We start from the raw sequence: 113,965 nt of genomic DNA on the forward strand, positions 1-113,965 counted from the left end.
AAAAGAAAAGAAAAGAAAAAAAAGAAATTATCAGCATGTCTTTATTCTAAAGACATTTAAAAAAATATTCTATATTTAAAGATTCTTCTTATAAATAACATAAAAAAGATCACAAAGCAAAGATCTTGTGATCAAAATAGTAATAATGAAAAGAACATCAGAGCATTTATCTAAGAGATATTCACTAGAAGAACATGGAGAGTGGTTGCAAACAATTGGAAAAAGAGTTTCAAAGAAACAAAAATATACTTTAAAACATTTTTTTTATAGTTAAGTAAACCTCTCTTTGTGTCGAGTATTAAACACCGATATGTAAAAATTAAATACATTTATTTAAAAAACAGAAAAAATAATAATTAAGAACTCTCGACGACATCTTTAACTTCCTTAACAACCGAAGAGACTAGCTGAGAATCTGTGCTCTTACCATCAACCAAAATTGTCGAATCGTTCTAAATTTAAAATGATAATAATAATAATCGTAAAGCAACTCGTGAATTCCTCTAAAGTCTCTTTCATATTAAAATCAAAATAATTTCAGCATAATGCCATACAGTTATTTTAACAAGAAGACATATTGGGTGCGAATGCGTCGTGAAGCCGTATAAAGAAGCGCAGTTCTCAACAATCTCCACAACTAAAGGCAAAAAAAAAATAATAATACAACGACTGAAAAAAAGGATATTAAATATTCTTTTCCCACTTACACTCTATTTCCTATCAAAACTCGGCGAGTTTGTCGAAAGATAATATCAATTGTCGGATATGGTAAATACTTTGCAAATCCATATCCGTCAAAAAAAAAGCAACTAAAAAGATTGTAAATGATAAAATTTTCTGCTCCATTTTCTGCTCCTCAAAGTGAAACTATTATCAGAAAGAAATTAACGTCAAAAGAAACTTACCCGTTAAATGCATTGACGAGCATAACTTTCGCGCAACGACATCAACACTGGTTTGGGCGTTTAATTGTGTCTAAAAATAAAAGATTTCGTCACATCCGTGTATACTGTAACTGTTTTGTTAGAAATCTACCGTGGTGTGACCTAACAAAGTCCTATGCTTTAAGAAAGTCCTAATTTATAAAATGACAATGTTCGTATATGTAAAATAAAAAATCTAGAAAAAAAAATTTAGTTTTTTTACCTAACTAGATATCTAATTAAAATTACTAAGTTATTTTCCCCAATCGTTTATCTTATATATGCGAAATTTGTCATTTCTTAAATTAGGACTTTCTTAAAGCATAGGACTTTGTTAGGTCACACCACGGTATATATCTATGAAAATCTTTTTTACTTTATGGCAAACTTTAGGTACCAAACCCCTAACAGCGAGTTTGTTTAAAAATCTACTAAACCGTACTCTCTAAAGAAATCTACTCTCCTAAAGAAATATTTGCGGTGAAATTCTTAAAGTAAAGTAACATCAAATCGCACGCGGAAAGTTCACGTAACGGTACCTTTATAGATTGCTTTTGAGTCAACTCACCACCAGCCAACAGGTTCGTGAAATCAACGCTAACAGAAAGGAATGTTCGAAGGTTTTTTTTACTGAGTTTTAAATGTAAACGTAAATAGAAAGCTTATCGTGAAGCGAAAAAAAATAGTTTCATTGAAAACAAAATGTTTTTGATTCGTGAATCTTCACTACAAAAATATAGTAAAGATTCACGGATCGAAGTATTTGTAAACATTTGTAGCTTTAAACAGCAATTAGAAGAACGTGGTCGTTAAAAGCATACGTTTTAAGCGTACCTGGATATGTGCCGTTGCTGGATATGAACAGAAACCGGGAAGTTTATTTTAAAATCCAATTTTTCACTGGTACTTGTTTCACTGTCCTACACAAAAAACTTTCATTAAAATAAGAAAGATAAACAAAGTTTTTTGCATTTAAAAAAGAGTTTAGACGACTTACACTGGCAATGTAAGTCAGAGTCCCTCTCAACCACTGTGCCATTACAATACTGTCGACAGTGAACGCAAACTGACCTTCGTTTGTCATGTCTAATTTATAAGTAAAAAGATTTTACTAAATGACATGCAATATTTTATTTGGACCTGAGACGGTTTGCTTAGATTTTATACGCATAAAATGCCACTGTGCGTTATGTAAATCGCCAGGTTCAACATATCCTCACCTACTGATTTTAATTCTTATATCGCGATTCTTGACCGCGATAACAGGAATAACAAGAAACATTTGCATCATACATTTTTACATGTCATAACCTACATTGTATCCTACGTTATTCTCATTAAAGAGCAGCAGACCAAATCTTTGTATCATTTGTCTTCCGGTTATGCTGAGCTACTTTTCCGCAAATAAAAGAGTATTGCAGACAACTATATGCACTTTCCAGGTAACCATCAGCATTTAGCGTCTTCAATAACTTATGGAACATTTTTCCCCCTATTCCATTCCAAATGATAATAGTACATCTCATTCCAAAATATCAACTTTTCCCACTGGTATTATTTCCATCAAAGCCTGTTACTCAATAATCTCGAAGTGATATATAATTCGCCTTAAGCTAATATAAGCAAATATAAGCTAATATAAGCAAATATAAGCTAATATGCAAATATAAGCTAATATGCAAATATAAGCTAATATGCAAATATAAGCTAATATGCAAATATAAGCTAATATGCAAATATAAGCTAACGACCTAGATGTCTCCCAGGTACTATTATAATCACACAAGGTGTAGTTCTTCTTATGATAATGTACTCAAGTGATAAATTTCATCTTTGATAGTTAGAAGAACCATGAACTGATAACACTTTTTCAACATTTTATGCAATCAATTTGGTCCTTTTTCAACATATAATTTATACTAATTAAGAGAACTTAAAGTTTAAATAGACCACCTTCTAAAGATCATTTACCCACCAAACACAAGCAAGCTAATTTACTAGATTGAAAAACCAGGACAAGGATGCAGTTAGTACACTTTAGATCAAAAGGTAGATAGTGACGTCACTGTTCAATCTACTAAAAACTCCCCGAAAATTTCCAACATCTTCAGCCTTCTTTTATTTGTTTAAATCAAACAGATTTTAAATTATTTTAAAGATTCCCCCTGACCACCATCATTAATAGATATGCGTATATTAGTGTGAAAAATTCATAAGAACCACGAACATATACTAGTAACAGTTTCATTATTGGTAACGGACCCTATTCTGTTTTTCATATAGATTCAATTTTTTAAAATAATGACTTCATCACACTATTTATTTTCTTCTTTAAAACAGTAGACACACTAAGCTTTTTGGAAAGAGTTGATACCTTTTACTTTTTCTAACTTTTTCTGAAAAGAATTGATGCTAATTGTTTTTTTCTAACTTTTTGTTAAACCAAATACAAAGATTAATTGCGTCATTGTTCGGTATGATATCTGTTTCAGAATGAAAATGCGCTATGAAAAACCTAACCAAATCGTTATGCTTAATTTAAAAGTTAACAATTTATGTTAAAGAAAAAGTTACAGAGAATTCCAGGGATTCAATTATAAAGTAACCTAAAAAAAACCCTTCCAGTTTGAAATTTGACATCAACTTGAGAGGTAATCGTATGATCTCCAGCAAAGAAAAAAAGTTTCTCCGACATTTAGAACATGAAACACCTGGGCAGAGTGTTATAAATGTTTATAGCATATAAAAGTAATTTAAAAAAAAAAAAGAATCAGATATGAGGACAAGTTGAACATGATGGCACTCAGTGATGTCAGAAATTATCTTAATTAAAACCAGAAACATTTTCAATGTTACCCACTTGGTAGCAATATAAAGGGTACTTCAACAGGATCACGAGATGATGCGCCAATCTGAACAAATATAAAGCAATACATTTTTCAATATAAAATTATTCACAATTAAATATATTAAAATGATAAAATTAGATATTAAAAACCGGTTGTTAACAAAAAACTGTCGAATTATTTTTAACAAGCAATTATTGAAAGAGAAAGCAAGATAATATCGGGAGATCAAAAATATGCTACCTCCATTCCATACGAAAGTCCTATTCTTCTAACATAATTTATTTTACTAATATGTAGAAACAGTGTACAAAACAAAATGGATGCTTTTTATTACCAGAAATAACTAATTAGGCAATTAAGACACTTATACAAAACCTTCTTACCCTAAGGTGCTTACTTAATTTTTAACTGCCACCACTAAAACCAAAGATAAACTACCAACAAATCTTAAGTAAAATAAATTCTTCTTCAAAGTATTTCTTCATAGCCAATAACTCGTGATAAAGTATTCAAAAAAGATCCCTATATACCTTGATGCTCATTTAACAGTGCTGCTCAATCAGGTAAGGTAAGAATGGGAATTTTAACTGTACCTGCTTTTGCTTTATAAATCTCTTGCACTGCACATGACTTTGATAAAAACAAAATTTTTTGGCTTAGTTAACCATCTGGATTATGTTTTACACAAATTGAGTTTTTTGTTAAATAAAGTTTTTTATAAAAAGATGTTCTTATAGCAAACCTGACGAACAAGCTTCATATTTAGTGAATCAATAACATTAAATTCCAACTTTTTGATATACTGAGTTGTCAAGTTTCTATAAATAACACACAAATTCTTTAAAAATCATACAAACAAAATCTTCTTTTTTAATGCTTAAGATAAAAACTTTTTTATTATCATAACTTTAGATCAAATACAAGATGACTATAATATATGTCGCATTAAAAAAATAATGTCACATTAAAAAAAAAAAAATCCAATTATGCAATACATTTAACTGGAAAAAAGAAATCAAAATCAATTTTTGTTTACTTAAAAAAAGCAACAAAAAAAAACAACAGATTTATAAATACATATCTATCAAAATTAAAAAAAAAAAAATAGAGAAATAGAAAAAAAAAAAAAAAATAATTACTTGAAAATTATGGAAGCAATAACTTGATTGCAGTGAGATGTATCAGTTTGTATATCGTACAACTGAAATAAAGATGCATTTGAATGTATATTGAACATCTGAATAAATTAATTGATTTAATAAAAAAAACATTAGGAAATCAAAAGAATGAATACACTAACATCAAAAACTTTTGTTTAAAAAAATTTAAACTTACTAATTTGATATTTTTATCTTCACATAAAACCTCATAGTGAGACCATGGCTAAATGAAATAAATAAAAACAAGCTTTATAAATAACTTTCATCTTATATTTTATTTCTTAAATAAAATTTGTGGTATAAATATTTATAAACTACATAAAATACACAAAAAGAAAAGGACTTTTTTCTAAAAGACAATCTATTGTTGGTATTTCTTTTCATTTAAGTTAATTCTTTGATATTTGCTTTATTTGCATACTGTATATAAAGGGTATATACTTCATTTAGATAATCTTTGCTTTTTATTGAGTTTTATGAGGTAACTTCACTGTTATGAGGATTTTCACTGGTAAATTTTATCAGATTAGGTTGTGCATGAGTCATTTCTATAGTTTTCTTGCGTTCAATTCTTACAAAGTCATTACCTTTATTAAGTATCTTATACATTTGATACACAAAAAACCTGAATATACCTAAATATCTTTTACATTTGATACACAAAACTGCAAGAGGTAAAAAAATTTTAAGTCTATGAAGATCGGGAAAAATTAGATCTATTATCAAAAGTGACGGAATAAATCTTGATAATAGGCAATAAGTCAGTTTTGGGATCTACTTTTTGCTATATGAAAAGTAACCATGCTGATTGCTGGTCTCAAAAAAATTTAGTTAAGGTTGGTAACCATAATCTGACAATGTTTTCAAATAAAATTTTGATGTATACACACATACATCAACAGTGACTTCATCCATCTCAATAATATTTATTTCTGGTGGTGACTCAACTGCAACAGCTTCTTTTTTTGGCCTTTTGCTTGTTTTATCCTTCGAAACTTTTTCTTTTGTTTTCTTTGATTTCTAGAAAAATTTGACACATGAAAATCATATTTAAATTAATACTAAAAAATATCTAAATACAAATAAATATGATGCAAAAGTTTAAGAAAACAATATCAAATCATATCATAGTTTAAAAAATCCAGTCACCGTTTTCTTTTCTAATGATTTTTTCGAACTAGATTCATTTTTCTCATTTACATCCTGTCAAATGAAATAAAGATAAAAAGTCTAATTTAAACTTGTTTTTCTTTTAAAATCAGCAACATCAAATCATATCATAGTTAAAAAATCCAATCACCAATTTCTTTTCTAATGACTTTTTTGAACCAGTTTCATTTTTCTCATTTACATGTTCCTGTCAAATAATAATAATAATAATAAAAGTCTGACTTTAATATTTAAAAAAAAAACAAAAAAAAAACAAAAAAAAAAACAAAAAAAAAACAGACATGCTCCTGGTATCTGACAGTTACAAAAATTCCTTACAGGTTCTTGTCTTACAGGTTCTTGTCTTACAGGTTCTTGTCTTACAGGTGATAGCCAAAAATCCATATCACTATCCTTAAAAAAAAATTTATTCTGTAAAATATTTGAACAAAAAAATAAGTTTTTCCCTTATGCATTTTATTGAATAGAAATGTGTTACCCCTTTTTGAACTTCTTTTGCATAAGTAGAGGCCTGGGCCAACAAAGTAGCTTTTCGCTCCTCTTCAGACTGTTTCTTTGTGGATGCATTTTCAACCTCATTTTCTTTATCTAAAATATTGCTAAAAATAAATATTTCAAACACATCTGGTTTTTTAAAGTTACAAAACGCAGAATGAAAACTCACCTTTTGTTTTTTTAACTTTACTTTTCTTGACTTTTTCTTTTTCTCCAGGTTTTGGTCCTATTTTCTTTTTTTTACCCCCAGATTTTTCAACCTCTTCGTTTGTCTTTTTAGTTTTCTATTTGAAATAAAACAACCTTAAAATATTGTATACGTCTTTTAAAGATAAAATAGAGACAAATAAAAAAAAAACCTTTCCATCCTTGGTTGACTTTCCATCTTTGCTTGACTTGGCTTTTTTTACTTTTTTCTTCTAGAGTGATTTAAGAATTAATGAAAATAATATATGCTAAATGCATTATGGACAAAAACAAAAAAAGTGTTTTAAATCAACCTGCATCCTGAGTAGACTAAATAAATGGTGATTTTTACAAATTTTACACTATTTATTTGACCCAGAAAAGACTGAACTCTCAGAGTGAATTTAATATTTTCACTTACTAAACTTATATAAAAAAAATCTAAACAATAAAAAAACTTTTTGAAAACCAAAAATGCAATTTCTGGAAGGTCAGTGCAGTAGAGAGAAAAAAAAAAAAAAAGATCAAAATACAAATATAAGCAAACTATTACCTCTTCATTCAAACTAACTGGTTTCTCGTTAACCACTCTATGCTTTGCAACAGGAAGAGTTTCATGTTCTGCCAGAGGACTAAAATCAAGTATTAAAAAAAATAAAATAGTCATAACTTTCTCAACTAAAAACTACAGCAGAAATAATAAACACATTTACATACGTATCAAGGTCAATATCCAACATCCCCATAGGATCATTTTTATCAACTTCAGGAACATCCTACAGTTGTTACAAAAAAAATACTATAGAGTATTTCTTAGAAAGTTATTTGCAAGGTTAACAACACATAATCACCTTCCCTAGAATAACCTTCAAGCTAATCTACCAAGCTATTCTTTGTTTGTGAAAAGAGGATTTCATCAAGAATCAATCATTAATTTTGCAAACTCAGAACAAATAAGTTGAGGAAATACCTTTTTATCAAAGAAATCATTATGAAATTAAAAAATCGTTATGAAATTATGTTTTTCTAATTTATTTCTATATAATTTTAGGGGTTGCAAAATTTCAAAAAGCCGTATATTTATTACAGTCTTATTGGAGAGTAATTAGGTAGAAAAACTAGTGAAACAAAAAGCTGGGAGAAAATCTTTTAAATAATGTTTTTTGTTAGTAGTCTCTTAATAAATTCATTTTCTAACAATTTCTACAACTTCTGTAAAAAAGCTAAACTAACTACAAAAAAAATTATACATATTTTGGACTGATGTTTTTTTTTTACACTGAAACTTTAAACTGAACTTTTCTAAAGCGCTTTAAATAAAAAGATATTTTTATTAAAGAACCTGGATAAAATGTTAAATTCATTTTAAAACTTTCATTTAAGTTGATAGAAATCTTAGAATAACACATAAGAGCAATTAACAGAATATAGTTTCTGACCTTTCCATTATCAATATCAACAACAGGAGCAATCTCATAGGTTTTTTGAGGTATTTCTTCATCACTTTCTTTGTTGCTTTTCTTACCTTTAAATGATTAGAAATAAACCTTAAATTGTACCCAAAAGAAAATACAAAGAAAATGCAAAGGAAATATAGTTCAATCACTCATTCAACATTTCACACCACTTTATAACATCATACCTTTTTTAGTTCTTTTTCTCTCTTTCTCTAACATAAAATAAATAAAAACAAGAAAATATAGCTTTTAAACAAGAAAATATTTTGTTTGTGAATGAAATAATAGTGGTAAAAAAAAACAAACTAATACTTGAAACCACTAATGCAACAGGAGTATCGAGAGTTTTAACAGGAATATCATCAACTGAGTAACTAGTCTCCTCTTTTTTCTAAATAAAAAGTCATTCTTGGAACAAAAGTGAAATTAATCATGTTTTTTAGACTACTTAGCTCCAAGTTGCATTAAGCATAAACAGCCAAATAACTGAAATTGTAAATTCCAAAGAAACAAAAAAACACCAGTGGTTTGCTCAAACAAAAGCGAATCTTCAGAAATAGAACAATTACTTTAATTTCCCCTTTCAGGTAATGTGGGTTACTTTCTTGAATTATTTTACGCATTTCTTTTGCCTAAAAAAAAAAATTAAGAAACAAGTGTTCAAATCTGTGAACAAAAAATGAAAAGAGTTTCTTTAAGAGATAAAGTTACATTCAAGATGAACCTTCTATAAAAGAACTCAAAAAGGAAATACAAAAACCTTTTTAATTTCCTCTTCATCAGGTTCAATATATCTTTCAGGTGTAGTGGTACTAAAAATGATTATTAAACCTTAATCAAATATTGTTCAAGAGGATTCAGTGCTCTAGCAACTTCATTTAGTACCTTTTTATTTTACCAAAAAGTGGATTTTACCAAAAATTTAAATCATATGGGAAAGTTAAGAGGGGGCAACTGAAACTTTTATATTTGTTTTTGAGTGAAGAGGTATTAAAATCACATTTATATAATTAGATATATTTTATTTATACCATCTATTATTTATACTAAAAAAATATACTTTTCTAGCTTTTACAAATGTAAAGTTTCTGACAATTTCATTCTCAATTATTAGTTTCAGTACACTAAAACTGTGTTCACATGACTTACAGCCAAAGGCATAGTCAAATATTCTCACTATGTCTATTTCATTATTGGGATAAACAAGTTTCATAAATTATAAATTGTTTGTAAAAATTCATGTGATGTAAAGAATAATTCATGCAGTGTAAAGAATAATTCATGCAATCTAAAGAATGATTCATGTGATCTAAAGAATAATTCATAGTGATGTATATGTAAAGAACATAGTTGAAATGAAAATTCTAGGCAAAAGTTCAATTACATCATAATTTCATCATATTTCAATGAAAGACCTGCTGCTTTAATAATTCAACAGGAAGTAATTGTATTACCTACTTTTTTTTTTATTATTCATTCAATTACCCACAAGTCATATTCCATATATCATAAAATGAATGATAACTTGCTGTCCACTGTTATAAAATATTCAAAACAATTAGATTGTATTTCAAATGCACTCATATTGGAAAACTCTTATCTCAGCTTCTGCAGTATCTAAATCTTTGATTTATCTTTTTCTTTTTTTTTTTTTGTAAGGAAAAGCCTGTGTTGATGTTAATAGTAGTGCAGAGAGGTTTTGCTTCGACTATTATAATTTTAAATTTCTTTTTTTTTTTTTTGTAAGGAAAAGCCTGTGTTGATGTTAATAGTAGTGCAGAGAGGTTTTGCTTCGACTATTATAATTTTAAATTTCTTTTTTTTTTTTTGTAAGGAAAAGCCTGTGTTGATGTTAATAGTAGTGCAGAGAGGTTTTGCTTCGACTATTATAATTTTAAATTTCTTTTTTTTTTTTTGTAAGGAAAAGCCTGTGTTGATGTTAATAGTAGTGCAGAGAGGTTTTGCTTCGACTAATTTTAAATTTCTTAGACCTTGTACTTACCCTGCTGTGTCACTGAATTATTAACATTAATATTGAAATCATCATCAAATTAAAAAGGAAAAATTAAAAATTTGGAAAAGAAAAGAATAATTATTAGTATTTACGGATTCTTGTCATCAGAAGCAAAAAACAACTTTCCATCCTCAACATCACTTTCTTCACTCTCTGATGCGACTGGCTCATTTATCCATTTGTCTAGGTCCAAGCTAAAGAAAAATTGGGAAATTCTAAAACCATAACTACATGATTTTTTTTTTTTAGTGGTTTCTTTAGGGAGCTAAAACTAAATACTTTATTTACTACTCTATCTCTTTCTTTTAATAAACCTTTAGTAAACCTTCTAAATAATCTTCTTTTTTTAGAAAACTTTAGCTCAACAGCTAAATACTCACCATTTAAGTTTTTCTTTAAATTGCTTGTGGTGCAAGTTAAGTATCAAGAGTTATAATATCAAAAAGAGACATCAACAAAATATTGACCTACTTAATTTCATATGTTAAATATTTGATAAAACTTTCATCAAAAGATGATAAAACATAAGTTTCTTATTTTAACGCATATATTTTAAAGCACATATTGAGTAATTTAAAGAATATATTGAGTAATTTAAAAGTATGACAATAAACATTCTACTTTTCTATATCTATTTTTGTCTCCCTTACCCAAAGCAATTAAAACCTACAGTTAAAAAAACTGTTTTAAGTAATGAAGATTAAAATATAAAAAAATATTATACCCCTCTGGTACAGGTACTTTCTTCTGTGCTTTGGGAGCAACTGGTAGCAATTCTTCTGCAAACAGCGATTTGACTTCTTGAGCACAAGCAACACCTAAAAAACGCCATTAAAAAAACCCCATTGTAGTAAACAATATAAACAAATTATCCTTCAAATTTAATTATAAAAATAGAACAAGATAAGTGAATGATTTTTTAGAAACTTGCAATGCAACTTAAGTAAATCAAAACCAATAAATTGTTTTGATAGAACTTCAAAGTATTTTATAAATACAAATGTAAATAATAATCGAACAACATATTATTGTATTTTAAGAACTTCTTTACATTTTTTGTATGTTTATTTCTTAACCATTAAGACAGATCAAAATTTAAAGAATGTCAATAAAAATTCTTTTACAATCTATAACTTTTTTTAGCAGCTTTTTTTTTGTTCATTCATTTTGTTCATTCTTTATTTGTTTTGAGAACAAGAATTTTTGAGGTTTGTTTTGAGAACAAGAATTTTTGCAAAAATGACTTAAAGAATTTATCCAACCAACTTGAAAAAAAAACTTCTTTCAGCAAAATCAGTTGCAACCAAGAGCAGTAAAAGATAAGACAATTTAACAACCTATAATTTTGTGAATATTATAACAAGTTACTTTTTATGGATGTTATAATGAGTTTATATTTATAGATATTATGATGAATCAATTCTCATAGTTCTAGAAAATGAGAATATAAGACTGTTAACAGTTTATACTTTATTATCTTTGTTGTTATGAGGAAAGTGCACTTGAGTTAAGGGATGATCAACATATGGCTACAAAGCTAGTGATAAAAACTGAAAAAAGGCCAAAGCTTGAAGAAGATGTTGAGCAGGTATTAAATCTCTATTTAAACTCTGCAGAATCAGCTGTAAACTTGTGGTTTTTAGCTAGCATTCATTTACCTAGACCCAGTGTTCCATTATTACCTTTCCTACTTTCAATCTCTAACAAATACTTTGAACAGGTTTGCTGAGTTCATGAAAAATTGATTTGGGTTTCCAAGATCACTAATCTAGATAAAAGTGGTGGTTAAACTTTTTTATATTGAGAAATCAGGGGTAAATTTGAAATACTTTATTCAGCATTTGAAAGCTTGAAGTTGTATAAAATTGCATTAGCTGACCAAGTTTATATTAAATAAACACAAACTACTTTGAAAGTGTATTTTAAAGTAGCTTGTGTTTACTTAATATAGACTTTAATATATTGATTGTTTTCTAAGTAGCAACCAGAAATTAATGACAAGCTTGTAAAGCATTTATAATTCAAAAACTCAAATGATAGAATATAAACTAGAAAACACTGGTAATGAGGTTTCTTAACTTTTTAAGTTGCTGTTGACTTAAATATTCTTGTAACAAGATTTGCTACAAGATGTTAAAGACCTTATGTGAAATTTTCAATCAGATAACAAAAAAATAAATAAATGTTGCAACCTAACAAAAAATATAATAATTACAAACTCAATTAACAAATCTCCTCTAAAAATTGATAAAATCTACTACAGCTATTACTTATATATAACAAATGTAATTGCTGGTCATTTCTTTTTTATGCTTTTTTTTTAAAACATGAATTTCAAACCTTCACTTTTCATCTTCATAACCAATTTGACCAGTTGCATCACACAGCAAGACTGAAGAAGAGAAAAGAATAGTACTCAAAGCATTTTTTTTTTATTATAAAAAATATTTCACTACATTCTAAAGTCATAAAAAGACAATAACAATAAAAAATTACCCTGTCTTGAACTTCTAGGTCAGAACTTTGCATAAACATGGGGAGTGCTTGAAAAAGTTTCTCACTTATCACATTGATTTGGTCCATGTCATTCTAATGAGCAAGGTATCAGTGTATAATATTTAGTTAAACTAATTCCATTGTTAAAATTATTTTAATCTTAATGCCAAATTTGATTTTAAAGTAAAATTTAAAATTCTTTTTTTTTTCCATTGAAAAGATGTTTCCATTTTTCATTGAATGATTTCAGAAATAATTGTTAATATCAGCCCTTTATTACATTTTCTAATTTCTTTATTTTCTAAATGTCCTTCAAAAAAGAAATCAAGAAATTTGATTGATAAATATTTAAGAGAATAACAAAGATAAAACAAAAAAACAGTTTTTTTAAAAAATTTTGACCTTGAAGAAACAACATTGTGGTTTGAAGAACAGCAAAATATAAACTCTGATAAAGACTATTGAGCCTTAAATAATCTTCAGCAAGCATAAAAAGAAACAGACCTCTTCTTCAGATTTTGTAAGAACTCTAGAGAACAGCTTGGCAAGTGTTTGGATTACAACACACTGTATATGCCCAGGTAAAGATGAAACTCGTTGATTTGTGAGGCTATCAAGGAATCCACTAATATTTTCAATATGCCTAGAAAAAAAAATAGCACAACTTTTTTAGTTACTTTTAATATCATACATACATACATACATACATACATACATACATACATACATACATACATACATACATACATACATACATACATACATACATACATACACACATATATACATACATACATACATACATACATACATACATACATACATACATACATACATACATACATACATACATACATACATACATACATACATACATACATGCATATGTTTTTAATATATATAATAAAAATCTAATTTAAGTAAAATTATTAGTAACACATTTTAACTTAAAAATAAAAAAACACCTACTCTGCATATTCTCCAGCTATCCATGCTGCTGCAAATAGAACCTCACAACTTGTATTTTTTTCATGAATTCCAATAAACATTGATGGTTGATCAAAAAGTTTTGCAAAGACAGGAACAGCATAGTTTCTCACAGCTTTCACACGAACAACAACATCTAAAACCTGATTGGCTATAACCCTACCATGTTTAGTACCTTCTACTCCACTTAACTGAATGAGAATATCAATATACCTTACAAAGAGAAAAAAACAAAAACCATTTAAAAGATTTCCATTAAAAAATTTTTTGATGAAGAAAACTTATAAGGCTTCTAACAATTAAACTATTTGTTATATTATCTCCTATGGATCTTTGGTTGGTCCCTTTAAAGGGTTTATAGAGATGAAAAAAAAAATGTTACAGTATTTAAATTACCATTCAAAGTTCGTAACAAACTGATAATTGGACTGGCTGCAAATCTCAATAATTTTTAACAAAAGCTCATCACGATAAATTGTTCCCTCTGCTTTTGCCATGTGTGCAAGCAATTTCTTCACAATTTCTTGAAGTGTCTTTTTTGTAATCATTCCAACTATTAAATCTAAAGCTCTATATCGTATGGACTCATCTCTGTCATCAAGGCACTGAAGAATTAAATCCCTAAAAAATGACATGGAAAAAAAGTGTAAACATTCCAATACTAAATAACATAAGTTAGCTGAAGCATCAGCTTGAAAACATCTAAAATGAGTGCTCATACACCAAACTTAATATTATGGGGATTTTGACATAGAAAGTCTTGCAGCAATCCAAGACTTTGACATTTGTGTGTAAAAACTCTTTAGATGTAGCTTGAAATCAGTTGTTATTATTCTTTGATTCAGAAATCAATATTCACAACATAAGCAAAAAACTATTAATACTACTTAATAATAATAAGAAATATTACTAAATTATTGGTTATTAAAAATTGATCAAAATATTATTTGATAATAATTAGAAATGATTTAGTAATAAATTTTTTTTTCATTAAAAACATGATTTACCGATGACTGAGTACAAGCTTTGGTTGCGACTTTAAGATCTTATTAAGCAATAAGAGACCAAGATATTTCACTAAAATTTAAAAACTACATAATTCAACAAATATCGATCACTATCATCTCAATATATTCAACAACATACGATAAGTGTTATTTTTAAGATGAATTAACAAAAATAGTTAAATGACATATGACAGTCTAATTTTTTTGAATAACAGTGTAATTTTCCAGATATACAAAGCATATCAGGAAAAGTAAAAGGGGTTATGCTGAAGTTTTCTGACAAAATAAAAAATTTTTATAACTTTTTTATAAATAAAGTAAAAAAACTATAATTTCTTTCTAAATTAAAGTTTTTATTTTTTAATAAAAATCAGCCATTTCTCATATGAAAAAACTCCTTCACCCGCAATAGATCTCAATTTTGATTTGAAATCATTTACAAGAATTGTAAAAAATTGAAATCAATTTCTTTTAGTTTTAATTTAATGCAATCAACCAAGACTTGCTCTATTGATGCTTGCAAAACTCCCTTGTAAACCTTTTGAGCTAAATGTTTCTAAGAGTACTCAATTGTGTGTTCTTGAGACACATTTGGTCGGTTGGATTTTTTATCAACAAAATTGACATATTTGTTTTTTTTTAATTGATGACCAATTGTTGATTGATTTTAGTGAATTTAAGAACCAATTTCCTCTAAGTGACCCCTTTCTGATTGTTGAAAAGTCTTTTTAGTTTGGCTTTTTATTTGCAGAAAACTGGAGCACTTTTTATCAGAAAAGACTGACCAGACTGAAGCCTTTTTAAGATATTTCTTCTTTATTGAAATGATTTAGGACTACACTATTTTTTATATTAAGTTTTTTTTTTAAAAAAAAAAATTTGAAATGTTTTTGAAAAGATTCTTATTCTGTTGCATTTAACCTCATTTTAAATAAATGTATTTAAAATAATAAAATAAATGTATTTAAAATAATAAAATAAATGTATTTAAAATAATAAAATAAATGTATTTAAAATAATAAAACAAACATTTCATAGATTTTTTTTATGAACATCAAAGCACATTAAATTAAATTTTGTCTGATGACTTATGCACCTGTTAAGCTAGAAAAAATTAGGGATGACAGTCAAAGTTCAAGAAGTGACCATAACATTTTCCTTAAAACAAAGCAATTCTTACAGTTTTGGTCCTGATCTTCTATCAACAGCCTTAGTTTTGTAACACAAAGCTTTAAAGTAATAAAAAAAGTTGTAAATTGAAAACAGGTTTAAACAAACTTGCGATTTATAAAGCAGATGCAAAAAAAAAAAAAAAAAAATTAGCAAATTATAAAAACAGGCTTGAATAAACTTACAAACTATTAAAACAGATGTGAGTAAAATTGCAAACTATACTTTAAAAAAAAAAAAGCCAAACCTGCATGGAAGGTGGATGATCAGGTAAACCTGTTATTAAAATGTTAAACTTACAAAAAAAAACTAAGCTCATTTTTATTTACACAACACAATTTTTTTAAAATATGAAATATGAAAGCCAAATTTCTATTCCTATAAAAATTATAAAACAAAAATCTTTAAAATGCATAATTTATTAGTACTATGTAATAATATATTTACCTGCTACAACTGTATTTATGCATTCATACAAAAGAGACATTGCAGATGTACTATAAAGAGATTGAAAACAATGAAAGTTTTGTAAACAAAGAAAATTCACAATCTTATTATATGTCTACAACAATAAAATTGTGGATAACAGGAGCTGAAAATACAGTGTTTTAAAAATGGTAACTGTAAAGTTATTGAGAATAGACCTACCTATGAATGAGACTTGTCAGAGGTTCCAGAAGCTTTTTACCTAAACGAGGTTCCAGTGGACACAATGCTCCAAACTAGGAAGTAATGCTAACTTTTTTTAATGCGTTTTTATCATTTATTATATATTTTTTGTTATTGTAAGAATCTGCCATTCTTATATTTGAAAACTAATTTGAATTGAAAACCATAACTTGTGCTTTACTTCTTTATAACATTACATGTTTATAGCATTGTATATCTTACAATCTTGCACTTAGTTCAATGTTAAGCAATTGCAATATATTATGTAAAAAAGGTTCTAATAAGTAAATATGAAAAATTCTCAGCTTTAAAGATTTTTTTTTGTTAAAAAGTACTTCTCTCAACTGACTAGTAGCTGTCTTGACATAATAACTCTGTTACATTTATTTAACATAGTGCGCTACATAAATTTATTATCACAATATTTTAATGTAGCATTTACTATTTAAATAGTAACAGGACACTACGCTACTTACTATGTTGAGAGTAGGGTAGCAGACTTTAAGGGGTAGAGCAGAATATAACATTTCCTTTATAACATAACATAACAAACAAACATACCAGTTTGATAATTTTAATGAGCATCCAATTATTTGAAGAAGTAGTCATTAGTTTGAAAAAAAGAGGAGCCAACGCAAGATAGTTTTTTGGGTGTTTTCGAGCCAGCTCACAAATGACATTAACTGCAGCACATTGAACACCTGAAAATGTAAAGAGAATAATTGTTTATAAAAATGATTTTAATTTATATATTTTATTTATGATGGAAATGCATTTTACTTAGAAACTAAAAACACAATTGATAAGCAATGTGATTAATTAAAAAATTGAACAGTAGTAAACATAAAAAAAAAAAAAAAGAAGATATCCATTTTATTATTTTTAGCTTCATGTAGCATATCCAAGTACCAATCTGAGTTCACTAAAAATAATTGCTTTTGATATACATACCAGAATCACTATCTTCAAGTCTCTCTTTCAAGCGAGGGAATGCAGGACGTAGAGCTTCAGGAAACTAAAATCAATGAAATCAGTACAAAATACTACTAAAATTCTCAAAATGATTTAAATCTGAATCTTTTATTTTCTGTTGTTTCAATAAAAATTTTCACCAGGACTTAGTTTTTATTAAAGTCAGAGAAAAAATTAACTTTTTGATAATATATGTGGCATTAATTATACCAAAAATAATGCATTTTGGTAAAAAAAATTGCATGTTGTGTCATTAATTTTAAGAAATGGTGCATTTGGCCAGAAATTAAATTTTCATTGAGATGGCAACCTTAAGACAATTTTCATTAGACAATTGCCAAACACATTTATATCAATAAAACTCTCAATATCTACAAAAATTTATTAGAAATATTAGTTTAAAAAAAAAAATTAATTAAAAAACATTAGTTAAAAAAAAAAAAATTAATTTCAAAAAAAATATTAGCTAAAAAAATATATTAATTTCAAAAAATACTTTTTAGGTATTGAAAACTGTACTCATTTTTTTAATTTATTTAATAGATCATTGTGGAATTCTTTAATTTACATTTTAAAAAAATGTAAATATTTTGTTAAAACAAACTTCCTTAAAGGTTGGGCACATAGAGTTGAAGAAAGGGACATTATAAATGCTTTAAAACTTTAAAAAAAAAGGATCTGATTTATTTTCCTTGTAAAATTTACATATTTTAGAACCACAAATTTTTGAGAAAAAAAACAAAACAAAAAAAGCAAACAAAATATTTAAGCCAATAAACTATTCCAATTTAAAAATTAGACCAGAGTAATTTGGTCAAGTTTTTATTTTAGACTCCCATTTTTTTTTTTTTTTTGCAAAATAAAATTGGCACACCCTAAACATACCAAAAAGTATTAGCAAAAAATACTAAATTTTAAAGAAAAAAAAAAAGTGATAAAGACTATTGCACTTTAGAATGCTTTCCTGTAAAAAAATATTAAAAATTCAAATACATTTAAAAAAATTTACAACAATCAAACTTTAAAAAAGTAATTTAAACATTTTCTATATATCAAAAGCTCATTCAAAAATAATAAACTATAGAAAAATCCTAAATTTAAATATTTTAAAAATTACATTTAAAAATCAACTTACATTTAAAAACACTTTGTACATAAGAAGAATTGCACGCTTGCGAATGTAAGGTCTTGAAGACACTATCTAATTGTAAAGTAAAAAAATGGAGCATTAGGTACGAGCAAAAATTTAGTGCAAAATACTAACAAGCACATTTCAAGACAACAAAAAATTTGCTTCTTTTTTTCAATATCAAAATGTAATCAATTATCATTAGTTAAATTTAATAATTAATTACATTTTTTAGATGTTTATTCTTAATGAAAAAAAGATCTTTTAATTATTTGGTCAACAAAATTTTGTTTGTAAACAAACTTGTTTTAGCCTAATTTTAGTGATTCTGCATGACGTTAAAAATTGTATACAATTCTAAGTATATTACAAATAATAGAAAAGTCCTTTTTTTAGTAATAAATTAACTTGAAATGATCACCCTAACAGTTTTGTTACACTAGCAACAAATATGTGTTAATATTAAAAACTTCATAGAAAATAGTATGATACAGTTACAAACATTATCTTGAGCATTATGACAGAACCTTTTGGCCTTTAGAAATTAAGTACACTAGGAAATAAAGAAGTGCTATTTTCCCCTATCATTCTTAATTTCTTTATGCAAACAATTAAACAAAGTTTTCTACAATTTCTAATATTCTAAAAGTATATATAACATAATGGTTTTACATATTTTCACGTTATTTATAAAACTAAACCTTAACTACTTGACCAACAGCAGTGTATCAACAGTAGTAGACCAACAGCAGTGGAACAACAACAGTGGGACAATATTACCTTGTTTATCATCAAATGAATCATTTTTTATTACTTTTTTGTTAATATTTATTTTTTCTGAATTTCCTCATAAAACCCTTGAAGTAAAAATTCATAATAATCATAGTGGTTCTTGTACAGCAAATTTCCTTCCCTGACAAATTTTACTTGTAATGCAACACAATGATTGAAGTTTTATTGAAAGAAAATTACAAAACACATTTTTTTTTTCAACAACTTCATAATTACAAACTTTACTTGTAATCCAAGACAGTGATTAAAATTTTATAGAAAGAAAATTACAAAATCAAAACTTGAATGATTCATAACATATTCCCATATAAACATATTCATAATATCGCCTAACCTTACCATATTCATGATATCGTTAGCTAAATCTCTTGCAAGGTCTGGGGATATAAAACAAGATAAACCAACCATGGCTGCACCAGCATCATATTGGTTAGTACTGTTCATATCCTTTTAAAAAATAATTTGAATTAATTTTAAGAGTGAGATTTTAAAAGTGCACATTGACATGTTAAATTTTATTTAAAAACCAAAAGGAAAATCGCAACAATATTGTCAAATGATCGTTTTCCTTTTACATTAAATGGGAAAATTTTATCACAAAAAAAAAAAAAAAAAAAAAAAAAAAAAAAAAAAAAAAAAAAAGATAAAATAAGAGAAACTGCAAATGATACCTTCTTAATAAGATTGGTTGCAAGCATAAGCACATCTAAATCTGCATGAAAACTTTGAGAAGCAGTCATGTAAGCAATACGCTGAAAACAAAATTTACTGAAATCTAAAAAATTCTAAACAGCTTATTTACTTGAAAGTTTTTTTTTATTAACTATTAACTTTAACAAACATAATTATTTCTATTTTTATTTACTTGGGTTTCTGAGTGGATAAAAATATTACTTTGTGAGTAAACTTTTGGGAACTCATAACTTCGATCATATTGAATGCTGCCCATGAAATATCATAACCCAACATTTGAATCTATAATTGAGAGCATTCATAATTATTCATTTTTCTATCATAAATATTATCTTATTAAAAAAAAAAATTTAAATACTTTTTCAAACCGCTTAACTATCTTTGATAGTTACACACTTTAAAAAAGTAATGAAATACTTTGGTTTAAAAAAAAAAAAAAAAAAAAAAAAGGTGGAACTAACCATAAAAATCTTCATTGCTTGTTAAGACTTTTGACTTCAAATATTATCAAATTATATGTGAAATAAAATAAATGTTGTGTTTTTTTTCAATCTTTATAAAAAGTTGCTTCAAAAAACATTTCTTAGCTTTTTTTTTAACTTTTTGAAAAATTTATTTTTCTGTATTTATCTACTTTAAAAAAAAACAACAACTATATTTATATTAGTTTTAATTATATGTTGTTTTGTTATCAAACTTAAATCTAAGTTTAAATCACATGATTGATGATAAATTGTTATTGTAGAGAATTTGATAATTCACTTACATATGAAAGTTTTAAAATTGCATTGGCTTTAAGCGCAATATTTTCTTGACGCAACTCCTGTTTAATTTCATCCAGGCATTCTGTAATAAACTTTGACTGTAAATAAAAAACAAAAAAATATAAATAGCTTTCCAAAGTAGTTAGACAACTCATTTTCACCACTTAAATCTTAATTTTATATGATGCCAAACATTAAAAGACTATATTTTTGGTACCAAAACAGATTCTTAATTATATATGAAACCAAAATATTAATACTATATCTTTGGAATGAAAACATTTTCTTATATTTATACAAAACCAAAATATTAGGACTAACAAAAATACATTCTTAGATTAATATGTAACTAAAACTTTAAAAGACTATATTTTTGGCACCAAAACCTAAACCTAAATAATATTACCTATAATAATAAAAATAAATTAATTAAAAAATAGTTATTTTAGGCAATTAATAATAGTTAATTACCTAAAATAACCTAAAATTTTAGGGTAAATAGCTTGAATAAATAGAATTATCTTATCTAAGCATTTATAATTTGTATTAAATATAAAAAACATGTAGAAACATAAACTCACTCACAGTCAAAAAAACTCAAAAAACATCCAATATATCAAATTAAGTGAATATCTACATTTAAGGTGTGAGTATTAAATTATCAAAAAATCTGCAGCAAAATCTAGCATAACAAGTGTAAATATTTAAGAAAAATAAACATCAAACATACCTCATTATTCTTATTATTTCTCAGACCTCGAACAAAGTCGTTCAAATTCTTCTCAAACATTTTGTTTTAGTTAACCTATATCAAAATTGTAACAGAGCTTCAACTTTTCAGATACAGTAACTGAGAGAAAACTGTAATTTTAAATTACTTTAAGTAATTTTTAAAACTTTCTTCAAATACAAAACAACAGCAGCAACTAATCAACAAAACATATTCAAAAATGAAGTGTTGAATGTAATACCCTTTAATTTTATACATGAGCCATTCAACTAAATATTCGGGCTTTTAAAAAGGAATCTTTTCACTTATTTTAATACTTTTAATTGTATAACAGAGATTTTGTCAGAACTTCCCTTTAATATTAATTGCATAAACAATAATTTTAAGATTAAATTAATGTTTTTTATGATAACTCTTTTTATGACTGAAGCCCCGGGAATCTAAAGAATGAAACAGGAAACATAAACAGTAGACAAACCTGCAATCATAATATCAAAAAGGTTTATTTTTATAAACTTTTTAAAAGTATCTTCTGAGCTGCTTTTTTGAAATAGAATTTGTTTATTTAAAATGTTTTAAAAATTTGCTTCTAATTTTTGTAAAACTTAAAAAAGGATATGAAATACATAGGTTGGTGTTTGAAAACTCTGTTTATTGAAATATTTTCAGCTCTGGCAACTTTTCAATCAACAAAATGAAATAAAAAATGTTAGCACATATAAACAAAAAAATAAAAATAAAACAAAACAGAAAAAAAGTCATAAAAAACTATTACACAACTCAAATTTAATGAAAGAAGACGCATCCAATGGATTGATATGAAAAAACAAAAGGTTTTTAAAGAGAAAAAATTCTAAAATGTGTTTGATAAAGAAAAAACTCTTCAAAAAATAAAAGCATTCATACTCTCATCCTAAACTAAATTATATTGATCAAATGATACTTAAAAAGAATTATATCATGGATATAATTCTTTTTAAGGAATATAATGTTAAAGAATGCTTGAAAGCTTTGAATATCTACAATAATTGTACTGCAGCTTCTTTAATAATTGTAGCGCTGGATACAATATCTTCCTCTGACAACTTTGAATTAATGCAAATACGTATACTAGAAATAAATAAAAGAAAATTATTTGAAGCTTGTGCAGTTTTAGCAGAATTATAGTTGCTACAATCAATCAACATTAACAAAAGGGGAAGTGGAAGGGGAAAAGGAAAAGGAAATGGAAGAGACTGTCTATAATTATAAAATACATTTGATTTTTATAGTTTGTAACATCAACTGACTACTAACAAATCTACTAATAATCCATAGTTCACCTTGGTTCAGGTAAAAAGAGTTCTTCTTCTTTTAGATAACGTGCCAGAGTTATTGAAATACTCTTTTGATAACACTAAAGAGCAAACAAGTTTTCTAAAAATTTTTTAACATCTGACATACAACATATGGTGTTAGTTAACCAGTCTAAACAATATCAAAATTTTTAAACATTAGTACAGCAATAAAAGGTCATTAACTTTATTTTATAAATAGCATTAAATAGAATTTAATAAGGCAGATCACTTTCAATTTTTTACAAACTAAAATTGTAAACCTGGCTGTAATGAATTGTAAAACAAAAAAAGAAAAAGAAAAAGAAAAGAAAATCTTATTACAAAAGACTTTCCGAATATAAGTATTATGTTAAACTAAAATCATAGTTAAAAATAAATAATAATTACAATTATTTCTAGATAAATTACAATTATTTCTAGATAAATTACAATTATTTCTAGATAAATTACAATTATTTCTAGATAAATTACAATTATTTCTAGATAAATTACAATTATTTCTAAATAAATTATAATAATTACAATTATTTCTAGATAAATTATCTAGAGTTATAAGAATTTAATTTGGTGATTGGAACAGTTACTTTGAACCAGAGTCCAACAATTAAACCAAACTTAGAAAATAACAGAAACAGTATAAAAAGTTGTCAATTTCAAAATGCATACCATTTCTACAATAGCTTCTAGTTTTACTTCCTTCTGCTCCCTGGTAAGTTCCTTACAGCTATCAACGAGACGCAAATGCACAATTGGTGAAAAATGTTCCCCTTCAATTTTTAGACCATGTAATCTATTAAGTAATATTAAAAAATTCAACGACAAATACAAATTTTAATGCATACAAACTAATATCATTAAAATAAACATAATAATAAGCTTACAACCCAAATCTTTCTCTTTTTAATTGTTAAATGTTTGATTAAAATGTATTTAACTTTATTTGTGCAATGCAGGACGTACTTCTTTGTAATAAGTAATTATTCATATAGGAACATCATTTTTTAGATTCATATTTTTATTTCTTTCAAAACTTCAAAACTATTAGTCAAATATTTGTCTTATCCTAATATCGATAAAAACTCAATACTTTAGTCTTTTCTATTTATTACAACAAAAACTGTAGTTGATGATTTTTGTTAGTACAATGATGACATAAATTACTGAAAAGTTTTATAACAAATGGATAAAAGTTTTTAAGAAAAAAAGTTTAAAAAAAACCATACCCTTGAAGTTCTTGTCGAAATCTTTGAGAGTTTTCACGCAAAATTGAAAACATGCCTAAAAAAAAAAAAGTTACTTAAAAATTTTGACCACCAAAAAACTTAACCTAAAAATGTAAAAAATGCATTTTTTTTTCAAAATATCATATGAAAAAAATGTCATATGAAACATATATACTTTGAAGTGTTGTCATTAAATGGGTAGATTATAGTGTGGCTTTTATATAGATTATGGTGTGGCTTTTATATAGATTATGGTGTGGCTTTTGATTTCAACCTGTCATTCACAAAAAAAAAAAACAGTATTCAACAGTATTAGTTAGCTTCAATTTTAGTACACAAGGATCATCATTTTAAGTTTTCTGAAACTCTAACATTATGGATTCACTATTATACTGTTACAAAGTCAAAACAACAACCTTAGCAATAGTAACAAAGTGACTCTCCAACATTTTCTGCTAGAAAAAGTTCAAACAGCTTAAGCTTTTCAGGATGATAGAGAGGTAATTCTAAATGATTTTCAAAAGTTCAAATAAAAATGGTAAAGAATTTGATCAGATTGATCAATCAATTCAAGAGAAAAAACCAAGTTTATCAAAGGGTCTCCATAAAAAAGATTTCCAGGATGAAAAACAAGGAATGGAGCACTGCTATATGAAATGTATTGAAGGTAAAAGGACCAAATTGAAAAGTAACAATAATTTAACACAAATTATATTCTTTCAGAATTGGGCTGAAAAACTTTTTAAATACTTTCATATTTTAAATTTTACAACTACAAATATTTAATAGTACTGCATGAAAGGGATTGTCAAGAAAGTAAAGTAAACACACAGCCTTACTGGGATCTTTCTCCATTATTGTGATTCCTGTTTCTGCAGCAACTACTAATAATGGTGGCAAAGAAGCTGAGAAACAATATCCTTGCCCAGATAAACGCTGTAACAGAAACAAATTATTTATGAAATGTTTTTTAAAGATTAAAATCTTTCAATTGAATTAAACTTTATGCTTGATGCAGCCATTTATTTTACTTCTGTCAACTGATGTACCTTTTTATCTTTTAACCTCACTTGAAGAACTCACTTGAAGGAGAAAAACCATTTCCTACTTATCTTATACTTAAAATTTAACAGCCATTCTCATTTTCCACATCTAAATTTTAGCAAAACTCATTTAACTTAAATCATTATACCTGGTGATCAACAACAAATGAGGAACCAGCACAAAAGCCCCCAACTGAGCCTAAAGATGTTTCTAATGAAACTGTAGTTAAATCAACTTCTGACAACTAAAAAGAAGATTCCATTGAAAAAAATCCACAATTTTCATGTTTTGATAGTTAAAAATCAGTTTTATCAAAATATAATAAACTGCAAACTTCAGTACAGGGTAATTTAAAGCTCAAAAGGCCTACAATATGAGAAAGTGACCTTAAATTATGACCTATAATTAGTACCTTAAAGTTCTTACACATTCAATCCTGCTATGTCAATCTCAAACAAATCAATCTAATATCTATTTTGTGCTACACATTTACCATAAAAAAATATAAAAATAATTAAAGGTAGAAACTTAATTACTGGAATATTGAAATGCTCAGTTACACCTTTACCATGGGCTCCCAACACACCAAATGAAATTGTTTCATCAATGAAAACTCTTACTTTATACTTGTTCTTTAATTCTATCTGTGAGAAATTTGTTTAAATACAAATTGACTACAAATAATTAATCAAAACTATAAAATATATTATCATAATATCAATAGCTTACTAATTTTGGAAGGGGAACTATATCACCATAATTTGTGTAGATCCCTTCAACAACTAAAAATCTTCTAGTAACAGCAGCTTTCTTTGGATTCTGCAACAATTAAACAAAATCAACCAATAAGTAATAAAAATACTCATAACAAAAGTTAATTGAAAAGTTTAAAAAACATTTAAAAGCAAACAAAACCTTAATATCTTTTTCTTGCTGTTCCTTTAACTTGCGTTCAAGGTCATCCATATCATTGTGATCAAACCAATATACACGACTTCGGGATGCAACTATACCTTTCTGTATTGCAAAACTCACTCCTTTATCACTACAGTTGCAAAACAAACATGAAGTTTAATCACTATAAGTCCCTTGCAGCATTTCACTGTAAATCAATTTTGATTTAAAAATCTAAAATCATTAGTTATAAACAATATAAAGAAACTTCATTTTATTTAAAAACTGTTTTGCACAAAAAAAATTATACCAAAATATCACATCTGTTCTCTTAGAATAAGCTGGAATTGCACTTGACACTGTTGAGAAACCATAAGAATAAAGAATGGCTTCCTCTGTTCCAAGAAACTCAGCTATTTTCTTTTCCAAGTTCAAATGCACATCTAAATTGAATAACGCATCACTAATTTACAACAACATTTTATCAAAACTTATCATGAACAATCATAAAATGGAAATCAGAACAAAATTATATACCACTGAGCATTCTGCTTTTAGTGAGGCCAAAAAAAGTTATACCTATTGTTCCATAAAATCCTCTAGGACCACATGTCCCTACACCATACTTATGAAGAGCAGCAATAGATGAGTCCTTTGAAAAAAAAAAAAGTTATCAATTTACATGGATAACTAATCATGTAACAATAATCAGCATTAGTATTGTGAGCAAACAAAAGTTTAATAACCAGTTTTATACTGAATTTATGATATTAAAAGACAAATAGCTCCTATAAATATTTAATATGCTAGCTAAACACAAATAGCACAAATCCTTAGTTGTGAGACCTTCAAGAATAAAAGGACTAGAATACCTCTATTTCTTTGTTTCCAACAAATCCAAGGAAATTCATTGAACTCAAATTCAAACAATCTTTTCCATCAACAACAATGCGGTAAGCAGGTTTTCTAGACAAAACAAAAAAAAAACAAAAACATTTTAAGCACATAGGTGAAAAAGATGTCTGTGTGTTACAACAATTGTTAATATATGTGCTGACAATAGTTATCTTTTTTTTTTCTTGTTAAAAAAAGATTTATTACAAAAAAATGTTATTTCTAGCATTAAAAGTTTTTAAATCATAAATAATTAAAAAAAAAAAAATTTTTTATACCCTGAGATAAGTTTAGGGTTTTGAACATACTCTGGAAGCATCAAATTTTCAGGAACAAGAGGCTGAGGTTCCCATTCTGCTATTACTTTATCTTCTTCCTAAAATATATAATCTAACCTATGTATTTAGTTTATGAAAGCTGTTAAACAAAAGCAGATAAATACAGATTTAAAAATTATTTATAATATTATTTGCATAAGATAACAAAATAACCTCTTTGGTCAGCTCTAATCTTGATTCTTTAGGAATATAACTTTTTCGTGTAAGTAATCTAGCAATCCAAACAAATAACAAAACTTCCAGTATGATATGGTAAAAAGGCACCTAAAACAAACAAACAAAAAAAAAAAATTTCAAAAACTCAAATATTTAACTTATTCACACATATATGCAAGGCTGTCTTTAAAAGTATTTGTATGGAACCTTCTATGATCTTTAAGATAAGAATTTTTATAACTTCTGAATCACCATCTATTATTAAAAGACAGTTCAAAAATATTAAAATTCATTTAATGATCTTTAATGAACAATTATAGCTATAGCTAACAGTTAACCTTTAAATGGAACTCCACAGTTTCAACAAATCTCACTACCCATAATGAGAGTGACACAATTGATGCAGGTGTTTCAGAAGCTACTTCCACCATGTTGGATGGAAAATAAGTTATGAATTCTTATCTAGCAAAACAGAAAATTGCAGAATTTTTGTGACCATGTAGACAACAATTGTTTTAAAAAATGGAAGCTATCCAGCTACATTTAATGTTTTCATTATTTTGGAAGAAAAGAAAGAGTATTTTTATGCCTTTGGAGAAATCTTTTAATCTAATATTTTATACTTTAAGCTAAAGAAACTCTATAATGTATTATCAGTTAATATGTAATACGTTTACTAACACTAAGATTATCTTCATTATCTTATCTAAAATTATAATACCCAGCTGTATTTTACGTAATATATGATTATATATGCAGACCGATACAACGGAACGTTTAAGAATTTACAGTTAATCGATAACTACTAATGTAAAGTGGGACTAAAACAAAGTGCAGTCTGCTGAGGTAAATTGCTTTTTACACTTGCAAAAGCGCAAACACAGTCAACCTTTTTTGGAGGAGATAAAAGTTGGCATGAGGCATATTAATGTGCATGCATGAAAAAAAAAAAAAAAAAAAAAAAATATACACGTTTTTTTAAAACAGAAAACAATTTTTGTGCTCTTGTGCATGCAAGTGCGCACGTTTTCACCAAACGCTAACATGAAGTCAACCTCCAATATTTGCACATAGAAACTCCAATCTTAAATTCGGTGTCCCTAAACTCATTCAGACCCTTAAAAAACGAAGAGGTACCATACCCCAAAAGATTTGATTGCAAAAACAAAACATTATCTACAATTTAAACTTCAAATGTTAAAATGTGTGTATTGAACAGTAAAAACTTTTATAGTGAAATTATAAAACTTTTATAAAACTTGAAGCTTTTTCACACCCAAAACTTAAGGTTATTTAACAAAAATTCAAAAAATGTAATAAATATAGTAAAAAAATGAAAGGAAGAAGAAGAAAAAAAATGAAGTTAACAATTTACTATAAAAAAAGTTTGTAAAATAGCTTTGGGCTGCACTACCTGTTCAGCAAGTAGTTTAATTTAGTATGTAAAAGAAATATTATTTAAAATGTCGCTCTATCATCAAAAGGGGCAGATCAATCAACAGAGATAGGTAACTCTTTTAAAGGCTTTTTACGGCAGCATTTTTATCTTTTCTTAAAGGAATGGTCACATTTGGTTATATAGCTACTTCATATCTAACCAAAGTGAGTTTTGTTTTTATATTGTTTTGAGGCCCAGTAATAAAAGGGTCACAAGTTCGTTATGGGTTAGTTAAAATGGAAAATTTTTCAACATTCAAGAAAATTTTTCAACATTCAAGAAAATTTTTCAACATTCAAGAAAAATATAGTAAAAAAAATGTGTTTCTCAAGCTTTTTTTCCTAAACAAATTTTTGGCTATTTTACAATTCATAATCTCAAATTTCTTTAAATAAAGAAAAAAAGGGTATTTTCACAGAAATCATTTGTATAGGACAATAATATATCATTCTGCTTCATCCTTAAAAGTTAAAACAATCATTCTAAAAGAATTAACTTGTCATCTGTTAAGCATCTCTTTACTCCAATTTAATCATTACAAATACAGTGGGTTGCATAAATATAGAGTCACTAGTTTTTTTATGCGAAATTTTTGTTTTTTTAAAAATTATCTTTGAAACCAACAAACTTATATGATTAAAAGCGTATTACATGTGTTAATTAATTGATTCTCTATCGAATGGTATATAATTCGAACTCATTAGGTTAACCAGTCTTGCGTAATTATTAATTCAATTAGAACATAACTGTATTTCTAATGTAGCAAAAATATAGAGTCAACTAAAATTTAACGACTTAAGTTGAAATATCTCAGCGAAATGTTATCCGAGCGATCTAAAATTTGGTAATTGATTTCTTTCGAATTATATAAACGTTCTTGCGAAAATAAAATTAAGTTATCATCTTTATATCTTGAGTTTTTCGAATTGGCAATTATTTGGTAAAGTAAAAAGACAAAAATGGGCAGAAAAGCTGTTTCAGACAACGTACGATGGCAAATTGTAGGTCTGCTAAAAGATAAAAAAAAAAGCCAACGAGAAATAGCTCGAATGTGCAATGTTTCGCTTAAATGATTACAAACAACGTTGAAAAACCACGACTTACATAATGATGTCAAATATTTACCAAGGCTTAGTAGGCCTTTAAAGCTAACTTCAAGAGACCAAAGATATCTCTACCGAAAGTTTAAACAAGACCCTAAAATTTCTTACCGCGAACTTGCTGAAGGGTTTACAAATACGCCTGGTAACGTTAGTGTTAGTAGGTGGACTGTACGAAGATGCCCAAATAAGAAAGGCTTAGATTGCTAAGTCGCTGCTCGAAAACCACTTTTGCTGTCTCAGATCGCCTAAAAAGATTAAAGTGGTGTAGAGAAAGACTTCACTGGTCTGTAGAAGACTGGGCCAAAGTCATTTTCAGCGACGAATCCAATTTTGAGGTGATAAATCGTAAGTCAAGATTACTCATCAAGAGGCTGGCTGGTGAAAAGTTCAAAGAGCGTTTTTGTGTACCAAGGATACAAGGCGGAGGAGGATCAGTCAGAATATGGGAATGCTTCTTCCATAAAGGAACAGGGTCATACAACATTTATAGCGGCAGAATTAATCAGTACAACTACAGAGACCCTCGAAAGTGAACTTTTGCCAACAGCCAGAGCTTTTTACGGAAAACGACAACAATGGATTTTTCAGCACGATGGCGCAACGGCTCACACTGCAATCTTGGTTAAAGAGTGGCTTGATCAGAAAAACATTACGGTCATGCCTTGGCCAGCTCGTTCTCCAGATCTCAATCCCATTTGGGCTTGGATAGACAAGAGATTGGTCAATGAGAGCATAGCCAGTGTTGCGCAATTACAGCAGGCCTTAGAAAAGCTTTGGAAAGAATTTCCAAGAGAATTATGCATCTGACTGGTTGAATCTATGCCTAGACGTGTTCGTGCACGTGTGAAAGTTCGTGGTGCGCACAAAAAATACTAAAATGCACCCTGACTCTATATTTTTGCTCTGTTTTTTTGTTTGTTTTTTTTTAACAGTGGTATATATTTCTCATAAAAAAGTATCTTAAAATTTTTTTTGGAAGAAATTTTTTTTCTTATTTTGTTTATAATATCACTGTTAAAAAAATTTAAAACAATTTAAATTATTAACTTTTTTGTTTGCTTTAAATTTTAAAAAAACATAAAAAAAATCATATTAAAAATCAACTGATTCTATATTTATGCAACCCACTGTACGAAAAAATTGGTTATGGCTTCTTGTATGGCTTCTTGTTGTTTAAAGAGTATAACTACCATCATACCTGAAAGCGTCCTGCAGGGCGGTTCTTTAGAGATAAAAATTTTCTAGATCTACAAAATTTGATACTTATAATCCTTTCAACGCAAAAATTATCATATTTAAGTTTTTGATTATGAGAATTTGTTCTATAATGGTCTTTTTAATCTTTACCAAGATGTAAGTTGTTTTATTGTGCCGCCAAGTCCAACACGAAATGACTTTCCATGGAATGTAGCTTAATAACTCCATTCCACATTAATATAAGGTTCTTGACAAGTTGTAGCAGTTGTTCGTCTCACCCATCTTTAAAAAATTAGTCTTAATATTGTGAATAGTTTTTTTAAATTATTCATATTTTGAATTTGCAATATGAAAATGAGCTTTTAACTCTTCCAGGCATGCGCCAAGTTCGATAAAAATTGCTGCTCAACTTGCAGTCAAGTTTAATAAAATTGTGCGATCCATAGTTTGCAATTGCATACATCTTCTCTCAAAATCGCCATCAAAATCATTTAGGAGCAGACTAATGTAATCAATTAAATTATATTTTTGATAGGGTTTGATTTACGCTAAAGATCTTCAACTTGTACAGAACTCGAAATTCTTTTTTTGTGGGATCTTCTTCGCATTAAAATAAAGCTTCTTTAAAAATCGCGAAGTTTTAATCGGTCGTGCCGTAAATATCATACGTAAACTAAATGACTGTAAATATTAAAATTCAAGTATTTCAAAGTTCACACTTGATCCCACTAAAGCATCAAGTTGCATGTAAATCAGTAGAATAAAATCATTGAAACTCATATAATATACAAAGTCTTAAATCTTAGTCGGTTGGTAAATAAAGCCTAAAGATATTCCTCTCGTTGGTTTTCAGTAACAAGTAAATATCATACTGAGAGATGGAAGTCTAATGAGGCTGAGGAGGAGTTACTATGGTTTATTTGTCCTCATAACTTTTACATCCGAAACCACAGGGTTTATGATTTCACATTTTTGTTATCTTTCCCACGAAATATGATTTAGGATTTAAACTATAGTTTAGTGTCAATTATTAGGTTTGTTTTTAAATTATGTTTAAATAAATTAAACCTCATTTATTCTTCTTGGCAGGCTAACTGTGCTTGTTAGCATTTTTTGTTCTTTTTTTTTTAGTTATTCAATTGTCAAAAATAAATATACAAATAAAAACTTCATGTACTATAGTTAATGGCAGAATATTAAATCATGGACCAAGAACTGTGTGATCATCTTATAATTTGGGTAAGTTAAATTGTTATATCTAAAAAGAAAAAAGTTTTTGTAATTACATGTATATTGCTACACCGTTAAGGGTCAAGTGATATTAAAAAGTATTTGAAAACTGAACTTTGAACTTCATCAGCAATTGAAAGTTGTATAAAATCTGGGATGAAAAAAGAACCACTAGATATCATTGTGCAAAAGTGGAAGTTTTCAAATTTTGCATCACTTTGTGCACAGTTGATCCATAAAATACTTTTAAAATATTATTCTTAGTAATAGGAAACAACTAAAGAGTAACTGTTGAATTTTAGACAGATTTGTATATTTCGTACTTAATTTTCTGCTAGTCTTAAACCCTTTGGAATGGTTAGAATTAACTAAGACTAGTGTAAAAAATTTAACATGGCAAAATGTATATGGACAAGTTTGTTCTATCTTTTAAGTTTCTTAAGAAGGTCTTCCTACTAACTTTAAAAAATCAATGTACCTTATTACCCAGAAAAAGTCATAAATCTTAGTTTCAAGACCAAAACAATTTATTAGTTCTAACATAATAAACTACTCACCAAATTTGAGAAAGCTGGAGATGTCCATTACCAAGCACCTCTGCAGGTTCTTGAAAAAGTTATGTGATACCCAATGTTTAATAAGCAAAGGTTACAATACAATTATTAAATGGTTGTTATTTTCTATTGTTTTATTTTGATTGTCTTTTAACTCTATAGCAATTTTTAATTTTTTTTCTTCTAAATAATACTCCTAGTCCAGACCACATACAGTCTCTGATCAAATTGTTAACACACATTGTATTTTTTGTCATTCTGGTAATAAAACTTGATTTTCTTCAAAAATACAGAAATAGTTTTATACAGTGTCCCAAAATTAACGCAAGATTTGAATTAAATAGAAAACACAGCTTTTAGTCTTTTGATTGTTATTTTTTTATTGAATCATAAAGTACATAGGATAGGGTTATTTATGGAATAACACATTGGGGATATGGCCTCCACGACTTTGTAAGCACATATGCACTCTTTTGTCGAGATTTTTCATGACCATTTTGCATAAATGTTGCTGAATTTCGTTGATGCAAGGGTGTTTGTGGGCTTGTTGACATAGACCATTGATTCCAAATAACCCCATACAAAAAAAATCTAATGGTGTTAAATCACATGATCTAGGGGGCCGATTCTGATTACCAAAACAAGAAAGTACACAACCTGGAAATGTCTCATGCAGTAATTGAATTGTTTCAAGGGGTGTATAGCATGTGGCATCTTGCTGAAACCACATATTGGCCACATCAATATCATCCAATTTTGGCAGAAAGAACTGTGCTATCATGTTGTGATATCGAGCACCAGTAACAGTCACTGCTTGACCAGTCTCCTCATTTTCAAAAAAGTATGGTCCAATTATGCCTCCAGCTCAAAATCCACACCAAACAGTAACACGTTGTGGATGCATTTGTTTTTCAACAATCACATGTGGGTTCTCGGAACCCCAAAAGCGGCAATTTTGGCGATTAACAAAGCCATCAAGGTGAAAATGTGCTTCATCACTAAGGATGATTTTGCTCGAAAAATCAGCATCAATTTGTTAATGTTTAATAATCCATTCAACGAACTCTTTTCACTGTGCATGGTCATTAGGCTTCAGTTGTTGTGTTAATTGAATTTTATAAGCATTGAGACACAGATCTTGAGTGAGTATACGCTGCAGAGAACTTCTTGAAATTTGCAATTCTTGTCCACAATGCCGAATTGAGGTTCCTGGATTGTCACCAACACTCTCCTGCACTGCTTCGATATTGATGTTTGAATGGCTTGTTTTTGGATGACCAATGTGTTTGGTGTCTCCAACAGATCCGGTTGCAAAGTGTTTTTTTTTAGGGTTGCCAACACTTTACTTCACAAATGGCAACAGATTCAAAGCTTGCGTTAATTTTGGGACACCATGTATTTATAAAAAATGTAGTCACTAACATAAAACACAAAAAAAAATGATAAGAAGAATATGTTTATTAACAGAAATTCTTGATATTTTGTTGATCCTCCTTTATTTTTTATCTCAAAAATAATTTGGCTAATGCCAAATAATTTTTTTAATCAATTGGGTTTTATTTGTGACCTTTTCGATGGAAACTTCTCTCTTAAATAACTCCCATACATTTTTTATGGGATTTAAATCTGGGGAGTTCCCTGGCCAATCCAATAATAGTGTTTTTTGAGAAGTTACTAATTTTTTAATGGATTTTGCAGTGTGGCATGAGGCATCTTGCATAAATGTTTTTTTCTGGTTATTTGGATAAAAGACAAGTTTTAATGGCTTTTTTGTGTTGGTCCTGATTCATTATTCCATCTACAATGTACAGTCAACTAAGGCCTTTCCCACTGATTATTGACCAAAGTATGATTTTAGGAGGATGTTTAATTAGCTGGATTATACTAACTCTATAGAATTTTTCATTGGCAGCCCTTTTGACATATTGAGCCTTTTGAGCCATAATTTCTATGGTAGACTCATCGCTGAAGCATACCTTGAGAAAACAGAATAAAATATATCGACTGAATAAAATATGAAGACTGAAGTATTAAGAAAAAATTCTCTTCATTGTATTATATTGACTTTTTGATTTCCAGTCATCAATAGTAAAGCTACGGCATTTCTTTGCCTAATCCAGGCATTTTTTTCTCTGGGCGTTGTTTAATTTTCGCTTTTTTGCTGGCCTTCTACTTCTAATGCCCAATCCATGCAAACTTTGTTGAAGTGATTGTTGCTAAGTTTAGTCCCATCTCATTTACTTGCTGGTAATTGTGGAACATGTAGCAAATATATTTTCTTTTACTATTTTTAAAAGCATTCTCTCATTCCTGGGTGTTATTTTCTTTTTTCAACCACATTTGCCTTGTCTTCAAACACATAATGGGAGGCCATTTTTCAATTTGTCTTGGATTTGCTTTACAGTGCGTCTTAATATATCACATTTTCTTGATACTTAACTTATAGAATAATGCTTATTGATCAAAAGATATTGAATAAATGCTTTTTTTTCAGAACTAATGTCTTCTTTTTTTCCCATTTTGTAATTTAGAACTTTTGAAAAAATGTTTTACTAAAAGTTATTTTGAAAAAGATAAAAATTGGGTTCTTTAGAATAATAACAAAATGTTGAAATAATTTTTTAAAACTTATTCAAAATTATGTTATAATACAATTTTTATGTAATTAAATCACAATCGTTAACAAAAAACATCACTACACTTAAAGAAAACATCAAAGCAGTATGAATGATAAAACATGAATTTTGTGAATGCACAAAATCAAACAAATGCCACTAATCCCCCTAAAATTGTTGCCATCTTAAGATAATTTCATGTTTCTAAAAGCTTGAAAGTGTTTAGTTGTAAAAAATAAAAAATAAAACTGTAAAACTTTTTTTTGGAATATTTTAAGTTATTCATATTTTTCAATAAAATTGTTTTTTGATATATGGTAATACTACTTTAGAATGTTAAGTTCTTATGAAATAATATGCAGTATAATAACACATTTTCCAATTTCCTTGGCCCATTCAAAGGAAATTGGAAATATAATTCATGAGATAATGCTCTTTCATTCCAATGAATCTCTAGTGCTCATTCCTCCCATGGAGCCTCTCTTGCTTGGAGTTGTGAACCACCTTTTGAAGTTTCTCAAGAGTACTTGGGCCCATCTTGAAGAATACCTAAAACACTTAGGTGTTGCTCCTCAGCCCTACCATGGAGGTTAATTTGCTGGCCCAGCATGTTGAAAAATTTTGAAAAATCTGGAATCTTTTGATAATAATATTGTTTGTTTTTGCTAAAATATGCTTGTCTATTAATTGTAAAAAGTTAATTGCTTATCAACCAAAATAAAAAACAAATAAGTTTTAAAAACCTGTAACTTAACAACAAAATTTGGATTATGTTCACTCAATGCCAATTTAAAGTGTTCTGAAAAAAGTTTTGGATTCTTTATATTTGCTTCCACTATTTTTCCTGAATACATAAGGATCAAGTAACACACCTTCATAGACTATAAAAAAAGTTCCAAAGAAGATATCAAAAAAATGTATATACCATTAATCTACACTGAATTTTTTTCATAAATCTGCAATAAGTTAAATTCAAAAAGATCCTTCCCTAGAAAAACTTCATTTCACTTCTTTTAATTTTTTCTATTATTTTACTGATGCAATGAAAAATAACTTTTTCTGTTCTGATCATTTTGAAAATGGTTCTGAATAATAAAAATACATCTATATAGACACTTGAATTCCCAAAGTAGTCAATAGTTATGGGTTTTAGAAGACTCCTAATATCAAACAAAGTATTTTAACTTTAATCTCTTATTTAAGGAAATATCTAAAAAACAAAGAAAATTTTTATTTTAAGAAAAATTTTGTTTAAACTTATGTTTTGACTTGAAATTTATTACATAATTTTGGTTTTGAATACTTTTGACCTTATATCTTTGAACAGATTTTCCTGGCTATTCAGATGCATACCCTAGACCTATACCTTTTTTTAATTAGAAAGCTGGAATCACATGATTAAAATGATCTATGCAAATTAATAAGTACAAATTTGTTAATTGCTTTGAACACCCTGATAAATAGCTGAACAGGTAATCGGATGATATCTCCAAATACATCCTTTGATACTAAGGAATCATAGCTTTTTAATAATTTGTGGCATACCTTTCCTTCAATCTTCTTATCATAATAATCTTTAGCAACCAGATTAAGCATTTTAACTAACCCTTTATATAATGTAAGGTTAAAAAATCCTTCAATTATATAAAACTTCATAAGGGTTGATGGCTTATGATCTTCTACAATTACTAAGCTAAAAGTCTCCCAGTAAGGGAAATAATGCAATAACAGCTATTGATCTATTATTCTTGGCTAGAATTACTTCTTGTAGTTCAACATATGTAGTTCAGCAAATTCAGAGAATTTTCTTTAAATTTGCTCAGCCCTGCTCAGCTTCACTCTTCATGTAAAATAAAGTCCTACAGGGAATTTTTGTAAATGCAAATATCTCTTTTGATATATTCTTTATGAGGTTAACTTCCTTGCAAGACATTGGTTACAATGTTCTTTTTTTTTTTTTTTTCTCCCATAGGAGGCACAAACTTTTAAGTTTTTCCAGGCAATTCATTCTACAAGAAATTTCAAAACTTTGAGTTATTTATTACAATGAAAAAAATTTGCTTATGTGGGGAATCTTTAAGATTATACTAAATGCTAGTTTAGGACCAATATACATTGTTGATTAATGGTATAATTTTTTTTAATGCCCTATGAAGATTGTAAATACAGTTTATAAGTGCAATCATGTAGCCAGGCTCTTTTAAGTTTCTTAATTAACCTACATTCTTTTTAGATGACATTTCTCTGATAATTTGGTATCAAATTTTTTTGTTAAATTCACATATGAAAAGTTTCCTGTATTCAGCAAACTTGCTTTCTTTAGAAATATTCCATATCTAAGAATATCACATAAAGTTTGTAGTTGATTTATCTTTACCAGAACCCATATATTAGCTCAGATAAGAGCAACTTTCATGCCTTATTTTTGGTGCCATTTTTAAGTAGCCAAATTACACCTATTTAATGTAATAGTTAAAGCATTTTATTACTTCATGTTTCTTATGAAGGGCTATAATATTTTAATCAAATGCTTAAAAAATGCCAAAGCAAATAAGAAAAAGTGTTTTAGACCTTAATTATAAATGTAAATTTTTTCAACCAATTTTTGACACACCCTGATATATATATATGCATTAGTTCTGATTGAATCTAGATTATTGTTGAGCCTTTTAAGTCTGTGACGTTTTGTATAATTACTACACACACCTTGTTATTGATATTTTATATCTGCAATTTTTATGAAAAGTATAATGTAAAAAGACCTCTTGATTGTTATATCAAGTTATGATAATTCTAAAATTTTATTAAAAGATGAAACATTTTTTAACAGTTGAATACTTTTGATGGATTGGAAGGGAAGCATCATACTGCATATGATTTATCAGATGGGATAGCTATGGGAGAAGTGCTCACACAAATGTAAGTAAGTTCATTGTATTTTTATCAAGATTTTTAATTTAGTAAATAGGGTTAGTAGTATGAACTTACTAAAGCTATCAGTTTTCATAAAGATTCAAGTTTTCACAGCTTGTGATGGATTGTTCTGGAATGGCTAGTGTGGAAATAGCTTGGTCTTCAAAGTCACTCTGATCTTGTTGATCATCAACACTGTGATTATATTTCTAAAATACAATCTCAATCTGTCACTTAGATGGCATTGCTGATACTTTTCTTTTGATAGTTCTATGTTTGGCTAAGTTGCTAAATTTCCTGATATAGCAAAGTAGATTTTAATCAAATGCCAAAAAATGCATCAGGTTGCTAAACTCTTGCCTTTTTTCTTCAGAATATGGCATTAACTTTTTTTGGCCTCATTACAGTAAAACCATTTTCCATCTTGTGAATTGCTACTAATGAATCTTAAAAAAAGATTTTTTTTTGCAAATGTAATGACATGTTTTTTTGCACAGGTGGATTTATGATTTAGTTATAAATTGTAGGAGAAACATGAAAAAAGGAGAAATTTGTTTAGTGATCAAATGAAATTCTAATTAGTTTTGGATTTAATTTGAGATAATGGGCAGAATTTCAGTTCAATTGTTACTGAAATGTAATATCATAGCACATATATAATATCATAGCACATATATAATATCATAGCACATATATAATATCATAGCACATATATTGCACAAGTTAAACAAAAACGTTTTCATTAATTTTGATGCTTGAAAAATAACAAATTTTCATATTTATTCTTAATAGTAATTTTTTAGTTAAATTTTTAAAATTTAACTAAAATTTTAACAACCTTATTAGATCCAACTTATAAAAATATATTGCATAAAGGAAAAGTTGGTCCTCTTTTGTTCTCTATCTTGTTCTCAGTCTTTTTTTTTTTTTTTAAAAAAAAAATTATTTTCAAAAAGGTAGAAAAATTATTCAAAAATTACCTTTACCTGTTTACTGTTTTTAAAGTGGCAATAAAAATGTTGTCATTCTTGCATCACTTCTTGCATCTCAGTTATAGCAGCATTAATTAAAGATTTGGAAACATCCTCCAGTGTTCAGGAGTTTAAAAAGATGCAACGCAATGTTAGCTCGAATGGTAAAAAAGTACCTCACACCACCCCCAACATCAACAGATTTGAACAATTGTTTTCTTTTGTTAGAAGTATTGTTACAAATGAAAATAAATAGACTGCTTCTTAAAATTTTTGAAACATTTTTTTTTTTGTCAAGAAGACTTATACACAAACTAATACATTTTCCTATTGACTTTCAGTTGCTTATTTTCATTTCTAGTTTTGGTTTCTGTTTCAAAGGAATTAAAATCTACTTTCAATTTATCTGATCACTACGGTTGTACAATGTTTTTCATCATTTAGTCAAAGCTTAAATGAGTCATTAAGTATCTGATGTCTTAGTGGATTTGTAATAATGAACAAAATATTAATGAAATGTATTTTTTTGTAATTCTGACCATTTTTACTCATTTGTAACTCTGATGTTATGTTCAAAGCATTGTTTAAAATTTCTGATTCTGAATTCTAAAGTCTTTAATTCAAAACTAGAGAACACTCTGAAGATACTAGTAAAGTCATTAGTATGCTTTTTTTTCATGCTTAGAGCTCCAGAGTGGTTTGACACTGATTGGATATCAAAACTCAAACATGATATTTCCCCAGATAATCATAGATTAAAGGTTAGTAATTGTTTTTTTATTTAAAAAAAAATTTACATAGTTTTCAAAGAAACTGAAAACAAAACAAGATCATGTATTGCTTTGAATGTGAAATATTGAGATAGCAAGTTAGTTAAAAAAATGTCTGAAAATTTAGAAGAAATAGGGCTTAGCAGTGAAGGCAGAAAAATGTAAAGTAAAAAGTATTTCAAGAAATGTTTATGTAGATGAAACAGGAATAAGTTTGATTTAGTTCATCAATGCCATTAAGTAAAAATATATTTGATTTAATGGATCATCAAAGAAGAAGCAGAAATAAACAAGTTAAGGTTTGTGCAGTTGTTAAATAAACTGTTTAACAAAAAGTAATCAGCTAAAGTTGTGCAACAAAAGGCAGCAACAAAATCAAGGTCAAAAACAATAGACACACAAGGTTGTAAAGTTCAGAAAAGAGCCATTATGGAAGAACCATCTAACTTGCATGATCATCTGTTATTTTAAAACTTTTCAACTAACCAGATATTGTACTTTCTATATGTTGTTTTTTCATTTTATTAGAATAACAGTGATGCATAGTGGCTAATAAGAAATTCTATTTGTTTTTTAGCTGAGCAATTTGAAAAAGGTTTTAAAAGGCATGATTGACTATTACAATGAGGTTTGGTGTTTTAAAATTTAATCTTTTAGAAGCATTTTGTAAGGACTTTAAAATTCTTGACATGCTTTTTTTGAAATTAGATCAACAGAGTTTTTTCTTTTTTACTTTCAGGTTTTATTTCAAGACCTCTATAATTTTAAAATGCCTGATGTTTCTTTGATAGGTAAGTTACTCAATTTTCAGTTATTTTTTGTGCTGTTAAAGCATTTTTAGTTGTTAATATGAGTAAACGCTCAATTAAAGTCGCTACATGAGCAAACATTCAGAAGATGCAAAAAAAAAAAAAAAAAAATGCAATACATAAAAATGATTTGAAAAAGATTTTTTTTTAAGCTAAATATTTTGTTTTTGTTATTTACTTTCAAATGCTTGAAAAGAGAAAAAAGAAAAAGTTGCTTTTGTTTTGCATTTTAATTATTGTTACGTGTTGTTTTGCATTTTAATTATTGTTACTTGTTGTTACGTTGTTCAATTGGTCTCAAGAGTTTTCTTGTGCTTTAACAGCTGAAAGTAGTGATAAGGCTGAACTTGGTAGAATGCTGCAATTGGTTTTGGGATGTGCTATAAATTGTGAGGAGAAAGAGCAATACATTCAAGTGATCATGGCATTAGAAGAGAGTGTACAGTTATCTGTTATGAACTCTATACAACAGGTAAAAAATAGTTTAATATAAGAACTGAAGTAGAGATTGAATGAAAAAACCCAACAACATGCAAATTTTACATTTCTATAAATTTATTACAGTTAGTAAAACAAGTTCCTACACACTTGTTTTTCTAATCATGATGTCATGAGATCTTCTATGAATCTTTTTTAATCAAGGTTATAGGGTTTTCTATAAACCTTTTTTAAAATCATTAGAATTACTATGAAGCACCTTTTTAATCACAAGGTCATTTTTGTGGAGCATTTTTAAATCAAGATGTCATGAGATGTATGAAGCATTTTTTTAAATTATGAGGTCTTCTATAAAGCATTTTTTAATCATGAGATCTTTTAGGACTATTATATTTATTTTTTATGCTAACATAGACTGGGGCTAATTGGCTACAGTTTTAGTTTTTGAGCTCTGCACATTCTCGGAGAATCTTTTTAAAAATATCAAACTGCAGTTCAAAAGAGTATGAAAGTGGCAATCACGTTCAAGTGTCAAACATGAAAAAAAAATTTGATGGCCAAAAAGGACCTCCAAAAAGGAAAAAAATGTGTGCCAACTTACCCTGTCCTAAGAAATGTTTCCTACACCATCGGGGTAAATTGACATACCATTTAAAAAGAGACAAATTTAGCAACATTAAGTATTTTTTATGGAAACTGATGAAAATTTTCATCCAACAATATTTTTGACCTTAACCTTTTTTGCCTGTAAGCCAATACAATATTTATATGAACAAAAGAGTAAATATCAATTAACTATGAGTTACTTATCATTATATTATTATATTAAATATGAATATTAACAATTACACTACTAATCGTTATCATTACAGTTGTCAAATGTAAATTAATTTTTACATTTCCAATTATTCAGGGCTCATGAGCCCGAAGGTGACATGTAATGCACTGAACCCAGATTCTCTTAGGTTTACTTTTAAAAAAAGGTACCAACACAAACCAAACAAAAACATTCCTCATCATCAAAGTTATTTTCATGATTGTTATATTGTAAATTGTCATTGTTGAACCAGGGTGCATTGTCATCCATGCCTTGCAATCTGTGTTTGTGCTATTTTTAAAAGGACTAAATACACTGCAATCTAGTGGCTGCAAGATGATGGAAATGAACAAACTTATACACCATTTTCTCTGAAGTAGTGTAAAGCTTCTATTGAGAGTGGGACTCATGACTGTCTAATAGTAACAAGACAGGTCTTTCTTTTTAGCTTCTAGTATATTTGATAAAGTGATGGGAAAGCTGTAAAAACTGAACTTCAGTCATCCTACCAGAAGGTTTTGTAGTGCCTACACTTCTATTGGGAGCACCATTTAAAAAATACTCTCTAAACTTCACTCATGAAAATATAAAAAAGGTGGAATAGATTTTACCAACTTGTTTAAAATCTTTGTGAGTTGCAACATGATCTGGAGTTTCATCTATATTACAAAAAACACCAGTAACAAGCCAAACAAACACTAGGTTACATCAAATCTAGACAGCTAAACTTAACCTTTTTTATTTATATTATTACACATGCATAAAAAAGTTTAAGCTTACCTGTCTAGATTTGATGCAACCTAGTGTTTGTTTGGGTTGTTATTGGTGTTTCTTGCATATCAAGACAAGCTTCTTGCAGGAATGTTAAAGACTTTAGCTGTGTAGCTCAAATAGACCTTCCTTCTATTAAAATAGCATCAATAGCATTTTTTATAACATTTTGAGGAGTTGTAGCCCTGTCTGTTTTTCTTTTTGTAATTTTATGTCTGTAGATCTTCAGTATTATATAATTTTAGTGAATTTATGGCCAATTTGAATAATAGTAATTACAGCCATTCTCAACTAATCCCAAAAGCTATTTGTTCACATAATAGCCTGCAGTTGCCCAAATATTTGAAATATTGAAAAATATGAAATATGATAGCTTAAAGTAAACCATAAAAAAACTTACATCATTTGAGTTTACTTGTAGCTAATGTTAAAAAATTGAAAAGTAATAGTTACAAAAGTTAAAAAAACACAACAATCACTATAACTTCTATGTGCGTGCACTAATTGCTCTTTTGATTTGATCTTAAACAGTATTAAATCCCTGCATCTTCGTAAAGAGATTTGTTTTGACTGAAAATCATTTTATAATGAAGTTACTATTTTTTTCATTCAGACATATTTATTTATTTTCTTTTCCACCACTTATATGTAGTTGTAAAATTTATATACATTTTCAGAATTCTTTAGATTGTAATATAAAATACCTTATGCAATTGTTGTGACATAAGTACAATAATTAACTGCAATAAAATATAATGATAAGCTATTACAAAAAAAATTTGTTTGATAAAAATTTGTTTTATTTCATATCCTCTGCTGTTGTTACACATCCCTAAGCATAAAACTTGATTTTGATTTTGAGATTAATTTATTAAAACTAAAAACAAAAAATTTGATCTCCTTTATGTTTAGGAGTTTTAATGTTGCTGTGCTCATTTTTATTTTTGTATATTTCTAAAAATAATTATTTCTATGTTTTATGTTTAGGAGTATGTTTTAATTTTGCTGTGTTCATTTTTATTTTTGTATATTTCTAAAAATAATTATTTCTATGTTTTATTTTGTTTCATAGCTTATATGTTAAATTTAATATAAGCTTTAATTTCCATTGATGATCACTACCTATATGTAAAAATCATGTGACAGTTATCAGGCAGTTACTACTTCTTTTTTTCCTGATCCTTTTTTTGTATTCTTTTAGAGGGACCAATCAAATATGAACAAAACAAAGTTTTTTCTCTTCTAGTTACTGCAAGTTAAAGAACAATCACGATTCCATGATTCCAACTTATTGAAGGAAGATAGTGTTGATGGCAAAGTAATTTTTTTGAATAATTTGTTTTATAAAGTTTTGTTGGTTGGTACCACATTTTCGTTGGTTAGATTTATTTGTTTAAACTCTAAGTTATTCCTGGTTAAATGTGCAATAAAAGTTTTTTTCTATAAAGATTACTTGTTCCATAGTTTCATAGTCTCTGTAGTTGCTCATCATCTCTGTATGGATGCAACAGGAATGGTTACAACTCTCTGAAGTTTTTACTCAGTATTGAATAAAAAAAAAAATCTCTAGTTTTTCTTTAGATTGCAACACTTTTAAAATGTTTTTATTTTGAAGTTTAATTGAATAAGATAAAAATGAGCAATTTAAGTTTCACCATTTAATGTTTTATATTGCAAACTAAATTTTCATTAAAAAATATATATTTGATTTTCTATAGTTAAAAAGTTCCTTCACCAATGATGATCACACTGCCCAAAGGCTTCATGATTTAGAAGAGCAGGTTAATTTGAGATGGTTTCTAAATGCATAATGTATATTCATATATGCATTAATATATATATATATATATATATATATATATATATATATATATATATATATATATATATATATATATATATATATATATATATATATATATATATATATATATATATATATATATATGCATTAATATGTATATATTATTATTATTATTATTAATTATTTATTATTATTATTATTATTATTATTATTATTATTATTATTATTATTATTATTATTATTATTATTATTATTAATTATTATATATAAGACACATATACATATACACATACTAAAACTTTTATTTAGTTCACCTTTAAAGAAAAACTTTTTTTCTTCTTTTTTTATAAGTATTTTTATAACAGTTAATGTGATTTTTATGTTGTCTTTTAGGTACGAGTGCTTAAAGATGAGAAGTCCACTCTTTTGCTTGAAAATGAACGTTTGATGTTATCTGGTGGCAAAGAAAAAAATGAAAATGGCAGGTAAAAAAATTACTTTTATTCTTTAAAAGATAAAAACTTGATAGATGTTATTAAGTAAAAAAGCGGGTATGGTACCAAAAAATAAAAAAATCTCTTGATTCTTGTAACAAAGAATTTAATACATTGTTCATTGATTTTGAGTTTGTAACAGGAGCATAAAATCTTTAATGGTAAAAAATGTTTCATAATCACTTTGATAGCTGATATTATCTTTTCATTTCATATATTAAGAATGCTAAAGAACATTAAGTTTATCTTACAATTAATCTGTTAAAAAACTATGTTTAAAGGTTTCTGCATTTTGAAACCTCTGTTGTTATTAAAATCTATAATGTGTTCGTAGTTTGTATAAAGTAGTGATCATAGCTTACATAAATCATTCATAATTTGTACTATAAATAAATTACAAACTATCAAACTATTACAAATTTTCAAACTAAGAATACAATACATAATGTATTCATAGTTTGTGAAAAGTAGAGATCATAAATTAAATTTACTGTTTGATTTGAAGCTTTGAAATTTGTTGATATGGAAATGATAAAACCTTTTTGAGAGGTAGTTTTTAATTGCTACTATATATTAAGGTTTTTAAATGTATATTTTCAAACATTTACTAGAAATTGTACAGGCCATAATGATGTGACCATTAATGTTTATGAGTTCTCTCATCATATTTTTGCAATTTTTATTTTAACGATTTTAAACAGAGTATTTAAAAATAAGAGCTTGTAAGTTAAGAAGCCAAGTTGGATAGTATATCAAAAAAAAATCTAAAAAGCATTTTAACAATATTGTATACCCATCAAAAGTGACAAAATAATTGGAATCAAAGAGAACCACCAACAGAACTGCAAGAAGAGAACTGTGTGAAAAATTCAACTGTGTTGATATTCTTAAACAAGGTTGATGTATTTAACATATCACACCTATCCAAAAATGGTCCCAACCTCAATTTTGAAGACCGAAAAAACGACCGATGGGGCATTAATCTGCAATGTCTCAGATATCACAAGATGAAAAAATTAAAATCTAATCTCTATAGCCAAAGGAGTAAAACACATTTAAAGTTTATAGCAATTTGCGCAACTCATCGCACTTGGAGCCCTGTCGTAAATCTATTTTTTTTTTTTTTTTTTTCACCTTTGGGTTATGGAGTTTTTAAAAAATATCAAAAACTCTTCACAAATATGTGTTGGCTATAACCTGACTAAAAATCAGCTCTTTAACACTTGTGGTTTGTGTACAGGGACCTAAAGTATAGGGTATGGCACTAAAAGCCTCTTTAAAAAGAGACAACAGATGCTTAACGTTTTTATTCTAACCTTATTATCGACTATGGAAGTTTCAAAATTTAATAGAATGAAGCCTTGGCATTTATCTTTCAGGCAAAAGAAATAAAAGCAAGATATCTTTTATCTGTGCAAATATATAGCTATTAAAGTAGGAATCTCGCCTTTGAAAAAACAGCTTTTTGTGGTTTTTATGCTTTTTAAAGATTCAAAGTTACATCAAATAACTAATTTAGTAACAACATCATGTCACTAGTGGATATGGGATTCTATGGTTAGTAGACTTCACATTTGTGTGTGCTTTGTCTGCAAAAAGAGTGCTATTTTTGTCCAAGTTTGTATAAAATATGGGGAAGAAAAGACAGTTAGAGGCATTTTTTCTAATTATTCTGAATTAAAAACACATAAAAACCTCTTTATATTTTAGTTGTTAAACCCACAGGTTTGCTTAGTTGTTTTTGTTTAAAATGAGTGAACAAATATTGGAAATACACACAATAATGGCAACTTTTTTTAATTTAAAAAAGAAATATATCTTTACTGAAATAGGTTTTAACAAGATATCAAACATATGAAAATCCCATTTAAACTTTATCTCCCATTGTAAAAACACATACAGACATGAAATGATTTCCTTTAAAAAATAATTATGGTGGTGTTGTGATGTTTATTACTTTTTCTTCAAATTGCTGTTGAGATTTTTTTATTTAGTGCTTGCAAAATAAGATATCTACTTCTGATTAATTTGTTGTAAACTTACGATATTTTATGAAAATATAAATAAATTGATACAGTGTAAAATATAGACAAAAATTTTAAACAAGAACGAAATTCTAGAAATCACTGTTTAACTGCTTAAAAAAAAAGTTATTATTTAAAAAATCTAATTCAAAGATGCTTGCTGTTATAGTCAATAATACATTTCAGTAACTGGCCTTCCTAACGAGGGTGATCAGGGTTTCTTTTGTACCTAGCCTATTGAGCACTGAAGATTGAATGTAAGGCTTCTGTTGATTGCTCACTAAAAATGCCCAATCCTTTAAAGAAATAAATTCAGGAACATGGTAGAACACTGCATGGGCTTTTGGGGTGACTGAAACTGGGAGTTGAAGATATGTGTTCTTAAAGTCTTTGATATGTTGAACATATTCAGTATTTAATGTCCTTCCAAAACAGGAGCTAACAGCACTCTTAAAATGTTGGAATGTTTTCACAAAACGAAGCATATGGTCTGCCTTTTCTCTTTCAATAATTTTTTGCAAAACATCGGTATTCTTCAAAAGCTGATGACAATCATTCCCAACAAACTCTCCACCATGATAAGGTTGTAATTTCAATTTGAGAAGTAATGGCCAATCTTTGCCTTTAGGCCATATCTTTAGCAAAAATTGGTAACAATTCCAAGGAGACGGTGAAGTTCCATTGGGGGAATAAACTCAATAACTTGTTTGAGATCTTCTTGGTCAAACAATTGGTTATGAACAACATTATGAAAATCCTTTACACACATTTTTCCATTCTCTTTCTCAATGAATGCTTTGTATTGCATCCTAATGGATTTGAAGTTTCTTGGAGTTCCCTGTTCTTTGAGGTCACTAGATTTAATATCACACCAACAGCAAGGGTGCTTGCTTGAGTGAGACTGAATGCCACAGATGATATTGGCTAACTTCATGTCACATGCAATAAAGAAAGGCGCATCAATTTTCCCAAATAAACTTAAAGTTTTTTTGACATAAGTTTCAAAAGTTTCTGAAACATTTTCAGAAACAGCAACAAGTAGCTGACGCTTGGCAATTCTTACTTTCCCATGTTCTATAGTCAGTAAGCTTTTGTCATTTAAGGCTGAACTTGTTTTGGCATTTTGACATCCACCATTGGAGATAACAATCAAGCTGAACTTGAGGAAAGTTCCTCCACCATCAATACCTAGTTTGATGAGAGGCGGTGAAGTGGTTCCTCCAACTCTGAGAATTGTGTTATAAAAATCCCCTAAACTCTTGCAGTGAACAACCTTTGCCAAATAATCAGTTTTTGTTGATGGCCTTGTAAGTGAGATTTTGGAAAGTTTGAATAAACTTTCAACTTTTCGACCAGCCATTGTAAAATTTTCCCTAAATTTTGTTTCAACAGTTTTTGAATTTGTAGTCTTGTTTAATGTTACAGCCAGTTCTTGCATCTTTTTATTTGAAAGACCAGTATTGATTTGAACTTGAATCATGTCCAAAGTATTTAGAGAAGTTCTTGATATGCACTGAGCTCTGGAGGGACCTGGAGTGATTGTTAAAGCTCTACCTCTTTCTCTGCTCAACCTAATAGTGGCCTGTGGAGAAGATACATTTTCAGTTACTGCAGAGGACGCAATTTTTTCAGAAGTTCTGGATTCATTTGCTACCGTTTTTTTTAAATTTTCAAACATGGTGGCTTGTGAACAATTATGTGTTATTCCTCTTTTGACTGCACTGAGACAGTTTCAGCATAGTTTATCAAAGCTACTTGATGATTCTTTCAAATCTTGATCGGTTGAAAAAGTGAGCTTTGTAGAATGTCCTTTTAGTAGGCCAACTTGGCAAATTAAACAATTACAAGAATCAAACCCTCTGGTCTGTGGTCTAATAATCACTTGTTAAAGTCATGAAGCTTGGGAAGAGGCAAGTTTCTAGCTCCTTTGCCATGCTTTTGTACCATTGCTCTGCAGGAATTGCATATCCCCAATGGAACTCTATCATCCTTAAAATCAATGGAGTTTCCAGAAAAATCACCTAGTATTCTTTTCTTGTTGAAATCAGAAATACGCCTGTCACATTTTGAAAAACAAAAGAAGCATACAGATTGCTGACAATCTTGATGAGTTTTTCTTTTATATAGCTTTTCAGTGCTTAAAAAATTGATTTTTGAAAAAAAAATTCAGTACAAGCTTGTGTTGATAAAAAATCTTTTTAGTTGTTTAGACTGTTGACTGCTTAAATGTAATTACTTTGATGCTTTTTCCAGATATAAGAAACATTTGTTTACACATTTTTAAATAGTCGAAAAAAACTTGGCCAAAGCAATGAAAGATTTTAGGAGATACTTCAATACAAGAAAAAAACCACAACAAGATTAGACATATTTGATTTAAATAAAAAAAACTTGATTCTAGAATTAACTTTGAAATTATTTTATAAATTCCAATTAATTTTGAATTTACGATTGTAAAGTAATTTTAACAATATGAAAAAAAGTTTTTATTATATCCAATATTTGTTCACTCATTTTAAACAAAAACAACTAAGCAAACCTGTGGGTTTAACAACTAAAATATAAAGAGGTTTTTATGTGTTTTTAATTCAGAATAATTAGAAAAAATGCCTCTAACTGTCTTTTCTTCCCCATATTTTATACAAACTTGGACAAAAATAGCACTCTTTTTGCAGACAAAGCACACACAAATGTGAAGTCTACTAACCATAGAATCCCATATCCACTAGTGACATGATGTTGTTACTAAATTAGTTATTTGATGTAACTTTGAATCTTTAAAAAGCATAAAAACCACAAAAAGCTGTTTTTTCAAAGGCGAGATTCCTACTTTAATAGCTATATATTTGCACAGATAAAAGATATCTTGCTTTTATTTCTTTTGCCTGAAAGATAAATGCCAAGGCTTCATTCTATTAAATTTTGAAACTTCCATAGTCGATAATAAGGTTAGAATAAAAACGTTAAGCATCTGTTGTCTCTTTTTAAAGAGGCTTTTAGTGCCATACCCTATACTTTAGGTCCCTGTACACAAACCACAAGTGTTAAAGAGCTGATTTTTAGTCAGGTTATAGCCAACACATATTTGTGAAGAGTTTTTGATATTTTTTAAAAACTCCATAACCCAAAGGTGAAAAAAAAAAAAAAAAAAAATAGATTTACGACGGGGCTCCAAGTGCGATGAGTTGCGCAAATTGCTATAAACTTTAAATGTGTTTTACTCCTTTGGCTATAGAGATTAGATTTTAATTTTTTCATCTTGTGATATCTGAGACATTGCAGATTAATGCCCCATCGGTCGTTTTTTCGGTCTTCAAAATTGAGGTTGGGACCATTTTTGGATAGGTGTGATATGCTCCGCTGATTTCTTATAAAAAATAGTAATGTGCATTTCATCTTGATGTTAGTTTTATTTTTATCTAAACAATCAGTAGAAGAAAAGGAATAAAATTAATTTGTTTGCACAAATTGAACAAATGCAGTATAAGATATCCTTCAATGTCCTCATTAAGCTTGTGGTCTGTGTGCTGTAATTGTGATATTGTATGTAGTTAAGTACTAAAGTCATTTAAACACACATGGAAAATCTTAACAGCTGAACAACAGCAAAAGGTCACATGTGTGCACTTCCTATGAAATGTAAAAAAAAAATAATCAACAAGTTATACAACTTAAAAATTTTTGTTTCTTTGAACAAAAAAAAAAAAGTTACAAACCAAAAAGTAATAAGTAAAGAAGTGGTGACATCTTTTTTTTAAATCATATTCTTCAATGTACTTTTTTAAATCATTTGTATGAATAATTTTCAATTTAGTATGTCTGACAAGCAATTGACACTACTACAATACACTATAGATAAGTTAAAAGAAGAGAACTTTGCATTGGAAACAGGTTTCTTATATATATTTATATATATATATATATATATATATATATATATATATATATATATATATATATATATATATATATATATATATATATATATATATATATATATATATATATATATATATATATATATATATATATATATAATAAAAATTTGAGTGAATTTTAAAGATATTTAAGAATACAAGAAGGAAAATGAAGGGAAGCAACATTAAAGCAGTTTTTGTTACTTTTTTAGCCAAAGAAGATTATAAAATACGATATGAAGAAAAAGAGAAAAAAAACAGAGAGCTTCAAGAAAAGGTGTGTTTCTTGTGAAATTTTTTACTAATTGTTAAGAGAGAAAAAAAAACTGCAATTTTTTTTTCCTGTTAGATAGAGCAACTATCTAGTCTGGCTGAAGAAGCTCGCACTTTAAAAGATGAAATTGATATTATGCGACATACACAAGATAAAGTGGCTCGTTATGAAGCTACCATAGAGGCATATAAGAAAAAACTAGGTATCTATGCTTACTGTAGCACTTTGAAACAAATATATGTATATTGAGATTTCTATAAAAGGGTAATTTTCATTCCCCTGAACTCTCAATCTCATTCTCAGCCTTATTCTCAAATTTCAATCCTATGTCAATGTTCATTTTAGCTTGGTATTTCTACATGAAGTAAGTGACTGCTTAGTGTGGTTCTAGTCTTATTCTCAAAATTCTAGTTTGTGTTAACATTCATTTTATAATTCACATTATCTGCTGAAGCAAATTTGTCAATTCTTAAATGGATAGTGACCCAGCTATGAGCGATTCATTCAAGCCTTGTTCTCATATTTCTAGCCTTTTTCAATATTCATTTTAAAATTGAAATTTCTAATTGGATTAAAGATCTTCTACCTTCATTTTTGGAAGTTCTGCAGTACATTGCATCTATTTAGTTTTCAGTTCATGATAATTTTCTAGTAACTGCCATTAAATTCTATACAATATTTGGGGATCTTGTTTTACCAGTATTCAGTTCATTCATAGCAAGTTGCAATACTTTATCTGATATGTGATGTTGACATCGAGTAAACATAAGTTTGTCTTCACCTTGCTCTTCAAACATCTTTTTTAGAAGCTTAACTGCTTCACTTTTGCATTTTGTATTGGCAATCATTATGTCTAAAACAATCATTTTGTTGGACTTTCAAAAATTTTATTTATCCCACAACATTTCATTCTTTCAGCAAGTTTTTTCTGTGCCACTTTCAAGACAAAGAGCTTGCAAGTTTATTTCTAAATTTTTTATTCCACAAAAGTTCTGTTATTCTGATCCAAATCAGTTTCAGAACAGGAATCAGTTGGTTATAATAATAACAATAATAGAGCTCTGTTGGTTATTCCACTGGAAAACTGGCTGCCAATTTTCCAGTGGAATAACCAACAAAGCTCTATTATTGTTATTATTATTATTATTTTTTTGAATTTTTGTATAAGATTTTTTTTCTGTGGGTAATTGTACACAATCAGATAAAAGCACCTCAACAAACACAATTATCAGTTTTATTTTAACTTTTGTTTACCTTTCAGTCATCACTTGCTTTGAAACATGAGTAAGATTCATTTATTCCACAGTTCATTAGTTTGCTAATTCTTTCCTTTTTTTTTGTATCTTTTCCCTTAAGTAAATATTTTCCAGCTTATGTTGTAGGAAGTACAAGCTATTGAGTTGTATACAATAGAACAAATGGATAAAATCATCAATCTAAACTTAAAGCTTTTATTTGCAAATATAACAACTCCAACACCAACTCCAACAGACTAGACTAGGCTATAATAGAAATATAGGCTAGAATAGAAATTGTCTACCATATTTTTTGAACAAACTTTGTTTATTTTAGACCCTGCAATAAACAATTAGTAATTAAACACTGTGTGGTTTTAAAAGTAATTAATTCTAATGGTTTATCTTGTGTAGGTGAGCTTAGTGATATGCGACAGCAAATGAAAACATTAGAAGAAAAAAATGAGATCTATATGCAGCAGACAATGAGTTTAGAAGAAGATTCAAAGCGTGCAAGTTCATTAAAAGCACAAGTTGAAGTATATAAAACTCAAATTAATGAGTTGCACAATACAATGCTAACACTTGAAAAGCGATGCGACAAAGCAGAATTTGATGCACAACGGGCTAAAGACAAGTTACAAAGTGCTGAAGCAGAAAATCAGGTTGAAATCTTATTTATATCTCAATTGTCTACTTTAATTATTGTATATTTTCATGCAGCTGTTTATAATCTCTTACAAGTTTGATTTGCTTTGCAACTGTTTCTATTGAAGATATGTTTGTTATTGTTTAAAAACTTATTATTTGCTGACTTTTATCATTATAATTTTTTCATATTACTGCAGTTTAGTTTTTATTTTCTATAAAACTGAAAAAAGGCTAACGCTTTCCTTAGGGGAACCCCAAGAAGGCATAATCAATTCATTTAAATGTAATCAGATAAAAAATTCTAAAAGATATTAGTTTTTAATTGGTTTTTATGGCTACTTGTAGTTAAACTTTTTTTTTGTCTGGTTTTTAGCGGTTAAAGCAAGAGCGTGACATGCTGAAGGAAACTAACGAGGAGTTATCTCTGAATCAAAACAGCGCTAGTAAGATGTTCAGTAATTCTAATTTCAGGTTTTTTGTTTGTATTTTGTTTAAATTTAACAGTAATCAACTTGAGGAATGAAATGATTTGGCAGCTGGAAGAGAATTTCTAGCTAATTAAAAACTTTTTCAATTTTGGAGAAAATAGAAAGAGAAGTTTGAACTAATGCTAAAAATAATGCTAGCTTAGAATGACCACATATATGGTTTTCTCTGATCATGGAAAACTATTTGACCAAATGGTCTGCTAATTTGGGATGTTTTAATGCTCATTTAACTAAGTCTGTGGAATGAACGCTAAAGGATGGTTGCACTTGTATAGCAGTAATACCAGGAGATCTTATTTGTTCAACTGCTTGTTACAAAACAAAAAACTTTTTTTCTTTTGATAATTTTCAATATTTTTACATTTTCATATATTTGCATATGTTTACATTTTCTTGAAATACTTAACATACTTTCATTAAGGTTGGTGACTGTTTATAAGCAGCAGAAATCTTTTAAATTTCAGATGTATCCTTTGGAACACATGATGGTCCCCACCATCAAACTTTTGATGACATAGTAATGCAAGACTCACCATTTGAAATGAAGTATGAAACAATTTTTTTTCGCTTTACAAAAAGTATGGTTTTAAAGTTGGTGAATGTATGTTTTTATAAAATAATATAATTTATAATTACAATTGAACAAATTTAATTAAAATGAGTTACAGGTTAATAACTTGCATTGATTGATTTTTGATTTATTTAGAGAAAAGCTCATTAGGCTGGAGCATCAGAATAAGGTGTTAACATTGCAGATGCAGGAAGCAGAGAACAATAAAACACAAGTTCTGCAGGCTAATTTGGATCTAGCTTCAGAGAGGATAAACCTATTGGAAACAGAAAATAGGTTTGTCTTGAGATTTGATAGTTACTCAGGTTCTGTTACTATTAATTAGGTATTCTTATTTTAAAATCTTTTTTTTGTGCTAATGTGTTATTTTTGATATTTTTCAACAATATTTGATCAGTTTTTAATAAATTGTTATCAACTATTAGCAGTTACAGTTTTATCATGGTTTCTATCAGCAGAATAAAAGATTTACATATTCTTTTGATTTAGACAACTCAGTCAAGAAATATTAGAACTGAAGAGTCAACTTGAAGATCGTGAACTTGCAAAAAAAAAGGACACTGATAATATCGATGAAGAAGATCAAAAAAAACTTCAACTTCACTTGTAATAAATGCTTTTTTTTTTAATCTTTCAATCTTATTATCTTAATTTAAAATATTGACTAAAAATATTTAAAAATATTTTGCAGTTTTTTTAATATTTAAAAAATAATAATTAATTAAAAAAGTTTGTATATTAAATATTTAAAAAATATTAAGTATAAAAGTTTATAAAATATATAAAAATATTTTACTGGTTTTTAAAAAGCCTTTTTCAAAAGTTATTTTCATTTTAGGGATGCTCTTAAAGAGTCTAATTTAGAGCTTCATAGGAAAAAAAAGCACATTGATGAGCTTGAAACACAATGTTCTATTAACTGTATGTAACATTTAATTGTTTGGGATTAAGTAATTATTTAATTGTATGTACTAAGTTATAATTTGATTGTATGTGACTAAGTGATTGTTTTATTGTATATGACTAAATAATTGTTCAAGTGACAATAGTTATCACATTTATTGTGTAATCTTAAGTTATCAAAGTTATTAATTGATATTATTAGGTTGTCAGGAAAGTCTTGTCAGTTTTAGTATGTAAACATTAACATTGAATAGCTTTGGTAATACTTGCTCATATCAGTTGAAATAAGATTTGAATTAGCACACTTTCACCGACAAGAAACAAGTTAATTTTTTCCATCAGAAAAAAAATTTGGTGCTTGTGATTCAATGAAGTCAACAAAGGCTGTTTTTTTCTGGTCCTGATTGATGAAGGTTCTACCAGTGACAAAGTTAACGAAGTGCTTCAAAAGGTGGTAGTTGGTTGGTTCAAGGTCTGGAGAGTATGATGGTTGAGGCAGAACATCAACGCTCAAATTATTTAATTTTCAAACAGTGATTTGTGAAACAACTGTTGTCATGTAGTAGCACTGGACCATGTCTGTTATAGTCATAGTGGTTCACACCAGCAGCAGATAACCATACTGTAACCATATTCATTTTTTGGTGGGTTTTTGGCTTTGGAGAGTGTCTAAAGGGCTCATTGGTGTCTAACCACTGTCCCAAACCTCTCCAGTTATTGTACAGAATCCATTTTTCATCACACATTACAAGTCAATCTAAGAAAGTGTTGTTTTGATTGCGCAGAAGCAAGGAAAAACAAACTTAAAAATCTGAAAATTTTTGTCAATTATTCAATTCATGGGGCACCCACTTTTTCAGTTTTTTCACCTTTCCAATGCATTTAAAACCATCCAAAACAGCTTGGTGACTGACTCTCAGTTCTTCTGTGATCCCCAAACCGTTTGGGATGGGTTGGCTTTCACCATGGTCCTTAGATCTTCATTTTGGATTGCTGTAGGTTGACCACTATGGGGCTTAACATGGAGGCTTAAATCTCCTGAACAAAATTGTGTGAACCAATGCTGAATGGTGCAATAGCTAACACTATTTCTGGTTGTCTTGGCAGCATTTTGTCTCAATTTAAACAAGAAAATTGATCGAAAATCGTTCACTGACATTGCATTATAGTTAGCTAAAACAGAGAAAATTAAAATGCATATAAAACATGAATAGTATCATCAGAAAAAGCATTCAGCTATCCATCTAACACTATCTAGTAAGTGGCAGTTGAGAAACTATTTATTCAGAAAGTTAAATGACAAAAATAGCAAACATCAAACCAACAAAACTTTCCTGACAACCTAATAGTACTATTGTTTGTAATAATGCTAGTCAATTATGAATGACTAATTAAAACTTTTAAACTGTATTTTGGCACTTGAGTGAAGATTAAAAGTTAAAATAATATAAAATTTTTAAAATGAATCTGATATAAGATGATTCGTTGCTTGTATTCCTCAGTTTTTCTTGCAGTTAGCATGTAACAAAATCAATCAGTACATAGAAAGAAAATTTTTATCTACCATCATACCAACAGGCTGCTTTTTGTCATTTTCTTATATCTTTTGTTTGTTTTCTCAGCTGCAGAAATTTCAGAACTTAGAAATCAGCTGCTAAAGAAAGAAGAAGAGATGGGAGAAAAAGAAGAAAAATACAAGAAGTATCTAGAAAAAGCAAAAACAGTAAGAAAATTTTTTGTTTTTTCTTTTGAATCAGGCAGTATCTAAAGAATTTCAGCTTTAGAGCAGGGCTCAAATTTGAATATGTTGAGAGTGTGGAAGTAATTTTGATTCAATATATACTTCATTTTCGATCAGTGTTAACTCTTTTTTAAAACGATTCTTGTTATTTTGCTAGGTAATAAAGACATTAGATCCAAAAGTTGCTAATGTCGATTCTCAGGTAATTGTGAATTACATTTTTCTAATTTCATTGATACTTCATTATTAATGAAGATTTTTTTGCAAGTCCACTTTGATCATTCTTGATTTGGATTTCTGAATTTTATGAAAAGATTCTTTTTACAGGTTCATGATGACTTACGGAATCGATTACATGAAAAAGACAAAATAATTGAAAATATGGAAGTTAGTTGAAGATTAGCTTTTTGTTTTTCTAGATAATGGTTATAATTACATATAATGAATCTGCACATGTGTCTATTTTTTCCACATATCAAGATTTGATAAACTTTATCTTTTCTCCAGCGTGATCATGAAAGAATGAAAGCTACAAAAGAACGAGAAGAAAAACTTATGATTAGTGCATGGTATGAATTGGTATGAACCTTAATTTCATTGAATTGTTTTGATATTTAATCTAAATTGATATATCTTGAGTCCTTGATTTTAATGGTTTTGATAACATTCTTAAAAATAAATAACATTCATAAAAAAAACATATATACATATATATATATATATATATATATATAGAGAGAGAGAGAGAGAGAGAGAGAGAGAGAGAGAGAGAGAGAGAGAGAGAGAGAGAGAGAGAGAGAGAGAGAGAGAGAGAGAGAGAGAGAGAGAGAGAGAGAGAGAGAGAGAGAGAGAGAGAGAGAGAGAGAGAGAGAGAGAGAGAGAGAGAGAGAGAGAGAGAGAGAGAGAGAGAGAGAGAGAGAGAGAGAGAGAGAGAATTTCAATTAGTCCAATTAGATTTTTAGTGGTAGTTATAGCAAAAAATTCCTGTATTGATGCAAGCAAAAGTATTAGAGTCTACATTTTACTAATATTACATGTGGATATAAGGACTTATTAGTTTGTTCAAAATGTTACAAAATCTGTATCTAAGCATGTAACTTATGTTCATTCCATATGAAATGGATCAAGTTTTTGCAAAGTCTAGCATGGGGCACTTCAAATTTTGATGAAACTTGTAGGGGTGATCTATATTAATGAGAAAAACAAATCCTGAAGACTTCACTTCAATATCTTATGTGGTTCTCAAGAAGTGGTTTATTTAGAATAGGCCATTTCACATAAGTAAATGGTGGGTTTTCTTTAGTGTCTAATTGCCTGGAGTTAGCAAAAGCGGAAGGTTGATTTTTCTATTTTAAATTCATTTAGTACTTTACCAATTACCAAGAAAAAGACTTAGATGTAGCATTCTTAGATAATTACCTCTAAAAATAAAATTAATTTTCACAAACTCTAAAAATGTAATTTATTTTCATCAAGAAAATCCAGCAGTTTGCAAGGAATTTTTTTCCAAGGGTTTTTTTTTTTTGAATTTATTAAGCATTTTACCCATTAAAATAATCTTTTTATTTATCTTGGAGTTTTTTTTTTTTTTTTTTAGTAAATTGCATGTGGTAACTTAAATTCATTATCAATTTTATACTTTTTTAAAATAAGATTTCTGAATTTCAAAAGATCCTCATGGTATTTTCTTCTATTGAAAACTTAACTTGGCTATTGTAAATCTATTTGAGTTGACTATGAATGAGTCTCTACTCATTTTTTGGCTTTTTCTGATAGAACACACTTTGTTGTGTACAAAAAATTTGATGAAAAAAATTGATGTGTTAGTAATGGATGTTTTGAATCGTTGACATAATTTAAAAAAAATCTTGGTGTGGTACTTTTGGATGACTCCTTGATGAATCTGGTTTTTAAGAACAAAGCTCTTCCAAGTTACAAAAATCAGCAATTTTGCATGGAAGATTTCAAGTTTAGCCTGTACTTATGGAAAAATGTCAAAAGTCAGATTATCAATTTTTTGCTCATCTGAAAATATCCACAGAATACTTACTAAATCTAGTAAAATTGAGGTATATAAAATAGGGGAATTTAAAATAGAAGTACAGTGTGCAACAAGATTATTCATACCCTATCATAAATGATGTTGTAGCAATAAAACAAAAACCAAATTGATTTAAATAAATTTAATTGAAATTTTAAAAAATGTTTATTATTATTTGCTATAAATAATATTAACTATTATATTTGCAAAATTAAATCTTGTTTTTTTTTAAAAGATATTAGAAAGCGTCAAAAGCATTCATACCTCTCAAAGTTTTATCAAGTATATTCAAGTTTTTCATTTTATAGTTAATTAACATTTATTATGAAGTCCTTTGGCATTAATAGCTGCTTGCAACAAGGAATACTATCAATTAAGTTTTGTAAATAGTTTTGAGGAGTATTATGCCAAGCTAAAAAAGTTCTTAAAAAATATAAAAACATTTTAAAATTAGTTCATGAAATGCTATTGAAAATAACATTAGCTTTAAAACCATCTCTGGTAAAAGTACTTCAGTGACAAATGATACCACCGCCCCATTAAATGAAATTTCACTTTATTCCCAAACAATAACTATATAAAACTTATTGGTGGTGGCACGTTAAAACCAGCATCTGATTCTTCGTCATCAAAAGAATCATCAAAATAATTACCTCGCTCAGTTAAAGTTTTGTGCATTTTTTAGTTTAATATAATTCAGCATTCATTACATAAAATGGCTACCATAAAAAAAAAAAAATTGAAGACAACATGCTCAAAAAGAAAAAAATATAAATTACAAAGGATAAAATTATAAAATACATGTTTTTTCCTCCAAAGCTAAAAAAAAGTTTCATTTGTTGATACTGTGCTCATCACTATTAACTTTATCATCTAAATAATACCACAAATTTTCAATTGGTTTGCTATCTGGACTTTATGCAGGCCAATCCAACAATTCTATTTCATTTTCTTTGGAATATACTTTGGCAATCTCACTGGTATGTTTCGGATCATTGTCTTGTTGGAAGGCAAATTGATCCATTAATCCTAATTTATTGATGGAGGGCATAAGGTTGTTTTGCAAAATATTTACATATCCTGTTAATTTTTCTTCAATTTGAACTAAGTTACCAACTTGGTTATAACTAAAACAGCCCCAAACAAGTACATTACAACTTCCATTTTTGATGGTTGCATTTATAGTTTTTTTGTGCAAGGGTTTTCCTTTTCTTTTTCGTACATTTGGTCTTTTTTTGGAATTCTTTTGTTTGAATTTACTTTCATCAGACCATAAAACTGATTTCCAGAAATCTAGTGGCTTTGAAAAATACTTTTTTTTGCAAAGGAAAGGCATTTAGTTTTATTTTTTCTCAAAATAAAAGGTTTTTTTGTGACACGGGATCCATAAAACTCTGCAGAGCAAAGCCTATGTTGTATTGTTCGTTTAGAAACATTCACGTTTAGTTTCTCTTTAATAGCTCTGGTAGAAATAACAGGCTCTGGCTTTACTTCTCGTACAATAAGCTTATCTTCTTGAGATGTTGTTTTTGGTGGACGGCCTGAATGTGCTTTATTTTGCACACTTTCAGTTTTTTTATATTTTTGCTTTTATTATATTTTTCAGCAATTTTTATATAACCAAAAACCGAATATAAAACCGAAGCCTCTTTCATGATCAGCAACAATCATTTGGAGTAGCTCAACACTAATTTCGTAGGTCGTAGGCATTTTGGAAAATTTTTGAAATGAAACAGAAGTTATTTAAATATTTAAAATGTCTGTAAACAAAATTAAATAACTTACCAGCCAAAAAAATCAAATAATAAACTTGCAGCACTAAATAATTCAATGGGTATGAATACTTTTGTCGTATTTAAAATTACTCTTTTTATGTTACAGTACAATCTCTCTAAGTCGATTCTCCTTAATTCGAAAATCTCTATAATTCGATTAAATGTTAAGTCACCGTGAAATGCGCTTAAGAAGAGTCAACTTTCTATAATTCGAAAATCTCTCTAATTCGAACTTTTTTTTTTCCCCATAAAATTCAAATTAAAGAGATTGTCCTGTATATACTAAATACAACCAAACAGCATCATAATTATCAACACAGAATTATTCTTTATCATCTTGTTTACAAATTTATTTTTTCATAGCAATAAATAATAAACATGGTCGAGTATGAAAACAAAGTTTAGTAATATGCTTGGGGTATGAATAATTTTGTTGCATACTGTATGTAAATGGAGGTATGTAAAATAGGGGTATGTAAACAGTTTGTCCAAAGTTATTGAGCTGAAGTTTTCAGGATTTATCTGATTGATATACAGTATTCCAAAATAATTTAAGTTAGTGTCTTTGGTGGCCATTTTTGCACTTTGTATGAATTGACTCTCATATTAACTTATTTATGAAGCTTAATTATATGAAACCATGCATAATTATGTGCTTTGATTTAAAAAATTTCTAAGTGTAGATTTTTTGGTTGGGTTTGACTTTAAGTCTGTGATTTAAAGTTTTTTAAAAAATGTTATAGCTGACGTAACGTTTTTAACATCTTTATTCAATGTTAAAAGCTGCGTTTTAGTATTCCACCATTTTTTTCATAATTATTTGTAACTGATTTTTCTCTAGAGTATGCAACTTCATCGTAAAGTCGCTGATGAAAGGCAGGCTGGCAGTGCTGGTTTATCATTTCTTTCTAAACAACGACAAGCTGCTGCTATCCGAAGAAGTTCTTCGTCCTCTTCAAGAGGAAAGGTTACCACTTGAGTCAGGTGATTTAAAAGCATTTTAAAAAAATACTAATTTTAATTAAAGATATTTTTTTAAAAAAGATATTATTTAAAGGTTACTAATGACGTACTTATGACGCACTTATGACGCACTTAAAACGCAGAGGAGAAGGCTGCTTTTAGTTTCTTTTATTAGAGCTTTTATCTGAGTTTTGAAGCTCAAAAAATTGATCTTAGAAGGTACTCTAAGAATAACCATTAGTGCTCAGAGGAGGAGTTGTTAAAGCTCAGAATGCGTCTAATGAGCACATTAGAGCTGCGACGTTTAAGATGATATAGAAAATGTGCAGTGCGCAGCTCACTGTATCACACTCTTTTCTATATAACACGCTTTCACAATCTTCTCTATATAGCACTCTTTATTATCACATCAAAAAATGAAACAAAATAGTAAATCTATTGCAAATTCTAAGAATCGATATTTTAATATCCGATTTGCCCAATTATCGTTGCATTCGGGAAGTCTTTATATTTCATTTCAATTTTTTTTATTTTAAAATTAATTGCAACATTAGTTAAATTGACTTGAAAGAAATTAACTTTGTAGGAAAAATTTGGTTAATTCTGAACATTTTTTTTAGGATTCTTTCGACTGAAGAGCTATCTCATGACGCACATGGTTTGTAAAATCCGTTCAACCTAGAAAATCAATGAGCTTTTTTTCAGAAAGCATTCAGGCGTTTTGTGTTATTAGTGAATTTGTAAATCTAGTTTATTTTAGTAGAGTCTAATTCTTTAACACATTGCATTTTATGCATTCCATTTTGATGATTTAAGGTTTGGATTGTTTTTGTGTTTATAAATCACCTCATTTGACGCCATTCTTATCTCATTTGACGCCTTCTGAATTACTGCTGTTGTGTTTGTTTTTCGCGCAGTTTTGTTTTCGCTGCTTCGCATTATGCGTTTTCATCTCTTTAAGTAACAGTTTGTATTGTTCTAAAGCAGAATACGAAATGCAAATTTTTAAAAACGGTTTTTTACTTGTTCTCTCTTTTTCTCTTTCTTTTTCTCCTCCTCCCCTCTCTCTTCTTCTCCCATCCTCCCTCCCTTCCTCCATTACGTTTTCGATATATATAACAGTTGTGGTTTTAAAGCTTAGTTTCTTGTTGTAGTAAATCGAAAGATCTGATTTTTTTTGCATTTCAAATAAAAAAAAAGAAAATTTTTTAAGTTTTGATTGGTCATTAAAAAAGTTGATTTTTTTTTGGCTTTTGAAAATGTCCAGATAAATACTTTAAAAATGAAAAAAAAAAATCACACGCCTTTTCCTCATGAGCTTAGAATGTAGCATCTTCCGCTAATATTAGCGGAAGATGCTACACTTGAAGGACAAGAATGTTAATTTTAATTCCCAGCATTACTTGCAACGAGCTTTAATGGTGACAACAATAAACTTCTAAAATCATTTACAAATTAATGCTGTCACTAATAAGTCCGTAGAATATTTAATACCGCCAAACAAAGATCTCTTTAAATTTGCGTCATAGAAATGTGATAAAAATTATATTCAGCGATACAAATCTGTACAACCGACATCGATTCGAATGGTAGATTCATTTACCGCCAAAATCTGTTAATAAAACTTTATCGACAGTTGCAACGTCCATTTTTTATTTTTTTAATTGAGCAACTATTTCAATTTTTTGAACCAAACGCTTTTTACAACTTTCTTATTTTGTTTGCAAAATACATTGGTAGCGAGTGAGTATAAGGTATATATACATATATATATATATATATACATAGTTTTACATTCGTATATATGTACGAGAAAAAAGTACAAGAAAAAAAAACAAGAAGCCGTATGGGAGATTCGTGTACCTAGGGCTTTCTTGTACCTAGGACCACCTTTACTTGATCATTATCAAGTTTTAAGTCAATTTTATTTTGTCAGTTGGTAGGTAACACTAATTGCTTTTTTTAATTCATCTGAGGAGGTTGTTGGGGCAGTTGCTATCGTTGACCTATTCCATCGGTTACTCTACATGTATATATATATATATATATATATATATATATATATATAGTTTTACATTCGTTTTATACTACATATTTTATATATGCTATAAAACGAATGATAAAACCATTAAAGTAAATGCTAGTTTCAAAACTTGCATAACTCCACCGTAAGATTTATTCTACTTTATTAACGACATTCCTTTGTATCGTTAGCCTTTTTACCAATTCAACAATTGCAACTGTTAAAATATAAATATTCCTAAAATGATTGGGATACTGGGGACAAATGTGCGAAAATGATGTTCTAGAAGCCGATATGTTTAAATTTGAGGTTGCCGGCGCGTGGAAACTTTTCTTTTTACCTCTTAAATCACTGTTATAGCTCTATAGGAGAAAAAACTGCATTATTAAAAGAACATATCAGCTTTTTAATAATGCTGTTTTTGCCGCGTTTATCATGTGTTAATAAATTAATGAATTTCGACCAAAACTGAATTATTATTATAAATTAGAAATATAGTAGGAGTTTGACGAACCTTATTCCTGCTACTGAAAGAAATACATTTTTTATAAACTTTTTTTTTTTAACTAATATTATTTCTTTTAAAAGGATTATTCTTCGCAAGGAAAAAAGATTGTCTTACTGAAAACGTTCTATAAGTTGCAGGAAAGCGAGCAAAATACAAAAAAAAAAAAATCAGAAGTCTTTTCCTCGTTATATATTTACGTTTATGTATTTTACGTTATATATAACTGGGCTGCATTAAACCCCGAAAATGAACTTTAAAAAAGTTTGCTTTTATCGTACAAATTTCTTTGTTCTTATCCATAGTAAATTACCAACGTGGGCGACGTCCCAAAAAGCACATGCACTTTCTTAAATTATTTCCCAAAGTAAATGCCCCAAGGCTATATATATCTATGTAAATTGAACGCCACGATCGGATCTTACAAAAGCATCTTAAAATAACACATTTCTAAAAAGTATTGACAATTATTTAGCTAAGAAATGGATACTAACCTGATGCGTAATGAAGATTTATCAATAGAAACCATAGAAACTAAGAATACTAATTTTAAAATCATCAATTGAGATTGTGAAAATTTGATCAATAATTTATTATCTTAACGAACGATATTTATAGAGTAGTTTTTTAATTTTACTGTACGAGGTTTACCTCTGCAAATGAACGTGCTATCAGTTAATGTAATTTTTTAAAAATTAGCCTGGCAGCTCATGGACGACATTCAAGCTTCACATAAGTCTGATCCTTATGAAATACACGGGGACAGCGTAGTGCATAAAAGTCCTTTGCAAGAAAACGATGAGAATTTAAATAAAATTGAAAACTTTCAAAGTGCAAGTTTCAACGAGTTTTTTTGCACTCCAAAATCAAACCAACCTGCGTTGTTGATAAATGAAGACAAAAATGAAAAATTTGAAGACAAAAATGAAAAATTTGATTCAGATTTTAGTACTTACTCCCACATCACCCAGAAGCAACCAAGTAGTAGTTACTTAAAATCTATTTTAAAATCAGACAACACTGCAACTACTGGTTATAATCCGAAAGAAAAATTTAATACAATGACTGATAAAAACCAAGCTGCAAAAGAAATCACTTTTCAAGAACCATCAATCCATCGAGACAATAATATCTTTGAGCAAGGCATCAGAAATATGGGGTTTTATCACTCAGAACCTCAACAAAATGAAAGAACACTAAAGCTGACATCTTTAAAAAAAAACAATCAAGACGAGTACATACCACCTATTCCAGAAATTATCGTACACGATGAGGAAGGTTTTAAGGTTAAGTCAGAATCGTATGTTAAATTCGACCTACCAACTAAAAAAGGTAACAAACAACATCCATTAACAGAAAAAAAGTCATGTTGTGAAACCATCGAGTATAACGATTTATACATTCGAAAATATTGGGACGGACGACTGAAAGTCCTGCAGTTTATTGCTACTTTGGGCATTTCAATTTGCTTGCCTTTAGGAAGTCAATTGTATTACCCCCGGTTTATATATTTTCGTGCTGCAGGGATCGCAGCGTGCTTGTTTGTGATGAACGATTTGTTCCTGCACTTGTTTTCGCTGTGGGAGTTGCTTCCGAAATTTTTTCGTTATAGAACATTGCACATGATACTCGCAAGTGTTGCAGCCATCTGTATGTTGGTAGGTTCCAGCTTAATAATTAATGTGGCAGGAGAAATTGAGAACGAATCAATGACGTTGTTGTCAGCATTTTTTGGCTTTGTTTCTATGCTACTATTTGGAATGGAAACGTGTTTGCATTTAATGAGGCAACGTTCCGAAATGCCTTATACTTCCAAACCAGGGATGTAGCTTATTAATCTTAAATGAACGGTCAGCCTTTACTCAGAATGAAAGAGCATGACGGTGAAAGGCAGTAAAATCATGATGGAGCGCATGAAGCTCTTAACTTGAACGAGAATTTAGTTTTAAAACGTTAACAATTTTATTTCATAAATGCGCTCGTAATTAAAATGGTTTTATGAATTCTCACGTGCACTTATAAGAAAAAGATTTTTAGAATTTGAAACGCTGTTGCTGAACTTCTAAAAATTACTGAATTTCTGTTACTGAATTTCTAAAAACAAAAAGTTCAAAAAAGTATTTAAAATAGCAAGAAACTATGAGGATCAATTAGAATAATCTCTATTGTGACCTTTTAAAATTTATCTTTACAAGTTTACTAATAATTTTTAGTAATGATAATTCAAAATTAATACGATTCGGATTTCACGAGCAGCATAGAGTATTATAAAGTATTTATGGTGTAGTATTTTTCAAGACATCTAAAAGCAAAACCTTTTTTTTTTAAATAGTCTTCTTTATCTCATTTTTATTTAAATATTTTTTGATTAACCCGATGTATAATACGATCATTTTGTTCTGATGAAAAAATTTTTTTAGTGTTTCACACGACTAATTTGACTTTACAGCGTAAAGTGAAAATCTAAAAATTATATTACTAAGCCGTTGTTGTTTTCAAGTTTGAACTGTCTCGGCACAGCGTCCCGTGTTAGAGCGTTGTATATAGATAAGTAATACCTAGGTTGTAACAACTATTCGGAAACCTATATCTTAGGAATCTCCTTTCACTAGTATGCTAATCGACTAGATTTTGGATTTAAAAATTTGCTGTAATTTAGTTTTTTGCTTGGTAAATCATTTATAGGTAAAATATTTAAAACTTAAATATATTTATTTATTTCTATGTAAAAAATAAATCTACATTGTGAGATTTTTTATGTCAGTTTGAATTTATGCTATTATTTTAATTAAGTTTCTTACCTAAACTGATGCAGTGAAGATTTTTACCCTTAAAGAAGCATCTCACTGTTCCATAATTTGGGGGTGAGTCATCAATGAAAACACCCGAAAAAATCCTTTAGAGGGATTAAAGTACATACCCATGGGATATCAGAACAAGTGATTTTAAAATGAATGATTTCCGTCCGTGAGAGAAACTTGTATTTTAAGTTTTTTTCTATACCGGCTAAATTTGAGAGATGGATTTTTGACAAAATTTCAATTCTGGCTATAATTCAATACTGTTTATTATTTTAAAATGTAGTTTTTTATTTTGATAACAAAAATAACATTTTTATTTTACAGGAATTTCTAAGCAATAGTATGTAAAATTAAAAATTTTAATTTAATGCATTTCTCAAAATCAGAGTTGCCACATCCCTACTCTACTCTACTCTACTTTTATTTTGATTTCCAGTTAATCCTAAACATTTGATAATTTTTACCATTTTTACTTTGTTTTCACATTAGGAGACATAAATATTTCATAAAAAACTTTTAAATTTATTGAAAATGCCGAATTCTGCAAAAACTCATTCTGAATATCGTAACTCTGTTTGCATTCTCTGCATGTCGAAGAGTGATCGCTGCTTAACACCTTTCCTGATCAACAGATTGAAAAAACATAGCCCTATACCCTTAAACTTTGCAGATGATCGCCTTCCATATGGCAAGTGCACAAACTGTCATTTTCACTTGCAAAAAATAGACGAAGAAACATCAACAAAGCCATTTCCCAAGCTCTATGATTTTAACTCAATCATTGTGAAGCAAAAAACAAGAAACACTCTGCCTTGTGATTACAGCATTTGTCAAATTGGCTAAACAAAATGCAAAGCACCATCTCCATTGGCAGTTGATGCAACTCATGAAAAGCCAACTAAAACTGAAAAAAGATGTGCAAAGTGTCTAACATTACTTGGGCCAGGATTACCCCATAAATGCACTGCTGGAGCCAGAAGTTCAAATCTGATTGTCCTATCAAAAGCAAACACAAAAAGTGCTGAAATTGTGGCATCTTCAGTGTTAGGGACTCAAGATGCATCTCCAAATGGAACAGCTCGACTCAGCCAATCAGGTGGAGGTCCTAAATTACCATTAAAACTTGGTAAGTTTCTTATATGTGTCAATATTCATTAAAACTCAAACTTAAATTCTAATTTCAGAAAGAATAAACTCTTAGATAAGACAGTACTTATACTTTGTGCAAGGTTTACCTATTTGATGATTTCTCCTTGCATTAATGGAATTAATTAAATGCACATGCTATAGGTTATGCACTAAGTCTCTTAAAATTTTAGGCAAAGCTACTCCAACTCATCTGTTCAGAGATCCTCTTCCAGTTGAAAGCCTTGCAACTGTGCAACTTAATACAGGACTGTCCAATAATAAGATGACACAGCTTGTCTCAACCCTCAACTCTATTGCCCCTCAAAGACTTGTTGAGCCAAATTTTGTTAAGAAGTTTGCACAACACGGACAGATGCTCAAGAATCATTTTACTGTTTCTAAAATAAAAATGTTTAACCAATGAGACTCTAATAGATGTTGTGCATGGTAAAAATGTTGGTCAACTATAGCAACTTGTTTTATCAGCACAAGCTGTCCCTGAAGGTTGGATTAGATGGTGGAGCTGACTTTCTAAAGATGAGTTTGGGTGTTCTTCAGATAGCTGCAGCACCAAACAGTCTTGTTTTGAAGTGTCCTAGGCTTTGCAGCTCTTCATTAAAGGATTCTGGAGAAACAGCTAATAACAGATATATCAGAAGGAATACCTGAGACATGAGAATATCAAAAACCTTTTGAAGCTGACAGATGCTAATTCTATTTCCTATATCTTGTCATGTGACATGAAAGTAGCTAACACTGTCTTTAGTTTTCAATCCCATGCCAGCAGACATGCTTGCTGTTGGTGTGATGCTGACTTCTCAAACCTTGGCACTTGTGGTTCCTTAAGAACTTTTGGAAGTATCAGAAAGGCTCATCAAGCATTTGTTAAGAAAGAAAGTGACTTAAAGAGTGCAAAGCATTTTACAAATGTCATTAACACACCTCTGCTCAATGCAACAGATGAGACACTAATTTTGAAAACAATTCCACCTATGGAGTTACATTTGTTGTTGGGAGTTGTCAACCATCTGTACAAGAATCTGATCAACATTTGGCCGGATAGGAAGGATTGGCCTATGGAATTAAACATAACTTCAACCCTTTCATGGCGGTCATTTTCATGGACAACACTGTCACAAGCTTTTGAAAAATGTTGATATCCTAAAACAAAAAATTCAAAAAGCAGCTGTAGATGCAGCACTTCCATTTGTTGAAGCATTTCAACAATTTGAAAAGGTAGTAACAGCTTGCTTTGGAACAGAACTGGATAACAATTTTCAAGAGCACATTGAAAAATTCAAAGATGTTTATCTGGCACTTCCTATCTCAAACACTCCAAAGGCCCACACTGTGTTCTATCATGTGTCTCAGTTCATCTCTATCAGCAATCAAGCTCTTGGAATTTACAGTGAGCAGGCCACCGAAGCTCTGCATTCAAACTTCAAGCCTCAATGGCAGTGGTACAAGAGAGTTAGCCAAATGAGATCCATATTCTGGGTGAGACAGGACTCACCCAGAATATGGATCTCATTTGGCTAACTGTGGTGTAGATTATAACAGTAAACATGTTTAGAAATATTTTAAAAAATGGCTTTTTTGCTATTAGAGTAAAGCATTCTAAGAAGTCATTCTTGAAGTAAATTCTTGAAGTAATCATTTTTATGACTTGGTATGTTCTTGTTCCTTTGTTATTTATTCAGAAAACAAATATTTTGATAGAAAAAATCTTTGTATAGTTGCCAAAGTTAAAAATCTCTCAAATTTAGCCGGTATAGAAAAAAACTTAAAATGCAAATTTCTCTCACGGACGGAAATCATTGATTTTAAAATCACTTGTTCTGGTATCCCATGGGTATGTACTTTGATCCCTCCAAAGGATTTTTTCGGGTTTTTTCATTGATGACTCACCCCCAAATTATGGAACAGTGATCTATTTAATGTATTGTTAAAGCTTAAAGTTGACCTTCAATCTAGATAAGTTGAGGTTGACCTTCAATCTAGATTAGTTCATTTGCAGCTTGTCGTAGTAAATCATTTTGAAGATTTTTTTTCATAAATCTCACGAAGAAGTATTTGTAGCACTTCTTTATCATTATCAGCTTTCTAAAAATAATCACTACTTTAATGTTTTCTATTACATATAGCAAATGTAATCAACTGCACAGTTCTTCAATAAGATTTATGCTTAATTGAAGAGCAGATTGCTCAAGATTTTCCTCACACGTTAATTTAGCTCCGTTTTTTTTTTTTTTTTTTTTTTTGCGGATATATAGTAAAATGTGATTACCAGATAATTGCTAATATTTTCTATTCTTAATTATCCCAACCATTGAAGGTGCTTCGACCTTTTAAACTTCTTGTAAAATTATTTCAAATTTAGCTTCTAACAACCTTTTTAAGTGGTTTACCTTCCTTAGTAATGTTTGTAATGCAGTATGGTAGAACGTAACTATCAATGATAAAAATAGAGCACATTGTTTTATAACCATCAACAGCGGCCATCTCGAAAAGACGGCCATCTGCCTCGATAAGTTCCAACATTAGATTGGTTGTATATTGGTAACCAACGAATTTCGATCAAAAGCAAAGTATTTTCTTAATTCGATTTTTAACTGAAGTAGAAGACAAGTTTTTCTGTTTTTCAGATTTGAATTTAGAAATCCAAAATTTTTGTTGCTGAAATAAATTTTTCCATTAGAACAAAAAATCACTAACAATAAGATTACAGTTGTAAAAGTTGCGTACTAAAAATGTGTACAAATTGATAACCAAAGAGCAAATCTCACTTTCTTCCACATACCACCATTTAACACCAAAAATCAATTAAATCCAGTAATGTCTGCCACCATTCTCTAAAATAAACTACACAAAAGAGTAAACCACGATACTGCGTTCTTTTCCGACAGGTCCATGGCAGTCAGACAAATTAGTCAGATTTACTTAGGAACGGCCATACCAACATTCACCATAAAATGCAATTCCAAAGATCTAAAATGGCAAATATAAAATTTTCATTTGGCAGTCATTGAAACTTTAGGTCTTTAATGATATTTTTAAATCTTATTTAGAAATGTAAATGTCCGGATGAAAAACTTCTGGAACAACTTAGGTCGAAGTTTGTAAAAATTGTTTAATTTAAATTTAAAAAGTAGTGATACCAAAAACAAGAGGTTTGGCAGATAAAGAAAGGTATAGAAGAATTATTAGGTTCACATTTAAAAACTGACATAGATAGACAGTTTCTCATCATGCAAATAATGATGTCTCATCATGCAGCTACCCAGTACTGTTACATCCTACCCAGTAAACATTGAACGTCCTTAGACATCCAATGTTTACTGGGTAGGATGTAACAGTAGCTAAGAATGAAGAGAGAAGGCGTGCTCAAGAGGAACGGTTGTAAATATTTTCAGTAAAAGTAATGGCTGAACATTTTGAGCAACTAGTTTACTCTGTATCTTTGAATATGGATTTCTTTTCGCCACCAGCAGTCTTATGCAATCCACCTCAACCTTCCTCAAATCTAAGGTATTGCCAAACTAGTTGTACTCAACCCAATCAACTGCAGTTTAGAAACTCCATCACAATATATCCACTTCTTTCAGTTTTTCTTGTGCAAAACTAGACTTTCTAATCCAGGCTTAAAATCTCAACAAAAAAGAGCAAAGCTCAATATTCTTGCAGATCCGAATGTTGCTGAAATGCTGGATAAAGTAGGTATAAAAGTATATGCAGGTGCTGCATATAATTTTAGTGCAGCTTAAATTAAGCTTGTTCATGACTTTGTCAAGAGGCTGATTCAGATGTTTACATCAAGGTGTAAATGTTAAAAATTGCAACGCGCTACTACTTCTTGCGAATTGTAACTGACATTACTTACCTTCGATATCTAATCTTTCATTACAATGAAAACTATTGGAATCTTTGATATAACCTAGTCCAATAGAAAAAAAAAAGTCTGAGTCTTATTTACAATATATATATATATATATATATATAAATGAATATTTAATATATATATTGCGTTGTTTCTTATGAGTACAGCTATGCACAAAAGTTTATTTAAGATAGAGTTTTTCATATCAGAGTTTTTCATAACAGGTAGTTTTTCTAACGAAGTTTATCGGATTTAGATTATTAAGTTTGTCTTTTTTTTTTTTTTTGCTTTTTATGTTTGTATTGATAAAAGAGACGAAAAAAAATATTCATACATACTACACTACTTCCGCACAGCTAATTTAACGTTAGACGATTTATTTTACTGATAACATAAAAGTTTAAACGAGCTATTTAGTTTTACATTTTTCACACTTTATAACGAATGATTATACTTAGCTACCGCTTTAAATGATAAATATAGTGAGTACTCATAATTCTTAAACAAGAAAATAATTTTGAAATTACAAAATAATATTTTAACAGCTAAAAATTATCTGAAGAATAACTGCAATACTTTAAATTTCAACTCGCTTGCAATTGGGTAAAAAAAGCAGTGTCAGAGAGCATCAAATGTCAAAATATTGGACTGGTCAAATCAAAGACTCACAACAATGTTGAAATTAGTAAACTTATGGGTGTTTCTGAATTTTGCGTGCGAAAAACTGTGAAAACCTGGGAGCTGACAGCTAACGTTGTTGACATGCCTCGTTCTGGAAGACCACCGAAGCTTAGTGATTGCAACAAAAGTAGCATATTCAGAACCAGTAGAGAAAATCCTCGGTTCAGCAACAAAAAAGCTCAAATATTCAACCAATCTTTTTCTAATTGAAATGTAAGCGGAGAACTTGTTAGAAGAACATTAGCAAAAAAAGGTATTGGGTCTTACACTGCAATAAGAAAGCCTATCCTGTCAATCATGGATCAACGCAAAAGACGAAAATAATGCATAGAACGTTTGCATTGGGCAGTTAAAGATTGGGATAAAGTTATTTGGAGCAATGAGTTAAATTTTCAGATTGTGAACGTTAAAAGCTTTGCAACTGAGAAAAAAAATTGCGAGCGCTATTAACAAGCAAGACGACAAGGTGGCGGAGGCTCAGTAAGCATATGGGGATGTTTTTTATACAAAGGCCTTGGTGTTTGAGAGCTGTATTATGGCTGTATCAACCAAAATACCCACAAAAACACCCTTGAAACACGTTTGATTCCATCGATAAGGCAATTGTATGGCAGAAGGAAGTAATACATCTTCCAGCAAGACGGGGCTCCAGCACACACAGCGCAAAGTTTAACACACTGGTTTAAAACAAAAAAGAGCAATTTGTTGCCTTGGTGCCCTAGATCACCAGATATCAACCCAATAGAAACGGATTAATACTCAATTGGTAAACCATCAAAATTAATCAACTGAGCATTTGAAGCAACTTCTGAACGAGTATTGGTTAAAAGTGACACATGAGATGTGCATGAAACTGGTTAAATTAATGCAGTGACGAGTTCTGCTTTGCTACCGAGGCAAAGGAGGACATTTTAAATATTAAATTTGTATTTTTTTTTTTTATCTTTTATGCTCCAAATCTTAACTCAATTAAACATTTATGATTATATAATTAATTACTTAATTATTTTAAATTATCTTTTTTAACTATCTTATTAATGTTAATTGTTTCGCTAATTCGATTATTCTTTTAAAAATAAAAATAATTAAATTCATTTTCCTGATTTTTTTTTAGTTGAAAAAACCCTGAAAAGTTTGATTGAAACTATCATCTTAATTAAATTTTTGTGCATAGCTGTAAATCTTTCATTAAAAGTATATATATTATAAAAAGTTTTACTTTGTATTCTGATTTGGAAACAAGATAGCTGCATGTATCAACAGTTGCATTTAGGTTGTTCCAATCAATGAGTTGGCGTACGCTTAAATGGTGTATGAAAATTAAGCATCGTGTTCAAAACATTCTAAAAAAAATTATTCGATTAAATATATTTACAAAGCTAAAAAATAGGTAAAATTGTTTAGTAAGCAGTTTTAACTCAGATGTCCTTTCAGCAAAATTTTTACTTTTCACCAAAGCTCTTTTATAAAAGTGAGGGAAAGGGTTGTGAAGGATAAAAAACCAGTAAGCATAATGCGGCCTATATGTAGCAATATTATTTGTAGAGGTGCGGGAGTGTTTTGGGAACTGTTTCATAAACCTCATCAAGAATCTTCAATGGGAATTAGAATTATTAGTTGTTAACTTGTAATTTTATTCATGCTAATGGAATACAAGCAGGAGGTAACGTGTTTGTTGGATGCAATATAGTCGAAGAATGAGTCGGCGCAGTTTCTGTATTGGATGTTGAAGCTAATGATGAAGTGGTAGCTGAAGTGGTGGTTGCAGTAATGGTTTTATTCAAACAGAAGTCTAAAAAGATAAATTTCAATTATTTTCTTTTGATTACTTTTTCTTCTTCCTTCTCTTCTTCTTTCCCTTCTTCTTCTTTCTTTTCTTTTTTTTTCTCTACTTCTTCTTTCTCTTCTTCATTTTCTTCTTAAGATTTTGCTATTATGATTTTTATTATTATTACCATTGTTATTTTTATCATGATGATGATGATGATGATGATGATGATCATGATGATGATGATCATGATCATGATGATGATCATGATGACGATGATGATCATGATAATCATGATGATGATTATGATGATCATGATGATGATGATAGTCATTCATCATCATCATTTTTACTGTTATTATTACTGTTATTATTGTTATTATTATTATTTTTATTATTATTATTATTACTATTATCATTATCATTATTATATATATATATATATATATATATATATAAAAGAAAATAAATAAAAGTCTTTTGAATACTAAATATAACATTAATAGGGAATATCAAAATATAACATTAATAGGGAATCTTTCTCGTCCACTCTTCTCTATCGGCGGCCATGCATATAACTCTCGAATTTTTCAGCAACAATTTGCCTAATGAAATAAGTTTTTTTCTTTCGTCTTAAAGTAATTAGCCTTCATTACCTTTTAAATGTAACTCTTGTAATGGAATATTTTTTCCTCCAGTAACTGCAGTTGAACAGGAGCCGTATAGTTGCAACGTTTTGGTATGATTCACAAAACTACATTCACACAACAGTGAGTTTTCATTTAAATGAAGATGAGTTAATAAAGTTAATGGCTTGAATGCGTCAGATGGAAAAATGATATTTGGTTGCTGCCAAATTGAAGAGTTTTTAATGAAGTTAATGACTTAAATAGGTCAGATGGAAAGATTGATATTTGATTTTTATATAAAGAAAGATAAGTTAATGAAGTTAAAGACTTGAATGCGTCTGATGGAAGGGTGGATATATTATTCCCCGTTAAATAGAGTTCTGTTGTTAGTTGGAATTTTTACTTGGTACATTTCTCAAACCACTTCCTTTGCAATATACACTAGTAGTACACTCGTAATACACTCGTAGATTTGCATTTACATGGCGGTGGACAACTTGTTGCGCAAAATATCGTCAGTTGAAATCTAAAACAAATAAAAGTCTGTATTTCACTGAGGCTCTCCACATCCTCTTTCCCTTCAAAGAAAAAATTGTAATTGGTCAGTTTTAAGATTCACGACAATAGTAATAATTTTTTACAAATTTAAATTTTTTTGGTTGTTTTTTCATAATTCGTACTTTAAATTGAATTTTAAAGTGCTAAAAAGGTTTGTCTCACCAAAGAACGTCTCAGGGAGGTGGAGGAAGGGGGAGGGGGGCTTCTTTGAATGATAATTTTTTTTCAAACCTTTTTAATCATTGGTTTCTTAGACGGATATCTTTCCAATATGATGGATATTTTTCCTTATCAATGCCTTCCTTGAAACCGAATAGTCATAACCATCATTGAAAATCATATTCATCATCTTTAATCAAAGAAAATTAGCACTTAACTGATGATGATGATGATGATGATGATGATGATGATGATGATGATGATGATGATGATGATGATAATGATGATAATGAGGATGATGATGATGATGATGATGATGATGATGATGATGATGATGATGATGATGATGATGATGATGATGATGATGATGATGATGATGATGATGATGATGACGACGATGATAATTTGTTTGTTTAGCTGTTAAACTAATTTGAACAGATTTCAAAAAGTTTTCAAAGTTTTGAATTTTTCATTTTTTCCGGTTGTCAACCCCATAATCTTTCTACATATAATGATAAAAAAAACAAAAACTTCCTCTTCTGTACCTTTATTATCATCTTTAAAACCAACCAACTCAAATGATGGAAAAAGACCTCTTTCGAATCAACTAAGTGTTTCTCACATTTTTAATTAAATGTATCATAGAATAAACATATTTGTCTGCAACTGAATAAGATAGAGAGAATACAGTATTTACAACATCATTTATAACAATGTTTTAATTTTCTTCACCAATTTAAACTCTTTTCTTTATATTTTTTTCACGCTTGATTTGGTTATTGAGCTTCTAGATACGTCGTCATCTCAGAAGACGCCATCTCAGAAAGTGTCATCTCAGAAGACGTCATCTCAGAAGACGTCATCTCAGAAGACGTCATCTCAGAAGACGTCATCTCAGAAGACGTCATCTCAGAAGACGTCATCTCAGAAGACGTCATCTCAGAAGACGTCATCTCAGAAGACGTCATCTCAGAAGACGTCATCTCAGAAGACGTCATCTCAGAAGACGTCATCTCAGAAGACGTCATCTCAGAAGACGTCATCTCAGAAGACGTCATCTCAGAAGACGTCATCTCAGAAGACGTCATCTCAGAAGACGTCATCTCAGAAGACGTCATCTCAGAAGACGTCATCTCAGAAGACGTCATCTCAGAAGACGTCATCTCAGAAGACGTCATCTCAGAAGACGTCATCTCAGAAGACGTCATCTCAGAAGACGTCATCTCAGAAGACGTCATCTCAGAAGACGTCATCTCAGAAGACGTCATCTCAGAAGATTAGAAGTCTTAATTCAAATCATAATTGCCCATGTAAAATCATCCATCGTTTTATTGTTCACAATTACATAGGAAATAGAATTAAGTATTTGCATGTAATTCTTTTTTCTTCAATTGTTATTTAAAAAACTACTCATTGGTAATAAGTTAATAAGTTTATTGGCAATCAAATTTGCAGAAAGCTTATCTGAAAACTTTTCACTCTGAAACATATTCGCTAACTATTTAATATGACGGAGTGACGAAGTCGGAAACAATGCTCTCCTGCTTTTCATGGCTATAACGAGTTTCTTTGAATGAAACGAGGAAGCTACGTTGGTGACTTTCAATGAGTGGTTCACTGTTGCAACATACAAATCAAAAAAATAATCTTAAAAAAATAAACAACTAAAATATCATTTTTATTCAATTGGTAATATATCTAGTTTTTTTCTCAAGAGATATTGAATTAACATTTATTACCTCCTGAGAAAAAAAAAACAAAAAAAAGCAAAAAAAAAGATTAATGAACTTATTTTGATTATTTGTATTACTCATTTTATCATTTTGATGACGTTTAATGTTTTATAAATCGATTGTCTTAATTTTCCTACGAATTTATTAAAAAAGTTTAGATTTCGGTTTTTGCTCATTTTCAAAATATTATAAAAAAATTTTAAAAGGCCACTTTTAATTAATTAATTTTAAAAATAATTATCTTTATAGAATATCAAAATTTAAAATTTCTCTTAATTATGAAAACAAATTGGATCAACATTAATTTCAGAAAATAATCTACAGATAAACTTAGAAGCATGTTCAGGGCTAAGCTTCCTTTTAAATTAAATTTGATGTGTAAGTTAAGAAAAAACTGTAATAAATATATCTTTTTTTTCCTTAATTTTTATAGATTTTTTGTAGCATGATTATCAACAATCATATCATTAAGTAAATGATCAAATATAACTGTATAAAGTTTAAACAAATGGTTTAGCTACAAAGAATATTTAAAATATTTGCGCCTCAATTGTGCTCTTTCCACACTCACTAATAACGCTATGTAGCAAATTTATACTTTTTTTTTCTTGGCCACAAAGTGTGTTTTCCCAGCCCGTTATGCTTAAAACAAGAAAAAAAAAAACTATTGTCCCACTAAAACTTTACTTCTATAATCAGGATAGCGATATCTTAAAGTTCATCTATTTTAAGTTCAATTCTGAATAGTCTTCTAAAATGCTCTTGAAGTGCTACACTTGTACAGAAATTTCTAGAATTTTTCAGAACTACCTAGAGCGTTTACGGACACTTTTAGAACGCTTTCTAGAATTATGACATTTTCTAGTATGTTCTGCGACTGTCCAGTTCATACTAGTAGCGAAACCTATAAGCGATACTTCGGCATACCTGTCGTGAATCAAGACAAGCCCTTGGCATCTCATTTTACATGCAAATATTTCAAGGAAACTTTTGAAGGTATGGTGAACTGTGGATCGCTTATGGGATTGCTTTATATTGCAGAATTTCATTGATTTAGATGCTGTTCACTTTCAGCATCTAAATCAATGAAATTCTGCAATATAAAGGATTTGCAGTTAACAAAATTTTTACATACATCAATGCATTTAAAAAAAATATGTTTTATGCTAATATGCCCTGTTATAATGAAGTATAAAAGATTCCGAGTTCTATGATCTTAGACGAGTTTTATGATCTTATAACGAGTTCTATGATCTTAGAACGTAACGAGTTCGCCAATCTGCTAAACAGGAGGAAGAAAACAATTTGAGACAGTTTTGATGCAGCTGTTGGGTTCCTGGGTAATTGCAAGGCTGAGAACTGTATGCAGTTGGTTCAGACTCTAATAAAGAATTTCACCAAAATGGGATGCAGAATGTCACATTAAAGTCCATAAAAGAAAGGAATAAAAATTCTGCTACATGGTGAAATGCAAATGCTTTTCAATACTTTAATAATCTATATTTCTTTATAAAATAAAAATATATATCAAGCATATCATTCTGCTGCAGGAATTCTTCTACCAGTAATTCACGCAATTAAAGCCCATTGGAAAGCTACTGTTTTTGAATGTTCATGAACAATATTCATAGCTAATAACCATGGTATAAACCCTGTACAGCTACGCTCATGGTGTAAATTACCTTGCACACCTGTAGAATATTAGCAATTCTATTGTCTTTCACCATTGTCTTACATCTTCATTAACACCATGGTCCTACATGGTGCTAAAGAAATGATCATTGCATTGAAAAGATTTAAAACTATGCTTGTAAATATTCTTATTTCTTCTTGCTGAGCAGAGATCACAAAATTTAACAAATAAAAGGAACAAAAAACGTTATAGTTAGTAATAAGTGTCCTAGCTTTTATCACAATAAACCAATCTTTTTGTAAATTGATTTTTATTAATCAAATCATCAAATATATTTTAACCTTTTCAATAATTTTAAGAATAAATAAGTCATTTTTTTGTCAGACAATATCTTTTTTAATTACTCATTTTTATAAATAAATTTTAAGTTTCGACTGCTTTTAAAAACTTCTTTAGACAGAAAAACTAAAATTTAACTCACATTACGAAGCAGAAGGTGTAAAAATAATTCATCTTTAGACCAAAATTGCACTGTCAACTATAAGTTGTAATATAAGTTGTAATATAATTTTCTTAAAATATACTTTTAACGCACTTACATTTTGGTAATATTCGTTCTTTATACCGTTTGGATATGCTGTGTTTATCAAGATAGAAGGCTGAACTAACATAAAATATTTCGTAGTAGAGCAAAGTGTAAATGTTTAGAGACTTTACAAACAAGAGGATTTATGGCTGTAGCCTCTATATGAATTATATGAATATTGCTGTTAACAATTGCGAGAAAAACTTACAATCTTCTTGTAAGTTTTTCTCGCAATTGTTAACAGCAACAAATAGTAAAAAAAAAAAAATGCACTTTTGTAAAGATTTGTATTGGCATATTTGACAAGTCTTGTTGCTTACATTAAGATATGAAAAATTAGAAGGGCTCTACAAATCAAGATATTTAAAAAACTAGACGTACAACGGAAATTCAAAAAGCCATTTTAAGTATCAATAATGAATAAATTATAGAAGTTTTCATTAAAATTTATTGTAATTTGTTTTCATTTGTTTTAATTTGTTATAACTTGCTATTATTTGTTCTACTTTGCTGTAATACGGTGCTTTGTTCAATATAGTCTTTCAAGGGACTTAAAAACTAATTAAAAAAACAGATGTCAGGTTGAAGTGTATGACCCATAAACAATTGTTATTATATTCAAGCCTACGAATAGTAGCTTCAAATTGTGTAGTGGAGCTATTTTAAATAAAGTTTTTTTTTACAGATGACGTTTTTCATTATGAATGTTTTCATGTACAAATGCATCGTTACATTTTGAAATTTTTACACTATTTGATTGTTTTTCATTGCATTTCCCATATTGTCAATATTTCTTTTGATTGATGCTAATCAAAAGTCATATTTTTTATTTCATTATTCTATTTATATATTATATATTATTATTTATTTGTTTATATCTTTACAGTTTTTTGTTATAATAATTGCACTTTGATTGAACTAATATTCTTGCCATATTATTTTTATAATAATCAGTTTTGCATAATTATGGAGGGAATCCCCTTAAAATCTTTTTCCTGTAAAATACAAAAAAATCTCGATTTAATGTAAAAAACAATTTCTTCGCATAATGAAAGTTATTCTGCACATAATTAAAATTATTAACTATAAATACGAAATAAATTAATTCATTTATTCTTTCTAATTTTTTCTATCTCTACAACTAAGAATAAATTAGAAAGAATTTTTCAAGCATGACAATGTTTAAGGGTTTATTTACTACAATTTTAAAAAGAACCCCAAAAGGCTTTTTAAAAAGGGTTCCATATGGAATCCTCTTCACTAAGAATGTAATTATATTTTTAAAAAAAAACACCTCATTCTCAGGAAAAGCAAAAAAAATCTAAAAAATTTAAATGACAGAAATAAAAATTAGATACTTTAACAATTTTTTTTATAATTTGTTAAGATTGCTTTAAGTTGTAATTTTAAATATTTCTTTTTGACAGAGATATTTATTTTTAGCTTTTTTTAGCCTCTCTTTAATGTTTTACAAAAACTATTTTCTTTTTAACAAAAATATTTTTTTCAAACAGAGGTATTTATTGTCATGAATATATTTAAGTCTGTTTTTCAGTGAAAGTAAACATTGGGAGTATGAAGCGTATGTTACTCTTTTTTTTTTGTTTAATAAAAATTGAAAATCAAACACTTAAATTGTTTCAGTTTAAAAAAAACTTAGGATAATTTGACCAATTAGAGGCCAGTTCATTTCGTATGATAAAGTACGCACATTACAAGTATGAGGTTGACACTGTTATAACCAATCCAATTAGCTATACCTGTGAACGACCAATGAGGTTTTCTGTCTCATGACCTATAGATGTACTTTTCGAACTATCTGTATTACAACAGTAAACAAACGTTTTATTTTAGTGTTTTTGATATAGGAGTAACAGGAATAAACATTTTTGATAGCTAAACAATTACAGTACCATTTAATCGACATCTGTGTATCATTTAGTGGTCAAGATCACTGTTTAGTACATATACCTAAACAATAATTGGTACTACAATATTGTTCATTACAAAAGGTAAGTAGATAAAATCGAAAAAAGTAGCACAACTTCTGTATAATAGTATTAGGCATAAAGCAATCAAATGCAATTAGAGAGATAATTATCTGAACACAAAACTCTATCGTAAAAATTAAATTTTGGCGAGTTAATCAGAAAAAAAAAAAAGTTTTTGATGAAAACTTTTATGATTTTTCTGAAAGTAAATTTAATCAAGATATCAGATAACAAAAACAAAATTGCATTAACTTTTCTTTGCCCAAAATTTAACGATTCCCTTATGGAATATTAAAAACTCGACGGAAGATAATTATCTGAACATAAACAACTTTTTCTTAGTGATGATTAAAAAAAGAATAGTAGTATAATTAGAAATAATAAGCATTAACAAGCAATAATTCAAGTTATTTTATTATAAATTAATGAGTAACCGCTAGTAATCGACTGATATTTTTCAAAGCTATTTGATTTGTCATTGAAACCATCAAAAATGGGAATTAAAAGCAAGAAACGGTCGCAAGCTCAGCGCAAGTTAGTTGCTAACATGTACAAACAAGGTAAAACATCCAGATTAACACAAAAGGCGACTTGAATGGCATTAGGAACCAAAAGCGACTTGGTTAAAAAACACAAAAGGCTTTATATGTAAAAAATCACCCAAAATCAGGAGCAAAATACAAAACGACAAACAGAATCTTCAAGATCTACAAATTTTGAAGATGGAGCAGAAAAACCAATTTTTATCAGCACCAAAAGCGTCAAACCTTCTTGAAAAGAAATTGAAATTCAAGTGAGTCTGTTTGTTATTCGAAATTGATTGAAAGAGAGTGGATTTAAAGCAAGAGTTCCACACAAGAATCCATTCATTTTAAAAACCAATCGAGAGCAAAGACTCATATTTGCTAAGCAATATGTAAACATCCCGTTATGGTTCTGGAAGAAAGATTTATTGAAAATCTTGTGAAGTCTGGTGGAGCTCAAATAGTATAGAGAAATGAAGGCAAAGCATTTAAACTCAGTTGCATTCGAGAAACAGCGAAATTTAGTGGAGGCAATTTTATGGTGTGGGGATTGATAACTTGGAATAGAACAGGAAAGTTGGAGTTTATTGATAGAATCATGAACTCTGGGATTTATGTCAACATTCTTAATAAAAATCTTTTGGCCTTCATCTTCTAACAAGATAAGGACCCCAAGCATATGTCAAAGATTGTCAACGAGTTTTTCATCCAGAGGCAGATTGAGTTACTTAAATGGCGGCTCAAAGTCTTGATTTGAATACGATTGAACACCTGTAGGCTACTCTGGATCAAAAAGCCGACACACAATGTATTAGAAAAAAAGAAGAGCTGTAGATCTTGCTCCAAGAAACTTAGGGAAATTGATTCGGATACGACAAAGAAGTTAGCTGAATCAATACAAAACAACTCGAAGAACTGATTAAAGCCAATGGTGGCCCAACTCGATACTAAAAAGTCATAAAACTTAATTAATTAGAGAAATATTCTCAAAAATCTTGTTCAGATATTTAACGTTGAAAATTTGTTAAATTTCAGTGTTTTTCTTTAAGCTTTGAGCAAAGAAAATTAGTTACCATGATTTTTTTTTTTAGTTATCTAAAACCTTGATTAAATTTGCTTTCAGAAAGATTATAAAAGTTTTCTTCAAAAACTTATTTTTTTCTGAAATAACTCGCCAAAGTTTATTTTTATCTCTCTAACTGTAACTAATGAATAATAGTACTTAATTCTATGTCATTTACCTTATGAGCCGGTTGTAATATGAATGTTAACAAGTATCACATAAACCTTTATAAAAACTTCTTCAAACGCTTTTTTCAATAAACAAACGCAGTTGTCACGTCACACACACAAGTGTTGCAATATAAACTTCCCGTTGGTAAACGTACTGAAAAAATACCACTGGTAACTTCATAAATAACACCCTTACAAAATAAACCATAGAGAAAGGCTATTAGAAGGTCGTGGGCCTAAGTGACCAACATAACAGAACAACATGTTGAGAGAAATAAGCATGAGTTTTAGTGTTAGGTATTTTTTTATTGATATAAATAGCTGGTTTATGTGGAGTTTATTATAAAAATTTTATGCTTTAGCAAATTTTTATAATAAACTTCACATAAACCAAACAGCTATTTATATCAACATATAAGTCATTAATTTTATAACTATATTACAATTACGTATCTCAAACAATTTTCAAACTAAACATTAAAAATGCAGAAGCGTATTGTGAACAGTTATGACGAAGTTATTGGCATAAAAATTTGTGAAAAGCAAGCCTAAATATTGATTTTTGCTCCGCCATGTTTAACAGTTTTAAGATTGTATTGAGGTTTGAATGAAGAGTGTGGTGGCCTCCTTACATACGTCTTCGTCCAATTAATCCAAATAAAACAACCTTTTTCTCATCAGACACAAAATATTACGCCATTTTGAAGCTGGCTAATATATATGCCTTTTTGCAAAACGCATTCTTGACACGTGCCTTCTTTTAAAAAGGGGAATGTTTCTTGGGCTTCTGGCGACCAATTTGCTTTTTACTAACCGCCCACGTACTGTTCTCAAAGAAATGCTTAAATCTAAATCTTCTTTAACATGGTAGGAAGTTACAAAAGGATCGGCAACAGCAGCACATTTTATTAACCTGTCTATATGCTCACCCGTTTTTCTTTATCAACCTCTTGTTTGACTTATATTTTTTCATTTTAAAAAATTTCTGATCATCATAGGAGAACAACCTAATGTCTAATGAATAAACGGATATGTTTTTCCTTCTTGCTTAAATTTTTTAATAAGACGTCTTTTTTTTGCAGTAAAATGCTTTGTATGACCCATAATTTCTATTTATAAAAAAAATTTATTCGATCATTTTACATATTTTATGAAATTAATAATAAAATAAATTTTACCTCTGATTAATATTACTAAAAAACAAATAAACAAACCGCAGATACAGTGGTTTTCAAAAATTTAGACGCACTCATATTTGAGAATGGAAATTTTTAGTTTTTTAACGATAAAGCAATAACGAAAAAAGATTTCGGCTTAGTTTTTTTTTCTATTTATTAGATAGATACATACAGAATACAAAATTTTAAAAAACTTTACAAAAAAAATACAAATACTAAGTAATAATTAGGTACAACTGCATGGTATTAAAAAAATAAGACAAAAAAAGTTATTCATAAATTTAGACGCACGATACATTAGGAGGCGTAATTTATGAACCAATCAATATTTTATGTATCCGCCTTTTGCTTTAATGCAACTAAGAACTCTTCTAGGCATAGACTCAAAAAGTTTTTGTGCACATCGCTTCTGGGACCCTATACCAGGTCTCCTTAAGGACGTCCTTCAGCTGGCCAAGTGTGGAAATTTGAACCTTTGCCAATTCACGGTCAATCCAAGCCCAAATGTTTTCAATCGGGTTCAAATTAGGTGAGTATGGAGGCCACGGTTTGTCTTGATATTATTATCGTTGAACCATCCTTTGTATAGTATGCAGTATGTGCAGTAGCGCCATCTTGTTGAAAATTCCATGGTTTATCATTGAGCATAAGCAGGTCAATTGATGGAGTTAGGTTGTTTTCCAGTACTTCTACGTATATTCTGGAGTTGATTCTTCCGGTGTATGTTTGGCACATACCAACACCTTTGTAATTGAAGCATGACCAGATTCCTTTTGAGCCTCATCCACTTTGTACAGTTGGTTTAAAGTACCTGGCGTAATACTATTTGTGAGTCATTCTTTTGACTGTTATGTTAGATTTGCGATTGATAAGCTCAAATTTACTCTCATCGCTCCACATAATGTTTTTCCATTGTTCTACTGTCCAATACCTTCTTTCACAACACCATTTTAGTCTCCTTTGTTAATCATATGGACGCAGGAGCGGTTTCTTCAAAGCAGAGTAGACTTCAATCTTGTATTTGATAAGTATTTGGCGGACTGTGCTTTGAGAAATAGATTTATTTCGCGTTGTATTGAATTCTGCGGTCGATTATTTGTAACTAATTCTTGGATTAGCTCTGACAGCTCTAAAAAGGGCACTATCGTCCTTTCTGGTGGTTGACAAGGGTCTACCTGGCCTCGTTTTTTCGCTGGCACCACCAGTGTGAAGAAAGTTTTGCTTTGTTGTCCGAACGCATTTCTCAGAAACTCCAATTAACCCGGCGATTTCTCTATTACTTCTTTGGTGTGAGCAATAATTTGCCATCTTTCACCTTGAGTGATACGTCTTTTGCCCATTTTTCACATCTTTTGCCCATTTTTCACGTCTTTTTAGTGCAAAACTAACTTAACATTTATTTATTTATTAAATAATGATTAACTAATTCCAGGTAAGTCATGTTTATGTAAGGTTTTTTGACAAAATCAATTAATTTAGGCCTATAAATGAGAAATATGGGAGAAAAAAACTACTAATTAACTATCAATTAACAAGATATAAGACTTTTTTGATTTTGCGTCTAAATTTATGAATAAACTAAAATCAAGCTTATCAATTAACTTTTTTGTATTAATTGGTATAGAATGAGTAATAAACATCCTGTAAAAAAAATTAAGGTACTCTATAATAGAGTTTCACTTCCTCTATTAAATTATATATCAAACATAGCCGTAGCACTTTTATTTTATTTTTATTTTAAGCATTTTCTTACATATATGTAAAAAAAAATGAGTGCGTCTAAATTTATGAAAACCACTGTATAAATACATTAACATTTAACACCAGATGTGTTATTTTATCCAAGAACTCTAATTATGTTCATACATAAAATTCGGGACTTCACCAAAGTAATTTAAACAGTGTGTACAACGTTTTTTACTCCCATTTCAATGCTCAATGTATGAACTACTATCATACTTAAATTTACTAGTGTATATTTAGATTTAAATAAAAATATCATCAAAAATAATCGTTCTACTACTATTATTTTGTTTACAACTGTATTTGGCTTTCCCTCACTGAGTTTCAAATTAAAATTTGACTTGTCATAACAAAAAAAAAAAAACAAAAAAAAAAATGTAAAAAACACCTCTCAAAAAAAATTTTAAAATTCAATCGTCCTTGATGACCTTGAAAAAGTGCAGAGCGTTCAAAGAAAGATTTTAAATTATTATTGTAAATAATTTATACAGATCACAAAGTTTAATAGGAAATAAGCGTCACAATTATTGTTAAGTTTTCTTATTTATGGTAAGAAACAATTCAGATTTGTAAACAAATTTTTAAATATCTTCAAAATCAATTCAACATTTGCAATTTTGAAGAAATAGCTTCAAAAAACGCGTAATCTTTTTTTAAGTACAAATTTTTATAAACTGATTTACAAGCATCAGCTGCTTTTAAAAAGTTCTTTAGATATTGTGACGCAAAACTAAAATTTAACTCACATTACGAAGCAGAAGATGTAAAGAACATTAATCTTTATATCGAAATTGAACTTCGCCTACTAAGTTAAAATACATTTTTTTAAAAATCTCTTTTCAACACGTTTGCAATTGGGTAGCATACGTGCTTTGTTGCCATTCTATTCATCTTAACAAACACAGCAAACCGCTAGGGTATGGCAAAAGACTGAACTAAAAATTAGAATACAATTGATAATAGAGCAAATTTTAAGTGTTTAGAGACTTTTAAAACAAAAGAAATTTATGCTTACTATATTTCTTCTACCCTTTTTTTTCAGCAAATAACTTTATATTTTCCTGAATTTCTAATGATTTTCGTTACATTTAAAGTTCTTTTCTTTTCTTTTTCTATTTATATATAATTATATAAATGGTATATAGGTAAATGTGAAACACAGATATATAAATGGTATCTCTCATCCGTTCTTTAATTTAGAAAATAGCTTTATATTTTACACCCAAGTTGCAGGCTAATTAGTAGCGCAATTAATACAATTGTGTTCACATATACATGCACATATACACATATGGTCAAATAAAAATTGTAAGATGTACATATACACAAAAAATATAGATGTAAAGAATGAAAGTAAGCGTAACTTTTTAAGTAGGAATGATGGAGTGCCTTTCAGGAACTGAATAAAGTCATAGAAACGAAAAACTTTAGATGTAAGAATCAGGATGTCAGTAGAATGTCTTGGGCAGAAATGATTTACTTGTATTGCTCTATTTTGAAAGGAAACGATTATAGAAAGACAGACGGTTTTGACTGTCCCCAAACTTGACATGCATATTGTAAATGTGAATCAAAACCTGAAAGATATATGATTAGTAAAGTTTCAAAGTTAACTTTGTGTCGAGCTCTTGCTGACATAAACTAAAACTAAGCCATTTTGGTGACATTCCAACGGCATGTCAGCAAAATGGCTTAATTTGAGGATAAGGTCATTTATATAGGTTTTGAATGAAAGTTACATATACTATACTATACAAGAAAAGTTATATATACTAGACAAATACAGTTTTTGGCCACTTATTCTAAAGTTCTATTACATTTAAAATTCTTTTTAATTTTCTTAGAAATGTTAGTTTTCTTATAAAATTAACAAACTGTTGACGGTTGGAAAGGTATGGTTTAAACCACCGCAAGGGTATACCTCACACACCAAAATACGGTCTATTTTGGTGTTTGAGGCATGCCCTTACACTGGTATGTCAGTCAACGGTGTCAAAAACTTTTTGTCAATCAATGAAAACCCTATAATCATAGTTTCGATTATCAAGAGCATCTCTTATACTTTCTGTAAATTCGATGAAAGTTTAAGCTGCAGAATGCTTTTTACGAAAACCAAATTGATCTTTACATAGACAATTATTTTAGTTTAGGAAGTCGTATGATATATTATGCATAGCTTTTTCAAAGATTTTGCTTAAATTTGAAAGAAGAGAAATTGGATGGTATTTAAATTGGACGATAATTGACGTGCAGCCAACCGTAGATCCTTTTTTGTGGGTTGGAATAACTTGGGCTAACTTGAAAACATCAGGAAATACTCTTTGCGAAATGAATTATTTAAAATGGTACATAGTGGTTCACATAGAGTTCCTACCACCATTTTAAGAAGTTTTGTTGGAAAGCTGTTCGGTTCAGCACTCTTACATTATATGATAGTGGAAATTATACAGCCGAGGGTTTCCTCTTTCGTTATTCGCTGCATATGTAAAGAGCTGCTATTTGGATTGGTCAGATATTTTTGAAAGTTGAATCGAGAATTTGGAATTCCTTTAGATAGTTTTGAAGCAATAGTAGTAAAGAAATTGTTAAAATGATAAGTTTCGGATTTTTTTGTTGACAAGTATGCTAGTTAGGAAGTAACTTTCGGCTTTACATTTATCAACTCTTTTATACCTTGCTAAGTATTTTTTATGTTATTAATATTGAGGCTGAAAAAGTTTGCGTAATATTACTTTTTGTTAAATTTCAGAAGGTTGGTTATACTTGTACAATATAGTTTAAACTTAATAAAAAGTAAATTTTACGTTCTACTGTTTTTTGATTTTAAATATTTTTTATGAAGTTTATTTTTAATTGCTATTAACTTAAGAAGACCTTTCAAAAAAGTTAATTATATAATAAATGATACTTACTTCGAAATTATACTTAGTTCTTAAAGGTTTGTTCAAGTTATAAATTCGAACAAACCTTTAAGAAACAATAAAAGTTTCGAACTTCAAAATTCGAAGCAAAACGTTCCATTTTTGGAAATAAGTGTGATTTCGCACTAACCACTATCACTCAATATTCTTAATGACAACGATTTTTTCAATTAAATGAAAGGTTTGGCTGTATAACTCAAGCATAGAAAGGAGTAGTTTCAGACTTAAGAGATATTTCAACAGTAAAAAATACAACAACGAGTAACACAACAATTGTAAACAGAATAATATTAGACGGTTTAACAATTAACTGTCGTCCCAGAGATCGCTAAAAAAGTTACGAGTTTTCTTTCAGTATGGAGAGATATTTATGCTGTTATTATTTTGACCATTGAAATTTTATCAAAGCATAGCTCACCATGGGTAAAAAACTCTGCCTTTATTAAACGATATATTGCTTCTTAATGCACTTAAAAACAATGAAAGACCAGATGTTGGTATGCTAAAAAATCTCTATCCTGAAAATGAGAAAGATATTTGTTAACTCATTCATCTAATAATATTAAGTTAGAAAACTTTACCAGAAGAAATATTACCAATGGCTGATGTAAAAAAAATAAAAATAATAAAAAAAAATTTCAAGTTACCAGTTATTAGTGTACTTGAATTTTCAAAAGAAAAAATTATCTTCTCAGTTACTCAGAGAACTAAATTTATTAAGCAGTTAAAGATTGGTTTAAAGAAATGGCAATGTAGGTCAAACTTTTTAATATTTCTATTCCTTTACAAGTCATTCTTTGGCTTAACAAATTAATAAAATACAAATCTTTCTTTAGAAAGAACCAGAAGTCTTTGTTGAAAATATTCCTAACTCAGTAAGTGATAACAATTTTTGTCTTCATTTCCTGCCTTACATTATAACATGTTTTAGAGTATGTAAGACATTAGTGCTAATACTTTAATGCTTCATTTTTCAGCATAAGGAGTCTAGTCCATCATGAGAACCACATGTCACAACAATAGCTATTGGATAAAAGCTAAATCAGAACATAGCTCCATAATTTATGTGTGCTTCTTGAGATTTTTTTATATAAATAAGATATTTTTTAATGCAATACAATAAAAAAAACCTATTCTTCAATTGATAACAGATCCTAATTATATATGTAAGAAATTTGTCAACAAAACATAAGGAATTAATTATGTTTTGGGATATGTAAAATATTCAAACTTATTACAAACATTTTGTTTACATAGGGATTGGTAATATTTACAATGTAAAAACAATCAAAGATAAAATCTTCCATAAAGTATTCCAAAAAGAGTTTTTTAAGATTGTTTCATAAAAAATCTTACAATCAAAATTTTCTAGATTTTCTCATAAAAATTTTACCATCAAAATTCTCACCAAGACTTTTCAATTGTTTTTTTTTTTGATGTGTCTGCAGATGTTTCATAATTCAGATGTTGTTCCAACATAGAAAAAAGATTTTTTTTTCAAGTTCATTTAGTGCTTTTGTTTCAACATCCAAGTCGTAGTTCTTTAAAAGAGGTTATTAACTGGTTATTTTTTGATTACCATTTGTCTCTGGTCTAAACTTGTCTGTAAAAATCATCAAATAATCAAAGATTTGTTGCATGCCCTACTAGCTAAACTATTACCATTTTTACAGTGTGGTTGCAATTGAATTTCTGTTTGTTACTGTGAAAACAAACTTTAATGATGTGACTAATTTGTTTTTCATGCATATGTGTCTCTGTGTGTGTCTAACTGGTGTTTTGATTGTCTTGCACTTTTCCTTGAATAAACTTTTTAATAAAATTATTAAATTAAAAAAAAAATAAAATTTTTCTTTGAATGAAATTTAAACTTTCTTTCTTTTTCCCTCCTCACATTATGATAGGTTTTTCCCTCCTCATATTATAATATATTTTTCCCTCCTCACATCATTATAAGTTTTTCCCTCCTCACATCGTAATAAGTTTTTCTCTCCTCACATCATAATAAGTTTTTCCCTCCTCACATTATAATAAGTTTTTCCCTCCTCACATTATAATAAGTTTTTCCCTCCTCACATTATAATAAGTTTTTCCCTTCTCACATTATAATACGTTTTTCGCTCCTCACGTTATAATACGTTTTTCGCTCCTCACGTTATAATAAGTTTTAAATTTATGCATGGTTATAAACTTTTCTTACCAAAAACTTTGCTGTTTTAAATGCATAAAGAGTTCTAATTTTAATAAACTTCAGAAAATATGCACCATTTATCAGTATCAGAGTTACATTTGAATTTCTGGTTGTTTTTATGAAAGCAGTTTTATACTTTAATTGTGTGACTGATTTGTGTTTCGTGCAATTGTACATGTTTGTTCAACTAGCGCCTTTTCTGCTCTCTTGCACTTTTCTTTAATTGAATATGGTATATGTTAACGTGGAGTAAAAGTTAAAGATTGTGCTTATAATTTCTTTTGTTTTCCCTCCTCAGAATAACAAGAAAAAATCTTTTTAAATAATAAATTTTAAAGTAAATAAAACAGAGATACATTAAGATATTATGTAAAAAAGAGACATAAATCTTATACAAATATAAATAAGTTCTATGTTTTTGTTTATATACTTTAAGGAGTTTAAAGGAAAGCAAGAGAAAATTAGGAATTCAAAGGTGAATAACATTTTTTAAAATTATTTGAAAATCTATCTGTTTATGTAATCAATACCATGTCTAAATTTCCCAAATGTTAACTTCTAAATAACACTAGTCACAAACAAATCAAGTGACAGAATTTTATCTTACAGAAAATCTTGGAAAAAATCCTCTTTTTTCAAGATAATCAAGTATCTATTTCCAACCAATTCTTTAGAATCACATGTTAGCATAATTTTCTATCAACAATTAGTATAAACTACTGATAGTATATTAGTTAAGAATGTTTATAAAGGAAAAAAAAAATTGAAAAAGTTGCTTTTAAATTTCACTAACATTTTGGCCGAAAACATTTATGCATTTTCAAGTTAATTGGAAGTTACAAACAATATACACATCAAGAAAATAAAACAGAAAAATCTGTTTTGAAACTCAAAACAATATGCTTTCTTTATAGAATTTCTCAGACTCAATGAAGAAAGGCACTTCTAATGATGAAAAAAAAAAGTGAGTACATCTTTAGTAAAAAAAGGATAGAACACTGAGACACTAGGGTTATATTAAAAGCTAACTTATCATAACTAATTCAATTTAATATTTATAGAATCACTGTGAACCAGGAAAGATTGATAAAGTCAAGCGAAATAGGGTGAGTGTGAGTTTTTTAAATATGAATTATAGACTTGTTTTAAACATAATACTTTTGTTTTAAAACTTGATGAAAAATGAACCTTTAAAAGAAATTAAACTTCCTGTATTTAAGCAGTATATTTTTTCTAACAACTTACAACTGCTTTTCCTTAATGTTTTTATTTACTCTAGAAAAGACAAAAACTGACTTCTTAAGAATATTTCGTTGGAAAACACTGTTTTCTACTTAAATGTAAACATGGCATAAAACAATAATTTTATCATTAATAAAATGTCCTGTTGATTCAGATAAAAAAGAATAAAATCTTTTTCAACAAGTTTATTGATAAAGTTAAGCTTGTACATATAAGCTCTAAAACTAATAGATTTTAACAGAAAAACTTATAAAAGGGTTACAAAAGGGTTAAGTAATCACGGACTGTAAATTTCAGGGTTAATGCTTATGGCAATTCCCAAGAAAACCTTCTTGAGGTATGAATATATATATGTATATGTATATATGTATATGTATATATGTATATGTGTATATGTGTATATGTGTATATGTGTACATGTGTAAATGTATAAATGTATATATGTATACATGTATAGATGTATACATGTATACATGTATACATGTATACATGTATACATGTATACATGTATACATGTATACATGTATATATGTATATATGTATATATGTATATATGTATATATGTATATATGTATATGTATATGTATATGTATATGTATATGTATATGTATATGTATATGTATATGTATATGTATATGTATATGTATATGTATATGTATATGTATATGTATATGTATATGATATATATATATATATATATATATATATATATATATATATATATATATATATATATATATATATATATATATATATATATGGTTGGGAAACTATGCAAAATTTCAAAATCTTTACATTTTATCCTAAAAGAAACTTTAGCATGAATCAATCATAAATGTTGTAATTCTCAATTATAATTTTGCAAACACAAAAAACAAAATTTTTTGGCAATCTTTATGATTTTTACCTGTCTCATGCATTTTGAATCTAGTAATGTCAAGTGCAAAATAATTCTTAGTTATTTACAAAAGATTTGTAAACAGGTTTGAAAACAAGTCAGAGCATTCAATTTTAAAATTAAAGAATCCATAAAAAGTGTGGGGATAAAGGAGAGTTAAAACTTTAAAACTTTTAATTTTAGTTTTTGCTTCATTTATTACAATAATTTATTAAAGTTGGAGCTATATGAACACAAAACTATGATTAAACTCATGTTTTATTAGTATTTTTTTTTATCAAAATGCTAAAATAGTAATATTTCAGACAAAATTAAAAGTTTATGAAATTTTGAATAGTTTCTTTGCCCTGTGTATATTCATACCTCCAAAGGGTTTTCTTGGAAATAACTGTAAAGATTTTTATGATAATCTAACGACAATTCAAGTTTTAGAAAAATAAATATACTGAAATTACATAAGAACATTAAAAACTTAATAAATTAAATATAAGATAATGATAATGATACTAATGATAATGGTACTAATGATAATGATAATGGTACTAATGATAATAATAATGATAATAATAATAATAATTTTTCATTCTTAAGGGAATTTAATTGGAAAATATTGCATTTTGTCTAAGTTTTTTTTATTAACAAAATAAAGTCTTGTTGATGATTTAGAATGAAGCTAATTCATTGGAAAAAGAAAAAATCTCATCAGAAAAGTTTATTGTTAAAGGTATGTACTTGCACATATAACATGATTGTGAATGGACTCAAAAAAGGAATGTTATTGAGCAAATTAGAACATTAAAAGTTACAGAAAATGATTTGAAACTTTTCTAAAATGTTTTTATTAAATATTATAGAAAAAGTATGCAGAAAACTACCTACCAGAGTTTAATCCATTTCATGGTGAGCTGTGTACGAAATTGAATCACCACATCCTAAAGAAACATAAACATGAAAAGGCATTAGAGAAAATAGATACAAAAAAGAAAAGCTAAAAAAAGCAACTTAGAAAAATGTTATTCTATATCATAATAGAAAATAATTAGCTAAAAATATCCTACTTACCTTAGAGAAAGATACTCTCAAATAAAAAAAGATACACTAATTTGCACTGGATGTTTGGATTTTATGCTTGGTCATTTTTTAGAAGACGTGAAATGAGATGTACAAAAGATTCCTGTGCTTGAGTTGTGTATTACATTAAACAGTATGGATTCTGTACCATTAGAAAGTTATAGCAATCATTTTTAATTTTTTATTATTAGAAAATTAGGAGATGATATCAGACAACTCAAGTAAAATGATTCAACCATTTTAATGATTGGTTCTTGTCTCTGATAAAATAATGAGAAAAGAAAGAAAACAATAGTGAAAAGGTGTGTCAGGGCTGAAATGAGAAGATAAGGCCCCCTTTACAATTATTTCAAGACATTAGAAATTCAATTAGCTTTTAACAATGCAATCAATATCTTTCATTGCAAGAACTTTACTACCCCTTTAATACCAATCAACCTTTATACCTCATCTGGAAATAGCAATGAACAACAAGAATCTGTGTTAAAGTAAGCTTTAGGTTATCTTATTTTAAATGCTGCAGAAAAGCTAGCAGTAAGGTGATAATGATAATGAAAGTGTTGCTGTAATCAATATATTTCCAATTTTGTTAAGGTGTACAATTTGGAAACTCAAAATGTATTTGGTGATGCAAGTTACTACCTAAATAACATGAGAAACAAAATGCTTAAAATACTAGCCAACTTTCCATTTGAAAATTACACAACTCTTTTTTAGAAGCTTCACTATTTAAATGATAAATGGATTAGTAAATGATAAACTCATCATGTGGGATTTTCTTTTATTTGTTTTCTTGAGGAAATACACTTGCACAAAATTAACTTTGTTTAATGTTAGGTGAGGTGGTGAACAAGATTGCTTTTGATTGATTAGAAGAAGACTGATGAAGAAGTTTGGGTCAATAAACAGGGGATCAAATTATTTTGCAGTAATTTAGAAGAAAACCAGATGAAAATGCCCTATCAGACTGGAAACGGAAATAATCATCTTGTTCTGACTCTTTTTCAGTTGACTCTAATGCAGCAATAAAACTTTTGTCTGACATGAAAATTCACAATAGTATTGGAATAAAAGATAAGAATCTGTATGTGTTTCCAAGTGATATAAGTTCTGGTAGACACTGTTCTGGTTGGCATTTCCTTGAGTAAATAAAACTAGGCTAAATGGCACTACAGACACAGACTTATTAACCTTATTACTTCACAATCAATGATAGAGATTGAACCAAACCTTTTATATGAGCATGTGAAGTTGCTTTTAGAAATATTTACCAAGCTCCAACTGCCGTCCTGCAGCTCATCAAAACAGGAAAGCGATTGCAAAGCTTTGATGAAGGTAAAAAAAAACCTAAATTTTTTAAGCTTTTAATTGTTTTATCTTCCTAAAAGTTTTTAAAATACCTACAGTCTAAACAATACTATGTTAGGTAAATAAAGCAGAAGTAATGAATTCCCAAAAAAAAGTATGAAAGACAAATATAATCAATTATCCCCTAAAAAAATGTGAATACTTAATTATTACCAACCCTATAATTTTTTTTAAATCACAGCAGGGAGTTCCCTGAACTTAAAAACTGAACTTAAAACAAAGCTAAAAACTTTGTGTAAACTATTTAACTATTTTACTACTTTTTATCTTACAATTTAAAAATTAAGCCCAAAGCTTCTACTATGTTATGTAAAAGTCTCAGACAAATGGATATAAATAAAAATTAGAAATAAGAAATATTTTGTTGCTTTGTAAATAGGAATTACCCAATAATTGTTTAACTCTGACTTTAAATTATTCTTATCAAGTATTACCAGTTCCTATAAAAAATACCAATCTCGTCTGAGATACATGACTTTAAAATTTTTTTTACATTTTGTAACATAATTTTTTTAAAACATACTTAGTATTGTTCATAAAAGTGTGCATAATTTATGAATGAATCCATATACCATTTCTTAAAAAATCATTATAGCATAATAGGGGACAGTACCATTAATAGGCCAAAAACATGTGGGCTCTTTCATAGGAGTTTTTAAAAAAATAGATTCATTTCAAAAAGTGTAAAAAGCATCACAAAACCGCATATTTATAAATATCCAATTTGTTTGAGTATTCATAAACATTAACAATTTGAAAACGTATAAGCAAGCAAAGATGTATTAATACTAAAACTACCCTGACATCATGAAATATGCAACACCAGTGAAAATCAAACACATTTTCAAGTCAGCATATTATAAGCACAACAATAATTTTCTCTAATGCTTCCTTGCCTTCTTTATTCAAAAAAAAAAAAAAAAAATGCTTACAGTTCTACAAAGGTCAGTTAAATGTTAAATAAATCTTAAGCAACAGAAATTTTCTACTATAAAAATTGTTTTATTAAAAAATTTAGAATATATTACTTTCTGACAAAACTTGAATTTTCAAATTAACTCCATAACTCCAGTTTCAATGAGATCTACAGAATCACAGTAAACAAAAACTTAGCATATTCTATCGCACGATTCCTAAAAACCATCAAATATAGATTTTTTCATCTTACTAAAATCTTATAAATAGATATACACAGAAATACTCATATAAATAGTTTACTTGGTGTTCTTATTACTCTTTTGTAATTAATTTGGTTCAAAGATTATATAACTAGATAATAGTATTGCATTATGAAGATGCCATGACAAAAGCACTCAGTTCCTTTCAATAATTTACAGGCTTTTTTGTTGAACTGTGTGAATACAGGGGTTGGTCAAATAATAAAAACAGCTGAAAATTTTCAATAAATTAACTTTAAAAGGGCATTGGTAGCAATTACAGCTTTAATTCTTCTTGATATGCTTTTGTACAAGTTTTGAATTGTTTCCGAAGAAATTTTTATCCATTCTTGTAATAAATCAGCTCAGTTAGTGACAATGGTGGTAGAAATCAACTTCTTACTTGTTTTTCTGAAATGCAACATCAATGTTCAATAATATTAATTTCAGGGGAGTGTGGTAGCCAGATAAGATGTTCAACTTGACTTGAATCCTCTTTGGGCCAAGCAGTGATTACTTCAGCAGTATGAATAGGAGTATTACCATCTTAGATAAATTTGTTTCCCTCTGGAAATAGTACCAAAACCATATGATGAGCATGGTTTGATAAAATATTTTAATAATCTTAGCTTTTTATTCTATGAACAGAATTCATTGGATTGGCCAATTTTATTTTATGAACAGAATTTATTGGGCTGGCCAATTTCTATGGCTATTTCTATAGCTGCACAAATCATCACAGATCCTTCTCATGGTATACAACTTTGGTAGACACTGGATTTTTCCTGATGGTCTTTGAGTTCTGATGCAATTTTAGGAGCTGTATTATGATGACCTTGTTTCAAAATATATGTTAGTGGTAGATGGTCCTCTTTAAAAGCTTTTACTTTCTTCTGGAGTTTTTCTTAGATGTTTTTCACTCTTGTTCAAATGCAGACATTACCCTAGAGGCAGTGCTTGATTTTCCAAACAATTCTGTCATTTTTGTAACTCTAGCGCTTGCCATATGTGCACCTATAATATATCCTCTTTTGAAATCAGTCCATCATTATGCAAATACTTTTTTCACTTCTTACTTATGGTATCTAAAAGTTAACAAAGATTTTAGAAGAACATTGAAAAACTTGATCAATAATTTACTAATAAGCAACAAAAAAAATTACTAACTTGTAAGATTTTGTAGACATTTAAAAATTTTGCTTTTTTTATATGGTGTTCCTACTATTTTTATCCGACCCCTGTTTAATATACATTTTAATTAATTTAATCTTTGAATGATAAAATGACTATTTTTGATTACTACAGAGAGTGATTTAAAAATGACACTTTTTTAAACAGAAGTATTCAGATGATTCAAAAAATGAAATTTACAAAGAATGGTAATTATGTTTTTATTTTGTAAAAAAATAGAGCAGTGAAAACTGAACACTATACAAATTTCAAACTTTTTATTAAATGATATTGTAATTTATGTTGTTATGCATACCATTTTGGTTGTTAAGCAAACAACTAGAGGTTGGCCTCTTTTTTGGAATTGTTTTCTTTTCATTTTACTGTCCAATTTATAGATTGTCAAGTCTCTCACCTTAACATTTTATTCAACATTACATATGGAATTTAATATGATTGTCAAGTCTCTCACCTTAACATTTTATTCAACATTACATATGGAATTTAATATGATTGTCAAGTCTCTCACCTTACTTTTTACACTTTACTCAACATTACATATGGAATCTAATATGATTATAATAAAAAGTGTTCAATTTCATCAATTTAGTTTTGTAAAAAGTTATAGGAAATCATTTAGCTATTGTCTAATGACAAAGTTATTGTCATCGGACAATTGAGTATGACGCCCTCTTTTTTAAATGGTTTGAAAAATGCTTCAACAAAAATACTGGTCGACCAGGTATTTTGTTAAAAATAGAGTTTAGTACTTTAAAATCAATGAATAAAAACTTCCAGCAATTTCATCAAAAAATTTATTTTACCCATCTAATGTTTATGTTGCCTAGTAATAACTGTTTACAGTGAAATCTAACTTTAAATTGGAGCAATACCAATCATATTTGCTAATATAACTTTTAGCCCTTATAATATCTTATAATATCTTTCATTATCTCAAACTTGACAATTGAAATATTACAAGTTTTTAAGTTTTAGCAAATAAAAACAATACAAATTTTTAAACTTTTGTTGCTAGTGTAAGCTAAGTTTCACTAAACAATAAAAATGATTTTTTCAATTAGAACGCGATTACATAAAACAGTTTCAAGAACTTGTGTCACGTGCAAAACAATTCGAATGACGAAAGAAAGAAAAGATGCAACTCAATAACGCTTCGCAAAAAAACAAATGAACATCAGTGAAAAAAAATCCAACTTCAGCTTTTCTCATTTTTTTCTGTGAAATCCGTTACCTATAAACCCAATAAATTTACATACATTGATAGTATTCTTTCTTCTTATTTTTTTGCAGCCAGTTTCTTTAGGGTAATTTTATTGTCAAATGATTAGTCCAGTAAAATCAACAAGGCAAAGCCATGTACATTGTAACTTTCAAATTATTTTAAAATATTGCAGTTAAAATTTATCGTTATAAACTGAAAATCTTGTTTCTGAATATGAGATATATCAACACGAGAATTGCAAAACGAACTTTAAAAATGAAAATAGTTAAATTGCCTCGAACTAAACAGTAAATATTTTTCAGAGGTTTTTTTTTTTTTTTTTTTTCTTTAGTTAATGATTTTAAACTCTAAGAAAGTATCTTTGTCTTTTTTCGTATTTTTTAACATTTAGGCTTAAAATAGTGAAAAACATCTACCCGTCTGTATTTAAGAAAAAATAAAAAGTAAAAAAACTGTCTTACTTTGGTACTAAGAAAAAAGCGCCAAACCGATGCCGCACCCTGTATTTTTTTTTTTTTTTTTTTGCACGTCGAAAAAAAAGTAGTTTATCAAAAAAAAAAAAGAGATTGTCTTGGGGCTTTCTAATCAGTGAACCAAATATCGTACGAAATTCTCGTCGCTCGTTACATTGCTTGATAGTTATACAACTTTTAAGTAGTTTGATTGCAAAGAAGAAGCGGGAACTCAGCATTTTGACCGGCTTCTTCTATTTTGACATAAGTATAATTTGTTTTCTGATCCTAATGAGAACTACGTAACCAGCATCTTTTTAAAACTGCAAAAAAATAAAAAACTGAATTTTTACTTAATAATTACAGATCAAAATAAGTTAAATGTTAAGACCACAGGGTAAATGGAGTAGAAATGTGTTTGTGTGTGAGCATGTAAATATTATATATTTAAATGGTAGTGTTTAATCTGTACGCAGTTATATTAAGATGGTTTCTATGACTTGATGTTATGCTTCTAAATAACTAAACCTGGTTTATGCGTAATAAATACATGCTAAATTTATGCAAGCCAAACAAAGAACAGCTTGTATAAATTTAAAGTAGTAATTATCAACCAAATATTAAAAAACGCACCTTCCAAAACTGGATTAGTTTTTGTAATACCGGATACAGCCGCAAAAACTTAAAATTCTACCTTTGTTTTTTAGTGTTGCGATCTGCAATCTTTGACAAATTTCGGCAGTTAACATCATCTTCGTCATTATGCTTTTCTTAGGCATAAAAAGAGCAGATTTTTCCTGCCTTTCAAAAATTTCATTCCTTTCTCTTGATCCTTTTACGTATGTGATCCTTTTTCAGTCATCTTCTTAGGTGAACTGTAATCAGTGATAGCAAGTTGGAAATGAAGACTTTCACAGTGTAACAACTATATTTTACTACTTTGAAAAAACTTTATAATTCCACTAAACTTTTTCAGCATTCAATACCTCACCACCAATTCAATACCCAGGCCCTTTGAGAGGTTAACCGAAGACTTAGCCAGCTTACTGAAGTGGGCCTCTAGAGCTAAAAGACTGGTACAAAGGCGGGAAGTTATTTTTCCGGTCCCACACTTTTCGAATAAGGTTTTAGAGGATTTTTTTTTGTTTGTTTACGTTTTTGCGTGAGGCTAAAAAAAGTTTATAAAAGTTTCTTTCCTAATCAAAAAATGATATACAAATCTATCTACTTAAAAAAAACATATCGCATTTAACAAAAGTCTTTCGAAAAAAAAATAAAGCTTTAAAATAAGGGCAACGTCCCCAATACAACCCCCCCTGCCCTTCTCTCAATAACCCAGTCCTACATTAGAATTGGAATGTAAAGAAAGTTTATTTAATGAAGTATCATAATTTATTAAGAAATATATAGGGGAAGTAGGGGCATAACAGCCCCCGTAACGTTTAGATTAATGGAGTATGAAAATAAAAACAGCATGCTTTTTTTTAACAGTGTATTTCGATAAACACATCATTAAGCTTTAAATTCCTGCAATTAAGAAAAAAATAAAACGGTTTAGACTCAGTGAAAAAAATGATTGTATATATATATATATATATATATATATATATATATATATATATATATATATATATATATATATATATATATATATATATAGGTATATATGATAAAAAATAAATATTATATTTATGTATATCTGGTAATTATTATATATTGTGTAATGTAATATATGTTATTATATATTGCTAAGAGTATAAATCGATATTTTGTTATATTTAATATAAAAAGATATCGATTTATACTCTTAGCTTTAAATTTTAATCAAAAACTCATTTATAAAAATTAAATAAAAAAATACGAAATCTTATTTCCGACATTTCAAAACAATACTATTTCTATTTATGTTTTTACGTGAAGCATTCAAGTGTGACGATTGTGATTATTGTCATTCATAATTATCTAACGATGACAAATATCAAAAGTACGTGGTTGTGCCTCCTGTGCATCTATGCGGTTCTGCCCCAGAGGACAGTTTTTAGAAAAAATGCAGTTTCATAGGTTGCTCTTTAAGTATGCCGATGTCAAAAACGGTTTTTATTTGATGAAATAATGCTGATAACAAATATGTTTAACACTAAAATCAAATATTGCTTAATCCTCAAAAAAAAGTCTGAAAAAAATATGATGTAAATATAATATTTTTATCAAAATAGACATTATGTACAACTTCCCAGAAACGCAACAGGCGTTCTTTTTGACATAATCGAAATGAAGGAAACTGATTTACCGACGCATGGTATGCTTTTTGCTATATTAGGTAATATTTTTCAAAGGGAAATGTTGAAAAACGCTTATGCCTCCATATGCGGTTATGCCCCCACTTCCCCTAGCCATGCTTCTATTGAAATAAGATAACGACTTAACAAAAGAGAAACTCTGTTTTCTTAAGATTCTATTTATAAGAAGACCATGCGAAGTACGCAGCATCATATGTTTAGGTTGTGAGATTGTTTTAAGTTAAAAGAACATCAAAATATACGTAAAACGGACAGTAAAAGCCATTTCGCCAAACAGACATCAAATTTTTATTTTGATTCTTATAGTTTTTCAGTTAAATACCACTTCAATTTAGTTTTATCAATTTAAGATAAATTTAGGATTTTTGGCTAAAAGGATATATTGAGTTAAGCGTTAACAGGGGCGTTGCTTCAGAAAACTCCAGGGAGGGGGTGGATGAGTGGGTGGGGAGAAACCTTGCTTTTCCCAACTGCTTAACATAGTTTTCACAACTGTTTTTTATAATTCAAGAATTCAAGAATTTCAATTTCTGTCAGTTTGACTATGTATATTGTCAAGCTCTTGTATACTAGAATATCCCGATTCACAAAACTTTAGCTCTATTACCCTAATTTTTGGGTAATGTATCAAAAACTCACGTAAGGCAATGGACATGTGACTATTTCTGTTTTGATGCATGTAGGAATCAAACCATAGTATGAGTTTATTAACATCTGGATGGTCAGCAATTATCTTCTCTAGCAAGCTTGTACTTGCAAGGTCATTCCCTTCACAACCCGAAATGACTTTGTGCCAAAGCATACAATAACCTTTTTTATTCTCCTTTTCTAATTTTATATGGCGCTCAGCTGCTTTCTCACATTCTGCATCCAAGTTTTAGGTGCTGACTTTCGTTTCCTAGTTCGGCCTCCATGTGGGGGCAGACGACGAGCTGGTGCCATTACAGGTGTATCATTATAGCCATTGGATAGCCAAGAACAGTCAGATCAGTTTCTAAAAGAAGACAAAAAATATACTTAATAATAAACAAACAACAATACTACCCAAACTATAAACAATATATATTAGAAAGTTCAAATGTAATAATTTTGATCTATGAAAAATAAAACATCATTAAAAACCCTTATATATATATATATATATATATATATATATATATATATATATATATATATATATATATATATATATATATATATATATAAACCTTCAACGCTTTGTTGCAGTTTTTCATTGATTTGTGGAAATAGAACAAAATAATTCTAACCTCGCGATATGTCAATGAAAGGTGTTCTAATAAACATAATCATTTGAATGCGTCTGTTGGAAACTCAGATATTTGGATACGGCTAAAATCTAAAAATATTAGTAAAGTTAATGGCTTAAATGTCTCAGATGGAAAGGTAAATATTGGATTGGAACTTAAAAAAAGGGTTTTTAATGAAGTTTGTGACTTGAATATATCAGGTGGGAGGGTGGATATTTGGTTGAAATGTAAATAAAGTTCTTTTAATGAAGTTAATGACTTGAATACGTCAGAAGGAAGAGTAGATATTCTGTTGACATGTAAGTAAAGGTTTGTTAATGAAGGTTAATGAATAAAATAAGTCAGATAGAAGGGTAGATATATGATTGAAATGTAAACCAAGGTGTTGTAATAAAGTTAATGGCTTGAATAAGTCAGATGGCAGAGTGGATATTTGGTTAGAATCTAAATAAAGGATTGTTAATAAAGTAAATGACTTGAATGCGTCAGATGGAACGTTGGATAAAGCCATTTTCTGTTAAATAGAGTTCTTTTATGTAAGGTACAATTTCACTTGGTACATTTCTCAAATCGTTTTTTTGCAATCTACACTCGTCGGTAGGCATTTGCATGGTGGTGGGCAACTTGATAAGCAAAGTTTCGTCAGTTGAAATCTGAAGTAAATAAAACAGAGAATTGAGTTTTTTTACTTTAAGAAAATTATTTCAATTGGTAAACTTTCTAGTTAAAGATTTTTCTATTACTGCTGTAGAATGAGAAAATTTCATTTCAAGTAGAATTATTTTATGATTATAATTACTTTCGTTTTGTTTGACTTAGGAAATGTTTTAAGAATATTTAAACGTTATAGCTGCCTATTTGCCCCTGAAGGCACTGCCGTTTTAACTAGGTGACTAAATCCAGTGATGTTCCCTACACCCTTTTTCTATACAAAAAATATTGAATAAAACGACAATAGTTCAGTTTTGAGATTCATGACATTTTATTGCATGATTTTTTACCATTTTTGTTTACGGCTTTGTAATTTTCACTCAGGAGTTATCACTTAAATTTTTTATTTAGATAATAACTCATCAAAATACTAAAAAAATTATTATTTAATGTAGAGCGTTTCAGTGCTCTTTTTTAAATAAAACTTTATTAGAATATGTTTTTAATGATTGGTATCCTTGATGTCACTTTTACAGATATCAATGCGTTTCTTTAGAAGATTTTAAATTTTGATTATTTAAAAAGCGCAACTTTGTGTATTTAATAGAAAAACTCATCTTTATTGCATAATGATGCAACAATTGTAAAAAGCCGAAATGTTTTTAAATTAATTTCTTTGAATACTTCGAAGTTCATAGTTCTTTATTATCATTTTTTTAATTTTATCTTTTTTTCCTTTCTTTTTAAATTTATTCAAACTCTATAAGTTAACAAGACCAATTTAAGGAGATCATTAAAAGTCAAAGCCTTGCTTGCGACCGAATTTTACATCTGATAAAAGACGAGCTAATGTGGTTAGATTGTATCTTAAAGTGAAAATGTCATTGTACAAACTCATTATATTGAACAATAAAAAAAGATACTTGGGGTCTTCGCATTCTCCAGTTTTTAAAAAAACACTTATTTTTCACTTTACAAAAACTTTTTCAATTTAAAAATTTCCTTTACAAGAAAATTGAAAATTTACTTAAGTCTTAATTATGCAAACTCTTTTGTTAAAAAATATTCCGAAAACAAAAGAACTTTTTAATAACATACATGATAATTTAATAGTAAAAAAAATAATACAAACTAATACAAAATAATACAAAATAATACAAAATAATACAAAATAATACAAAATAATACAAAATAATACAAAATAATACAAAATAATACAAAATAATACAAACTAATACAAACTAATACAAACTAATACAAACTAATACAAAATAATACAAAATAATACAAAATAACATAATAGTAAACAAAAGAACTTTTTAATAATCCTTATTGCACAATGTGATTGTTGCGCTTTTTTACTTATTTTGTTTACGTACATAAAATACGACTCAACCCTGTTATTTATAATAGTAGGGCGTTCCGTAAGTCAATGGAGAAAATTTTTTTTTCGATTTTTTCTGCTCCCTGGCAATTTTCCCATTTCTATTGTTTATATAAACATATTGTTAAATTTTTTTAAGCCTGAATTAACATTTAAGGTTGCCACCGTGTGCTAGAATTAATAGAATTTATGTATTTTTATGGTTTTTTACCATTTAAAAGCCTATATTTAATGTAATTTTTTATACCTTACATGTTAAGTTGGTAAACACTAAACAAACATATATATCAACAGAATTAATCGTAAGTTGAATCTATATATTATATTGTGAGTGAATTGTATAGTAATTAACAGGATTGAATGTGGCAAAATCGTGTTATAACATGAATTGACATCTTAACTCAATCCCCTCGTGCTACACTCCATTGACAAGTTGACTGTTGTTAAGTGTGGGTGTTTTATTACATTGTTCAGGTTTTTGATGTATCCTTTTAAATTATAGTTGGCAGCCTTTTGTTAGCAAATACTTTTACGTTGTTGAATCCAAAAATGGGTTTAATTTTAAGTTTGTTTCCTTTGGATGGGTTTAGTTTTATCTTAATATAGTTTAAACAACTACCTAATATGAATACAATTTATATGTATAATATAAATATTTTAATATAAATGAATAAAACATATATATACTTTAACTATATTGTTTGTATATGATTGGTGATTGCTTTAGACATGGCTGAATCAACAATATCGAGAAGAAGGCAACAGTCACAAAATATTTGGTTGATAGGAAATTCTATTGATGCTCTGAGCCAAACAATTATTCCTACTAATGGGGATATTTTGAAAATATTTTTTCACCTTAAGAACTGTGAATTTAAAACTGAGAAATCAATAAAATCAAATTCAATTGTTGCTGATGAAGCTGTGAAGCAGTTCTAGAAGTCTGGCATAAGACCGGTATTGAAACCCAAAGGAAAGATAAAATCAAAGAAAAAATAACTAAATTGCACGATGAATACAGGAACGTTCAAAAAAGAAAAGGCCAAAAATCAAATGAAACTAAACAAAATTATTTTGTAGCAATGCTTGAAAACTATTTTTTCATTGCCCACATTAACGCTGAAGAAACCATTCGGAAAGACAGACTACGGAACGATAAACAAAAAAGTGAAGACATTAAGTTTTTAATCGCAATCAAAGATAACAAAAGAGTAAAACTGAGAACACCAGATAATGAATACGCAAAGAAACTAAAAATGAAAGATGAACGAACCAAAACAGAGCAAGAGAGGGCAACATTGGTAAAGAAAGGCCTAAAGAATTCAAATGTTAAACATTTAAGTTCGTCAGAAAGAGAAGCAAATCAAGATTGTGATTCATCCTCAAGTGAAGCAAGCATCAGTAAAATACTTGTGAAAAAAATGCAAAGTGATCAAAGAAAAACCTTGAAAAATAATCAAACAACCGATACTGAAAATAAGGTTCAGCTACTATTGCCAAAAAATCCATTCTTGAATTCAAACATTTGTCAAACCACTGATAGGCTGAACTTTTCCTTGGGAAAAATAAATATAAATGTAATCGCCAAGACATTGCGAAAAACATCAAATCTGACTTTAACAACCCGGACTTTCTAACAATTCATTGGGATGGAAAAATTATTGAAGGGGATGGGGAATGATTGGCAGTTTTAGTTGCAGGTGGACCAAATTATGTAGAAGGAAAGTTGCTGGGCATTCCAAAAATCATGAAAGGAACAAGATTATTCCAAGCAGAGACAAGCTTTGATCTCATTAAAGACTGGGAGTTGAACAAATTTATCATCGGTATGGTATTTGATGCCACAGTTGGAAGAACTCAGGATGGAAAAATGGAGCTTCTGTCATTCTAGAAAAAAAGTTGAATTCTAAGCTGTTTTATTTACCATGTAGTCACCATATCTTTGAGATTATTTTGTCGTCCGTATGGAAACACCTGTTTGGCCCAACGACAGGCCCAACCAATATAGAATTTCTAAAATTAAAGAACTCTTGGGACACAATTCCTCATTAGAATGACAGTTTTAAATTGCTGGACGTAAATGAACGTTCGTTGAAATCCACAAAAGAAGATATGATTAATTTTCTTAAACTGTCCTTCCAAGAACATACATTTATAAGAGATGATTATAGGGAATGCATTTATGTCACGTTGTTACTCCTTGGTGAGAAAAATGTGAAAAAGGGAGAACAATGGCTTAAGCCAGGAGCTTTCCATCACGCTTGATGGATAGCAAACATTCTATATGCAGCTAAAATATATGCAATCAGTGAGTACTTAGGTTATGATAAAAATATGACTCAGAAACTGCATCGCTTGTGCCTATTTACAAACTTATTCTTTGTAAAAGTTTGGTTGACATCTTCAAACGCCATAGATGCTCCTATCAACGACCTACAGTTTTGGAAGAACATGTAAATGTTTAAAAAAAAATGGACCCAGGAGTAGCAGAAGCAGCTTTGATAGCTCAAACAAGACACCTATGATTCCTAAGTGAAGAAGTTGCACGCTTTGCCCTCTTTTCAGGATCAGTGTCTACCCATGAAAAAAAGAAAATTGCTTCAACAATTCTGAAAAAAATAAACAATGAAAATATGGAAACTAGAGTGCCAGTAATGCCACAGATGAATCAAAACGTGAAAGTGAGCTCTCTAATTGGAAAAAATTCCAGGCTTCTTTTTGATCTTTTGTGGCTTTCACTATACGCCGATGAATGGTCAAAAAATTATGAGTTTAATTACATATCTGGGATATTAAAAGACCTAAAAGTTGTCAACGATTAACGGAAAGGTCAGTTAAACTAGTTACTGACTTTAATCAAAGTCTAAAACGGGATGAAAATCAAAAGCAGTGCTATTTCCAAGTAGTGGAACAGCATAGAAGGAACATACCAAAGTTTGATAAAGCATCAATGTTGATGAAAAAGTAGAACTCTTTTTAATAAATATGTATGTAAATGCATGAATATAACTCTGTTGGACTTATTGGAACATCAGTTACCAACATTTTCTTTTATAATGGAAATACATATTTTTACAATTTATACAGTTTTTATTTTATTATAATTTTTCTTTTGTAAATTTTATCTCGCATTTCCAAGTCTAAACATGTTTTAGTGAACTTGAATCTAATATAGAAACATTTTAATTTAATATTTGTAACATTGTTTCCAATTGATTAGTTATGTATTTGGTCTAGGAATTAATTCTTGCGGTTTTTAATTGAGAATTGAAGGTTTATTTCAAAAACTAAATGGATGAATACATTAATGAAAATAGTGTCCATCGCTAGTCACTACTTTTGCCCATCTTTCTGGCAATTTACGAATTCCGTGTCGAAAAAATGCTTCATCCTTAGAAGTGATCTAATCAGAGACCCATTTTTCGATATTTTCTGAAGAAGTGAAGCGCTGTCCAATCAAATCGTTATTCATGCAATCGAACAAGTAGTAGTCAGAAGGAGCAATGTCCGGAGAATACGGCGGGTGGGGTAACACTTCCCATCAGACATTTTCCAAATAGTTTTTGGCAGGTTTTGCGACATGTGGTCGAGCGTTATCGTGCTGAAAAATGAGTTTATCATGTCTGTTACCCCAATCTGGTCGTTTTATGACCAGAGCTTGCTTCAAATGCATTAATTGTCGTCGATAACGTTCTCCATTAATTGCTTCACCAGGTGTCAGAAACTCATGGTACACCACACCTTTTATATCCCACCATATACACAGCATAACCTTTGCACAGTGAATATTCCGTTTGGGTTGTGATGGACCTGGTTCACCTGGCTTTACCCAGGCCTTTTTTCGTTTAGGATTCTCGTAATAAATCCATTTCTCATCACCAGTAACGATTCGATGCAAAAATCCCTTTCTTTTCTGTCTTTCAAGCAGCAATTCACAAATGGTCTTTCTTCTTTCCACGTCTGTCTTTCAATTCATGTGAAACCCAATAAGACATTTTTTAAATCATACCCATGGCTTTGAGGCGTCTGGAAACTGTTGATTGTTCAACTCCTAACGATTTTGCAAGGTCCTCTTGCGTTTGACAAGAATCCTGATCGAGCAATGCTGCCAATTCTGCATCTTCAAATTTTTTCGGCTGTCCTGGTCGCTCTTGGTCTTCCAAAAAAAAATCACCACTTTTAAACCGTGCAAACCACTTCTGACACGTTCGCTCAGCTAGAGCATGGCCACCATAAACTTCAACCAAAATACGATGACTTTCGGTAGCACTTTTCTTCATGTTAAAGTAATGAAGAAGAATTCCCCGCAAAAACACTTTATCAGGAACAAAAATCGACATTATCAGTTAAATTATAAATAGTTTTGTTTACGCTTAAATCAAATGATTTATAATGCAGAAGTGGTTTGCACGGTTTATTATAAATGATGCGCAATAACAGTGATCTTCGCACGCATGCGTGGCTAAACGAAACGCTGAGACAATAAGCTAGTTTCGTAATCCCTTGTCAAACCTCACGTCTAGGAATTATCCTAGACCAAATACAAATAATAAGGAAATTAAAGTTATATATAACTTTGTTTTGTTACTCATTTAATAAACTAGTAATTACTTGAATCTCAAACATTTTTTATTTTGCATAAAAGTCTAAATCAACTCATTATATCATTGTGTTCTTGTAGCAATTTTTATGTTTAGATTCATAGTCGCAATCAATTAAAGGTATTAATTAATGTTCTGCATTATTATCCCAAATTCATGAATAAGATTAAACTTTAATAATTCATGATAACTTTAAAAGGCAATGTAAAATCAGCAGGTATTGACCTGAAATTTGAATAATGGTCATATCTTATCAAGTCAAATGGGAAAATTACCAGGGAGCTCGTATTTTCAAAAAAAAAATTTTTCTGAACACCCTATAATAATAGCATATAAGTATTACATTAGATCTAGTTATATATAGTAGATTTTGTGGAAATAACATTAAATTTAATCAAATCAAAACCTTCAAAGTTATTATTATCATGATTTTATATTACAATACTGCACTTTTAACTTGTTTTTATTAGTAAATTGTTAATACTTTATATTAAAATTTTTTGTTGCTGTGTTCAATATTATAAAATTAATAGTTAGAAAATGAAGTTATATCTTTTTAGGAGATGTACACACGTTGAGGTAACAAGCTAAAGCCATCAAAGGGAACCTTTCATTGTGGAATGCTGTTATAAATGCTCGAGAAAACTTTTTGAAGATGAAAGACAAAGAAGCTTTTACTTCTCTTAAGGAATTAAAATGTGCTTCTACATGGATACATAAGTATAAATCCTGATATTGAATCACATTGAAGGCCAAGAAAAGAAGATGCTAAGGATCGAAGCAGCTTTTCTTTTTCTTTAACATATCAGGAAAAGACTATTTCCATATGCAAATCAGCAATTCTTGGTATGCATGGCATAAAAGAATCAAGACTAAAAAAAAAGTAGCTAATTTTTCTGTTGGTCTTAGCGATTGATTCAGTAAAAACGGCAAGGATGAAAAGATTGACCAAAATAATTGAAAGCATATTTGTGGCCATTTAAAAATGTTTTAAAAATGTGAAAACTGCTACAATAGATCAGAGAATCTTCGTAAGAAATATGTTGATAACTTCCTGACTGTTGCTCAAATATACTGTTTATTTACATACAACAATCCAGATCTGCAAGAGGTATGCAAATAATGGTTGTACAGTGAAAAGTCGAAATATTTTAGATAAAGGTGCATCATTTTAGATGCATAAAATATGTGCAATATGCACCTATTTTATTTATTTTTTATCGAATAAATTGCATCTAAAAGACGTCTATATGATAAAGGTCTATTTAGCCTTGATTCACGACGTGAATTAAGATGTCTTTTAGACCAGTTTTCAGATTTATAAAGATGCATTTTAAATATCTTTTTGCCTGCTGGGAATCTCTAGAAACGTTCTAACGTAAAATGCGCAGCTATTTGCTAAAACGTAGTATGTTAGTAGAATTCATAAGTAAAAACAAAAGGAAACTTATTTTCAGTGACAGACAAAAAAAAAAAAATTAATTAACAATACAGAGAATAGCTCCCTCAAAGCTCACGAAAGAATTTGCCAAAAAATTTACCGATATAAAACTTGTTAACTTTCAAATTTAAAATACTTATCAATTTATGTTTATAAATCGAATTTAAGAATGCGCTAATTTTCCACTTGCATACCAAATTAAACATCCGCTTGCAAAGCAAGTTTGTTTTGAATTTGTTTGCAGCCATTTTCAGAAAAAAGCTTTTTATCACTGGGAAAATAATGCAATTCATCAGCAATGTTGTTAAGTAGGCTATCATTAAATGGAACTTTAAGTCTTTTACATTCTGCCGCTGCACATTGCTTTATATGATTACGATCCAGTGGTAGAAATGGAACATAAAAGTCTACTGATTTTGATAAGATATAATCAGAGCTATTTAAATCGTTGAACGCATTGGAGGAGAATAATTGATTTAAATCTAAATAAGTAATATCTTCTCTGCGTTTACCCTCAGCCATATGTTTTAAAACAAAATCGTTTATCTTGTCACTAACAGTGTTACTTAGAAAAATAAAAATATTTTTTCGATAATCTTTGCCATTTATTGAATCATGGAAATCTAAATAGGGCTTTATAACACCTGCAAGACCAACGGGCATTTTATCTACTTCATCAAATACGAATAAATTGCGTTCACATTTACTTGCAGATGATTCAATGAAAGCTTTTAAATTTTCTTTGTATTCTTCCAAGTTATGATTTTTTGTATATGTTGTTCCAATACTTTTTTTTACTAACCCTTGATGATTCTTCATGTTGAATAAATGATTCGCAAAAGTATCACATACAAAAGTTTTACCAGTACCCGTCGATCCATGAAAAGACAAAACTAGTGCCTTTTTTGGAATTTTGAGGTCGGTGTGAAATTTCACAGCTTTAGGAACTATTTTATTTACTAAATGCTGCCCAAATAGAGAATTATTCAATATAATTTCAAATCCTTTGTTATCTAAATTCCATTTACAATAATTCGAAAGGTTTTCTTGGTCAGCTTTATTTTTCTTATCGTGAGGTTCATAATAATAGCTGTAGAGTTTTGCTATAAAAAAAAATTAATGGCATTATTCTCTCGCTGTATTTATATTATCTTGCTACTACTCATATTTAGTTTATATAATAATGATAATTTACATTTTCAGATTTTTACAGGGTTCAGACACAATTCTTGTAATACCCAACTTAAAGTTTTAAGTTTTCATCACACAGAATAGTTTTATTGAAAAAGAAAAAAGTAGAAGTAATTAAAATTAACAAAATACTCATAACTAAAACACTCATGGAATTTTTGTAAATATATAGGAATTCATATTGTATCTTCAATCGTTTTTCTACAAATATTAAAGTGAATAACCATAGTGTATATATATATATATATATATATATATATATATATATATATATATATATATATATATATATATATATATATATTCGGCAATTTAAGGAGAAAGGTTGGTAGTTACAAACATTTTATAAATTTGAATTTTTGTTGCAAAGACACATGTTTTTATCACGGACAAAATTCTTGCAACAAATATTTTCATTTGTATTTAAATTTCCAGCTAGATTTCTTGTCAGTGACAAGAACATTTGTCGGCGCCACAATTGTTTTGTCCTTACTTTATGTTTTGTAACACAGAAACAAGAATTATATAAGAAATTAAGCAAGCGCAACTCTGTTTCAAACAACTAATTTGATGAGATGTTTTTTGAACAATTTTGTTGTAATTTTAACTG

At 28.8% G+C, this 113,965-nt stretch overlaps 4 protein-coding genes, 2 long non-coding RNA genes and 2 pseudogenes across 20 annotated transcripts; 4 read left to right on the plus strand and 4 right to left on the minus strand.

Annotated features, from left to right (window-relative positions):
* Window positions 1-246: 246 nt before the first annotated feature.
* Window positions 247-22,282, minus strand: LOC145194631 (AP-3 complex subunit delta-1-like). Of its 2 annotated transcripts, XM_090070351.1 has the most exons (44): window positions 21,664-22,282; window positions 20,936-21,031; window positions 20,371-20,451; window positions 20,148-20,228; window positions 19,816-19,923; window positions 18,691-18,756; window positions 17,535-17,598; window positions 17,145-17,284; window positions 16,563-16,636; window positions 16,362-16,411; window positions 16,162-16,190; window positions 15,925-15,973; window positions 14,745-14,814; window positions 14,134-14,358; window positions 13,720-13,950; window positions 13,255-13,393; window positions 12,751-12,843; window positions 12,595-12,646; window positions 10,979-11,072; window positions 10,347-10,448; window positions 9,001-9,052; window positions 8,810-8,872; window positions 8,553-8,631; window positions 8,426-8,452; window positions 8,223-8,308; window positions 7,501-7,559; window positions 7,337-7,415; window positions 6,957-7,016; window positions 6,767-6,881; window positions 6,581-6,690; window positions 6,421-6,495; window positions 6,233-6,289; window positions 6,082-6,135; window positions 5,827-5,952; window positions 5,108-5,155; window positions 4,912-4,973; window positions 4,515-4,590; window positions 3,784-3,835; window positions 1,921-2,009; window positions 1,758-1,843; window positions 1,463-1,520; window positions 906-975; window positions 555-637; window positions 247-452 (listed from the first exon to the last, which is right to left on the minus strand). In XM_090070351.1, exons 1-44 carry the CDS (start codon window positions 21,721-21,723, stop codon window positions 357-359), a joined length of 3,666 nt encoding a protein of 1,221 aa, XP_089926477.1. In that variant the 5' UTR covers window positions 21,724-22,282; the 3' UTR covers window positions 247-356. The 2 variants fall into 2 exon arrangements, with proteins under 2 accessions (XP_089926477.1, XP_089926478.1); XM_090070352.1 differs by lacking the exons at window positions 247-452; window positions 555-637; window positions 906-975; window positions 1,463-1,520 and having other exon boundaries at window positions 1,758-1,838.
* A 12-nt stretch (window positions 22,283-22,294) lies between these two features.
* Window positions 22,295-28,128, minus strand: LOC145195029 (serine palmitoyltransferase 1-like). The gene is made up of 15 exons (XM_090070353.1): window positions 27,888-28,128; window positions 27,547-27,657; window positions 27,334-27,431; window positions 27,034-27,127; window positions 26,741-26,813; window positions 26,472-26,604; window positions 26,183-26,312; window positions 25,997-26,086; window positions 25,804-25,911; window positions 25,416-25,511; window positions 25,063-25,159; window positions 24,224-24,278; window positions 23,667-23,790; window positions 22,986-23,059; window positions 22,295-22,773 (listed from the first exon to the last, which is right to left on the minus strand). The coding sequence occupies exons 1-15, from the start codon at window positions 27,978-27,980 to the stop codon at window positions 22,683-22,685; spliced, it is 1,467 nt and encodes a 488-aa protein (XP_089926479.1). The 5' UTR covers window positions 27,981-28,128; the 3' UTR covers window positions 22,295-22,682.
* A 3,584-nt stretch (window positions 28,129-31,712) lies between these two features.
* On the plus strand, window positions 31,713-63,068 carry LOC145194633 (protein Hook homolog 3-like). Of its 3 annotated transcripts, none has more exons than XM_090070094.1 (25): window positions 31,713-31,794; window positions 32,419-32,526; window positions 38,517-38,605; window positions 40,256-40,331; window positions 40,918-40,968; window positions 41,080-41,131; window positions 41,473-41,621; window positions 44,422-44,493; window positions 44,894-44,956; window positions 45,373-45,464; window positions 51,312-51,388; window positions 51,627-51,691; window positions 51,764-51,890; window positions 53,338-53,588; window positions 53,948-54,017; window positions 54,527-54,608; window positions 54,769-54,909; window positions 55,123-55,239; window positions 55,472-55,554; window positions 57,159-57,259; window positions 57,435-57,479; window positions 57,605-57,664; window positions 57,785-57,856; window positions 61,935-62,077; window positions 62,677-63,068. In XM_090070094.1, exons 2-24 carry the CDS (start codon window positions 32,491-32,493, stop codon window positions 62,070-62,072), a joined length of 2,109 nt encoding a protein of 702 aa, XP_089926220.1. In that variant the 5' UTR covers window positions 31,713-31,794; window positions 32,419-32,490; the 3' UTR covers window positions 62,073-62,077; window positions 62,677-63,068. The 3 variants fall into 3 exon arrangements, with proteins under 3 accessions (XP_089926220.1, XP_089926219.1, XP_089926221.1); XM_090070093.1 differs by lacking the exon at window positions 31,713-31,794 and adding an exon at window positions 31,956-32,321; XM_090070095.1 differs by lacking the exon at window positions 31,713-31,794 and adding an exon at window positions 32,283-32,321 and having other exon boundaries at window positions 38,517-38,609.
* A 2,129-nt stretch (window positions 63,069-65,197) lies between these two features.
* On the plus strand, window positions 65,198-67,066 carry LOC149880082 (uncharacterized). Its single transcript, XM_090070549.1, has one exon. The coding sequence runs from the start codon at window positions 65,295-65,297 to the stop codon at window positions 66,411-66,413; it is 1,119 nt and encodes a 372-aa protein (XP_089926675.1). The 5' UTR covers window positions 65,198-65,294; the 3' UTR covers window positions 66,414-67,066.
* A 3,679-nt stretch (window positions 67,067-70,745) lies between these two features.
* Window positions 70,746-87,639, minus strand: LOC149880083 (uncharacterized). 4 transcript variants are annotated; one of them, XR_016446272.1, is made up of 5 exons: window positions 80,151-80,209; window positions 75,496-75,994; window positions 74,291-74,414; window positions 72,394-72,447; window positions 70,748-71,501 (listed from the first exon to the last, which is right to left on the minus strand). It is a non-coding gene; the product is annotated as an uncharacterized LOC149880083 (long non-coding RNA). The 4 variants fall into 4 exon arrangements; XR_016446271.1 differs by lacking the exon at window positions 80,151-80,209 and adding an exon at window positions 87,553-87,639 and having other exon boundaries at window positions 70,749-71,501; XR_016446270.1 differs by having other exon boundaries at window positions 70,750-71,501; window positions 80,033-80,177.
* A 1,762-nt stretch (window positions 87,640-89,401) lies between these two features.
* Window positions 89,402-100,259, plus strand: LOC149880084 (uncharacterized). 8 transcript variants are annotated; one of them, XR_016446359.1, is made up of 9 exons: window positions 89,881-90,479; window positions 90,564-90,602; window positions 92,355-92,393; window positions 92,833-92,882; window positions 92,980-93,024; window positions 94,725-94,782; window positions 94,913-95,617; window positions 95,724-96,464; window positions 99,907-100,109. It is a non-coding gene; the product is annotated as an uncharacterized LOC149880084 (long non-coding RNA). The 8 variants fall into 8 exon arrangements; XR_016446358.1 differs by lacking the exon at window positions 89,881-90,479 and adding an exon at window positions 89,402-89,599 and having other exon boundaries at window positions 94,913-96,464; window positions 99,907-100,259; XR_016446356.1 differs by lacking the exons at window positions 89,881-90,479; window positions 92,355-92,393 and adding an exon at window positions 89,481-89,599 and having other exon boundaries at window positions 94,913-96,464; window positions 99,907-100,259.
* Window positions 95,863-96,514, plus strand: LOC149880085 (uncharacterized; annotated as a pseudogene).
* Window positions 100,260-112,227: 11,968 nt separating the features above from the next.
* LOC149880086 (torsin-1A pseudogene) lies at window positions 112,228-113,453 on the minus strand (annotated as a pseudogene). The gene has a single exon (XR_016446247.1). The product of XR_016446247.1 is annotated as a torsin-1A pseudogene (transcript).
* Window positions 113,454-113,965: the final 512 nt, after the last annotated feature.

The sequence above is a fragment of the Hydra viridissima genome, unplaced genomic scaffold (assembly GCF_058129835.1).
Source record: "Hydra viridissima isolate aposymbiotic clone 2 unplaced genomic scaffold, HvirCarnegie_v1 scaffold_13, whole genome shotgun sequence".
Lineage (NCBI taxonomy): Eukaryota > Metazoa > Cnidaria > Hydrozoa > Anthoathecata > Hydridae > Hydra > Hydra viridissima.

Coding starts and splice junctions, on each gene's coding strand:
- LOC145194633 (XM_090070094.1), top strand. CDS start 32,491: ATGGACCAAGAACTGTGTGATCATCTTATAATTTGG. Junction 41,132..41,472: donor GCCTGATGTTTCTTTGATAG/GTAAGTTACTCA, acceptor GTGCTTTAACAG/CTGAAAGTAGTGATAAGGCT. Junction 44,957..45,372: donor TTCATGATTTAGAAGAGCAG/GTTAATTTGAGA, acceptor GTTGTCTTTTAG/GTACGAGTGCTTAAAGATGA.
- LOC145194631 (XM_090070351.1), bottom strand. CDS start 21,723: ATGTTTGAGAAGAATTTGAACGACTTTGTTCGAGGTCTGAGAAATAAT. Junction 17,599..18,690: donor TGTACAAAGTGTTTTTAAAT/GTAAGTTGATTT, acceptor CATTGATTTTAG/TTTCCTGAAGCTCTACGTCC. Junction 8,632..8,809: donor ACCTGAAAGGGGAAATTAAA/GTAATTGTTCTA, acceptor CTTTTTATTTAG/AAAAAAGAGGAGACTAGTTA.
- LOC145195029 (XM_090070353.1), bottom strand. CDS start 27,980: ATGGTGGAAGTAGCTTCTGAAACACCTGCATCAATTGTGTCACTCTCA. Junction 26,814..27,033: donor TTGGAAACAAAGAAATAGAG/GTATTCTAGTCC, acceptor TTTTTTTCAAAG/GACTCATCTATTGCTGCTCT. Junction 22,774..22,985: donor CTCTTTTTACCTGAACCAAG/GTGAACTATGGA, acceptor ATTTATTTCTAG/TATACGTATTTGCATTAATT.
- LOC149880082 (XM_090070549.1), top strand. CDS start 65,295: ATGGACGACATTCAAGCTTCACATAAGTCTGATCCTTATGAAATACAC.